The sequence below is a fragment of the Dysidea avara genome, chromosome 1 (genome assembly GCF_963678975.1).
Source record: "Dysidea avara chromosome 1, odDysAvar1.4, whole genome shotgun sequence".
NCBI classification, from domain to species: domain Eukaryota; kingdom Metazoa; phylum Porifera; class Demospongiae; order Dictyoceratida; family Dysideidae; genus Dysidea; species Dysidea avara.
In genome coordinates this window covers 3,633,210-3,744,317 of record NC_089272.1, presented here as the reverse complement: position 1 = coordinate 3,744,317, position 111,108 = coordinate 3,633,210, and the positions used below count along the sequence as shown (strand labels likewise).

The following is a 111,108-nucleotide window of genomic DNA, read 5'->3' as shown; positions in this document are numbered from 1 at the left end:
TTCTCAAAGCAAGACAACAAGAAATCCAAATTGAATAGATCACCTGCTGTTGCAACAGACAGCTGTATCACAGTTAGTTCAGATGAAGGTTCTCAAAGTGACAAAGAAGAAGCATTTAATGTCACCTCAGGGTCAAGGGTATTGTATTCTGATTTTGATATTCTTAAAAATCCCAATGGTTGGCTTAATAGACGATTAGTTAATGCTGGACAGGATTTGCTTAAAAAGAAATTCCCTCAATTTGGTGGTTTTCAAGATGTTGGGAAAATGCAAACAAACACTTTTGAGCAAGAAGATGGAGAGTTCATACAGGTATTACATTGTTATGAATCTCACTGGGTGTTGGTGACAAATAAGGATTGCAAAGAAAAGCAAGTCATGGTTTATGATAGCAATCGTAGTGGAGATGTTTCCTTGGACACGAAAAGAGCGATAGCTTCCATGATTAGGACACCACACTCATATTTCTTCTTGACATTTCAAGATGTTCAACAGCAGGATGGTGGCTCTTGTTGCGGTCTTTTTTCTTTGGCATTTGCCTATTCACTGTGCAGTGGAATTGGTCCTGCCAAAATAGTATACAAGCAAACTGAGTTTTGCAATCATTTTTTACAATGTCTAAAGAATAGAGCAATCGATAAATTTCCACAGGAAGATATAATGAAGGTTCCAGGCAAGGCAATACTGTGGAGAGTAAATGTTTTTTGTTTGTGTCGTTTACCTGATGGTGGAGATCCCATGATCAGGTGTTCTAAGTGTTCCAAGCCATTTCATCGTTCTTGCGTTACTTTTGATGATACTACATCCTATGTGTGGTTTTGCTCTATTTGTACATGTGCTAGTGGTATTCGTTAGTGACTCAGCAAACATAACAAACATCTTTGGAACATGTTTTTGTAACGAAGGTTTTAGGATTTTTCTACAATAGTAATTTGAACTAGCTATGGGATTCAGGCACCTTATTATGAATAGAATATACATGTATCCTGGATGAGTTTCACTGCAATCAAAATCATACTGTAGCCAGAATGTGCATGGTCAGCTAATTACATAACTACATGAAGGGTAGTAACTGTAGCATCTTTGCATGGTCCATGCAGCAGCTGAGATTCACCCCTAGCAGCGCAGTTGCAGTAGCTTATATAGCCAGAATCTACCCTAATATTCAACCTAAATTTCATGTCAGTCCATTTATCATTCAATAAATCACATCTGAATGTGAAAAGCTCTTGGAGGGGAGTGCCATTATGGCCGGAATTAAAAAATATCCCTTGACTGTTCTATTAGAGTATCTCAATCTTCCAAGAAAATGAATGAAGGGGGCCCATGTTTCGTCTGCAGATCCTTCTTTGGAGACGAATACAAGTTTAGGGAGCTACAAATTGCTTTGCAGTACTGCTTCAGCTATTTACAGTGCTGCCGGCCAAATCATATCACGCGTGATGTAGGGGCCGGGTTCTTGATGGTAGATTTCCTTAAACCCCATTCTTACGCTCATGAATAAACGATAATCTACAATAAGTCCATCTCGGAGTTAATAGCACACATGATCCTCGAGGGCCACGTAATTCAGTGTAATTAATACCCCAACAGATCACGTGATGAGTGCCGGAAGAATAACTGTTGCTCCGGGACCGGACGAATAGCAACTACGTTTATAATAGTCCCAGATCGTAGTGTATTTAATTTATTGCCACTCCAAGCAGATTCATTGTTTCGCCTGCTGCAAATACTCTTCCGCATGGTTTTATTCATTATGCTGTTATCTCAACATTTTATTCATTATACTAACGTGATTGCATAGCATCTACCAATAAACTTAGAATCACAACCAAGTTCACTGTATTTCAATGATGCTCTTAGCTTACTACTGAACATTTCAACTATATTCTTTCCTCCAAAAGCTGTTGTGTGGAGCATGAATTTTGAAAATTATCAAAATTATAGCAATAAAGAATTTTGAAGAGGCAGGGTAAATTGCCTGCGACAGTAGTAGCACTGGATAAACAGCTTACTACACATGTTTTTCCCATGCTTTATTAAGTTTAGAAACTAGCCAGTCAAAAGGTAGACCTTCATTAAGTTGTTACAACACGACCCATTCCAGGCATTTAGTAACACAGGACAACTGAAAGTGCTAGTTCACTGGGTAGACATGACTGCATTATGGTATAGTCAAACGCTTTGCTTTGCATTGCGCATCTGTGTGTATTGTGTTGCGTTAGTGATGTATTGATATCATTTATTACTAGTCAATCTGATACCGATACATTCTAGGTATTTGCTAGATACTAAATTGATACATGTTTACTTACAAGAGTTGTTCACAAGAAACAGCTTCTGGTGAATGGGCTGATATACATATGTGAGTTGAGTATATATGTGTGTGTAGTCTGTGTGGGTGCATGTGCAATGTACTTTTCTATACCGCCAATATGAGCTTTACCTGATAGCAACTGTTACACACAAGTAATTGCTTAGAATCTTGCTGTACGGTGTGAATGGAGACTGCTTAAATTTATTAGAGTCGTGCTATACAATAATTTCACTGCTAGATTTTGCTTCAGTTTTGCAGGTGCCTTGTGGCCTTTGCTACAGCACATGTATTTTTAAAAATTAGTAATGCACTCTTCAACACTTTGATACTCCCATGCAAAGTACTATATTTGCTCATACAGTACAGTTATACAGATACCTGTAATTTCACTAATAGCTACAGTGTAGTACAGTAATGTAAGAAATGTTATCAAAACAGCCACACTCAAACAGCATAATTAATCAAAAAGTATGACATAGAATATAATGTAGTAAAACTAATCCTACCAGTTGCTTCTTGTCTATGTATTAAGTTGTCTCAGTGCATTCTGCTCTGTTTCATACAGCTGTATGTATATTGGTAGGACACAATAACAGCAAATTGTCATTTCATACTTTCAATTACATACCTCATCTTGAAAATTGTTTATATTAAAGTTTATTCAAAAATACTATTCAATTACATTGCTTTGTGAGGAGCTATCTGATGGGACGGGTGTGTTGGAATAATTTGTTTGCCTTTTGTAGGTGAATGGTTTAGGTGGTGCCCACAGTCAGCCAAAGGCAAGCTGTGGGTGCATGCCTGATTTAGTGAAATTGTTTTGCAAAAGGTACTCACGACAGGAGCTCATTGAATCCTATGGACAAGGGAGCATGTACATATATACTGTAACTCTGTACACTACCAATACTAGGGCAAACTTCAAACATGGCGTCCAGGTTACTATGTATATAGTTGGTTACATCATTCTTACGCACAACAGGGATACACTAAATTGGCTGCTACTCCATCATCTTATGTAAAGCTGCTTCGATGGGAAGATCATTGAGTCAAAGGTAGAGCCTGGAATAGTCAAGTGGAGTAAGATTTTACGTGATTAGTGACTGTAGAAAGACTGTCCTGCTAAGCCTGTGCTCTAGATACCTCTGTCATGCCATTGAACTTCGTTTCCATAGCTTTGCTTCATCGCAACGGAAACGTGATGTACTCGAGCATGTGCCTCTACACAATATCCTAATTAGGAAATTTTAAAAGATGCTTATTATAGTACATGGCAGCCATGTTTGAATTTTACTGTTTACAGAGTTACATGCTCCCTTGTCCATAGGATTTGATATGCTCCTGCTCACGATCATATACCATGTATTGTATCTTATGTGCAAACACACATTACCAACTTGTCAGATACTGTAGAGCTATCAGAGTCTGATGTATTCCTTCTACACAAGGGCTTTAACTTTGTGCCAACAGCAAGGCTCTTACTTTCTGTCGAACAATAAGAAATCTTCAAAAAGGACCATCTAATAGAACTGACACTGAGAGAAAATAATAAAGCAATGATAAGCACTAAGTGAGCTTGCAGCTATACTGCAACATTGGAGGGAATACTAAAAATGAAATATCAGAAATTCATATCAGACAATTCAATGTATTTTAATGTCATTCAGCTACAGTATGAAAATGTACTGTTTGTTCAATTAGAATTTAAAAAATAAAACTGATTCTACAAAAACCTGTTAATTTTAGCAACTTTTATATGCTCAGCTGTATAGTACGTATATCATATAGGGGGTGGGTGGGTGCGGAGGAGAGGGGTGGTGGACCGCCCACGCGCAAGAAGTGGTTGACAGTGAAAAAACAGTCTATAAGTATCACACAACTGTTTAAATATATACGTTCTTTGATATAGTATATGCATTAGTTTGCCAGTGATAGTTATAAACGGCGAAAAGAATGTAATGAATTGCCCGCCCACGCCCAATTTGCGCCTTCGTTAAAATGGCCTTGCTCAAAGACGATTAAATGTCTATGACATAGTTTTCTGTATAAATACTTTGGTTTGTTTATCATGCTGTAATATTGTGCTGCTGTGTTATGCTATAATAATATTAATGCTTATATTATTTAATGATGTTTGTTTCTATTACTTTAGTGCACGGTGGGAGGTGGAAGCGTCCATGATGATGATTGGGCAATGTGCAAATAAGGTGAGTGTATGCTTTGTAAAAAGAAGCCCACGTAGCTGTGCAGGGCTCATCTTCTGTACAGATCAGCTTCTGTATAGTCTTTCATTATTTTATTTTTCCCGAGGGGTAGCCAACGCCCACGCAAAACACAGAAATGGTGTACCAGAGGGGTTGCCAATGCCCAAGCAAAGCACCAAACTGGCGTATACGAGACTCCCAATCTTTATGTATTTTTAAAAGCATTTAGTGATATTGCTAACTAGTAACTACCTGTACAGTTGTTGATCTACATCTTGTTCTAGTTATTCATGATCGATCATTGTCTACTTTGTTAAACTCACTTTCTCCTTTATTTTTACATGATTTTGGATTTAGGATTTGGTTTCTAATATATTTGTGTATTTCTGATTTGATTTCTCACATAGCATACAAGATTCCCGAGGCATTGGCTACCCCTCACTTTTTACCAATAGCCAGTTCATCTCTAGTTGACAAAGATTGATATTACAAACTAAATTAAATTCTTGATCACAGATACACATTTCCCTTGTTGCTATATGTGGCACACCACAAAATTAACCAATGTAAACAACCATTACCATACCTTGTAGTGTTTTATTTTATGTGAATATGTAGTGAAGTGTGTGTGTGTGTGTGTGTGTGTGTGTGTGTGTGTGTGTGTGTGTGTGTGTGTGTAGTGTGTAGTGTGTGTGTGTAGTGTGTGCGTGATAAAGATTTTTTAAAATTCACCAATTTAAATGTGACTGTTTTTCCACAGGTTTATACGTTGGAGAACTGCAAACAAGAAACTTGAAATTTTTATAATGACCATTTTTCAAAATATTTATTTGATTACATGTACTAAATACAAAGATGTATCACGTGATCAAAAAAAGTTATTAGCATGATGTACAAGGACTATTGACCATTGAAAAGTTGATGAATTAAACATTCAAGAACGTAATACTTCTCCATTGCAACTCGCCCACGCAATATAGCGCGCGCGTCATTAATAATCAGTACTCAGCCAGGGTATGCGACTATTGGATTGAGATAGTGATTTTTATAAAATTATTTGTACCGTGTAAAACGTTCGTCACGAACGGTATAGCTAGCTGAAGTATTCAAGAAAGGATAGATCTAGCCTGGTATAACCTGGAATCGTTAAAAAGTTCGCGCCTGGATTGTTGAGGTGAGCCAATATTTTCATGGCCAATGGTTCTATGTGTAATGTTAAACCCCCTACTTTGTACCATGAAGAAGGCCGTATTAAGCTGTTACATTTTACGTGAAAGTAGATGTCATGCTGGCCATTCCTGCTAGAACCTGGAAAGGGTTTAAAAGTTATCTGGCGCTCCATAACAGAGCCTTGAAAACCTGCTTCCAGTGTAGACGCGTGTATCTTGCCAATAAAAATTTTTTTTATTAAAAGTCGCTTAATTGTTGGATATGTAAAGCTACAGATTTCATAGTATCTAATCTCACAAGACACGAGCATGCCTTGCCCAGAGACTTTGCCAGGACAAAACCCTGGTAATTCAAAAATGTGACAATGGGGCAGATATTGTGGTCCAAAATAAATGTGACTACATATGTGACCGGATTTCATATAACAAGGCTTCCACACACACAAATCAAACTTACGATTTTACCAGAAATGGATTGCTGGTCTAATACACTATCATTTTTCACACTGTACTTCCTTCAGCACTGGCAAGTCTGGTTTCTGTAGCAGCTTTCTTCCGACCCTGTCAAAGCCACGAGTGTGAGATTGGCACCATTAAATGGCCATGGCTTTGTGATAATGGTGTTTAGTGAGCTGGGACTTCACAGAGAACTCGCCAATAGTGTTCTCAGTCAATTTGGAGTAATTTGAGGGCCATGGAGGGCCATGGAGAGCCCAAACTTGGCCTCTGGATTCCAATCGTCTTCTTACTTCATTTTATACCCGTATATTAAGACCACCGTCCACCCCCACACTCTCACCCTATTACTACCACCTGTGATATTATTACCCGCTCGAAAAAAGCTGCTCAAAACAGGGTAAATTTCGGGTATCAGAAATGTATACACCCACTCAGTGATAGCTAGTGAACAGATGAACAATTGGTGCAAATTTTGTTTGCACAGCTGTAGGCACTGGGAAGTTATTACACAATGATTCCTTAAAATCGCCCTATCTCCTAACAAAGCTTTGTGTGTCGAAGCCTTGTTTTGTCAAATTCAATCACATATGAACTTAATCATCTGCAAGACCCTGTCACTCAGACAGAATTGGATAGTGTTCCACTAGTATTCTGTAATAACATAAATAAATATCTCCTGGATCTCTAATGACCAACTTCTAGGCAAAATGTCAGTAGACTTGCTCTCCGCCAAAGAACTCCCAACTGTGCATGCGTGTGTGTGTGTGTGTGTGTGTGTGTGTGTGTGTGTGTGTGTGTGTGTGTGTGTGTGTGTGTGTGTGTGTGTGTGTGTGTGTGTGTGTGTGTGTGTGTGTGTGTGTGCGTGTGCAGGGATGGGCAAGAACTGTTAGATTACCAGCCATTGTATCTGTAAAGGTCATAGAGGCTTTTGTTGTATTGTAGATTGATTCTCCAGCTAGTGTCAGTAAGTACTATAAAGTTACTATTCGATATTGAGCAGGCAGGTGGCACGAAACTTTTTATTTGACCAAACAGCAATGAACTAAGAATGCTTACTGACACCCAAACACTAGTGCCAACTTCAGTCATTGCTCAGGCTGCCAGACTGAAGTAGAAATTAAATGTCCGCTAGTATAGCTGCAGGTATAGATCTCCTTGTGTTATTGCCTACTTGAAATTTTTAATTACACTTGTATGTATATATATGTCACATACTGAAGGTCTCCAAACTCTGTTGTAACCAGGCACACATACTGAAAGGCATGTGCCTGGTCACTGTAATTGTGTCAAAAAATCGTGTTTCTGTCTCTGTTTATATTTAATGCCCATCGAAACTTATTAGCGTTAACAAGCTTACCTTTTGTGACTAGTTGCTACAATTGTTCAGGTGGCACAGTGAGCCATGCCAGCACATGAGCTCATGAGCAACATATGTTTTAATGTTTACAACCTTGTTTGATGTTATAATGTACATTTGTATATGTTTCATCCTTTGGGGAAACAAATATGGAATAACGGATCAGTGGAATAATGGAATTAAATTCTATAGCTTATAGTAGTATTTGTACCCTCTACAGCGCTAATACACTCCTCACCTTGTAGTAACTCCACTGAGAATGCAGTTACAAAACAGTTGAGAGCAACAATAGACCAATCCTCACAGTAGTCTTTAAATAAGATGCATGCAAAGTAATCACTGTGTAACAATCTAACTACTCTGAACTACCTTCAAATACACTACACTTCACTACACATTCGCTATAACACTATAAGTTCTTTTACTATCCTTGTTTATATCAGCTGTCACACATGAGTAACTGCATGAATTTATTAGTGCACTCTATCTTCTAGAAACCTATAGTCTCGTCCCCAGCTGCCCATGCACTTGATCATGCAAAGGTCATTAGTCCAACTTCTTGGTCCAGTTAATCAAGACTCGCGGTAGTGAGGCATGTGGCCAAGAAACTACAAAGCACTCGCCCAATTAAAAGACGCGTGGCCACTACTGTGAGTTATTTACGTGTGGGGACGGTTTTGCAATATTAGCCCTGGATTATGCAACATCTCTCAATAGATTTTTATTGCGTTACGTAATAAAAAAATCTTTTTTCGTAGTAGTAGTAGTAGTTTTCTTGCGACCGTTATTAATGTGTATTTAGACATATTTCTCAACCTTGTGTTACATCTAGCGTAACCTTATACCAGTCAACTTACCCTTGTTTGTACAGTCCATCCAACACTGACATTATCTAATCCTGGTTTGTTCATACGCGTATTTTCTTCGATCAAACCTCTAATCCCTACAATAACTTTTAAAGACACGAAGTGTACACAAGCCCTAATGTCTGATAAACAAGTTGTAAAACCGTGTAGAACCGTAAGTTCCCTACGGAAGTAGTTTTAAGAAGAAATCTTTTAAAGTCCATTTAGTGCCACGTGTGTTCCTTACTTTTTACTGCTGGGCCATTTCTCATTTCAGCTGTAACATTTTTGAGCTTGTTTCTTTACTTTTTGTAGCGTGTATATCAACCCCTACTTCCTTTTTAATTTTTTAATTTTTAAATAGCTAGTATTATTAGGCTGGGGATGCAGCACAAGTTGTTGTCAGACCTTTCAGTGCTGAGCCTAGAATAATGACAAGTAACTGAATTGTCTATGCACACATTTCGAGGTGGGGTGTGTTGTCCTTACATGCAATTTAACATTAATATTACAGTGGTCATTATAAAGAGGTGGTCTTTGTTTGGAGGTGCTGTTAATAAAATGATGACCACTAGGTGAAATTTTCTAACATATCATTTCAGTCCACCATTCCATTCCACTGATGCCCCAAGCTGCCTGCATTGTTGCTTGAGTCCGAGTATCTGGCCTCAATAACCTGCGACAGCGGTAGCACTAGATAAACAGTTTACTGCAAATATATGTACACCTTCATTTGTTATAACATGACCCATTCCAGGTGTTTACACTGGATAGGTGTGACCGCGTTACCATAGTCAAAGGCTTTGCTTTTGCATTGTGCGTATGTGTGTATTGTGTTGCGCTAGTGATGTATTGATATCACTTATTACCAGCACTGTGAAAAAAGAGGAATATAAGATGGTATATCTAATGGCTTAAATTATACAATTAATCTCAGTATAGTCTTGCATTATACTAACTATCTTATACTTTAGTATAAACCCCATCTTATATTATGGGAAACAGATTATACTTTAGTTTAATACACATTCTTTTGCTATGGCTTTGTTTACTTTACTAAATGTGATAACTGACTTTTTAGTTTCACCATCTCATTATTCATGGACTTTTGTTTATGCAGACAGCACGTGACTTAAGATTTTTTTACTGTATCGAACAAAGTCATGATGATTTTACAATAAGTACACAGTCTGTTATTAAATCACTATAGCTAGCTTTGTTGTGATAGCTAATTTTATATGCACACATTTTCATACAGCAAAGCATATAATACCAGAAAAATTAATTATTCAATCAACTCTTTCTAAGAGTCATACAAATCCAGATTTTTTTGCACAGTTAGCACACCTGTAAAAGTTGGTAGTAACGCTTGTGGGGTCAGTGGTGTGCGCATGCGTAGCAGATGCAATTAAGTCGCCATCTTTGTCGCTATTGTTGTATCAGAGCCTAAGAGGTTGTAAATGTGAGACGGTGTATCTCGCGGAGAGAGTGTGCGCGATCGGCGCCATTGTCCAATGACCGCACGATGATAGTTATGGACCACAACTGTACATCCCTGCTGGCTGTAGTGGTGAAGTGGCGGCGTGGTGGCCCAATTCCTACGATGGCAGTGATCAAAAACAGCTCTAGATGAGTAAGTATTAGACTAAAATGATAGCTTGTACGATAGGTTTAGCTGTATTAAATTTTTTATTGTGTATTGTATGACAATGGCCTGTAAATGATTCAACTGTGTACGTATTACATATTTTATAACCTGTTATCTCAGCTTATGGCGGATGACGAGTGGACACAGTTCATCAGCCATCAACGGTAAGAGTATGCATGGTCTGCTCTTATGATTTTGTATATTATCTCTTCAGACGTACAGTTTCTTGTCGGACCTCTTATTTCTCCAGGTTGTCAGTGTATGACATCTGCAGTGTTAATTTCCTTCAATGGCAGCTGCTTCCTTTAAAGAATCTGGTAGCAACCATTGTGGACAGTTTTGTTCTTTTTTCACAGAGTTGTTCAACCTCATCTTCTAATTACTTACAGCTGTAAGTGCATTAAGCTTGATTGTGTTTTTATTCATTTTCTTTTCAATAGGGTAGGAATTACAGACTTAGTCTCGTTCTAAGAGATTCTTCTTACTGCTAAAATCTGTAAGTAAGTACACTGAGAGTGTCCAGTATACAATTTATATTTACCTTTGTTTAGGTTTGTGGAAACCGGTCTCATTTCTTCATGTTTTCCATTGCTTTTCATCAACAGCTGACGGCTGCTACCTCATGTACGACTGGCACTGTAAATGAGTTGAGTGCTTTCAAGAACCTGTTCCATCTTGTTTGTCCTTATTTCGCTGACCATGATCGTATTGCTAACAGAAGTAAGTTCACTAAGAGTATGTAAATTATATTATATTTAGTCTTGTTTCAATTGTACGTAGTGATTACAAGATTCTTGGACTTGGTTATCAGTGCATCAGATGCTTCTTGTGAGCTTATGTAACAGACATAAAAATGGCCACTTGGTAGGAGTATTTTTGTGAGTTTTGGGTATGGATGAATGTCAGACGAAGAGTTTTGAATGGTTATATCTCAGCCAAGAGTGAATATGTCAAACTCTAACTAGCAGGTATGCTTATTCATTAGCCAAAGAATACGGATTTAACATACGTACATCAGTGCTTGAATGTACTTATTTTAACACTTGATAACCATACCTGCTAATTACAGCTTGATATCATTGTTCTTGGCTGAGATATGACCGTTCAAAAATCTTCGTCTGATATTAGCCCAACAAAGTCACATATTAAGTGGCCATTTTATGTCTGGTTAGACTCACTGATAATAACTGTAAGTACACCAAGTAATCCAGAATATGAATTATGTTTACCTCCATTTAGGATTGAGACCTGGTCTTATCAGACTTGTCTTAGTTCTACATGGATTGTCGGTCTCAGACTCGGTCTCAGTTTTAGAAGGTTGTTACAAACTGTAAGTACAATGATTGTTCAGTATACGCATTATATTTACCATCTTTAATAGAGTTGTGGGACCTAGCCGCCGTTCTACATGGTAATACTAGGTTTCCAAACAAGGTCTCGGTTTTATGAGATTCTTATTGTTACAAACTGTAAGTCCAACGATTGTCCAGAATACACATTTTATTTACCATCTTTGTATTAGAGCTGTGGGACTGTTCTACCAGACAACTAACAGATTGTCACAGAGTTCTACATGGTGATGATAATACAGGTAATTTGTAATGGAACTTGTGAATTGTATTTACTGTCTTACCTGCTACAGTTGGATAAAGACTGATAAATGATGAAATTGATTTGATACTGTCATGGCTGGCCAAGGAGACATTGATTTACTAGCTGTACATATTGTGGTTTTAACATATTTTCATAATTAAATTCATTACAAATATAATTATAGAAATTATTTAATTAAGGTAGCCACAGATTATAGGAAAGTAAAAAAGGACAGTAGTATATAGTAGCCAATATATGGTTGAAATAGGCGTAGTATAGTCTGATAATGCACTACACTATACTAGTGATTTAATCTCTAATATATGACTGTCTTAAATGTATTCAATAAGCTTGTTATAGTAAAGTCCTAATCTAATAATATATGCTGTACTATTTCATTCCAATACTAACATAATAAGACTGTTATAGACCTTATTATTCTGAGCTTTTTTCACAGTGCAGTCATTATACCAATACATTTTAGGTGATTGCTAGATACTAAATTGATGTGTGTTTTACTTACGAGAGTTGTTCACAAGAAACAGAATGGGCTGATAAATGTGAGATAAGTTTGTGTAGGGTATATGTGTGCATAGTCTGTGCTGGTGTGCATGTATGTGTGCGTGCATGCAATGCACTTATCTACACCATCAACAACACCTATCTCATGTGACTGGAGACTGCTTAAATTTACTAGAGCTGTGCTATATGCAGCACCACATGCATGTAATGAAATATACTACCTTGTTCTTATAAACAAAGGTGATGCTACAGTAAAATTAATGACCTTGACAGATACAATGGGTGGTAATTTTAACAGTTTTTCCTGACGATAAACAAATGTTTCTTCAATTGCAGCTACATGTACATACAGTACTTCATAAGAACCTATTGAAACTTATACAAGTATGTGGTGTTAAAATGAGTAAAAAATTATCTTCATTTGGCTTTAAAATGCTTTTGATTTTTCTGAAAACACTTCATAGTGTCCTATGGCATGTTTTATCCCTTTCTAACCCTGCAAAAGTTGCAGAACTAAATAGTTTGTTTTTTACCTGTACAGAATGCTCAGTTGCAGTAATGCCCATTCTCTAATATTTAGTTGCTATGGACCATCTAAAGGGGAAATAATTCATTGGTTATAGTGACATCATGGAAGAACATTATACCATAAACGATGAAAGTTTGACATGGCTTAAGTTTGGCAAAGTTCGTTAAACTTTTATTCGTCAATTAACTATTTTATATTGCTTGCTATTGGCTGTGTGGTGAATTCATCATACTTTCATCTGCCAACCTGCTTCACAAGCTGATATTCGCCAAACTTAAGTTGCGCCGAACTTCGTCATTTACTATTAAGTCATGGCATCTATTATTATCAGAGGCTTTGCTTTGTTTATGTAGCAGGTGTGTATATATCTATGTGAGGCAGCATATATAAGTTAATTGGCTTGAGCATCAGTAATGGCTCAACCTGCTTTATGCTCAGTTGCTATTGTTGACCAACGAGAAGCTTTTAAAAGCTTCACTCACACATCTATGTCTGTAATTTATTTTATTGTTGAAAATGTGTCTCCTTATTATTCATCTGTTTGTCTTGTTTGGTCATTTACGTGAGAACTTTAGTGTATTTAAGCACAGTGCCATGGGGGAAACTGGGTAATTCTAATTAATGCACACCAAAATGAATGGGCTAAATGCTAAGTGTATACACATATTTTCTTCCTTAAGATACAGTAGTTCTATAGCTACTACATTTGAAGTACAGTGGTCCCTCTATTATCCAAACTCATTGGGCCCTAAGTACTGAAGTTTGGATAATGGAAAAACTGAAGCCCATTTATTTTTGTACAAAGTAGTGATTGAAAAGTTATAATACAGGTATCTAAAATATATCGCAGTATGATCATATCAAGCTGAAGGCATATCATATCAAGGCATATTAAGCTTCGCGCCAACAGCGAGGCTCTTACATTATATTTTCTGTCATACAATAAGAAATCTTCAAAAAGCACCATCTAATAGAACTGACACTGAGAGTAAATAATAATGCAGTGATAAGCACTACTGTAAGTAAGCTTGCAACTATACTGCAACATTGGAGGGAATACTTTAAATCTAATCTCACAAGATGCGAGCATGCCTTGCTCAGAGACTTTGCCAGGACTAAACCCTGGTAACTCAAAAATGTGACAATGGGGCAGATATCTTGGTCCAAAATAGATGTGACTACTGTATGTCACAGATGAACTTAATCATCTGCAAAACCCTATCACTCAGAGAGAATTGGATAGTGTTCCATTAGTATTCTGTAATAAGATAAACATTTCCTGGATCTCTAATGATCAGCTTCTAGGCAAAAGGTCAGTAGACTTGCTCTCCACCAAAGAATTCCCAACTGTGCTTGCGCGTGTGTGTGTGTGTGGGATGGGCAATCAACCGCTAATGTGATTACATAATTTATACAATTCTGTTGAAACCACATGCTAATTAGCTAACTTGTTAATTTGTATCCATATAATGAATTCTTATAAACAAAGGTGATGATACAGTAAATCAGTAAATGACCTTGACAGATACAATGGCTGGTAATCTAACAGTTCTTCCTGACAATAAGCAAATATTTCATCAATTGCAGCTACGTACAGTACTTCGTAAGAACCTAATGAACCCTGTACATATGTGACATTAAAATGAGTAAAGAGTTATCTTTATTTAGCTTAAAAATGTCTTTGATTTTTCTGAAAACAGGGAACTCATCTTCATAGTGTCTTATGGAATGTTTCATCCCTTTCTAACCCTGCAAAAGTTGCACAATTAAACAATTAAAGAGTGTTGTTTTTTACCTGTACGGAATGTTATCTCAGTTGCAGTAATACCCATTCTGACCATCTAAAGGTGGAGAATAGGGAACTAATTTATTGGATAGTGACATCATGGCAGACCATTATGGCATAAACGATGAAAGTTTGGCGAATTTGGTGAGTTGAAAAAATTAGCCATAACTTTTACCCATCAATTAGCTACGTATATTGCTCACTATTGGCTGTGTGGTAAATTTACCAAAGTTTCATCTGCCAACCTGCTTTGCAAGTTGATTCGCCAACTTAAAAGTCATGCCAAACTTTCGTTGTTTACAGTACAAGTCAGATATTATCAGAGGCTTTGCTTTGTTTATGTACAGTAGCAGGTGCATGTACATCTGTGTGAGGCAGAATATAAAAGTCAGTTGGCTGGAGCATCGGTCTGGTATTAAATGGTTCCAGCTTTGATGCCTGCTTATGCTCAGTTGCTATTGTTGACCAAGAACGAAGCTTAAGCTTCACTCACATGTCTATGCCCTTAATTTATTTTCATTGGAAATGTATCTTCTTACTATTCACTGAGAAATTCCATTTGTCTTGTCTGATCATTTGTGTGAAAACTTCAGTGGGTGTCATGGGGAAACTGGACAACTCTAATTAATGCACCTCAAAAGTGAACAGGTTAAAATAAATTTAAAGTATGCACATTTTTTGCTTAAGGATTTCTAGTGCATTTGAAATACAGTGGTCCCTCTATTTACAGGTATCCGAACTCATCAGACCCTACTGTAAGTATAGATAATGGAAAAATTGGATAAATTTGATAAATGAAGCCTATTCATTTATATACACAGTTGCTAGTGCTGGGCGGTATTGAAAAATTATAAACATTATCCGTTATCTAAATAATATTACGGTATTTCCATATCAAGCTGAAGCTTATGTTAAGTGAGATTCACTGTGATATATACTTATCATGAAATAATTCATGAAGCAAGGCACATTTGGATCCATGTCATGAGCTTCAAGGGTGGACGCATGCTTGTTCTTCTGGTGAGCAGCCCATGAATTCACAAGCTGTTCAACCTTAGTATTATTACTACGACATTTGTCAGTTTCATTAATTTGTCGAAATGTGCTTCATTTCCTTTCAGGTGGACTGGAAGCCAAGATATTGTTTACTGAAGAGTGAAGGACAATTAATTGGTTCCCATAAGAAGTATATAACTGGTGGTGGGCCGGCTGCTTATGGGAAAACCGTTAAACAACATAAAACTTGATGGTAAGTCTCTCAGTGTGCAGTGTGAGTGAGTGTGCAGTCAGTGAGTGAGTGAGAAACATTACTGGACAAAGTGTAAGGATTCTTACTGTCTGTATGTATGTGTGATAAGCATCTACATAATTACATGTATATTTAATTAAGTCCTGATTAACAGGACCATAGCAAGGGGTCCACTGCTCCGGTTTTGGCTGGATTACCTTTCAGCCACTCTGAATTTTGCAGGGGATTGAGTTACTCTAATAGAGCAGTCAATGCAATAACTATAATAGAGCAGTCAATACAATAACTCTAATAGAGTAGTCAGTTATAGGTTTCAGTTACCAATCTTACAGTCAGAATTGCTTCCAAATTCCACATCAGAGGATTAAATTGTGACCTATGAGGAAAACCAAACTACTGTATAGTACAGTGTAGTGCAAATATATTATGGTTTTGTATAGTGATGTGTGCTTGTTACAGTGGATGGTTTTGTTCACATCCTAATACAGTGATTCCTCTATTATCCAAACTCATTGGCCCTTGCTCATGAGTGTATGTTAATATACAGGGGTGTACATGTACTATTGTTCTCTACAGGACTTGGATGATACCCTACGCTGTAATGTAAGATGACAATTCTGTGTAAGTTGTGGGAGCTACGTTGTTGAGGTTTCTTGGACAAGGTGGCTAAAAGAGGAACACTATTGTACAGAGGGTCAGGCTGTTGTGTGTTTGAGTATTCTACTTGCATACTACCCCTGTTGCCAAGATTACTGTGTGAAGAATTCTCGATCCTGATCCTGATCAGATAAGAAGTCTCGATTCTGATCAGGTAAGACAGTTGATAGAAATGGTATTGTGTATTTTTTCATCATATTTTTAGGTTCGGCTGTCCTTTGTAATGTGGAGAATGACTGGAATGGAAAGGTGTGTGTGCGCGCGTGTGTGCACTAAAATCATGCCTTACAGTGTGATGTTATACTGCTTAAATTAATTATAAGTCATGTTGTACAAAGGGATGGAAGACTGCTCATATATTTATATTCAGTGTTTAGTGCTAAATGACTATGTTCAAGAGAGAAAAATGCTTGGGTGGAGTGCATACATCTTATTTTAACGAGCACTCAAAATTTTGGCCATCAAATGATGTGTGTGCAAGTCACTTGTGTGTGTGTGACTGTTGGCATGTGAAAGTATCCTAACAATTAGAGCTTGTAGCTTTGTATTAGTTGGTGTTTAATAAATATTATGTGGAAAATGTACTGTAGTATGTGTTATTGAGTTGAGTGTGTAGCGCATACTAATTACCCACATCTCACTTTTGGTTGAAGTGGAGCATAGGGTCCCACGTCTTCACCTGCAAGACATAGTATGGGTTATTTGCCACAAAAGGAATTGCCAGCACCTGAGGAGTGCACAGGTGTCTCTCTGGGTAGGCACAACTGTGCTATAACCAAAGACTTTTGTGTGTGATTTTGTGCGTACAGTCTCTATCTGTGTACACTGGTACATTTTTATGTACATGTTGCATGCCAATAGTAAGTGTACTAGAATGTTATGTATTCATTTTTTTGCAGTGCCAGAATTATCGGTTTGTCAACAATGAACTACATGGAACCTGTGCCTCTCAACCATGTCAACAAGAATGTTGTAACTGTTAAAATAATTGATTTCTGTGTGTTTATCATTATCCATTAATCATCACGTGCATGTTTACCAGTACGGATACATGCATAGGTGCATTTCTAACGGTAGATACTGTAATGCTGTCTTAAGAAAGCTAGCTAGCAGCATTATACACGCATGGGCATGGTGGGTGATGCGACTTTAGGACCTTGAAAACGTCTTGCGCAAACAAATAAGTGGCTACAGCAAAAATACGATTTTCTTTCTGCAGTTCAACGGTATATAAGCATACTAAACTCACTGTTGTATTAGTTGTACGAAGAGTTAATGCCATAAAAGTCCATGGCACTGAACGGTGACGTGTACACGGCAGTAACTCGAATGGGACTCACTATAAACATCACGTGCTAACAAACTGCGCAAATATCACGGATAAATACAGAAGTATACAGATGCTCGTGTGAGGTTCATACTTCCTCCAGATCATACTTAGGGGTTTGGTACGAAAATGCCTTTCATACCTGCGTATGAAAGGCATTTAGTGTGATAATCATACTTTATGGTGTGAATTTCACACTTCCGAATTTACTGTGTAGTTAGCATTTTTCAGCCCTTCTAGATATTTGACTATCATTTCACTTAGGCTAGGTTAATGATTTTCTAAAGCTCTTATGCTTCAAGATTCATAGTGTCACTCTTGGTATACGTAGCTTGCATTGTGTTGGCCTTAATTTCAGTGGCCCAGTGCCTATAGCTAGCTAGTAGAAATCTTACACTCGAACTTTGTTTATAGTTACATATTTTTTAATTGTTATGCATTTCTAAGATGTGACTAATAGTGTTCCTCTAGTTAGCTACTTCTGATAAGTAGATTGCAAAACAATATTTTCGAAAACGCATCGTCATTTTTAAATTTTGTCTAAATTTCTGACTATAAGGTACAATTATAGTCTTAAGTATAATGTATACACACTACTCTCAGTAGTAAGAAGGAATTTACTACTCTGTTCTGCTTGCTTTATAATACTAATTGAGGTGCAAGTCCCAATAAGATTTGTATTTTATAGGAGGTTGATAACACCATTACCGAACAACTCTGTGTAAATATGGACATGTGCATTTGTACGCGAAACACCCTAATATAGCGCACACCATTACAGTCTGATTTGTTTGTACTCTACCGTTATCTTTAACTTTGTATATCCAACCTAAGTAACATTCCATAGCATAGCTAAAACTTTGTGGCTAACCACGTTAATTAACCACAGGTTATTAAGTAATAGTTAGACTTCAGACCACAGGGGTCTAAGTAATTTAGTAACCCGATGGCCCTGTGTCGTGGCGCCTGAGCGAAGCGAAGGCGCTACTACAGGGCCTGAGGGTTACTAAATTACTTAGACCCCTGTGGTCTGAAGTCTAAGTTATTTAGACCCTTTATGTAGTTGTTGTACCTTAACATTGTTGACAGCTGCTTGTAACAGAGAAATGTAGCGTTCATTAGTAGAAACAAGCCATTACTCCACCCTTTACCGTTTAAAATAAATTTTCAGGTGGCGATGCGTTGCCAACGCTACCAGTCCGGGTGCGCGTAATAAACATGAAAGGGTCTAAGTAAACATGAAAAGGGTCTAAGTAACTTAGACACCTCCAAAATCCACCAAATTCACCACCAAAAGGGTCTAACACTATTGAAGCACTATAAGTAGCAACCCACTGTGTTGTACAGTGCGTGCGTGCGTGTGTGTGTGTGTGTGTGTGTGTGAGTGTTTGCAACCATACTATTTTGTTCATAGCAACAGTTAATCTAAAAATCCTTTATTTTATACTTTTATTTTTACTTCTCAATATACGGAATGTTGACCATGGGGTGGGTGGGTGGGGTGAACGCCAACGTCAACGTTGTTAATTCAAGCAGCATTGAAGCTTTATGAAATAGCTTAAGTAATGGTGCGTGTAGCTATATTTATTGTCCCGTTTATTGGCTACTTTACAGTGCAATTACAGAAACAAGGCCATGCGATTTGGGATTAATTGCACTCCTACTATTGAGACTAATGACAGTAATGTATGGCCAACTAAATCACCATGTGATTAAAAGAGAAATCTCTCTGGCATCACACAAAGCGAAAATCATGTCATGCAGTAGCTAGACAGTTCGTCACGGTGTACTGCCTGAGCGAAGCTGTAGTGCTAGCTCCAGTCACAAGCCCCGCCGGCCCCCCGCCCATTCAGAAATAGTCCTAAAGCGAAAAGGCGTAGCTACTGCTTTTCTTTCAGGCAGGTACTTTCCCTTATGTATGGCTGCCCCACCCACGCATGGCATTTATCATTTATTACGCTGCGAAGATTTTTAGAATGCCCAAGATCAGCGCACTTACAAATTTCACGACTTTTATTATGCATGTGACACTCACTCTATACATAGTACATACGAACCTTGCTGCCAAACTGCTACCTTGCTGCCAAACTGCCACGTCACTCGGTACGTTACGACAATACAATCACCGTGATAATTACAGTAATTTTGTGTATAATCCGTAATTATGAAATCCGGAACTGACTCTCCGGTACACAATGGGAGAGGAGCAGGACGTCGATGCTTGGTTCATACCGGCTTCAGAAGAGTCCAAGAAGATTATTAATACAATTAAACAAGTTGTGGATGGTAGGAAGCTGGACAAGAATCCTGACAAAGACGTGCTGAACCTTTCGATCGGTATGAACCAGACAGAATGCTTATAATCTTGCTTACACCGCATAATTGTCCTCTAGGTGACCCAACCGTCCATGGTTTTACCGTGCATGGGACCGTGAAGGAAGCTGTCAGAGGTGCCCTTAATTCGGACAGCTTCAATGGCTTGGGCCCAGCACATGGTGAGTTGCTCTCGAGTTCATACCAAGTCGAGTTGAGATGTACTTGTACTGTACACATATATGCATAGATAATAAATACCCTATACTGGAGTAGAAACATCTACTACTCACAGGTGAAATTTTGGTGTGTCAAGACTTTGTCTGCGAATGCAGATGTGTGCCTATGTACGGCGGTACGTGATGCCCCATAGTATCCATGATACCCCATAGTATCCATGCTTCATGCTTCTTATATACTGTACACAGTACTGGGAGCAGACTTCATAAACACATGTTTTGCTTACTGGTGAGTAGTAAGCATACAGCTATGGAATATAAGGTTTGGCCTGTTCACAGTGGGTGTATTGGTATATCTGCTCCAAGTGCATGCACATGTACAGTTTCCACAACCTTTTGTGTTTGTCAAATTTCTGGCTAATACACATACTTACCCACTGCAATAATTGATCATGATGATTTAAACTTATTTACTAATAACTTACTAACATTACTATAGACACTTAAATCATTGTGGCTAATAATTATAAATCTTTGTAAATTTTTTTTTTTTTTTACCTGGGAACATCAGCAGAGCTGCCTGCCCAGTAATAATAAATAAATAAATCCCCATGAACCACATACCAGAACATGTAACTTTAGTAATAAACATCAGCCTTAAACTAGGTTGTTCACCCTGCCTTTTTCACAAAAACATGTGTAACTACTTTTATACGGAAAGAGCCTATACCAGTGGAAGGCCAATCACCACCCAAGAAACTATCTATTAACTTAGTGGGTAAAGCAATCAAGATATATCCAGGCAGTAAACAGAATCTTTGAATGAAAAGTGTTTTAAAACTTCATGTACTTTTGTATGGGTTCTAGACAGGTGTTTCCAATCCATGTGTCTATTATTTATGCACAAAACGTACTGTCTAATTCTGTGATCATCTGCAAGCCACGCCCTTGTTTATTTTCTATGTAAGAGGCACTCCTGCCATAAGACCAAAGATTATTGTGTCTCCTGCTTATATGATGTTCCGGACTCATTAGTGATAATTTACAAGTTGGATTTTAAGAATAACAGCAGTTTGTGTAGTGGTACTTCACCATCGGCTTGTACAGGGAAGTTTAACATTAGTATAAGCCTATGTAACAGCCATCTAGGGTAAAGACCTGACTCCCATCATTTCAGACACCTGTTATTATACCACAAGAGGCAAAGGGTTAAGGTTGGTAGTTGAGTAATTAATGACATACACACAATGGAGGGTCAGAGGCCAACATACAACCTGTACATACAAGACCCACGGGTGTGTTTGTATTACAACACAGCCATTTGATCACAAATACCATTATCTGATCCGAAACAGCCAAGCTGTAAAACAAGAGTGCATGCGGCCCTCAAAAAGGCTATAGTGAAAAAAGATGTGAAATCCAAGGTGGCCGCCAAGAAATGGCTGTGATGGTAGGTTAATGGTAAGAATTTTAATAACGACAATTCAGGTGAATTTTGGTGCCACTTGGTCTTGGCACAAAACTTACCTGAATTGTCGTTATTAAATTTTTACCATTAACCTACCATCACAGCCATTTCTTGGCCGCCACCTTGGATTTCACATCTTTTTTCACCATAGCCTTTTTGAGGGCTGCACTCTTTTTTACAGCTTGGCTGTTTTGGATTAGATCTCACTTCTTTTTGTATTTGTATACCCCAAAGCCGGCCTATGGCCGGCTTTGAGGCCTTTTTAAATACATAATACATATATTTATTACAGAACTCTTCATGGTGGTTTCTTTGTAACTGAACACTCTACAAGGTGACTTCTTCTAGCTTATCTCTCTACAGGGTGATTTGTTTGTAGCTGAATTCTGTACAGGTGATTTGTTTGCAACTGAGCTCTTTACAGAATGGTTTCTTTGTAGCTGAACTCTCTACAAGGTAACTTCTTCTAGCTGATCTCTCTACAGGGAGATTTGTTTGTAGCTGAACTCTCTACAGGTGATTTGTTTGTAGCTGAATTCTGTACAGGTGATTTGTTTGCAACTGAGCTCTTTACAGAATGGTTTCTTTGTAGCTGAACTCTCTACAAGGTAACTTCTTCTAGCTGATCTTTCTACAGGTTACTTGTTTCTAGTTGATCTCTTGAATTCTCTTCAGGGTGACTGCTCTATTAGAGTATCTCGATCTCACACTTGCTACACCAAGTTGGATTTCGTGTTATAACTCTGTGGCTTTAAGTCTGATTCTTCTACACCATTGAAGAGCCTTTCTAAGATGAGTACTCCATCTGTACAGCGATTTTCAAAGCATTACCCCAAGCGGTTTATCTGGTAGGTGTGGCAAGTAGTAGTTTTTTATTAGCTAATCTTGATTGCATAATTGTTACACACGTTGGTTTTTTTGTTGTATCTTCCTGGTTTTTAGCTCGATTTCTTTCAAACCACAAAAGGTTTGAGGCTCAATAGTTAATCTATTCACCCACCGATTTTCAGCTTCTTCCCATACGCAGTTTACCCTGTAGGTGTGACGACATGTTGGTGTTATTTTTTGTGAATAATCGCTCATAACACTTTGCCTGTTTATCGTATTCCAGCCAAAGTTGGTACTGAGATGTACTTTTATACCCCCCCTTCTGTGTGCCAAATTTCAAGGAAATCGGATATGGCATTCGCGTTTTATAGCAGTGTTGTAAGTGTGCAAAAAGAGGAAGAAAAATAAGAAGACCTGTCAATATACTCATGGATGTTGTGCGCCGGCTTCTTCAGCCACACGACACACTACTGTGTGTCTTGATATAAATCCTATTGCATCAGACCTGTGGGAAGGTATCAATTTGTTGGTAGAGGATCAAATAGCTTATCAGGAAGTTACAGTGTACATAGATCTGTGCCTAATTTTTGTGCCATGCTTGCTTCAGTTGAAGTGATTAAACAGACACACTACATATGTTTTCCTATTGAACAGTACTACATGGTCACAAGTACACAAAAAAAAATTGGAATTTTCAACTGGAGTAGGGATCATAGCACATCAATAAAAAGTACTGAAATAAGCTGGAGTAGTGCACGATATTAAATCACAGTAAAACAATAAGAAGTGTTGTATCCCTACTGTGCTCAAGATATCATAATGGAAATGCTCAGTAGCGATTACAGTGATTTAATATCGTGCACCACTCCAGTAATTTATCAATGTACTATTGTCCCTACTCTAGTTGAAAATTCCAAAGTTTTTGTGTACTTTCTTAAGTTTTTTGTACAATAAAATTTATTATGACTGGTGAGCCCACGCATACCGCACCAAAAGAAAGAAATGGTGCTGCTTCCCAGCTGCCAATCATCGTCTGAAAAGTGAAGTATCCATTATGCTTCGTTGTCAGCTATGTACGTATGTTCAACACGTTACACTGCAGCTAGTGTGAATCAAGAACTGTTCGAAAAGCTCCTCTGCAATCAAAGTAGCCACTATAAAAAATACGGACGATTTCCGTTTCGAAGGAAAGCCATGCATCACGCGCTACCGCTAAATCAACTCCTTTTGTTGTCATGAATGGGACACAAAGGAAGACACTACAAGTCCATGAAGAATGTATTGTACATATACTGCGGTAAGCCAAAAGGCACCTGTCTGGCTGTAGCGATGTCGAACAGTGAAAAAATCAAGCCCATAGCCTTAGCCATTATCACAAGTTATACTTGTCTGACAGCATCAGTCAGTCAGAAAATTCTGTGTAATAATAATAATTCTGTATTAATAATTTTGTAGCAACTTGATGAAAGCATTTTTGGGTGATGTTTTTTCAACGACCACACCTACACTTTTGTGGTCCTACTATACAGTGCTATCGTACTGTATGATAAAGATTTTCAAAATTTAATAGCATTCCATTTTTTCATGCACAGGCTGGTCTAACATGATACCTGTTCTTGTACCCACAGGTTTATTTTGTGCCAGACAAGCAGTAGCTAAATACCACACATCTTCAGAGGCTCCTCTCACAGAGGATGTGAGTACATTGCAGTAATTGGTGAATACCTTTCTCACTGACGTCTCTCATCTTAGGACATCATCATGGCTAGTGGCTGTACAGGAGCTCTGGATTTGTGTTTCACTGTACTGGGCAACCCTGGCCAGAACTTGTTAATACCAGTTCCAACCCTGCCCTTCTACACAAGTACAACTATACCACGAGGACTAGTCCCACGGTATTATAATCTACTGGTATGTAAATGATATCATAGTAGCTAATGTTTGTGATGTCATTTTTGTCTCCAGCCTGATAGACAATGGGAGGCTGATCTTGATCAAATGGAGCAGTTGATAGATAAGGATACTGTGGCTATTGTTGTAGTAAATCCTTCCAACCCTTGTGGTTCAGTTTACTCCAAACAGCATCTTCTTGACATCCTAGCTGTGGCAGAAAAACATTCCCTACCTATAATTGCAGATGAGATATACACTAACATGACTTTTAAAGACCAACCATCATATCCCATAGCATCACTCTCTAAGAATGTACCGATACTATCCTGTGGAGGTCTAGGGAAACTGTGTTCTGTGCCTGGATGGAGGGTAGGCTGGATTCTTTTACATGATAGAAACCAGAGACTGAAAAAAGAGGTACAATATCATCTCTTTTTATTCACATACCACTTGCATTATTATATTGGAATGTATTAATGCAACTGTACATTGTAGCTATTAACAAGCCACATTAAGGAACATGGCAAAACAATCTTTTATCTAAGCTCTTACAAATGATTCCTCTTATAATTATATTGAAGCAACTGATGCTTTAATGAATGATGAGAATTACATTGACTCTTAATAAAGTAGTCAAGTTTTCTGTTTTGACTTGGTCTTTGTAGACACAAATGATGGAATGATCTGTACCAACTAGTGTTATCAAAACTTTATAAGCGTGGAGTAGTTTCTTTTTTAAGGTCAAGAATGTTGTTTCCACCCAGTGGCCCACATCATGTTTTCTTGTACTGCCACGTGAATATTTCTTGTAAAGCTTTACTATATAGCTTAGAAAGAATGGTCAAAGATTGTCTCGCTGGAGGTGGCCAATTCATGTAATCAAAATACTCCAATAGAGTAGTCACATTTTTATTTTAATAAAACACGCAGTGTTGGACCTATACTTTTAATTTAAATATATTACTTGTTACTGCCACTGCAATGAAATGCATAATATTACTTCAGTTTGAAAGTAACTGGTAATATTTTATATTATAAACTTTGCGTGGGCGAGATCAAAGGAAAAAGTGTGCTTTAAATTTCATAAAGTACACTTTTAGGGCAAAGAGTGCTTTATTGTATGATTAAAGCTCTTTGTGGTGCAATAAAGCACAGTTGCCCACGTGCTCTAGTGCAGGCTAATAGCCTGCAGTGCTCACGCCAGTATGACTAATCACCCAAGCCGGTGAAGGCTGATAGCCTGTGCCACGCTGAGTGCCAGGCCAACACGAGTGCTACCACTGGATTGCTTTTATAGACATAACTAAATGATTCGATGATGGGTGGGAGAAGGTAACATTGCTGTTATGTTTGTCAATGTACACGGACAAGTCCTGGAGATATCACAGAAATACTTCACCATGTGTCACAATAGAATCCATTGTGGGATGTGACCAAAACCTGCCAAAATACATGATGAGCGTCTACCATGCCAAACTATGGTGAACTACACGTGAGTTACTTTGTTGAACCAGTTTGGGTGCATTCAGACTGCTAATAGTTCATGAATTATGAGTCCTAGTGTACACCCCTGGCCTTGTATGGTGAAGCTACACGACTTGAAAGTTCCATAAATCATTTAAAGCATTGTCTTGCTCGTGCTATATGAAAAATAAAGCACTCAGCACTTGACCTCGATTCTAATAAAGCACTTGGCTTCGCCTAGTGCTTTATTTTTCATGTACATTCCAACCCTGTAGCACTCACGACAATGCTTAACATATATACTTATATACATATTACACACTTTTAATATTAAATAATTATATAATATGACAACAATTAGCTCTTCCACCTGCAATTACTCTCTCAGTTCAGTGTAGATTATTATTTTTAATTTTATCATGATTTTATTTTTGCAAAATAAGTATTTGTGCTTTTGTTAGTACTGTGTACGTATGTAAGTGTCATTTTCAGTCAATAGTTTGATAAGCTGTTTTTTGGCATACAATGCCTGACATGTAAATAATATGACATATGTCTACATTATTCATTCAAATTCTACGTATAGCTATGTGCACTCTTGTTGCTATCCATAGGTTATTCCTTCTTTGTTACTAGTAGCTCAAAAGATACTTGGTCCATCCACTCTACTGCAGGCTGCATTGCCTCAGATATTTGACAAGCTCCCTCAGTCGTACATCGATCAGACAATGGTTGTAGCTAAAGTAAGCAAATAACAATCCTGGTGCTAGTATTATGCTCTTGTATAGGCTGATGCAGAAATTGCTTACAAAGAATTATCAGTTGTGGCAGGATTGAAGCCTTACAATCCAACTGGTGCCATGTACATGATGGTCGGCGTGGAGTTGAGTAAATTTCCTCACATAAGCTCCACTGTAGAGTTCATGGAGAAACTGATGTCTGAAGAGAGTGTATTTATCCTACCTGGTGAAGTGAGTGTATGGGACGTACAAAAAGTGATGGCTATCATTGTTATGTTTTTACAGTGTTTCAAGTATCCAGGCTTCATCAGATTAGTGCTGTTGATATCAAGTGATAAGATGAGAGAAGCTTGTGGTCGTATCAGAGAATTCTGTAACAGACACTGCCAAGCATAGAATATCACATAATTTTGTAATTACTTTCAATTGCGAAATGGTACAATATCACATCTAACATAAGATACTGGTACATGCCTTTGTACTGCAATCCTTTAATATTAAATTTCTATCCCACTAAAGCCTTACATCAAGGTAAAAAACCAGGAGTATATTATGGTAGTTATCATACAAGTCAAAGACAAGTTGATTTACACATTCAGTTTATACCACCTCCACTCTTAGCTCACTGATGAATAATGTTTTTTGTGTGCTTTGGATCATAATTTCTTCCTTGTTAAAATCTGTAAAATTATGTGACCGGATCTATGACTGTGATCTGTTATGTGACATAAGTCTTGTAGCCTGATCATTGTCTTCAATGTAGAATAATTTCAATTCAACAATTTTTACAGACACCAATTGAATACACCATGCAAGCTTTCATGGAAAGGAAAAAGTGTACCGTGCATGCACAATAAATGTCAGTTTCTGGTTTATGAATATAGTAGTAGCTTTAGACAACTTAAAAGTTGTCTAATTAGGACATCAATTTGTAATTAAAGGAAGTGTTACCAGTATTATACATACGTATGTGTTGGTCTATTCTTATTATTATACACTTTACAGTGACCAGCACTGAAGATCTGACAACAGTTATTTTCGTTCACCTTTATTAATACGCATTAAAAAGAAGCAACACTTGCTTTGCTATATACTGATTTTCATAACATAAAACTTGCTTGTACAAACTATGAAACGATAGCACTACAAAAGTACAAAAGAATAAAATGAACACAGCTAACTTTGTAGTAATTCACTTGGCTAAGAAGTCTCTAGTGACACGATTAAACTCGTCAGTAGTACCATCGTCACTGTGAACTGAATGAAAACCTTCCTCGATCACGTGCTGTTCACAATTAGAAATAGTTTTCACAATATAATCCAGATGGTACAGTGGTACTACTGGATCTTTCTTTCCATGTACAACTAATGTAGGACACTTTATATGAACAAGGTGATCTTTACAAATATCACCACCATTTTCATATATCTTGAGGTGCAGGTTACTCCAGTCTCTCCAGTAACTAGCTGCCAGTTCATCACCATACACTTTTCCCAGATGGGCTTGTGTGTTCGCATCTAATGCAGTAATTTCTTTGTAAGTGCTGTATATTTTTGCATCTTCTTCACCCAAGAATGCATTGCCTCCCCAGACTACCAGCTTGCGAACAGAGTCTGGATATAGTGACGCAAGTATCATAGCCACCATAGCTCCATCACTGAACCCAAACACGGTGAACTGTTTAAATCCCAGAGCATCCATCAACCCTTTAGCGTCTTTGGCATCAACTGTATGGAAGTCATTTGTGAACTGTCTCTGAGGTGGCCTTGACTTGCCATAGCCCCTGGGATCTAGAGCTACAATGGTGAATTCCTGGCTAGATCCAAAGTACATCAGCTGCTTTAAGAAGACCTCCGTATTCCCCAGCACGCACGGAATACATACGATGGCGTGCGGACCACTTCCATTCTTTTCGTAATACAACTCCATGCCATTTACCAATACTTTGCCAGATGCCATTATGTAAGGGATTCTTTTCAGTGAGATTTAAGCTTACGAAGGACTAAGCTAAATTCGTAGCAACCAATGAAGACCAGTTAGGCTACTGCGATTCAGATCACGAGACCCTATTAACCCACAATCAAACGTTTTGGAGGCGTTGTTGTGTTAAGGTGTCGTTACTATAGCGACAGCCTTGTTCCCTCTCGATGGCGACCAACTACTCGCCAGATGCTGAGGAGGATGGGAAGGTGAGTAAACGGTGATTCTGGTACTTTTACTATGGCTAAGTGTTTTGAGTGTGTCGTGATGAACTTTAAATAGAATAAAGTCCTCCAGAATATCCAGTGAATTGTTCATGCTTCCTACGTTTCGTACATACTGTAATGTGTTGTGGGTATCATCTAGTTGGTTTGTGTGGCCACTACACTTAAGGAACCAAACATCATATGTGGTATATATGTATGCATGTTGGCAAATATAGAACCTAGTTTCCACTACTCAAACACTTGTTGTTATACCACATTATTCCACAGGGTCAGATAGTGCTGAACAAACCTTATGATGAGAGTGTCGAGGTCAGTGATGGAGAAGAGGTGACCAGTGCACAGGCTAGTCCCAGGGAACAGTCCACCCAACAGGTAAATACCCCAGAAGCATTTTGTCATCTTGCTTTGCTGCACCTATTGGGAGTTACTGACATACACACATACACACACTAGTTGTTAAAAGTTTGTTTCTGAATGTACAATGTAATTGTACAGAAGGTTGGTTGGTTATGAAGTTGTGCCTAAAAATCTGTTAACTTTTAAATTTGACTGGGCCTGTGAAAATAAGGCGTGTGGACACAAACTACACTATATTACATAACAGATCATATTTCAGTACCAAGTTGGAATATCTGCATTCTGTCTCCTTCATTATAAAGCCAATTAAATGTTTAATAAGTGTTGAAAATTGTATGGCAATGCCAAAAATGCCTTTTAAAGTTGTGAGTTAGGCAAATTTTATGTGCCCACATGCCCTATTTTCGCAGGCCCAGTTGTCGACAAATTTGCATGAAGTTGCCTGGCTTCACCACTAAAGTACAACTAGCACATCTAAAGTAAGTAGCCATGTACATATGTCATGTGTGTTGAAGAACAGTGCATAGTGAGCAATATGCTGGTTGCCACAAGCAATGCATGTGGCTAATAATATTGTTTTTACTTAGAACCAATGCACACAAGGTTGTTGACTTGTGTTGGAAAGTATACTGAATGACTTTCTGCACTGAAATACCTCCTGAAATGATAAAATAATTATGACAATGGCATATTAAGCCCCACTGAATAGGATGGTAGTTTATAATTTGGAAATCATATGAGGCTGTGTATACTATAAAAGTCTTTGTTTGATGGAGGCTCAATTGAGAAAATAGTATGAATAAACACCCAAGACATTATCCGGTACAACGTACTCCACAAAAGTGCTGTGTGTTCTAGTTAGGGATCACATGAGACTAGAAAGACTTAAGGAGAACCTCCTTGTTAGAACAGAGGAATGATAGCCATGTTGCCTTTATTTTACAACCTCTAATTAACATGAAAAATTTCATAGCCCTTAAGTTGCTTCCAATTTTCTCTAATCCAGGCACTTACATAGCCAAGGTCCCAAAGTCTCCCTTAGTACAAAAACTGACCTGGAGAATCGGGACACCTTGATAATCAGGACATTATTGGTTGATCCCAAGGTGTCCATATTATACAGTGTTCCGGTGTAGCACAACTGAAGTACTAAGATCTCTCATAAACATACGTAGGTACAGCGCAGACAAAATTACTAGTTTCACACACTTGTTTCACTACACTAGGAGATCCAGGCTAAGATGAGAAGCTACAAGGAGCAGCAGCAGCAACAACAACAACTGCACGAGGAAGAAGACGAGATGTTGGGTAGAGGCGGTCAGGGAGGAGGTGGTGGGATGTACCAGAATGAGCCAGCTGATGAGGAGAGTGAACAAAGTGAGAGTGAATCCAGTGAAGATGGTCATGCTACTTTAACTGGGTGAGCTACTATGCTACTACTGCTGTGTGTGCATGTGTATCCACGTGCTATAATGAACCATGTGGAGAATACGTGTGTACAGTAATTCTCTGTCATCAATAGGCCATTTTCCAGGGCTCCAGGATTTGTTGAGCAGGTAGCAGATTAGTTTGTACACAAATGGCAATAAGGATTTTCAAGTTGGCTGGTTTAGACAGGTGACCTTATTTCACAATGACCATATTTGGCTGGCCATAGTTGAGATTGTGTTTTTGTTTTCAACCTGGCATGTGTATGTGTTCATTAAATAACTGTACTAATTAAATTCTATACGGCAGAGTTTTTTTTTTGAGAGAGGTCACATTTTTTTGCTGATTGGTAGCTATCTATTTTTTCTCATTGAAATTCTGGCATAAAAGATCCTGAAGAAGCAAAAATTCCTACCTCAAAATTTCAAATGGTGGCAATTTTTTACCCTCAAAAATAACCCGCTATACGGTATTATGTCTGTACAGTGTATACACATATATATTGTTATCCACACTGAGATATTGTTACTGATATTATTGTAGGGCATATGATCCAGCTGAGTTTGATCACTTGCCAGTGTCCACTGAGCTGAAAGAGTTGTTCCAACACATCCGACGATATTCGCCACAGAATATTGAACTGGATCTGAAGTTGAGACCATTTATCCCGGACTATATTCCGGCTATTGGGGATATTGATGCCTTTATTAAGGTACGTATGTCTAAACTTTGTGTGTGTGTGTGTGTGTGCGTGTGTGTGTGTGTGTGTGTGTGTGTGTGTGTGTGTGTGTGTGTTTGTGTAGTGTATATGTATGCAGTGTTGCATATATATATATAAACAACTTTACAATAATTGTTTGAAAACTGAAAGGCAATTCTAGAGATAATATTGCATCATTGACCCTCGCTGTTCACCATCCACTACAGGTGTCCAGACCAGATGGCAAGGCAGACTCATTGTTGGGTAAGACAGTACTGGATGAACCAAAGACCAAACAATCAGACCCTAATGTACTGGACTTGCAACTAAGAGCTATAGCTAAACAGCCCATCATCAAACCTGTGGTAAGCTATATGCTTCACTGTTTTATGTATGACTATAAGGTTAATATCTTATGTAAACATTTTAAGACTGCTAACACTCTGTCTTCTATTCGGGTGTTCAAACTGCTGACACAATTAACACAAACTTCACAGTTGCTCTTAGCACTATGTAGCTATGTACTTATGAACGTACAGTATGTGCTTCCAACAAGTAATAACAAAAGGTTGCTGTTGAGTGCATTATATCTTATACTCACGTATGTGACACACATACAAATAGTGACACTGTTGGGTATGGAGTTATTGATGTTGTAGTGTAACACCTTCTCTGTGTACCTTCCTTACCAAGCTCTTACATATCCCACTGAATACTTAGTGTTGACATGAATACTTTGTAGGGTCATTTCTAGTCTATCAGTGTTTCTGGTCTTACTAGTGTTGTATGGCAGAGATCAAGATGGTGTACTGTGTTGTCAAGCTTTTCTTGTTGTGTATGATGGTGGCAGAGAATTTAGTTGCCACACTACCTTATGAAGAATGCTTGGTGAACATGACCTCAGAGGAGACAACTCCAGGCAATGTGGCCTTAGGACACATAGCTTCCTTGGGTAATATGCCTTTCACCACAGACAGTGTAGCCTCAGAGAACCTGCCTTGGAGTAATGTATCATCAGGCCAGATGTCAGTACTAAGCCTACAGTACTGTACTATTGGGAACTGTACTATTGTATTGAAGAATACTGGCCAGTTACTGTACATCATTGATGTCATTAGTGATGATGTAATGATGGTAGGGAGTAATGATAGTGTACCATTCTATTTAATGATCATCATGATTGCTGAAGGGGAAATGCCTTGTAAGGTTAAGATTCAAGATGAAGGTTCATGGTTTCTCTTTGTTTTTAACTGCGTTGTGTCTTGCTTGATCTTAGTGTTTACTCTTATCATCTTGATCTTTCACGTACTACTTGTTGACTTGAGACGTAGAATGATGGGTAAACTGATTATCATTAATAACATATCCTTGGTACTTACCACTCTTGATATTAATATGATGTATGTACTACGTTATTTCAACACTGCTAGTTGGTGGCTTTGTAGGCTTCTATCTTACCTGTCTGTGTCATTAACTGCTTATGAGGTGTCTGCCAGTCTCCTGTTATTACATGTGGGGTATTTGACATATCGCAGCTTCAGGCTGCTACCCGATTTATCTTCCCAATTGTCTAAGAAGCTGTTTTATGGCTACATTGCTTTCTTGCTTGTCTCTGTCACTCCCATACTTGTGTACATGATTGTCTGTGACCTGTTTGGTGTAGGTGCTAGTCCAATGTTTGATCATGATGGTCAGTGCAGGCAGTTGTTCTCAGTACACCATAGTGTTCTTGTGATGATGCTTTTCCAACTTGTGGTCCATAAGCTATTCCAGATCACTGCACTGTTTCTAGTTATCCTCTACTGGGTTAACATGTACTGTGCTAGTGAGAACAATGTTGTTAACTTCAAAGCCAGCCGGAAATATTACCTTCTTTTAAAGGCAGTGGTCACCATTGGCGCAACAATTGGAATGGTTGGGTACCTGCTTGTAGCTTCATCACTTGTTAGTGGAGAGTACAGCTTGTTGGTCATAGCTGCTGGTAGTATTTCAATGGTGTTGCTACAAGGCGTGATGATGGTGTATGTGGTGTGCTCCAAATGGGTGTGGAGACAACTGGTGTTGAGCGTGTTTTCTCGTAAACAGATCGAGTGTCTGTTTGGAGTGTAGCCAACTGGTGGCTTGAAATTATTAAAAGTGGACATGTGCACTTATGTACATACTTTCATACTTAATAATACACACACATGCTGTATGGCTGTATAGTTTTTTGGTACTAGTGTAGTTTTGTTATTTTGCACATGTACAATAATTATGTATCATATAATTTATTGTAAGTTTGGTTGAATAGAGTGTATTTTCAGAGTAATTCAGTTAAAACTTAATTTTATAGCAGTGATTTTGAAATATTTTGGTTTACTTAAAATATGTTACTCAATTACAGTACATGTGTGTGCTCCTGTGTATAGATAGCTGCATGTGTACATAATTAAATATGTAACAAATCATTTATGGTAAAGTCCCTGTATTGATAAATACCTCTTTGTAATGGATATAGGCAATTCCCTAACTAATATTAGAGATGACATACACAACCTCTGTACTACTCATTTTCCTCTCCACAGGCAGTACACAGTATTGTTGATCCTGAGAAGAATAGTAAAGCAGTGGACAACTGGATTAATAGCATCAAGTGAGGAATACTATTGTGTGGTGGGCTGGGTGGAGGGGATGTACTTTTGTGTAATAAGAAAAGAGCAAGAATAGTGCTTAACTCAACGTACATTAAAATTATTAATGAAGTAGGGATCCAAACGATAAAAAGTAGTGATCCAAACGATAAAAAGTAGTGAAACAAGAGATGAATGATGGTATTACAGCATAGCTCAGTGGCTACATTGGCATATTATACTACTATAGCATACAGCTATGCAGATATTTGGGTGATTGCTATATTAGAGTATCTCAAGTCAGCATCTCACCTACCAAGGGGCATGTCACTATTTCATATTTTCACTGTGCTAGCATTGTAAATATAACTAGACCAACAATATGGGGTCATGATCGAGTAGACTGTTAAGAGGTGTGGTCTCCACACTCTATCGCTATTAATCAATCAAGATCATTAATGGGTGTGGTCTTGAACCTATTGTAAAGTTACAAGTAAATGCCAGGTATCCAGTACCTTTTACGTAAGAGCTTTAAACAATTAAATATGCTGCTTGGAAAGTGTTGATACAGAAAATTAATGCTTCAGTATGGTTTTATTTATGAAGAGGATGACCAGAAGATAAAAAGACAAGATGCAGAGGGCACACACACACACATTCGAACTCCAAAAGGCACATGCCAACTGGTGAGTTTGCTTTCGTGGCGTAAAATGGTGGCTGTTTGCTGCTTCATTTGGTCTCTAGCCTTGTGAGTGTGGTCTGTGCTTTCTTGTTTTTAATGTTGTATATGATATTAGATGGACTGATATTATTTCGTAGATGATTTTTGTCATGTAAAGTGTCTCTAGTATGATTTTTAAAAGTAGCATTTTAGGCGGTGCTTATCACTTTAGGGGCGATCCCTACTTAAGGTTACGGAATAGTTTAAAATGCGTGGGCGGAACAAATTACAAAACCTGCTTTAAACCAAGCAGGGATAAATAATTTCAACAACTCTGTTGTGTTAGCAATACAACTAATTGTGCTTGTTTGTTTTTACTGTAGAACAACGACTGTTCTTGGGTGTGTGGTCCACAATAGAGCGATGTTTTATAAAAACGAGCTGCCAAAAACCAGACTAACAGATTACTGAATCCTTATAATTTCAACACAGGTGACTAAACAACTAAAATATCTAGGTCCTGTGGAAGCGATTTTTTAAGTTACTGGTTGTATAGACATTTTATTGAACTTTTAGTAGTTTTTTCGAGTGAAACAAGCTCTTTGAAGGCTTGTATCTGAGTCACTGGGAAGAAACACGCCAAAAACGCTTCCACAGGACCTAATAAATTTAATATACAGCATCACTATGCCCCAGAAATTCCAATAGAGCCTACAGCTTTTGCTGTATTTGGCGGCAGAAAAACATGGCAGTGACAGCTGGAGCTGAGCGATGTATGGGCTGGCTTACTTGTGCTACTACAACAAACTGTAGTGTTCCACCTGCCTCAAACTACACTGTAGCTACATAAAAAACATTAAATATGAAGGGCTTCACCCTCATTTAAAACTTTTCACGCTGCTAGACTGGTTTTATGGGCTTCTCAAAAAGTATCGATAGGCATTCAAAATTTTGAATGATTACCCGTGACTATACCGTAACCTTAAACAGTACTACCATACTATTTGGTACAATCTACATAATTATGTTTTGGATAAATTTTAATTACTAATATGCTGCAAGTGAATATGTGCATGTACAGTATACGTAATTCATTGTGTGTACATTTATCTGTGACTTGTTACTATCGCAATACAGTGATCTCCATCGACAAAAGCCAGCTGCTAAAGTGCACTATACCAAGTGAGTGTGACACTATTTTGATGGATGGATTGTTATGGTTTACTATGTATGTACAATAACACTTCATTGTTGTGTAGGAATCTACCAAACATTGAGACACTGATGCAGGAATGGCCCCCACAATTTGAAGAATTGTTAAATAGTGTATGTATTTGTGTGTGTGTGTGTGCGTGTGTGTGTGTGTGTGTGCGTGTGTGTGTGAAGTGGCTAGAACATTGGCTTGGTAATTGAAAGGTTCCAGGTTTGATTCCCGGTTATGCCCAGTTACTATTGTTGTTTCCTTGAGCAAAAAAGTTTGCTCAATTTACTCCAGTCTACCCAGCTATTTAAATAGAGACCTAGTGACCTGGTGGCCAACTGGGAAGCAACCCACTCAGCTGCAACATTGTTAACTGGGGAAGCAAATGTCAACAGTTCATGTCTCACCAACAGGTGAAGGTCCAGGTGGGATTTCAGGTGCCCCCACACCTGTGGGATATAGTACAGCCTCATATAGTATGTATTGAGCTTAACCCAGAGAAAACAGCTAAAAGTGAATTTTTCTCAAGAGAAATAGTGTTTCATCGACCAGGTGATTACTGATGACAGTAGAGGTGTGAAGAGCTAACACATGCAGTTTGGCTCTTACAAATTCAAGAAAAGCCATGTATTTTAATGGCTTCTCCACACTAAATGTATGGGAAACTTTGATTGGTTCTAAATAAAATGTCAGATTTCAAAAAAAAAAAAGAAAAAAAAGAGGGAGTTAAGTAGTACTACCAAATTTCAAGATCTTGTATACATGCGTACATACATGCGTGTGTACATTCCATCCCTGAGTTATTGAGCATCTAGCTCAACGTGTACATACTCGGACTCATGACACCTGAGTAGCGTACAGGTGTCCCGGTGCTGGTTCATTGGGTAGATGTGATGGTAGCTGAAAACTTTACTTTGTTACTTGTACACGGTATGTGTGTGTACTGTGTGAGTGATAAGTGTGTACGTAGATAATAGACACCCCATACTGGATTGGAAACTTCTAATCGCCACCTAATCTATCCGCACTTCGTGCCCCTTATACTGTACACAGTACCGGGAGTGGATTTTATAAACACATGTTTTATTTACTGGCAAGTAGTAGGTGCACCACTATGGAATATAAGGTTTGGCCTATTCATAGTGGGTGTACTGATGTGTATTAGCTAGAAGTTTGACAAGCGCGAAAGGTTGATACGAGAAGTGGGATTTGTGAACTTGGCTGAACTGGAGCGAATATACCATGAAATCCATACCAGTACACGTAGCACTAGTAACTAATAAGCATCAGCCTTAAACTAGACTTGTTCAACCTGCCATTTTCACAAACATGTGCAAATTCTTTTTATACGGAAAGTGCCTATACCAATAGTAAGCTAATCGCCACCCAAGAAACAATCTACTAAACTTACTAGTTAAAACAAGCGAGCTGTATCCAGACAGTAAAACAGAATCTTTGAGTGAGAAAGATTTCAAAACTTCAGGGGTGAAACGCGGATAGTCATGTACTTTTGTATGGCATTATACGTGTGTTTCCAATCCAGGTAGGGATGTCTATTATCTATGGTGTGTATGTCACAGACGCGGTCACACACATGTAAGTGCACGCACACGCGCATGTGTGTGTCACTGTGTGTGCATGCATTCATGTGATGTGTGCATTTGTGTGTGTGTACATACATGCGTGCGTGTGTGCCTGCATGTGCGCGTGTGTGTAGGTATCCATGCACTTACATCATGTACGTGTGTATATACATGTGTATGAGCAAATGATTAGTGTATGTGCTTACTTCATACTTACAGTGTACACACAATGTATTAGTGTGTGTGTGTGTGTGTGTGTGTGTGTGTGTGTGTGTGTGTGTGTGTGTATGTCTTTTATTGATTGTTACTTTATATTGTATGCTCTGTAGGTGGAATTGCCATCAGCTGAACTGGACTGTAGTCTGTCACAATTTGTGGACATTATCTGCAGTGAGTTGACTAGTATAATTTATGTACCCATGCATGTAACTATGTAGTATGCCTGCATCCCTTTGATTCCAATTAATCTATAAAAATTGTGTCACTACAAGAGTGTATGCATTTGTGTGAAGTCTTTAGAAGTTTCTATACTGTAATCACATGTGGTGTTGCTCTCACAGACATGTTAGATATTCCAGTGTACAAGAACAAGATTCATTCTCTTCATGTGCTGTTCACTTTGTATATGGAATTTAAGAATTCTCAGGTATGTTAGTTCTGCATACATGCTGGAATTTAAACTGGGGTCAACCAGGCCCAATCTAAGTTTTATAATATCCAGGATTGTGAACTGGATCATGTACTTTGATTGTGCTGGTGGTCACAATGGATGCATAAATATATATCCTGTGTCATCTCAAGTCTCAATCCAGATTGTTAAGTTGGGGAGAGAGGGGAGGGGGTTGTTTTGGAATGTAGGGAGAGGCGTTTGGCTTTAGCGGTTCTATAAGATCATGGGAGAGAATCACTGTAAGTGTGTGAAGCATACGTACTACATCGATTATCTTCACACCTAATTTTTCAAATATTTCCAGGGGGGGGGGATACTCCTATATCCCTCATGTTTTGTGTTTTGGAGAGTTTGGTAAAATTTTACTGTGATGCCACTGAGTATTGGTCTTTTGTTGGGGAAGATTATCAAGTAAACCTTTTCATTGTATCTAGAAGAATAAACCTAGGGAACACAATAGTTAACTCAGGGGAGGCAGTGCCACTAATTAGTAATATTATAGTTATGTATCTCCACATGTACAGTGATGTGCCCAGGTTTAGAGTAGTGGTGGCTACAAGAGATATGGTTGGGTCCAGAAAAGTAGTGTGGGGCCTTAACTTTGTAGTGTATGTCAGAGGTGAATCTGTAGTGGTTGGTGAGAGGTAGTGGTGGCTATTTTATTTAAGTGGTGGTTGGTACTAACCACTGCCGACCACTGTGGGCATGTCCCTGCATGTACTAATATATTTGAGATACCATTTATTTGTACATACATGCAACTCGATATGAAAGTGTATGTGTATTTACATTGTAATTACTCCTTTGCAGCATTTCAAATCACTGGCTACCCAATCAGATGAAATTGTGAGGAAGCCACGTAGTGACAGTGTTGTAACTGAAGCTAATTAACCAATCAAATCACTTAACACTTATTTGTTGTAATGTGTTTGTTATTATGCACAAATGGTCACAGGGTATGTACATTATTGTCTGTTTATAAAAATTTTAGAAGGTTAAGTTAATGATTAGGTTGGTCTTTTGTCAAAGACATCTGACACCAACTACCTGTCAGTGTGGTGGTTAAAGTTACTGTACATCATTGCTACTCTCTAGCCAAACAAACTGGTGATCTATATCTATTCTAATCTGTTCATCACACTGCTTACTTACTATTGTTTGTGCATATCAACACAATCAATTCTCAAAATGAAGAAGTACTTGTTATTATCACGAGCTTCACGTGTGTTTTCATTCACTGTCCACAGCACATAGAAGGCCAAGGTGAAAAGAAAACTTTAGCTACAGCTGTACATTCCTTTCAAAACAAACTGTTCAAGTGGTACAGTACTCAACTCGAGGTTGTGGGTCCAAATCCAGATGGTGGCATTTTTGTGCATCCCCAACTTTTAGCTCCTAGTATCTTAGAATCCTAACATGTATCAATGTGGAATTTTAGTGAATTAAACGCCTGTCATCTAGCAACTCAAATATTGCAGCAAATCAAGGGGGGGGGGGGGTTAGTTTATAAAAAATTGTGTAGAACAGATGAATGCACAGAAAACAAAAAGGCGCATCAAAAAGTTGTGACATAGGTGGGGATCGAATCAAACCTGCAGTTGTCTGTCTTTACAGGAATGTAGTTCAGTTTTTCAGTGAGTCTTCCTTACACCAGTGCATTCAACATAAAGAACAAACAAAAGCAAGTATTTTATGCTCACAGTTTTTCAACACTGGCTCATGCATCATAGGGCACTTTTGTTAGTAGGACAGGCAAATTGCCAATGTGTTTGTCCCATGTGTTGTAATAGAGTAAGTACAAGGTTTGTTTGCTTGTTCTTGATTTGATGTTTAGGCTTCTTTGCAACACACTTTCAGTATCCAGGATATCTACACGATGTTTTAAGCATATAGGTGTAAATAATGAGGCTTTGTTCATATTTATGTCATTACAGTAGACCCTCATCAATTACCCAACCCCTTTGTGTTTATCCAAGATTGAAATGACTGTTCTATTAGAGTATTTTGAGTACAATTGTAGTTATTCAACAGAGCACTGTATATAAATGTATGGGCTTTGGTTATCTGAACAATTTCATTTCCTGAGACACATTGGGGTTCAGATAACTGATCATGAGGGTCTATTGTACTGCTGAAGTACAAAATGAAGATGTACAACCAGCATGATGGCATGATGTAGATAGTTTGCACCAGTGAGCAGCGTGTGCAGTTGCTTGAGCTTACACTTCAACTGTTTCACTAATCCACGTAACGTCCTTTCACTCAAGTATAAGGTCAAGTACTATAAATAATTTAAAGTTATATGACAATTTTAAACACCTGTATTTTGTATGGTATGCAGTAGGCTGGTAGAATATGAGTGCCCTCACATGCAGGTTTATTGTGTGCTAGACAAGCAGTAGCTAAATGCCACACATCTTCAGAGGCTCATGGTTTAGAAACATTCGCCCACTACTTTATTAGTTTTACGTCAACAACTAAGTAATATTGCATCATAAACTTAAATGGCTTCATGATGCAAACAATACCTACGGAGTGTCACTTTAAGACTTCACAAGACTAAAATGGCAAAATTAACAGTGAGAGATGATTTTGTTTCTTCAAATATATGGCAACTATCCGCTCTTCCAAACCACTCAGCCTGTTTGTGACCCTCCCCTTGCCAACTCCTGTATCACCCCTGAGCATTGCGCATGTACTGATCCATTGCAGATGTTAATTTAATTCATTACATACCACCTTCTTTAAAATTTAATGTAAATTAACAAGAGATCAAAGTTTCTATATAATCTGTACTGCATAATTTTTATGTTACAGTACAAACTATGAAAAGATGGCACTACAAAAATGCAACATACTATAGCCGCAATATTTGCAATGTCTAATTCACTTGGCTAAGAAGTCTCCAGTGATGCAGTTAAACTCATCAGTAGTGCCATCATCACTGTGAACTGAATGAAAGCCTTCCTCGATTATGTGCTGTTCACAATTAGAAATATTCTTCACAATATAATCCAGATGGTATAGTGGTACTATTGGATCTTTCTTTCCATGAATGACAAGTGTAGGACACTTTATATGAACAAGGTGATCTTTACAAATGTCACCACCATTTTTGTATATCTTGAGGTGCAGCTGGATCCAATCTCTCCAGTAACTAGCTGCCAGTTCATCACCATACACTTTTCCCAGTTTGGCTTGTGTGTTTGCATTTAAAGCAGTAATTTCTTTGTAAGTGGTGTATATTTTCGTATCTTCTTCACCCAAGAATGCATTGCCTCCCCAGACTACCAGCTTGCGAACAGAGTCTGGATATAGTGATGCAAGTATCATGGCCACCATAGCTCCATCACTGAACCCAAACACGGTGAATTGTTTAAATCCCAGAGCATCCATCAACCCTTTAGCGTCTTTGGCATCAACCGTATGAAAGTCATTTGTGAACTGCCTCTGTGGTGGCCTTGACTTGCCAAAACCTCTGGGGTCAAGAGCTACAATGGTGAATTCCTGGCGAGTTCCGAAATGTTTAAATTGCTTGACAAAGTCTTCTGTACTTCCCATGGCACCTGGTATACACACAATCGAGTGGGGGCCACTTCCCTTAATTTCGTAATACATCTCCACGCCATTCACCGACACTTTACCGGATGCCATTGTGCACAGGGATCTAAGCTTTCGATACACACGGAGGAACTAAGTTTTACTCGCTGATCACGAAACCCTATTAACCCACAATCAGAAGTTTTGGGGAGGTGAGCCTCTGAATAGCGACCAACCCCTCGCGACCAACTATTCGCCAGACGCTGAGGAGGATAAGAAGGTGAGTACATTGTTATAGTATCGTAGCGTACTTCTATTGCTGTACATTTAAGTGTGCAGTGATGGACTTTAACTGGAATAGTGTTCGCGAGAAAAGTGCTTTGAGTGTTCGCCAGAATCTTTAGTTGAACTGTACAAATCTTATGGCTCGCTTATGGATGTTACGATGTTCTGTGAACATGGTTTAGTGGGTTGTGCGGCTGATAGCATGAGTAGTAGTCTGGCATATCATACAATGCACGTATAGGGCCTTGCCATGCAAGTTTCCGCTACTCAAGCATTTGTTACATCACATTGTTCCACAGGGTCAGATAGTGCTGAACAAACCTTATGATGAGAGTGTGGAGGTTAGTGATGGAGAAGAGGTGACCATTGCACACAGGGGCGTAGCTACACCAGGGCCTGCATGGGCACAGGCCCGGGCAATCATTGCTGGTGCCTGGGTAGCAAGCCTGATGATAGCGGTGACTGCCTCGGTGCGCCCGTAATTAATTCACACAAAAATACGCACTTGCTATCTTTTTGGAGTGCCTTGTATACTTTCCATAATAATATCTAATCCAAAACAGCGCTGCACAAAAATTCACCTGAATTGTCATTATTAAAATTTTTACCATTAACCTACCATCACAGCCATTTCTTGGCCGCCACCTTGGATTTCACATCTTTTTTCACCATAGCCTTTCTGAGGGCCGCACACTTTTTTTTACAGCTTGGCTGTTTTGGATTAGATTTCATTTCTTTTTGTATTTGTATACCCCAAAGCCGGCCTATGGCCAGCTTTGGGACTTTTTTAACCTATGTTTTTTTCTTTACTACAGGAAGAAGAAAAGATGAAGTAGATGTACTTTAAATATTTTATCAGTAAATGTACAAATTATATATACTGTATAATACATATGTGACCGGATTTGCGAAAAGGGGTCTTCCACACACATCCAATTTGCCAACTTTGACAATTGATAACTTCAGATTGGAAAGAGCTATTGCCTTGAATTTTGGACAGTGGTGAGCACCACTATAGCTGAATACGTGGTGAAATTTTCAGGTTAATATGTTACTTGAACACTGAGTTATGGTCTCCAACGGTTACGGAATTGGATGTGTGTGGAAGACCCCTTTTCGCAAATCCGGTCACATAATATTATATTGATTACAGAAATCTCCATGGTGGTTTCTTTGTAACTGAACACTCTACAAGGTGACTTCTTCTAATTGCTCTCTCTACAGGGTGAATTGTTTGTAGCTGAACGATCTACAAGGTAACTTCTTCTAGCTGATCTCTCTACAGGGTGATGTGTTTGTAGCTGAATTCTGTATAGGTGATTTGTTTGCAGCTGAGCTCTTTACAGAATGGTTTCTTTGTAGCTGAACTCTCTAAAAGGTAACTTCTTCTAACTGATCTTTCTACAGGGCAATTTGTTTCTGGCAGAATTTTCTACAGGGTGATTTCTTTGCAGCTGAACTCTCTACATGGTGGTTTCTTTGTAGCTGAACTCTCTACAAGGTAATTTCTTCTAGCTGATCTCTCTACAGGGAGATTTGTTTGTAGCTGAACTATCTACAAGGTAACTTCTTATAGCTGATCTCTCTACAGGGTGATTTGTTCGTAGTTGAATTCTGTACAGGTGATTTGTTTGCAGCTGAGCTCTTTACAAAATGGTTTCTTTGTAGCTGAACTTTCTCCAAGGTAACTTCTTCTAACTGATCTTTCTACAGGGTGATTTGTTTGTAGCTGAACTATCTACAAGGTAATTTCTTCTAGCTAATCTCTCTACGGGGTGATTGTTTGTAGCTGAATACTGTACAAGTGATTTGTTTGCAGCTGAGCTCTTTACAGAATGGTTTCTTTGTAGCTGAACTCTCTACAGGGTGATTTGTTTGTAGCTGAAATCCCTACAAGGTAACTTCTTCTAGCTGATCTTTCTACAGGGCGATTTGTTTGTAGCTGAGTTCTCTACAGGGTGTTTGTTTGCAGCTGAATTCTCTACATGGTGGTTTCTTTATAGCTGAACTCTCTACAAGGTGACTTCTTCTAGCTGATCTCTCTACAGGGTGATTTGTTTGTAGCTGAACTCTCTACAGGTGATTTGTTTGTAGCTGAACTCTCTACAAGGCGATACTTCTAGGTGATCTCTCTACAGGATTCCTTGTTTCTAACTGAACTCTCAACAGGGTTATCTGTTCATAGCTGAACTTTCTACTGGGTGATTTGTTTGCAGCTGAACTCTCTAAATGGTGGTTTCTTTGTAGCTGAACTCTCTACAACGTGACTTCTTCTAGCTGAACTCTCTACAAGGTGACTTGTTTCTAGTTGATCTCTCTACAGGGTGACTTGTTTCTAGCTGAACTCTCTACAGGTGATTTGTTTGTAGCTGAACTCTCTACATGGTGGTTTCGTTGTAGCTGAACTCTCTACAAGGTAACTTCTTCTAGCTAATCTTTTTACACTGCATATTTGTTTGTAGCTGAGTTCTCAACAGGGTGATTTGTTTGCAGCTGAACTCTCTACATGGGAGTTTCATTGTAGCTGAACTCTCTACAATGTGACTTCTTCTAGCTGAACTCTCTACAGGGTGACTTGTTTCTAGCTGAACTCTCTGTAGGTGATTTGTTTGCAGCTGAACTCTCTACATCGTGGTTTCTTTGTAGCTGAACTCTCTACAAGGTAACTTCTTCTAGCCGATCTTTCTACAAGGTGATTGAGTTTTTTGCAGCTGAACTCTTTACATGGTGGTTGCTTTGTAGCTGAACTCTCTAAAAGGTGACTTCTTCTAGCTGAACTCTCTACAGGATGATTTGTTTGCAGCTGAACTCTCTACGTGGTAGTTTCTTTATAGCTGAACTCTCTACAATGTGACTTCTTCCAGCTGAACTCTCTACAGGGTGACTTGTTTTTAGCTGATCTCTCTACAGGGTGACTTGTTTCTAGCTGAACTCTCTACAGGTGATTTGTTTGCAGCTGAACTCTCTACATGGTGGTTTCTTTGTAGCTGAACTCTCTACAAGGTAACTTCTTCTAGCTGATCTTTCTACAGGGTGATTTGTTTGTAGCTGAATTCTCTACAGGGTGATTTATTTGCAGCTTAACTCTCTACAAGGTGACTTCTTCTAGCTGAACTCTCAACAGAGTGATTGATTTTCTTTGCCGCTGAAGTCTCTACATGGTGGTTTCTTTGTAACTGAACTCTCTACAGGGTGATTTGTTTGTAGCTGAACTCTCTACAGGGTGATTTGTTTGTAGCTGAACTCTCTACAGGGTGATCTGTTCATAGCTGAACTCCCTATAAGGTAACTTCTTCTAGCTAATCTTTCTACAGGGCGATTTGTTTGTAGCTGAGTTCTCTACAGGGTGATTTGTTTGCAGCTGAACTCTACATGGTAGTTTCTTTGTAGCTCTACAATGTGACTTCTTCTAGCTGAACTCTCTACAAGGTGACTTGTTTCTAGCTGATCTCTCTACAGGGTGACTTGTTTCTAGCTGAACTCTCTACAGATGATTTGTTTGCAGCTGAACTCTCTACATGGTTTATTTATTTGTAACTGAACTCCCTGCAAGGTGACTTCTTCTAGCTGATCTCTCTACAGGGAGATTTGTTTGCAGCTGAACTCTCTACATGATGGTTTCTTTGTAGCTGAACTCTCTACAAGGTAATTTCTTCTAGCTGATCTCTCTACAGGCCGATTTGTTTGTAGCTGAACTCTCTACATGATGGTTTCTTTGTAGCTGAACTCTCTACAAGGTGATTTCTTCTATAGCTGATCTTTCTACAGGGTGATTTGTTTGTAGTTGAACTCTCTACATGATAGTTTCTTTGTAGCTGAACTCTCTACAAGGTGATTTCTTCTAGCTGATCTTTCTACAGGGTGATTTGTTTGTACCTGAACTATCTACATGATGGTTTCTTTGTAGCTGAACTCTCTACAAGGTAACTTCTTCTAGCTGATCTCTCTACAGGACAATTTGTTTGTACCTGAACTCTCACATAATTGTTACTTTGAAGCTGAACTCTCTACAAGGTGATTTCTTCTAGCTGATCTTTCTACAGGGTGATTTGTTTGTAGCAGAACTCTCTACAAGGAAACTTCTTCTAGCTGATCTCTCTACAGGGAGATTTGTTTGTAGCTGAACTCTCTATACATGATTTGTTTGCGGCTGAATTCTCTACATGATGGTTTCTTTGTAGCTGAACTCTCTACAAGGTAACTTCTTCTAGCTGATCTCTTTACAGGGTGAATTGTTTGTAGCTGAACGATCTACAAGGTAACTTCTTCTAACTGATCTCTCTACAGGGTGATTTGTCTGTAGCTGAACTCTCTACAAGGAAACCTCTTTTAACTGAGCTCTGTACAGGGTGAATTGTTTGTAGCTGAACTATCTACAAGGTAACTTCTTCTAGCTGATCTCTCTACAGGATGATTTGTTTGTAGCTAAACTATCTACAAGGTAACTTCTTCTAGCTGATCTCTCTACAGGGTGATTTGTTTGTAGCTGAATTCTGTATAGGTGATTTTTTTTGCAGCTGAGCTCTTTACAGAATGGTTTCTTTGTAGCTGAACTCTCTACAAGGTAACTTCTTCTAGCTGATGTATCTACAGGGTCACTAGTTTGTAGCTGAATTCTCTACATGGTGGTTTCTTTGTAACTGAACTATCTATAAGGTGACATCTTCTAGCTGATCTTTCAACAGGGTGATTTGTTTGTAACTGAACTCTCTACAAGAAAACTTCTTCTAACTGATGTCTGAACAAGGTGAATTGTTTGTAGCTGAACTCTCTACAGGGTGATTTGTTTGTAGCTGATCTCTATACAGGTTACTTATTTCTAACTGATCTCTTGAATTCTGTTCAGGGTGACTGCTCTATTAGGATGACTGCTCTATTAGAGTATCTCAATCTCGCACTTGCTACACCAAGTTGGATTTCGTGTTATAACTCCGTGGCTTTAAGTCTGATTTTTCTACACCATTGAAGAGCCTTTCTAAGATGATAACTCCATCTGTACAGTGATTTTCAAAGCATTACCCCAAGTGGTTTATCTGGTAGGCGTGGCAAGCATAATAATAATAATAATTAAAAAAATTAGCTAATCTCGATTGCGTAATTGTTACACACTGTTGATTTTTTCGCTGTATCTTCCTGGTTTTTAGCTCGATTTCTTTCAAACCACAAAAGGTTTGAGGTTCAATAGTTAACCTATTCACCCACCGATTTTCAGCTTCTTCCCATACGCGGTTTACCCTGTAGGCGTGACAACATATTGGTGTTATTTTTCGTGCATAATCGCTCATAGCTCTTTGCCTGTTTATGGTATTCCAGCCAAAGTTGGTACAGAAATGCGCCTTTATACCCCCCTTCTGTGTGCCAAATTTCAAGGCAATCGGATAACGCGTTCGCGTTTTATAGCAGTTTGTGTAAGTGTGCGAAAAGAGGAAGAAAAATAAGAAGAAAAAAAACGAAGAAACTAAGCCAATTTTTGAAGTTGCATATCTCAGGAATGCCTGAAGCGATTTCGCTCAAATTTGGAATGTGGAGTACTGAAGTTGGAGGGAATGTACACAGCAAAATTTGTCTTGTTTCATCAAGGCAGCACAGAGCTACGGAGGTGCAAAAATTGCGTTTTCTTTCTTCCTGTCAATATACTCACGGGGTTGCGCGCCGGCTTCTTGGGCCGCACGACACACTACCGTGTGTCTTGATCATCAAAAATCGCGTATACTTGAGTTTGCCAAGATTCCTCTGTCAATTTAGTAATTTTCTATGTAATTCCCAACGTCATGTGATAACATTTTAAGATTTTAGCGTGGATCGAGAGTCAAACATGTGCTATTTGGTGAAACCACTCAGTGGACAACACAGCTACTCAAATATAAAGTGATTAGACATCTAATGGTATCAACTGATGAAAGACGGACAAAAGCCAATTTCCAGTTGGTTGTGGTGCCCGTCTTAGCTACTGGAGGCAGGACTCACTAGAGGATCCGCAGCATTGTTAAAGCTTGTTATGCAAAAGCGCTCGGTGTGTGCAAGTCAAGTCCTCGGTGCAAGTAGAGAAGACAGAAGAGTGAAAAAGGAGTCAATGCTGGGGCTGGAGTTGTCACTGATAAAGTATTATGAATATAAAGTGCTGTATCAGGTAGACGGAGGAGTGAAAAAGAAGTCCGATCTTGGGGATGAGGCTAAGTTAGTTCATCATTGTTTAGTTTTAGCTTCTATATTATTCATGCAGTAGTATCTTAGTCTAATAAGCTGCACAAACAGCAGTGTATCATAGTAGCTAGCTAGGTACATGTATATCAGTAGTGCACTTTTAAACAGTTTTTCGAAAGCAATTGTGTAATAAAGAGTTCACAGAGATGGGCTCGTATTTCTTGCTATATAGTTTGCATGGGGACCACTTGTGCCCGGGCAATCCTGAAAGCTAGCTACGCCCCTGATTGCACAGGCTAGTCGTAGTCTTGTCCTCCAGACCCATTCTCCGGGGTGGGCGCTTATCGATTGGAGATTATAAATGCCCCCCCTCTGAAAGGGTCTGGTGCAGATGAGGTTGGACGTACTTTAAGCGCCACTAAAACAAATTACACAAAATCCCTTTTGTAGAGGAGGTTAATACATTGTGATCTCAGAATAACTCACTGAGCCATTTCATGTTTCGTTAATAGAATACATACGTGAAGGCTAGTGAAGTAGTGTACACTAAACCACAACTTATTAATTTCACCCGGAATTCAAGCACTGATTACAAAACAAAGTACATTGCCTTGATTTGGTATTTCACATGATTGTCAATAGTCACAATATGAAACTGAAAAACGGTGGGGATCGCTGGGTATCGTTAAATATTCAGATCATCCTTTGTGTAGGCTTCAAAGAATGCAATTAAAGTACAGCTCACGTGAACACGTCCAACCTCCTCTGGGTCTGGTGAAATGCCCATACCTTTTTTTGTACGAGAAATCGCCAGATACTGGCGATTGTTGATTGTTTAATATATGTAAAGAAGGTGTCTATTCCAGGGTGATGCGTCAGCTCTACAATTGGGTTTCTTTGGTGGGAGTTTAGTATCATGGCAAGTTCAGCGTGCTATGTGTCACCACAGCCTGAGATGAATATCCTGGATGCTGTAGCTAGCGTCTCCACTGGCTTGAATTTGCAACTAAAGGATAAACAAAAAGAAGCGATTCAGAGGTTTTGTGAAGGCCATGATATGTTTGTTTCTTTACCGACTGCATGGGTACAGAAAATCAATGATATATGGTATATTTCCACTGGTGTTAGATAGACTGAGAGGTAGGTTGAACTGCATTGTCTGAAGGTGTATTATATTACTTTTGTTATAGGCAAAACTGGAAGCATTGTTGTTTGCATAAGCCCTTTGGTTGCAATCATGAAAGAGCAGGCAGCAAATTTAGTGCCATTGGAGTATCTGCAGAGTTTGTGGGTAAGGGCCAGGTTGACTGTACGGTACAGTCAAGAGTTCTCAGAGGAGATGTTCAACTGTTGTTTATAAGCTGCCAGTGCCTCTTGTGCAATGTTGTTTACCACAATATGCTATTAACGGACCAATATAAGAAATCTCTTGTTGGGATTGCTGTGGATGAAGCACATTGTGTTAAGACCTGGTAAATATTGATTATGAAATAATATTTTATATATATACAGTGTCATATTTAGGAGTGATAAATTCCGTACAGTTTTTGCTGAAATAGGAGAAGTGCGCTGCCTGATCCCAAGTAATATTAATCTTATGGCACTCACGGCCACTGCTACTACCAAGACATTTCATGTGGTTTCAGAGCGACTGTCTCCTCAGAAACCAATAGTTATAGCAGTACCCCCAAACAGAGGAAACATCAAGTTGATGGTGCAGCCATCAAAATCTTTGAAGGAGTTTTCCAAGGCTGTTGCATTGCAACCTAAACAGAAACAGAAAGATTTTCCTAAAACTGTCATTTTTGCTCATACCTACAAAGACTGTACAAGGCTGTATTTGTGTATAGCACGTTACTTAGGAAAGTGAATTACATCACCTGTAGGAGGATGTCCCAACTTACTGAAACATCGTCTCATTTCCATGTACACACGAGCTTCAACAAATAAAATGAAGACCATGGTAATGTCCTTCTTTTCAAAAGAAAGGAGCAAACTGCATCTTGTCATTGCTACAACCTCATTTAGTATGGGCATTGACATCCCAGATATCCGCCATATTCTTCATTGGGGTCCTCCATCTGACTTAAAACAGTACCTCCAGGAAATTGGACGTGCAGGCCGAGACAGAAATAATTCTGTAGCAGTATTGATGTTTGAGAAGGCTAGTAGGTATACAAAACAAGCTATGAGGATTTATGCTGAAAACAAGATTGAATGTTGATGATAAGTCCTTTTCAATAACTTCATCGAGTATGAACATGATGATTTCCCAAGGAGTACATGTTGTGACATCTGTGAACTTGTGTGCGAATACTGAGCATGCAAAACACTACACTATAATTAATTTCAATTATTAAAATAATTACATGCTAAATCAATAGTCCACTTGGAAAGTTGATGGCAACCTATATAACAGGATCGAATGCATATAATTATACGTAAGTATGTTATTACTTGCTTACAGTCACATCAATAGGATCTTCACTGCAATTAGTCTCTTGTTGAGTCTGACCTCCCATAACATTGGTATTTGGAGTGGAATTATCCCCTGGTAGAATCTGACCTTCGATGACATGTGTGTTATGGCTTTCAATCACGTTGCCAATTGCTCCTGATCTTTGAATTTGAATTATCTTCTCTTACACTTTCAGATTATGTCCTTTTCTTCCGGTGTGGCTGAGGTGATTGCATCAGTAATGCCTTCAACTCTTCCTCCACTCCAGCAATTGTATTAGTAAGCCTATCAAATGTTCTCACTACTTATAAGCAAGAGTAACATATAGCTCCACCAGTAGGTAGCATCTGGGATAACCCTAACTCTTGAGAAACCAGTTCCAAAGTGTTTCGTTCTTTGTGACAACTGCATCCTGTGTACTTCAACTGCTTTCCCTTGCCCTTTTCAAATGAACCCAGAAATAAGCAACATTGTTTATTGTTCTGCATTACTATTAACTTCTTTTCATGTACTTCTCAAGAACAGTAGCTCCTTCGCTCCAGCCACAGTGACACGTGGCACGCTGAACTTCCCATGATGCTAAACTCCCGCCAAAGGAAACCCGATTGTAGAGCTGACGCATCACCCTGGAATAGACACCTTCTTTATATTTATTAAACACCAATCAACAATCGCCAGTATCTGGCGATTTCTCGTACAAAAAGGTACAGGCATTTCACCAGACCCTTTCATAGGGGGGGGTGCTTATAATCTCCAATCGATAAGCACCCACCACGGAGAATGGGTCTGAAGGACGAGACTAGGCTAGTCCCAGGGATCAGTCCACATAACAGGTGAAATACCTTAATCCAGAAACACTCTTGTATTTTGCATTTTTACACACTAGACAATTGTCATTAAATTATTCCTATTGGAGGTTACTTACAAAAAATTATGACTATTTAACAAATTCACAAGTCCTGAAAATTTTTCTGGCAGTGGGGTGCTGCAAAAAGAATTTGATGTTTTAGTTTGGTTGGTCATGATAAAAGAATTAGTTCCCATTGAAAATGTGCATATGTAGAGTTTGCGGTCTTTATGAGTTGGGGTCAAGTTTCATCACTCAAGTACATATGAAGGTTGTGTACATCTCTACAACAAATGTAAAATCCTTGAAATGAAGCAATCCTACTAGAGTGTATTTGCTCTATGTAAATACAATGCTATTAGTCATATCCATTATTAGTGACAGCCAGTGATATGCATTGTTCTTCAATACATGTATGTCATACATGCTACATGTTAGCTGTACTGTACCAATGCCAACTAAAACAAATCACATGCCATTTACATCTACGATAAAGGAGGCCCAGAACAACTGCATATCTAGACGCAGAGAAGGTTGATAGTGTGCATGTTAGGCTATAGGTTTATATTGAAAAGCATATTGGACCCTTTGAGCATTGAAATACCTCTCGATTGATGAAATACAACTAGTATGTGACAATGGTGCATCAAGCCACACCAAGAGTTCATCATACAGTACGGTAGTACTGTATATTAGGGATCATGCAGTTTTGGGCTTTCTTGCCCAAAACTGTACGCCTAAAATTTCCTTCATAACAACTTGGCAGTATTGGTTAGACATAGCCAAGCCCAAAAATGCCTTCAGAGTGACCCCAAACCCTTCCAACAAGTTTCTATGGAATTTTAATTTTTTTATATTTTCTACTAACTAACTGACTGATGCCTTCAGCCAAGCATAACTTGACAATGGATAAGGCTACGGGCTTGATTTTTTCACTGTTCGACGTCACTTCGTCGCGAGACGTGCCTTTTCCTCAACCGCAGTACATACAATGTACGTATCATGGACCTACCTTTGTCCTTCTTTATGTTCCAGTTTTTTTCCTGACAACACAAGGTGTCGATTTGCGATAGCGTGATATGACTTCCCTCTGGCTGTGTCATGCTTTTTGCCTGCATTTTCCGTAGCGACTGGATTCATTGTAGAGAAGTTTCTTGTACTGTTCTTCGTTTGTAATGCTGTGTAATGAGTGGAGCACAGCTATAAATGAAGCGTAATGGCCACCTTACTTCTCAGTGCGTAATTGATTATTGGGATGAGCATTCAGACACAGAATTATTATATTTTATGGAATGCCTGGTGCCATTCTTTCTTTTAATGTGGTACGTGTGGATTCAGTAGTCATAATTGTGTTATTAAAATAGTAAACAAACAAAAAATTTGGAATTTTAAGCTGGATTAGGGATCAAAAAACAAAAAAGCAGGGAAACAAGGGAACAGCTAAAAAGTAGGGAAATAAGGGAGGTTGCCTATACCTGCAGATATACTAGTAGACATGTGATCCCTAATTCAGTCTTGGTTATAGACTGAAGAGTAGAGATTAGGTGTCCACTAGTATATCTGCAGCTATAGGCAACCTCCTTGTTCCACAACTTTTTAGCTGTTTCCTTGTTTCTCTGCTTTTTTCTTCTTTGATCCCTAATCCAGCTTAAAATTCCAACTTCTACTTGTAATATATATCAAGAAGAGCATCCCACTCTCATATGCGATTGTAGAAGGGCATATAATTACTTGTGATGTAACACCTCCAAGTCCTCTCTTTGTATAATTGTGTCATTAATTGAACATAACATTGATTGAACCCATGCTTAACAACATCACTAGCAACCGAACTAACTCAAGCTCTCAGTGTTTCTCACCAAATTACAATCATGCTTTCATTGGTTTAGACACCTGCAGAGGCATTTCTTTCTCGGCCATTCACAAATATGGCTCTCCTGAGTGTTGCGAGTGTAGTACAGTACTAACAATTCTTGCACTTTATGGCTGCTCTTACATCACAAGCCACCACATTACATCATAAACTTTACATTCTACAGGGGTATACTCTCCTCAGTATATACTGTATAATTATGAACTCTTGGCCACACTGAATATGATAGTTTCAAAACTTGGGCTATCTCAAAATCACGCAGGATCTTGTGCCAGCCTGTGATTAATGTCTTGTACATAGGTGAGCAAATACAGGAGTCTCGCTTGAGAAATGTGGCTGAATCTGCAAGAATCCCACGTGTTCAAGACTAATTTTATTGTAGAATGCATTATACAATGAGTGAAATACTTACAAACTATAAAAAATTGTTTCATGATAAAGGAAGGTGCTAACAGCAAAAACCTTGGTAGCATCAGGTTCTCCTAAGCAAGAGGAATAGGAAATCTTTTGTTTTTATCAGTGCTCCCAAGAAATGTATAAGCATTAGTCTGCCTCACATGGACAAGCAGCTCACTCTCACTTAATTATTTTGTTCAAGTTTTCACCTTTGGGTAGGAAGGATACCCAGCAATGGATTTGCCTGTTAGTAGAGAACGTGATGGTGTACCATAGAAGACTGCATTTGTAAGTTATGATCATTAATTTAAGCGTCTGTAGTTTTATTTTCTGTATTGTCAGTGTACAAATCGATCTTTCTTTTGTTGCCTCTCTGTAGTGCTGTAGCTTTGAAAGCCCTAGGCTAGCTTCTAGGGATAAAACTTTGGCTGACCGTTTATTCCTTTGGCTTTCTACATAGATAAAGGAAATGTAATGAAATGGAATTCAAAATGCACAAACATGGGATTCTTACAGATCCAGTCACAAAAAGTGTGAGTTAATAGTGTCCTAAGTAATGTACACCACAAAGACGGTATTGGAGTGTGCCTCACACAGGGTTAGCAAAAACATAAAGGAAGCCTCCTTGTGAGAGCAGATGAATGATAGTAGCAATTGACCACCTACAAAGGAACATCACAGCCTTTGTTCAATTCTAAATCCCACCATAAAATCTCAAACATGTACATAATTAACACAATTTTTTGTAGTGTTATTACCCTTCCAACCTGTTTTGATCAAGGTATACATATTATGCAGGTTATGGTGTAACACACCTGAGATCTCACTTAAAAACATGACACATTGAGCTCAGACAGACTTGCTATGTAGTTTCACCCGTTCATCTCAGGTTAGAATGAGAACTTACAAGGAGCAGCGGCAGCAACAACAACAGCACGAGGAAGAAGACAGAGGGGGTCAGGGAGGAGGTGGTAGGATGTACCAGTATGAGCCAGCTGATGAGTAGAGTGAACAAAGTGAGAGTGAATCCAATGAAGATGATCATGCTACCTTAACTGGGTGAGTTGCTGTGTATACATGTGTAACTGTGTACTGTGTGGAGATTGCGTGTGTACAGTCAGGAGTTTATAAGCGCTGAAGCGGCACTTATGAGCTCCTGGTACAGTGGATCTGTCCGTTTGGTCATAGCCAAACAACCCAATATCAAACCTGTGGTAAGCTTCATTGGTGTATACTGCTTAACATTTGTGACTGTAAGATTATGTGATTATCTTTTAATATACATATGTATGTAATAGTGTTGTTTTAGTTCTAAGGAACTAGAACTAAATCTAGTTTTAGTACAGCAATTTAATTCTAGTTCTAGTACACTAGAACTAAACTAAAAATGTGGTCTATTTTAGTTCTAAAACTAAAACTAAACTAAAATTTTTTCAATTTTTGATTCAAAAACTAGAACTAAACCAAAACCATTAAAACTTTAGCTCAAGAACTAGAACTAACTGAAAGGTTTCTCAAGCAATCCTACATAAAAAGGTATTGTGCACTATATAAACCACTTAACACTTTTCTTTGAAGATGGTGATGCCTGCAAATGCTACTATAAAACATTTTTATTCAGCATTAATTCTGCTGATTTAGGTTATGTAAGCATTCTATATAGAGCTTCTGTTCATTTGTGCACAATGGCAAGTAGAAGTTGTGCTGAACCAGGTGGAAGGCCTAAGATTGTCCAACCTGTTATGCAGCAATTCGAATCAAGAACTGTTCGAAAAGCACCTCTGCAATCCACACATACCGAAAGAAATAGTGCCGCACTCCCCGGTTATATCAGTTATCGTCTGAAAAGTGAAGTATCCATTACACTTCATTGTCAGCTATGTTCAACCCGTTCCACAGCAGTACGAACCAAGAACTGTTCAAAAAACACCTTTGCAATCAAAACAGCCACTATGAAAAATACGGACAATTTCCGTTACGAAAGGAAGCCATCATGTGCTACCGCCAAATTGATATTTTTCGCTGTCAGCAAAGATGAATGGGACACAAAGGATGACACTGGTAAGTCCATGAAGAATGCATTGTACATACTGCGGTATGTCAAAAGGCACCTCTCAGCCCGAAGCGACATCAAACAGTGAAAAAATCAAGCCTGTAGCCTTAGCTGTTATCGAGTTATGCTTGTCTGAAGGCATCAGTCAGTTACTTAGTCAGTCAGTAGAAAATTCTGTTTAATAATTTTTTTTAAATTCCATAGCAACTTGTTGAAAGTGTTTCAGATCGATCTGAAAGCTTGTTTGGGCTTAGTTTTACCTAACCAATACTGCTTCATCGTCGTCAGGGAAAATTGAGGCTGTTTTTTGAGTGATTTTATTTTGTGGGCCACGCCTACTCCTTTGTGGTCTCTACTATACACTCCTATCATAGTGTATGGAAGTAGAGATCCGAACGTTAAAAAGTAGTGAAACAATAGATGAATGATGGTATTACAGCAGCATAGCTTGGTGGGAAAATCCCTACATTGACATAATTATTATACTAGTCCGCTTAGTTTTTTTTTACTATAGCATACAGCTATATAGATGTTAGTGTGACTTCTGTATTAGAGTATCTCAAGTCAGCATCTCACCTACCAGGGGGTATGTCACTATTTCATATTTTCACTGTGCTAGCATTGTAAATACAAATAGACCAACAATAAGGGGTCATGATCAAGTAGACTGTTAAGAGGTGCGGTCTCCACACTCTATCGCTATTAATCAATCAAGATCATTAATGGGTGTGGTCTTGAACCTATTGTGAAGTTACAAGAATCTACCAGGTATCCAGTACCTTTTACGTAAGTCCTTTAAACAATTAAATATGCTGCTTGGAAAGTGTTGATACGGAAAATTATATGGTTTTATTTGTGAAGAAGAGGATGACCAGAAGATAAAAAAGGCAAGACACAGAGGGCACACACTCATTCGAACTCCAAAAGGCACATGCCAACTGGTGAGTTTGCTTTTATGGCATAAAATGGTGGCTGTTTGCTGCTTCATTTGGCCTCTAGCCTTGCAAGTGTGGTCTAGCAGGTAGGCTGGCAGATGAAAATTCGAGTTTCAGTGATTTTTTTTACATTCTGCGTATATTTGACCGCTATGTGTTTTCTTGTTTTTAACGTTGTATATGATATTGGATGGACTGATATTGGAGGGACTGATATTATTCCATAAAGATGATTTTCGCCATGTAAGGTGTCTCTAGGATGATTTTTAAAAGCAGCATTTTAGGCGGTGCTTGTCACTTTAGGCACAATCCCTACTGAAACAGTACTACTGTATGGTTTGATACAATCTACACACAATAACTGTCATGTAATTATGTTTTGGATAAATTTTAATTACTAATATGCAAGTGAATATGTACTTGTATACGTAATTCATTATGTGTACATTTATCTGTGACTTGTCACTATCACAATACAGTGATCTCCATCGACAAAAGCCAGCTGCTAAAGTGCACTATACCAAGTGAGTGTGACATTATTTTGATGGATGGATTGTTATGGTTTACTATGTATGTACAATAACACTTCATTGTTGTGTAGGAATCTACCAAACATTGAGACACTGATGCAGGAATGGTCCCCACAGTTTGAAGAACTCGGGTATGCAGGCTGTGCCTTTACCCGTATTTAATCATAATCATAATCATAATTGTTAAATAGTATACATATTAATGTGGGTGTGGTGTGTAGTGTGTGTGTGTGTGTGTGTGTGTGTGTGTGGTGTGCAGCACATGTGTGTGGGTGTAAGTGGCTAGAACATTGGCTTGGTAATTGAAAGGTTCCAGGTTCGATTCCCGGTTATGCCCAGTTACTATTGTTGTTTCCTTGAGCAAAAAAGTTTGCTCAAGTTACTCCAGTCTATCCAGCTATTTAAATAGAGACCTAGTGACCTGGTGGCCAACTGGGAAGCAACCCACTCAGCTGCAACATTGATGAATACCAGTGTTAACTGGGGAAGCAAATGCCAACGGTTTATGTCTCACCAACAGATGAAGGTCCAGGTGTGATTTCAGGTGCCCCCACACCTGTGGGACACAGTACAGCCTCATATAGAATGTATTGAGCTTAGCCCAGAGAAAACAGCTAAAAGTGAATTTTTCTCAAGAGAAATAGTGTTTCATCCAACCAGGTGATTACTGATGACAGTAGAGGTGTGAAGAGCAAACACGAGCTATTAAGTATCCAGCTCAATGCATGTATACTCAGACTCATGACACCTGAGTAGCGTACAGGTGCCCCAGTGCTGGTTCATTGGGAAGACGTGATGGTAGCTGAAAACTTTACTTTGTTACTTGTACACAGTATGTGTGTGTACTGTGTACTGTGTAGTGTGAGTGATGAGTATGTATGTCACACACATGGTCACGGCACGCATGTGTGTGTCTTTGAACACTCAATTCCCATGTGTGTGTGATAAAACGTTTAGTGTACTGTATGTGCTTACTTCATACTTACAGTGTACACACAATGTATAAATATAGTGTGTGTGTGTGTTTTATTGATTGTTATATGCTCTGTAGGTGGAACTACCGTCAGCTGAACTGGACTGTAGTCTGTCACAATTTGTGGACATTATCTGCAGTGAGTTAACTAGTATAATCATGTAGCTACATAGTATGCCCACATCCCTTCGATTCCCATTAATCTATAAAAATTGTGACAGTGTATGCACTCATGTGAAGTCTTTAGGAGTTTCTATACTGTAATCACATGTGGTGTTGCTCTCACAGACATGTTAGATATTCCAGTGTACAAGAACAAGATTCATTCTCTTCATGTGCTGTTTACTTTATATATGGAATTTAAGAATTCTCAGGTATGTTAGTTCTGCATACATGCTGGAATTTAAACTGGGTGGGTCAAGGTCAACCAGGCCCAATCCAAGTTTTATAATATCCAGGACTGTGAACTGGATCACATACTTTGATTGTGTTGGTGGTAACAATGGAAGCATAAATATCCTCAACATGTTTAGAAAATGGATCACTGTTGACAATTATATCTGAAGAAGAAGATGAAAGATAGTAGAGAAGGAGAGCATTTTCAAATTTAGAATGCCATATTAGAGCATTGACTATTCAATTAGAGTATTTCAATGGTTTACTGCTTGGGTAACACACACTTCAAAAGTATATAGTAGATAACCATTTTTATGTCATCTCAAGTCTCAATACAGAATGTTAAGTTGGGGGGAGAGGAGAAGGGGGTTGTTTTGAAATATAGGGAGAGGCGTTTGGTTTTAGTGGTTCTATAGGATTATGGGAGAGAATCACTGTAAGCGTGTGAAGCATACAAAATCGATTATCTTCACACCTAATTTTTCAAATATTTCCAAGGGGGGGTGCATGCTCCTACATCCCTCATGCTTTGTATTTTGGAGTGTTTGGTAAAATTTTACTGTGATGCCACTGAGTATTGGTCTTTTGTTGGGAAAGATTATCAATTAAACCTTTTCATTGTATCAAGGCTTTAGGTATAAACCTATAGGACGTAATAGCTAACCCAGGGGAGGCAGTGCCACTAATATCAAGACACATAGTAGTGTGGAGATATGCGACTTCAAAAATTGGCTTAGTTTCTTCGTTTTTTCTTCTTATTTTTCTTCCTCTTTTCGCACACTTACAAAAACTGCTATAAAACAGTACGCCATATCCGATTGCCTTGAAATTTGGCACACAGAAAGGGGGTATAAAGGCGCATCTCTGTACCAACTTTGGCTGGAATACGATAAACAGGTAAAGAGTTATGAGCGATTATTCACAAAAAATAACATGAATATGTTGTCACGCCTACAGGGTAAACCTCGGGGTAAACCGCGTATGGGAAGAAGCTGAAAATTGGTGGGTAAATAGGTTAACTATTGAACCTCAAACCTTTTGTGGTTTGAAAGAAATCGAGCTAACAACCAGGAAGATACAACGAAAAAAATAACAGTGTGTAACAATTACGCAATCGAGATTAGCTAATAAAAAAACCGTCTGTGGTCGCATGTTAGTCCGAGGATTCACATACTTGTCTCTCTTTTTTTGTTTTTTTTTGTTGTTAATGTTGTACACTTTCATCATAATCATGATGGTCTTCTCTCACTGCTTGCCACGCCTACCAGATAAACCGCTTGGGGTAATGTTTTGAAAATCGTTGTATAGATGGAGTAATCAACTTAGAAAGGCTCTTCATTGGTGTAGAAGAATCAGACTTAAAGCCACGGAGTTACAACACGAAATCCAACTTGGTGTAGCAAGTGCGAGATCAAGATACTCTAATAGAGCAGTTATCCTAATAGAGCAGTCACCCTGAAGAGAATTCAAGAGATCAGCTAGAAACAAGTAACCTGTATAGAGATCAGGTAGAAACAAGTCACCCTGTAGAAAGATCATCTACAAACAATTCACCCTGTAGAGAGATCAGCTAGAAGAAGTTACCTTGTAGAGAGTTCATGCAACTATGGAAAGAGATAGTTCAGCTAGAAGAAATCACCTTGTAGAGTTCAGCTACAAAGAAACTACCATGTAGAGAGTTCAGCTGCAAACAAATCACCTTGTAGAGAGATCAGCTAGAAGAAGTTACCTTGTAGAAAGTTCAGCTTTAAAGAAACCATCATGTAGAGAGTTCAGCTGCAAACAAATCACCTGTAAAGAGTTCAGCTACAAATAAATCTCCCTGTAGAGAAATCAGCTAGAAGAAGTTTCCTTGTAGACAGTTCAACCACAAACAAATCACCCTGTAGAAAGATCAGCTAGAAGAAGTCACCTTGTAGAGAGTTCAGTTACAAAGAAACCACCATGTAGAGAGTTCAGCTACAAACTAGTGACCTTGTAGAGACATCAGCTAGAAGAAGTTACCTTGTAGAGAGTTTAGCTACAAAGCAACCATTCTGTAAAGAGCTCAGCTACAAACAAATCACCTGTACAGAATTCAGCTGCAAACAAATCACCCTGTAGAATGATCAGCTAGAAGAAGTTGCCTTGTAGAGAGTTCAGTTACAAAGAAACCACCATGTAGAGAATTCAGCTACAAACTAGTGACCCTGTAGAGACGTCAGCTAGAAGAAGTTACCTAGAGAGTTCAGCTACAAAGAAACCATTCTGTAAAGAGCTCAGCTGCAAACAAATCACCTATACAGAATTCAACTACAAACAATCACCCTGTAGAGAGATCAGCTAGAAGAAGTTATCTTGTAGATAGTTCAGCTACAAACAAATCACCCTGTAGAAAGATCAGCTAGAAGAAGTCACCTTGTAGAGAGTTCAGCTATAAAGAAACCACCATGCTGAGAGTTCAGCTGCAAACAAATCACCCTGTAAAAAAATCAGCTACAAACAAATCACCCTGTAGAAAGATCAGCAAGAGATGTCACCTTGTAGAGAGTTCAGCTACAAAGAAACCATTCTGTAAAGAGCTCAGCTGCAAACAAATCACCTGTACAGAATTCAGCTACAAACAAATCACCCTGTAGAGAGATCAGCTAGAAGAAGTTACCTTGTACATCGTTCGGCTACAAACAATTCACCCTGTAGAGAGATCAGCTAGACCTTGTAGAGTGTTCAGTTACAAAGAAACCACCATGGAAAGTTCTGTAATAAATATCCACACAAAAACAGCCAAGCTGTGAAAAAATGGTGCGGCCTTAAAAAGCCTGGGTGAAAAAAGTTGTGAAATCAAAGGTGGCGGCCAAGAAATGGCTGCAATGATGTTAATGCTAATAAATTTTAACAATGCACACAGCCATTATTAAAATTTTTAGCATTAACATCATTGCAGCCATTTCTTGGCCGCCACCTTTGATTTCACAACTTTTTTCACCCAGGCTTTTTAAGGCCGCACCATTTTTTCACAGCTTGGCTGTTTTTGTGTGGATTTCACTCCTTTTTGTACTTTACAAGGCCCCAAAACCAGCCTATGGCTGACTTTGAGGTTTGTCTTTACTCACATTTCTTCTTTTCTATGTAGATACAATGATGATTATTGAAGACAGATTTATAAATATATTTCATTGCATGATTTAATTCAATATTTGATAATATTATTGTAATACTCTAATAGAGTGCAGATTGTTTTTGAGGACTTCTAATAGAACATACATAGAATGTTCTAGAACAGTCTAGAACTTCTATTGGTAGATCTATGAAATTACAAACGTTTGACTATAAGCAGATTTCAACTAGAAATTTCATTTATAAAGCAGAAATTAAGTAAGGTGATCAGTCAAGGTAGCAGTGGTTCAGTGGTTAAGGATGGAGGTGTTAGGTATGGAGGTCCCTGGTTCGAACTCTGGTAAGTTGTTTTTTATTGACATTTTTTGCACACCTTTTTTACCCCGTGGTGACTGCTCTATTAGAGTATCTCGATCCCACGATTTTACACTTGCTTAGTTTTTGCTTTATAACTTTGTTGTTGTAACTCTATTGCTATTCAAACTATCAAAAGGCACTGCTACGATGATCAGCCTATCTACACACCAATTTTCAAGTTATTTCTATGCTTGGTTTACCCTGTAGCCGTGACAGAAGTTTGATCTGTTTTTACATGAATAAACGTCCATAACTCCTTGAATACTACTCAGACTTACAACAAACTTGGTACGTGAATCCACCGTTACACGTTCTTAATTTGTGCCAAAGATCGAGGCAATCGAGTTACACGTTTGCATTTTATAGCAATTTTTGCAAAGTGTGCGAAAAGAAATCAAAGCCCCCGTAGCCCCCCGTACGGCATAAGAAGAAAAAAACGAAGAAATTAAAACGAAATTTTGGATGCCCATATCTCGCAAATGGCTGTTGCGAATTTAATCTAATTTGCTGTGTGGCGTACCCTACCTGGAGGACAGCTATAATGCAAAAATAGTGTGCTTTGGAGAAGAGGCCATGGAGCTATGCATGCGTGAAAAAGCTGTTTTCTTTCTTCCTGTAAATATACTCACGGTGTGGTCGCCGGCTTTCTTGGCCGCACGACACACTACCGTGTGTCTTGATATGTATTATATAATTATGTAATTTATACTTTTACTGATAAAATCAGAAATATTTAAAGCTTCATGATCATCTTTTCTTCTTCCTGTGGTAAAGAAAAAAAGATAGGTTTAAAAAGTCCCAAAGCAGGCCTATATATACAAATACAAAATGAAATGAAATCTAATCCAAAACAGCCAAGCTGTAAAAAAAGAATGCAGCCCTCAAAAAGTTTATGGTGAAAAAAGATTTGAAATCCAAGGTGGCGGCCAAGAAATGGCTGTGATGGTAGCTTAATGGTAAAAATTTTAATAACGACAATTCAGGTGAATTTTGGTGCCGCTTGGTCTTGGCACCAAAATTCACCTGAATTGTTGCTATTAAAATTTTTACCATTAACCTACCATCACAGCCATTTCTTGGCCATCATCTTGGATTTCACATCTTTTTTCACCCTAGCCTTTTTGAGGGCCGCACTCTTTTTTTACAGCTTGGCTGTTTTGGATTAGATTATAATTGTGTATCTCCACATGTACAGTGATGTGCTCAGGTTTACAGTAGTGGTGGCTACAAGAGATATGGTTGGGTCCAGAAAAGTAGTGTGGGACCTTAACTTTGTAGTGTATGTCAGAGGTGAATCTGTAGTGGTTGGTGAGAGGTAGTGTTGGCTATTTTATTTAAGTGGTGATCGGTATCGACCATGCACTCTGGGCATATCCCTGTATGTACTAATGTAATTGAGAGATACCTTTTATTTGTACATACATGCAACTCGATGATCATGAAAGTTTATGTGTATTTACATTGTAATTACTCCTTTACAGCATTTCAAATCACTAGCTACCCAATCAGATGAAATTGTGAGGAAGCCACGTAGTGACAGTGTTGTAACTGAAGCAAATTAACCAATCAAAACACTTAACACTTATTTGTTGTAATGTGTTTGTTATTATGCACAAATGGTCACAGGGTATGCACATTATTGTCTGTTTATAAATGAACTGAAATTTTTAAAACGTTACGTTAATGATTAGGTTGGTCTTTTGTCAAAGACATGTGACACCAACTACCTGTGGTGGTTGCAGTTTCTGTACATCATTGCTACTCTCTAGCCAAACAAACTGGTGATCTATATCTATTCTAATCTGTCCATCAGACTGCTTACTTACCATTGTTTGTGCACGGTACAGTGCCCAACTTGAGGTTGTGGGTCCAATTCCAGATGGTGGCATTTTTGTGCACCCCTTTTAAAACCCAACTTTTAGTTCATAGTATCTTAGAATCCTAACATGTATCGATGTGGGATTTTAGTGAAATTAAATACCTGTCATCAAGAGTTCATAATATATATAAATATATATGTTATGAACTCTTGCTGTCATCAAGTAACTCAAATATTGCAGCAAATCAAGTTAGTTGATAAAAACTTGTGTAGAACAGATGAATGCACAGAAAACAAAAAGGTGCATCAAAAAGTTGTGACATAGGTGGGGATCGAATCAAACCTGCAGTTGTCTGTCTTGACAGGAATGTGGTTCAGTTTTTCAGTGAGTCTTCCTTACACCAGTGCATTCAACATAAAAAACAAACAAAAGCAAGAATTTTATGCTCACAGTTTTTCAAACACTGGCTCATGCATCATAGAGCACTTTTGTTAGTAGGGCAGGCAAATTGCCAATGTGTTTGTCCATCTGTGTGTTTGTCCTATGTGTTGTAATAGAGTAGGTAAAAGGTTTATTTGCATGTCCTTGATGTGATGTTTAGGCTTCTTTGCAACACACTTTCAGTATCCAGGACATCTACACGATGTTTTAAGCATATAGATTGCATAATGAGGCTTTGTTTATATTTATGTCATTACAGTAGACCCTCATCAGATACCTGACCCCTTTATGTTTATCCAAAATTTAAATGACTGTTCTATTAGAGTATTTTGAGTACAAGTGTAGTTATTTCAACAGAGCACTGTATATAAATGTATGGGCTTTGGTTATCTGAACAATTTCATTTCCTGAGACACATTGGGGTTTGGATAACTGAGGGTCTATTGTACTGCTGAAGTACAAAATGAAGACGCACAACCAGCTGGTATGATGCAGATAGTTTTCACTAGTGAGCAGTGTATGCAGTTGCTTGAGCTCACACTTCAACTGTTTCACTAATCCATCTGACATCCTTTTATTCTATTTAAAGTATAAGGTCAAATACTATAAATTAATATACGACGATTTTTAGACACCTGTGTTTTTGTATGCCATGCAGTAGTGGTTTAGTTTGAATAGTCGCTGCATTGATTTTTTGTAAGAAATTTAACCAAATAAATACAGTATGCATACAGTAGTTGTAGCTCACCACTGGGCTATGTCACAGAGCACATCACATGTACAGCTACATGATAGCCATCTGGAGATACCGACCCAACTTGGATTTTTATCATTGTAGACAGTTTTTTTCAGTGGTGCATGTTGTTATACCACAAGCCCTCATAGAGTCAAAAGGTGAAGGATGGTGTAATATGTAATAGTGCCCATGCAATGGAAGGTCAGAGGCCAACATACAGTCAAACAAGACCCACATGTGTGTTTGATTCAATTCAGATTATTCAGCCACTTGATATCAGACACTATCACCTCAAAGTCAGCCATAGTCTGGTTTTGAGGCTTTATTAAGTACAAAAAGAAGTGAAATCCACACAAAAACAGCCAAGCTGTGAAAAAAATGGTGCGGCCTTAAAAAGCTTGGGTGAAAAAGTTGTGAAATCAAAGGTGGTGGCCAAGAAATGGCTGCAATGATGTTAATGTTACAGTAAAAAATATTAATAATGGCTGTGTGCATTGTTAAGATGTATTAGCATTACATCATTGCAGCCATTTCTTGGCTGCCACCTTTAAGTTTACTTTTTCATCCAGTAGGGACCCGCCGATTATGCTCATTATTTTACCTATTATGCTATGCTGCACTGCTCAAAAATTTACCTAATATGCTTAAATTAATGCTCAATATTTACCTATTATGCTCAAATAATGCTCAATATTTTTACCTCGGTTCCCATATTTTTTTAATAACTTTGCACTTTATGGGAAAGCAGTAAGTGGTTGAAGCACAGACTGTAAATCCTTGTTTGTCAAAATGCATGTCACAAAAAAGATCGATATACTCTAATAGAACAGTCAGCTACATGATAATTTATTAGAGTTACTGACTGTTCTATTAGAGTATATCGATCTTTTTGTGGGATATGTATTTTGATAAGCAAAAATTTATAGTATTGCACAAGTGTTCTGCCTATTATGCTAGCATTATGTTCAATGCTTTCAGGCACCTATTATGCTCATTATTATGGGTGCTATTATGCTCATTATTATGCCAGCATAATCGGCGGGTCCCTATCATCCAGGCTTTTTAAGGCCACACCATTTTTTCACAGCATGGTTGTTTTTGTGTGGATTGAATTTGCAGATCTGTTTTTGTGTCATGCTTTCCATAGTTGAAGGTAGTAAATCAAATTCCTACAGACACACTACATAATATTATTGTTTTTCCTCTTGAGGACAATATTGTGGTCAAGCATTCAATATACTGTAATAATGTATCAAAAAAATTTCCTATCTTCATGCACAGGCCGGTAGAACATGAATCTTGTTTGTGTCCTCACATACAGGTTTATTGTGTGCTATAGACAATTCAAGCAGTAGCTAAATGCCACACATCTTCAGAGGCTCCTCAGCCTCCTCTCAGAGTGTATACTGCATTCATAAATGCTGCGTTAATTGGTAAATATCTTGCCACTGACGTCTCTTATCTTATCATGGCTAGGATTTCACTGTACTGGCCAGAACTTGTTAATACCAGTTCCACCCCTACCCTTCTACACCAGTACGACTATACCACAAAGCCCTAGGATTAGTCCCGCTGTATTATACACTGAATCAGCTGGTAAATGATATCATGTCATATAGCTCATGCTTGTGATGTTATTGTGTCTCCAGCCTGATAGACAATGGGAAGGTAATCTTGATCAAAATTAATATAGAAGTTGATAGACAAGGATACTGTGGCTATTGTTGTATATAGCTGTGGCAGAAAAACATTCCCTACCTATAATTGCAGATGAAAATAGAAAAAGGATAATAGAATTATCAGTTTTAGTGGAATTGAAGCACCTTACAACCAAACTGGTGCCATTTACATGATGGTTGGTGTGGAGTAGAGTAAATGTCAACTCCACTGTGGAGTTTATGGAGAAACTGAGAGTGCGTACAAATAATATGGTGGCTATCATTGTGTATGTATGCTATGCTTTTACAGTGTTTCAAGTTTCCAGGCTTCACCAGATTGGTGCTGTTGATATCAAGTGATATAAGATGAGAGAAGCATATTAAAGAGTAATGTAACAGACACTGCCAAGCATAGAATTACTTTAATTTGTGGAATAGTTTATACAACAGAAAATCTGACATTTAAAACTTACACTTGTGATTATTATGTTTTCATAACAGATACTTGGGGCAAACAGATTTTAGGATATTCCCCCTTGTATCTGTCTTGTCAAGTTCCTTCATCCAGTTGTCGATGTCTGGTCAACTTCTTTATCCATGACAGCTTCTAGCTGTTTTTGAGCTGTGCCCTCCTACTGTGTATATGCTCATAGAAACAGCAGATAGCACATAATGCACATTTGCCTGGAACCTTGCAATTGCTAGCAGGCATGCAAATAATGTGTACTATACCAGAACATGGCTACCACTGACTGGTATACTACTACTGCTCACTCAGTTAATCATCTATCATTATACTAGCTGGTTATAAGTATGTGCTCAGCACACTTTCCTTCCTTGTACATGTGCTACTATGTTGTGCACTTTTAGACAGCACTTTAACTGGTAAAGTAATGGGTGCATGTTGATCCATTGCAGATGTTAATTCGTCCCATGCACCTTTTAAATTGTGTATTAACAATAGCTCCTTTCATGCCTATAATCTGTATGCTGCATCGATTTTTCATAAAACTTGGTTAAAATACAATAAACACACTACAAGCAGTGTTTTATTATGGTTAATGTTGTCACTAACCTTTACTGGGAACAACTGTCTTTGGTGGTAGTCTAACCCTTCCCCCAGTCTGTATGTAGCTTCGGTTGTCTTCTGAGATCATTTGGCTCTACCACGATCTAAAGTTGATTGTGGTGAGTTGGTAGGTGTGCAAGGCCCTGACTGCTTTGGGGAAGACCTAATTTATTTCAATTGTTTTGACTTTTACAGGCCAAGAGTAATAATACAAATCAAGCCACAAATACTTGGGCAGGCAAGAAGGTTGGAGCGGGATCAGCAAATGACTGTCCAAATTCTTGCTGCTGAAACCACAGAAAGATGACCATGTATACATGGGAATCTTTCACCACCAAGGATTCTGGCGCAGATGCTTCAATGCATTATCGCTTATTAATATTACAAGCATATTATGTGTGTGCACAAGTAAATAGAATACAGTCAAGTTACAGTACTCTGTGTGATGTATGATACTGTACTTAAGCGTGCAATAAATGTGTAGTGCTGCATATCAAGTCAGTTCATGTGTTTCTTATTACTGTTAGCTAGGTGCTGTCACTCTGCTGTGGAATACTAGATGAAGCTGAAGCTATCAATGCAGAAAATTTGGCTAGCTCACATGGAGGTGTCTTGACGTATCTGGTAAGCATCACTCTGCCATCTGCCTAACATCTTGATGTATGCTTCAGGTATATTTGCTTTGGCTGCAGTGGTTGCTGCTCCAATGCGGAAACTGTGGGAATTGTACCAATTGCAATTAACTTGCATTTTGGACAGGATTGAGTTTAATGCTGTACAGAAAATTTGTCTGGTAAGGCCTTGGCCATTCTCTGTGAGGAATAGAGGTCCTGGTTGTGTTCCTCTTTGTGCCAGGTATGGGAGGATACACCTAGAATGGGACATACATTTGTGCTGGTTGTGCCCAAGTAAATTTGTACGTCTTGCTGAAAAGGGTCAGTCTTTGATTGTTTGATATGGATTCTCAGAACATTGGGATTATCTCTGTTATCTATGGAGATATCTTGGGTTGACAGGTGTAGAGATGGGTCATAGCCATTGTGGCTTGGGATGGTAAACTCGCTAACACGCAAGAATCCAAAAAAGGCCAAACAACAAGCAGCCCAAAGCATGATATTTCTGTACAAGTGGGGTTTGTTAGAGAGTATGTTTTTTTATGCTTTGCATTAATTGGAGAGTGATTGGCAGTCGGACCCTCGGTGAAGAAGTAGATGCTTGAGACTTTTTTATGCCACGTAAGACTAGCTGAAGTCGAGGTGTGAGCTGCTCACTGAACTGTTCATGTAGGCTTGCAACAAGCTAATCAGTAGTGTCATCATCACTGTGAACTGAATGAAAGCCTTCCTTGATCACATGCTGTGCACAGTTTGAGACAATATTCACATTTTTTTATCATCAAGTGGTTTTCAAAAAGGCAGATGGTCATTTTTCATTAGGATTGACATGTGGTGTACTGACTTCAAAAGTCAGATCATTGTTGAGCTAAATTTCAGCTGATTTGCCCACTAAGGTCTTTATGCAAAAATGACATTGGTCAGTACTACAGTTTATAATACCATCTGCTAGCTACTTGATCGCATTTGATATTATTACACACATCTGCAGGAGAGTGTCTTTATTATACAAATGTGATGGCCATCCTGATATATGTTACAGTGTTTCAAGTATCCAGGCTTCATCAGATTGGTGTTATTGAAAGATGAAAAAGCTTGTGATCATATCAGAGAATTCTGTAACAGACACTACCAAGCATAGAAAATAATTTTGTAATAATAATAATACTTTAAATTGTGAAATGGAATACATCGTAACATCTGGCATTGGAAACTTATACAGTACCTGGCTTCATACTGTGCAGAAGTAAAACATTTTCATCATATACTAATTGGGACAAACAGAATTAAATTAGTATTTATTACTGAGAAGGTACACACACACACTGCATAGACTGGTGTCTTGAGGGCTTTAACTTCAGTTTTTTTGCTGGTCAGGGCACAAGTTTGTCAATTCAGTAGTGGCTTTCAAAACTTTCTCTATATAGTTACATAAACCAAGTAGTGAGCTGGCTGTATTGCATTATATGTACCACTTTCACACCTCAGATCAAAGGAAAGCCAGTGCACATATATCACATATTGTACTGGTTCAAAATGTTAATGATACAAGTGGAACAAAAAATTAGGAATTTTCAATATGAGTAGGGATCAAAGTAATAAAAAGTACTGAAACAAGAGAGATTATCTACCACCTGAAGTCATGCTAGTACACACGTAATCCCTACTTCAGTGCCAAAGATATAATGGCACTGGAGTAGGGATTACGTGTGTACTAGCATGACCTCAGGTGGTAGATAATCTCTCTTGTTTCAGTACTTTTTATTACTTTGATCCCTACTCATATTGAAAATTCCTAATTTTTTGTTCCACTTGTTTGTGTACTTTTTACAAACATTTCATGAATCTTATCTTTTATGTGCATGCAGTTTCTATTACACAGGACACTAAAGTTACTATTTCTTCAATGTCCATGGTTTGCTAGCTATGTTATAGACAACATTACCTGTGTTTAGATTCTTTGCACAGTTTCTCAATATTAGAAAAGTAGTACTTGCTGGTTGAGGATCTAGTAGCAGCACGGGATTTGGCAACATCCTTGCGGTAATGTTCTTTAGTGCTCTCTGCAGAATCCACACGAGACTTTTCCAAGTCTTGATGGTAGTATTCCCTTTGCCTTTCCGCTGACTCAATGCGAGACTTTGCCAAATCTTTGTTAGCTAAATGATGTTTTGGTGGCTTCAGCTGATTTTTCCCGCGACGCTGTTACATTTTTGTAGTACTCATTAGCATGACGCTGTGATCGGCATTCACTGCTGTACTTGTTCTTTCTCTCTGAGAGTAGAGACTCTCTATGAGCTTCATAGTACGCCCTGTTATTCTCCTTCTTTCTACTCTTCCGCGCCGCTTCCTTCGAAGGCATTGCCGCACCCAATATTGCCTCAGAGAAAACACACAAAGCAATAATAACCACAATACCCTTAGCTAACGCTATTTTGCTACGAATTATTTCTAATATCGCTCAAATACTTGAGGTAGATACGTTGTTTACAGCAAAGAAATGCGTTTACAAACGCAAGCAATATTAATTTTGCCGGTTAACTTTGCCAGAAACAAAAGATATAAGTCGCTAAATATATTCACTTACACGTACAAAGCTTCCCGATTGTGAACAGCTCGCTCTTCTTGCTCAAAATCAACTTCGAACTTTCAACCACGTGTATTCGAATATTTTACCGCGAAGATTATGATTAATCTATTTAGCGAGCACTCTTATTGAAACGGACGGCGCCGTACATTGAAGCCTTTGTGGAGTTATTAACACTACCTGTAGTGAATCCAGGAAGATGGCGACATTAAAGAACGATGAAAGGTAAGACCCTAGCGCAAGGATTGTATTTCTATCGGTGTAGGAAAGGTTTAATCTATAGGCAAAGCGAGCCGTTTTCATGCAAGAAGTAGGACTGTAGCTGTTGCCATCTTCCCGCTAGGCCTGGCTGAAGGCATCAGTTAGGGAGTCAGTCACTAGAAAATTAGAATTTTTTTTAAAATTCGTGGAAACTCATAGGATGCATTTCGTGCCGTTTTGAAGGCGAAATCGTGCTTCACTTTTGTAATACAATACTGCTGAATCGCCGAGATGGTTTTGCATGTCTGCTTTTGGTGCGTAAATTTTTGGCGGGAAATTGTGAACCTTGACAATCCCTACCATTAAGTACTACCGTACTTAATGATATAAGCACTGGTACAGTGCGTATGTCTCATTAACTAGAGACATTGCACACCTAATAGGAGTGCACAGTATATCCAGAAATCAGTAGATTTCTTTGATGTTATACTGTTATCTCTCTTCTCTTATATAGGGAATCAAACAAGTTGTGATTGTGGGATTGAATTTTGCCAAACAAACTGTGATTGTGGGATTGAATTGTTTTTTTTTTTTACTTTTGTAAATGTAACAATTAAAGTAACATAATTAACATATTAGGAAAAGTAAAGTCAAACTACTGTTTGATGTATCAAAATCGAATCCCACAATCACAGTTTGTTTGGCAAAATTGAATCCCACAATCACAGCTTGTTTGGCAAAATTGAATCCCACAATCGCAGATTACTTGGTTCCCTATATAAGAGAAGGGTATAGCAACTAAAATTTTTGTCAATTAGGCAAGTCTGCATGCTAAAGTAGAACATATTAGTTCTACCATGGGCACTCGTGCTTTGCCTGTATATGTACCACTCTGCGTGGGCAGTTCAAAGGCACCGCCAGTGCCATAATTTGTACATTGCACTGCTGCAGACCGCAGCGAGTGCATTATAACTTATAACGCACTGGTTGCGGTTTTGTAGACCACAACGAGTGCATTATAAGTTATAATGCACCGACCGCAGTGCAATATACAGATATTGCACTGGCTGCGGTTTTGTGCAGCATAACACAAGTGCCGGTGGTGAAGACCACTACGACACCTCACCTACACTGTGAAAAAGGTGGGATATAAGATGGTATTTCCAGTGGCTTATTGAATACAAATAAGCCTAATATAAATCCTGTATTATACTCATCTTATACTTTAGTATAATGCATACTATACTATTGCATGTATGGTTTCAGTTTAATTACCACAATACTTGAAATAGCTTATATCTGATATAATGCCTACACTATACCATCACATATATGGTTTCAGTATGTTTAACACATTAACTAAAGCCTTATGTGGGATTGCTAGTATAATACAGGTTATATCAAGCTTTTTGTATTCAATAAGCCACTGGAAATACCATATTATATCCCTCTTTTTTCACAGTGCTAATAGGTGGAAAGACACTTCACAGATCACTCAAATTCTTTTATAGCCTAACATGTAAAGGTCGATTGTGGGCCATAACGTCACCAATACATATAATGTTTACAAGCAGCCAATGGCAATCGAAAAAGCCAACGCAGGTGGCCACAACTCTAGTCTACATATATATATAAACGTACTTATACACCTTACTAGTCTGGTGCCATTTTAGCTCAGATTAAACTGTAGTCCACTTCGACAATGACTCAATAAAACAAATATATTCTAAATAATACTAACCTTTACGTTCGATTGTGGTAACCAGTTTTGTCATGCCACCAGATTCGAGTTTAGCCAGTGTGAATAGTAAGAATTAGACTAGTATCGTTTATTAGTTAGGTTTTGTTTACTTAACCATCTATTTAGCTGCTTTTTTTCACTCGAGAGAATCACTATGGCGATTAGTCTGGTGCTTAGTCTATATGGCACGCTGGCATGCTGAGCACTACATGATGAGAGTCGAACAGCGAATGCAGGTTAGTGATATAACCCATAGCGTACTAGCTTTCAATATCTCAGGTGGCTGTAGTACTGCAGGGGGAATGTCATCGCAACAATCGGCTTGGTTACCCACAATCGATGTTAGAAACCTGGCCTTTATAAGTGTTACAGCTGTCTTGTGAGACTCTCCCCACCTATTAGGTGAGTGGTACATAACAGTTATACAACGTGCACTCGTACTCTGCCTGTATAAACGCACTTGCCTTCGGGCCTGACGGCCCTCAGGCTCGTGCATTTATATCAGGCAGAGCACTCGTGGTCATTGTATAACTATATAATATGCACTCACACTCGGGCCTGCGGCCCTCATGCTTGTGTGTATATATAAGGCAAAGCACTCTTGCCCATGGTATAACTATTACATGTAGCTATTACAGATGTGTTGTACTGCTATACTGTGTTTATTTACACATTGGCTCAGCCATTTCCTATCTTATCTTTAAAATAGAGTGTTTTGGTAGAGAAGGCACCAAAGTAATCATTTCTGACAGATAATACAATTTTCAATTAATTAGAAGAAAAAAACTTGTAAATATATCGCAAATAGCTAGCATACATTAATACATTGTTCATTTTCCTGTATGCATCATATATAGCTATTAGCTATATACAGACAGATAAACTCTATGCAACATTTTTGGGACATGTCACACTCATGTGCACATTCAAGTGGGTATATATGATGACAAGTGTGTTGAAGAAAATGTTATGCCAATAGTTAACAACATTGAATTGAAGTGCTAAAACTTTACAGGAAGTAAAAATCAGCAGTCCAGTAATCCAGTCCATGGCCAGTATTTGTATAACCTCTCTTTGATCACTGTTACATTGATTATAAGCTATATATTATAATGTATATTTTTCAGGAGTGGTGGTTAACCTGTCAAGTTCTTTCATCCAGTTGTAGATGTCTCAGTTCTTTATCCAGGAAATAAGCTAGATATAGAGCAATAATGATTATATTGTTTTTAGCTGGGTATACATAGACAAGTAGGAGTAATAAAGTTTCTTGCTCAACTATGAAAGTGCACTGTACACATCATGACCATATGTAACAGACACTGCCAAACATAGAATTACTTTAATTTGTGAAATGGTATAATATGTATACAACAGAAAACCTGACACTTGACACGTACACTCTTTGTACTGTACTGAACAAAGGTGATACATTTCATAACAGATACTTGGGGCAAACAGATTGATATAAAATATACATTGAATATAAGCTTGATGTTCCAGGGTAGGACATTTTCTATCTGTTTTGTCAAGTTCTTCATCCAGTTGTAGATGTCTGGTCAACTTCTCTATCCAAGACAGCTTATAGCTGCATGTTTTTGAGCTGTGCTCTCTGACTGGGTATATGCTCATACAGTGTAGAAACAGCAGCAGTTTTTACAGGTGTATCTTAGCACATAAAAATGTACATTGGTAATTGCCAGCTGGCATGTACTACTATGTTGTGCGCTTCTAGACAACACTTCAACTGGTAAAATAATGGGTGCATGTTGATCCATTACAGATGTTTTATACAATTCATTTCATGGACCTTCAAATTGTGTATTAATAATAGCTCATTTCATGCCTATATAGATCATGAGGTGCCCAGATAACAGCTGCATATTCTATAATTGAATTAACCATTGCTTTGTACAACCTATCTATAACCTGTTGTTCTGGTACAAACTATTCAATGAGCAGATCGTGTGAGATTTAACTAGTGTGATCACGTGTGTGATCATGACGTCTCCTCCTAAATTAGCATTGAGTTGTTATGGAGACAAAGGCGTTGCCCATAGGTGGGTCTAGACCTCCCATTTAAGCCTCCCATTGATTAGACGGCTGTAGTAGCAGTGATGTTGGGTGGAAAGATAGCACTGTTGATAGTATATTGCACACTCCATCTCCGTGCAGCCACTGGTGTCTTTCGCGGAGGAATCATCATGATTAGGCCACAGCCTGATGGCGATCCAAATGAGGTAAGACCTGACTAGTAACATAACAGATATATAGTAACCAACGGGACAAAACTGTTTTGTTAAATCACTTTCATTTCATTTCTCACTTTATGAATTCACTTAGCGCGAACCTCAATTCGAGGATGCGTGTAGCCGGCTAGTAGAGGTGTACCGACATGGGTTTTTGGCATGTGCCAATATCCGACATTGATGCCATCAAAAGAAGGCGATGCGCGCAGACTGAATATGAGCAAAGGATCAGAGAAGTTGAGATGGACTCTTATAGTGTTTTCCACATTTGGTGGAATGAGTGGGTGTAGCTACTAATGTTGTTTACAAACGTCTGGCATGTTTACTGTCTTTGAAAAGGGGTGTTGCTTACAGCAGTGTTATGGTCTGGCTATGCTGTCGCCTTAGTTTTTCGCTGCTGCGTTCAGCAATTGCTTGTCTCAGGGGAGCACGCTCCCACAGTGGCTGCCCGGCCAGCCATAGGGCTCTTGACCTTCGGCTCTGATAGAAGGTCAGGTGCCTTTCCCTTAATCTAATAAATTTTTAGTCTTTCTTTTGGCTAGCACTTCAACATCTAGTGCTAGGGGTGCTGGATACCCCGGGAAAATTAAAAAAAAAAAAAAAAAGAAGGCGATAACCAGTGGCGTATCTACACCCGGGCATTTTCCGAGGCATCAGCTCACCTTGCCCAGGCATCAGAAAATCTTCTGACGTGGCAGCCACGCACAAGGACACGCATGAATACACTGTTCACGATTACAGTTCTATCCACTAGGGAACCACTGACTGTAGCGAATTCTTGCACGGAAAATAAGCGCTGCACGTTTAAGAGTCTGGCTTCTAATAATGGCCCCGTAGATTACGAGTTACTATATTTAAATCTGAAAAACGGAGATATGCCCGCCCAAAATGAATAGTGTAGTCTCATCGAAGCGAGCATCGGAGTGATGATAGTTTGGAGTTTGCCTGTATAGACCGCGTGAAGTGGAAATACTCAAGACGACTAGCTGTTTGGCTACTTGATTCAGTAGGTAGAGGTCTATTGCTGAATAATAATCTGTGCCCGGATTTATTGTGATACAACTACGACGAGGGAATAACGTGAGAGAACTGCTGACGATACTTTGTAGGACCACTCAGCGGGGTGTGGTAGAGTTGGTGGGTGGTTGCAGGGAATGGATGCCCCTACTGAGTACGTAGATGAACCGGTGTCATGCGTTTTGTGATCCGCACATGTACGAGTCAGTACAAGGAATCTATTTGTTCAGTAGTATTATTCATGAGCTGGAAGTATACTTTTGTGTGCTGTAACAAAATATTTGGTCCGGGTGCATAAACGGTCCGGCCGGAACAAATATGTTCGACATAAACGGTCCGGCCGGACCAACTATGACGACAAAAATGGTCCTACCCAAGCATAAATGGTCCGGGTTACAAATTTCAAAATAGCTAAGCCAGAGTGATCCCTCCTCGTGAATAGCTAGCCGGATACCGTATATAATACCGTATATAATAGCTAATTATGTTAGCTAGCTAAATAGTGGTTTTAGCCGAATCTCTTTGAAGTGATGTCTTCACAAAAATCTCTCAAAAATCTCTCAGTATGCCGCTATAAAGTCTTTAAACCGGCGCCAGTACTCAGTTAACTACGTATGTGCAGCTCGCTAGTTGATTAGTATATTTTGCAAGACCCGCTCGCTTAGCTATTGAAATTGGCGTGTGTGAATTACGTAGCCAGCTGGCAATACAGCTACTGAGTTTGTGATCCTGTTTCAGAACTTATAGCTAGTGCTTAATCATAAAGTGATCATGGCTTCTGCGGATGAAGAGGATAACCACTGCGGGGATGTCACAGATGAAAGTGAGACTGACTTGTTAGAAGATGTATATCTCTACCTTACAAAGAAGCAGTATCATGAAGGTACCCTGTATTACTCAAAACCAGAAGCGCGTTATCAGAAGGAAAGCAACAAACTTTCACACAGCTGATGGAGAATGATGTTTAGTAAAAAGAAAAAGGGCAAAAATGAGGTGCATGAACTCAGATACATTAGAGACAGAAAGTAACAGCTGAGAATTGTACATGCTTGTCATGAGGATAAGACTTCTGGCCATCTTGGATATCGAAAGACACTGGCAAGAATCACTGAGAGATTTTTGTGGAAAGGAGTTACTCTCCAAAGATGCCAAAGAAATTGTACAACGATGTGATATCTGTCAGCATGTGAATAGAAAGTTGGAAACTATTGCTCCTGCATTGAATCCTGTTCCAGTTAAGTCTCCCTGGTATAATCTGGGAGTAGATTTTGTTGGCCCAATAGCATACAAATCTCCAACAGGAAATCGCTACATATTGACAGTTATTGACTACTTCACCAAGTGGGCTGAGGCCATAGCTACACCAGACAAAAGTGCATTTCAAGTGGCTGATAATCTATTTAAGATATTCATGAGAATGGGGATTCCCAGAGTCATCACAACAGACCAGGGAACAGAATTTAATAACCAGTTTGATAAGCAGATGATGTCACTGCTCCAGATTGATCATAGACTAACAACTGCTTACCACCCTCAGGCAAATGGCTTGGTTGAACGATTTAACCAGACACTACAGAACATGATTGCAAAATATGTTGATAAAAATAAGGAGCAATGGGAAAACTTTTTGGATACATGTGTCTATAGCTACAACACCTCCAAGCAAGAATCTACCCAATACTCTCCATTTGAACTTATGTTTGCACGAAAGCCTGTGCTACCTATTGACATAAATATTGCACAGAAAGATCCTGATGTCTTGGTAATAGATTGTTGCAAAGCAGAAGATCCTCCTCAGATGAAAGATAATGAAAGAAAGAAATGGAAAGGGAGAAAGTTGGATTACAGATGGCTTGGTCCTTATGAAATTGTAAAATCACTTGGAAAGGGTCTCTACAGCTTAAAAGGAATTCAAAATCCTAAAAAAGGTTATTGAAAGAGTGCATGGTACACGTTTCAAGCCCTATTTGTCTCCAATACAACCGGAGTCTCCTATTGATCCAATTACTGCAGATATTTCAAATGGAAGCCCATTATTGAATTCAGAAAAGGCTGTTTTTACATCATTGCTGACTGAGGAGAATTATTGTGAAGTAAGTCCATTACAAGAAAAACACACAGAAACTACCAGTATTGAAATGACTGCATCACCAAGTAATGGAGTAAGTCAGCAGCACTCTGATGTTGTAGAACATAAGCCTAAGGATGTGACTATGATTGAAACTAGCACACCTTTTGCTACAGTGGGCTTTGTTCCTGAACTAATTCCAAGTGACACTCAGCTTTCACCAACTAGTGAGACTAAGGAAAGGGTACAAATTAGATGTACGCCTCGATTATCTGAGAAAAAAATTGTAGATACCATATTTGATTCACCAAAATGTAAAAGACAGTTGCAGTTTTCTACTCCCAATAAGAATTACCCGGCTCCTGTTAAGCAAAAGAGGAAGCGAAGATTGTTGAAAGGGGATGTTTATAAAGCCAATGAAAATTTCTCCAAGAAAGCTAAGTGTGACACTGTAATGGGCAAGAATGATCATGAGAAGGTTAAGGATACAGGCTCTACCAATAATGCAAAACAACAGCTAACTAAGATTTGGAATGGCAAACCATGTCATGTAGTGAAAGCAAGGATAGGTAGGTATGCTGTTCACCATGGTAGTTTCCACACCCTTGAACCAAGCCAATATGTAAATGACAAAGTCATGCATACTTACCTTAAGCTATTATCAAACATTCAAGGTGATACCTATGCCATGGTTTCTCAGACATTGTCTTGTATACTCAGTCATACTGCTGCAGAGAAACATTCACACTTTTTATCCAAGGAATCACTGAGTATGTATCAGTACATTGGAGGATGCTATAACAAAAATGGTAACCACTGGGTTTTTATCACTGTGCATTTAGAACATAAATATTTTTATTACCTTGATCCTTATGGACCTTCATGATCAGCTCGTGGTGCATTTACTGCTGTAAAGAATTACTTCAAAAAAAGGAGTGAATTATTAGGGAAGGACTATGTAGACATTTGTAAATTTGAATTGAAACAACTGAAGAAAAGGATTCAGTATGATACCTATAATTGTGGTGTATACTGTATAAAGATGGCTGAGCAGCTGTTTTTGTCAGGAAACATTGATGAAAATATTCTGTGCAGTTTGAATACTACACAAGCACGTGTTGACATAGGCGTTACATTGCTATCCCACTCAGTTGATATGTCCGAAAGATGCATAATGTGTGGGGCAAGTGAAAACAGCTTAATTCACCCACAGTATGTTCATTGGATCAGATGTGATAATTGTCGGCAATGGACTCACACCATTTGTATGAACATGAAACCAGAGGATGCTGGCAGAGTTGAAAGATTCCAGTGTCATGAATGCTTTCAGAACCTTTATAAAATTAATGATTTTGAATGATTTATGCTTTGCTTTTGTTGTATGTTATATTGTTAAATGTTAACAGAGCTCAATTACCAGCCATTTATTAAACTTAATAATACAGGTACAGCTAATATCTTATATAATTACGCATGTCAGAGTATTTTTTGAGTCAACTTTATTTTAATAGCTACCTTTGTTTTAATTGGCTACCTTTGTTTTAATTGGCTATCTGTAGCATCAACCATGATGCTTCAGATAGCTATAATTTACACTGCTAAATTCACGCCAGCAATTAGCGATTGCATGCATGGAAAACTGGAGGCGGACCGTTTATGTTCAGCCCGGACCATTCATGCACTGGCATGCGTGGTCCGGGGGGACCAGTTATGTAAGCACAAGTGGTCCGGCCGGACCATTTGTGACAGCATAAATGGTCCGCCCGGACCTTATATGCCCGGACCATTTGTGCGTTGACAGTGCACGTGATACTGCAGTCCCACAATCGATACATGCATCGTAGCTAGAGGCTGGTATGGAGTGATTGTAGACTGATGAGCTACAGATAAAAGTTAATAACTGTAGCTAGCCATGCCATGCACTTGAAAACAACAATTTGATGAATGCATGCATATATGAACCTACACAGGTTGTTCACTGGAGTATGTGTACAGGTAAATGAGTTCGCTCGGGCATCTGGCATCTTTGGGCTAGATACGCCCCTGGCAATAACTGATAGTCGATCGATATTTTTATTGAAGTTTTTAAGCAACCTAATCTACAACAACATGTGCATGTATTTACTGCCTGTGGTGGTATATGGGTTGGGTTTCTATTGTGCAATCCAGACAATTGGGCCACACATTTTTGTGTATACTCCCGTGAAGCGTTACACGGATATTTCTGCATTTTAATGGCTTGTAAGATAGCTGGTTTCTTGCATGGTTTTCCTGTGACTCTTGTTTTTATTACAAAGGTTCTATATAACCGCTTCATTTGTAAAGACTGATAAACTTTCTAGCACCAAACACTAGAATCGCATGTATTTATACGGCTTCTCGTAGCATAGCGCTAGTTGTAGAGTGAACAATAAGCCACTGGCACTAAACAGCCACATGCATGGATAATTATATAATCCGTTTACGTACAAACTATTGCTACTGTATAAATATCGGTCCTCCTACTGTTCTGTACTAATACCAATGTTGGTAAAAAATACCACTGATATGGGTCGCTGATATTTTAGCCGATCCGATAATTGGTAAACTTTTAGTGTGTAGGTCTACAGACTTCTTTGCTTCCATTTGAACACTTGCGTATTCAGTGAACCACATGACACGCACATTAGCTACCGCAATATACAAGAGTTCAAAGGGAAAAAAAAGTCTATATATCAGGGTCCACAAAGTGAAGCACAAAAGCAACCCTCTCGTAGCTAATATATAAATTTTTCAAAAAAATTGTGGATTGTAGTTGATAAATACTCTTGAGTGCAGTTAAATAATCATTTTTCTGATTTTTGATCTAAAATTTCAATTGATTTTATGGAAAAATTTCTGACTGTTTGCAATGCCTTGTTTTACAGTGCCTTATTGAAATACCAAATGCATTGCCTTATCTTACAGTAACACTTTACGGTGGCTCCACTGCAGCGTTGAAACCGGGTCGGGTCATCCGGGTCACATTTTCTCCGGGTCTTCCGGGTCTGACCTGGTTTACAATTTATCCGGGTCTGACCCGGATTGGATCACGTGAGAAACAAAATTGTTCGTTTGACGACATGGAAACTTATAAACGCTATCGCGTAGCTCTTTCGTGAGCCACGCTCACTTATCGCATTACCAACATACGCGAGGGTAGCTATTGTCAGTAGGTGAAGACCTTTTTTTTTTTTTCTTTTTTTTTTTTTTTTTTTGGTCTTCAACCTACAGCTAGGTTGAAGTTGCAATATTTACTCAACACGAATCGAACGCTCAAAATGTAAACTCGTTCGCTCGCTCGAGATTAGCCGAAACACGTCTCTGCTTTAATTAATCCGGGTCAAATCCGGGTCAGTGGGTCATCCGGGTCAGCAGTAGTGACCCGGTTTCAACGTTGCTCCACTGCACCCTATCTTTCTCAGTATTGAGGTCAGTGACCATGTGTATCGAAGGAAGTTGCTCCATATCTTACAGGTCATCAGATGCTTCCCCGGAAATGGGCCTCATGCATAGCTAAGTGGCCTTAGTTTTTATATCTATCATGGATTACATTCACATAAGCTGTATTTTACATTCATCTATTACAAGTTCACTGCTGTACATATGACGGAAGAGTGGCTCTGCCGACTACTGCGAGGACAATTAAAATACAAAAATTGAGATATACGCCTGAAAGTAATCTTCTTGTGTATAGTAAGCTAACAGTTCGATAAACCGGCTTTGTACGTAAATCACCTGAAAATAGATGATCAGGTAAGCTCTGATTCAACTATCAAAAAGTGTGTGTGACTATATGACCTGCATGTATGTGTGGACGTAGCTAGCTATATAGCTAATCCATGGAAGATCTGGCTATGCACTTTAGGTCTCTGGACTCCATCCTTGCTACAGAAATGATCATCTTACTGTGCCCACAGTGATTTATCATCATACTAAGTCAGCACTATAATTATGCCAAGTTCCAAAAAACCTTCATTGGTGTCTCACCCATCAAAAGCCAACATTTTACTAGAAGAAATATTATGCTGAGTGCCACAAAACTTTTGTTACACGAGTTTTGGTTTAGTACAGTCAGGGTGCACAATAAATTGCATTATCAGCTGATTGTGTAAAATTTACCATTTGTAATCAAGCTTTCACTGGAAGTTTGTACTTGTTCTAAGTAATCATTTCCATGCTTCAACACACTTAAAGGTGCTAACTTGCATGATACTGTAGTCTTTGTTGGATTATACAGGAATTTTATGCTAAATCGGTGATGCTGGTCTCAGCCAGATGGTCAGCAATCTTCAATCCGCGCCATATTCTGTACACCTTGGAGGTGAAATGTCAAGTGTTTAAGAAAGTGTAACAGCCAATGTACCTAACAAAGGTGTTGAAAAATGCAATCAAAACCTAAAAAAAACACCAATCCAGTGGTCCAGTCCAGTGTTTGTACCTTCCCCCTCTAAAATATGTATAAAACCAAAAGAATGTCAGTCCAGTATTCAGGTGATTAGACACTACCTAATGCAGTAGTATTCTATAGTGAAATTACTGTAGTCGCATGTGGTTAGACCACTCCCCACACAAACACAAAAGAAAATGGTGTCACCATGCCAGACTTGTCAACATTTTCCAGTTGTGTATTAGCTACCAATGGATGAAATAGCAAGTCAGTTAACTATCATCACTTACTTTTTGCAGGCTTACATGTGTTAACACCATTGCAGCTATTTCTTGGCCACCACCTTTGGTTTCGTAACTCTTTTCACCCAGGCATTTGAAGGCTGCAGCCTGTATTCACAGTTTGGCTGTTTTGCCTCTTTATGTGTGAATGCTGCATAAACTATACGATTTAAACCCTCTGTTATGAATGGTAGTCATACATCACACACTGGAGATTATGCCAAGAAAGAGCTCGAGAAGTTTAATTGTATAAAATGGATAAATCACTTTCATTGTAGCTAACATCTGGCAATGTCTAACATCAAGAGTTCTTATATATATTATGAACTCTTGCTAACATGCAGTTGCTATGTCAATTGAATTCTGCTCATGCAATCATAATGAACTGGCAATGCAAAGTGGACCAGTCTACCTGAATAATATTCTACATTCAAGTTCTTTTTTTAGTACATATACGTTGTATACCATAGATCGGGTAACATTCGATAGTAAGAATATTTTGCACTTGCCTCAACCAATGAAAACAAATTACATGAAATATTTTTGCTCTTGAATATTTCTACTTGCAAAGTAATTTTAGGAGGTCAAACTGTCAAAACACTTGAGAACTGATAGCCTACTGTCAGTGTTCCAATATCTGCCAGAATAAAGTTTGCAAGCCACTGTAGCTGCAAATTTAATATATAGCATAATGTTTAGTGATGGAGGCTGACCTATAGCTCTGTCACAGCCAGGCATGAATTACACGTTCATCGTACAACAGCCACTGGCACCCATTATCAACTTTTATCATACCTTGCATGCTCATTTCTGGCACACGAAACGTGCAGTGACTATTATGGTGCTAGCTTCCAAACGCGACAGTGTTCTAACTGAATAATTATGCAGCATCAAGCTTCATGTTTAATTACTTGCTACACAGAAATATTCACTAGTAAACTATTATTGTGGCTTGGGCTGTCCATGAAAATATAACACATCGAATTTATTTTACAATTAAATTATCTTGAATGAAAATTTCCAATTTACAGTACATGTATGCAACGTATGTGGATGCAAGGTGCCCCAGGATTCACATATGTACTTAATTTATTGTAATTACATTTTGTTCATCATAATTATGATAGTATTACTAAGAAAGACCGGTGGTCTGCTTGCAGGGAGACTAACAAATCTGTTATGGTGGCTTAGTGTACATGAATTTACAATTGACATGTTGCAAGAAATAGGTCAAGATTATATTGTTCATGACATTTTATAAACGTAATGATGATGCATAATTAAAAGCTCTTCACAGTCAGCACAATGCTGCATCCATAATATAACAGACAATTTACAACAAATTCATAAAACACACCACAAAAGTATTAGCCGTAGACGCTGTGCACAGTAAGGCATGGTCCAGCAAAAAGTTGCTATGGCTTCAAATTTCGCGGTGATTTACGGGGGGTTTCAGGGGAAAATGAGGGTGAAAGTATCTAGCATTCTATTGCAAACTAGGTGGGATAACTTGCCATGCAGCAAGTATGTTTTGTACTTTTACTTAGTAACTTGCTTTTTAGCAGCACTCCTTTGTTTTTCAGTATACAATTATTTCACATTACATTAAAAAAAATTCTTAGCATGAAATGAATAGGTTTTTTGTCCTCAAAAAATGGCGGATGTGCTATTTCAATGATGTAATAAAGTGCCACGTCTTAGTGCACATGGAGCCTATATAGCTACAGTACTACACAGACAAAAGATACAGTTTTATAAATAATCAGTCTTTTAAATGTCAGTTGGCAGCAAGTTCCTAGCTTTGTGCCAGAAAGAGTATTGGCCAAACGGCCAACATTATGCAGATCTCTGTAAACTTGTGAACAAAATTTCAGACTATACATCCAAGCACTAAAGATAATAAGAAATGCAGTCAAAATTACATCATAATAAATAATAAATCCACACACACACACAGAGCCATTATCAAATCAAGACACACGGTAGTGTGTCGTGCGGCCAAGAAATCCGGCGACCACACCGTGAGTATATTTACAGGAAGAAAGAAAGCAACTTTTTCACGCATGCATAGCTCCATGGCCTCTTCTCCAAAGCACACTATTTTTGTATTATAGCTGTCCCCCAGGTAGGGTACGCAGGGGCGTAGGGAGGGGGGGTTCCGGGGGGTTCAGGAACCCCCCTGTAAAATTTAGACTTCTGCAAGCAGGATCCTAACACACCATTTAGTGTGGCAGGACAAAATGAGTGAGCAATATAGTGTAATGGCACAGCACAACAATTGATAAAAGTTACATTCATCTCTCAGGGAAGGATTTACAGAGGTAACATGAGCCCTCTTCAAAACTTGTTAAAAAGATCGATATACTCTAATAGAGCAGTCAGGTATATACTCTAATAGAGCAGTCAGGTATACTCTAATAGAACATGCATGTAAATATCCATGTCCATATGAAGTTTTTCAGACTTTCCAACATTAAATGCAAAACTTAGCATGACCTTGTACTGCTATAGCTTTGGTATGCAGTGTTTAAAGATATAGAGCTCCAGTAATTTATCACTTGTGTTATGCAAAATGAATTCATGCTATGCATATTTGTATAGTTATATTGTTTGATCGTCATTTGTATCAGTGGATTCATGGCTCCTATACCACAGTGAGATATAACCATCACTTACAGATTACTAGCTATATGTGTCTCTATGTGTTATGCTGTCTGCTTCCACTAGGTGACTTTATCTAGTACTACAGTACCTTCATCCCAGGGCCACTTAATGCATCATAATTAATGTACTTTTGCATAAAATATAGCGATTTGCTGAGTTTTGATTTATTAAAATATTGAAAGTCTCTCAGCGGCTGGGGGCTGCGCCCCCAGACCCCTGCTTCTAGTAACTCCATGCTGGTGCTGGAACCCCCCTTCAAAAAATCCTTGCTACGCCCCTGGTACGCCACACAGCAAATTAGATTAAATTCGCAACAGCCATTTGCGAGATATGGGCGTCCAAAATTTCGTTTTAATTTCTTCGTTTTTTTCTTATGCCATACGGGGGGCTACGGGGGCTTCGATTTCTTTTCGCACACTTTGCAAAAATTGCTATAAAATGCAAACGTGTAACTCGATTGCCTCGATCTTTGGCACAAATTAAGAACTTGTAACGGTGGATTCACGTACCAAGTTTGTTGTAAGTCTGAGTAGTATTCAAGGAGTTATGGACGTTTATTCACGTAAAAACAGATCAAACTTCTGTCACGGCTACAGGGTAAACCAAGCATAGAAATAACTTGAAAATTGGTGTGTAGATAGGCTGATCATCGTAGCAGTGCCTTTTGATAGTTTGAATAGCAATAGAGTTACAGCGACAAAGTTATAAAGCAAAAACTAAGCAAGTGTAAAATCGCGGGATCGAGATACTCTAATAGAGCAGTCACCACGGGGTAAAAAAGGTGTGCAAAAAAATGTCCAAAAAACAACTTACCAGAGTTCGAACCAGGGACCTCCATACCTAACACCTCCATCCTTAACCACTGAACCACTGCTACCTTGACTGATCACCTTACTTAATTTCTGCTTTATAAATGAAATTTCTAGTTGAAATCTGCTTATAGTCAAACGTTTGTAATTTCATAGATCTACCAATAGAAGTTCTAGACTGTTCTAGAACATTCTATGTATGTTCTATTAGAAGTCCTCAAAAAAATGTGCACTCTATTAGAGTATTACAATAATATTATCAAATATTGAATTAAATCATGCAGTGAAATACATTTATAAGCCTGTCTTCAATAATCATCATTGTATCTACATAGAAAAGAAGAAATGTGAGTAAAGACAAACCTCAAAGTCAGCCATAGGCTGGTTTTGGGGCCTTGTAAAGTACAAAAAGGAGTGAAATCCACACAAAACAGCCAAGCTGTGAAAAAATGGTGCGGCCTTAAAAAGCCTGGGTGAAAAATGTTGTGAAATCAAAGGTGGCGGCCAAGAAATGGCTGCAATGATGTTAATGCTAAAAATTTTAATAATGGTTGTGTGCATTGTTAAAATTTATTAGCATTAACATCATTGCAGCCATTTCTTGGCCGCCACCTTTGATTTCACAACTTTTTTCACCCAGGCATTTTAAGGCCGCACCATTTTTTCACAGCTTGGCTGTTTTGTGTGGATTTTATTAACATTAACAACATTGCAGCCATTAACTTTGTTGGCCGCTGCACTTTTTTAACAGCTTGGCTGTTGCTGTTTTTGTGCAAATGTCACTTCTTTTTATAATTACAAATTCCAAAGCCAGCCTATGGTTGGCCTTGATAATCCCTTTTAACTTTCCCCCCTTTTTTAGAAAGATCATCGAAGACTGCGTGGCTATATGAAGAACTGAAATAAGATGAATTTTGAAGGTGTGTATATCCCAATGATAGCTGGGCAGATTTGACTAAAACTAGGAATGGGAGATGCCATACCCTGAGGAAGCTTCCACTGCAGAAATGGTTAATTATACCGTTCAAGCACTATGGAGCTACAGATACATGAAGACTTTTTATTTTATATTTTTTATTATTATTCCTAGGGTTACCAGCACTCTTGCCACCACCCATACATCACAAAACTATATGACACTATTTCTGAAGAGAGACAAGGAGAGCAAGTCTTCTGTAAAATACAGCAGCAGCAGCATGACTCATAACCACCCCTTAATGTTCAAAATTCAAGTGGGGTGAAGAACCCATATCAATTTTCCTAATATGTTGTTCATACTTCTGTTGTTTCTCACGTTCAAAACATCATTTAAACTATGGTGAGGATATTTGGGCAGCTACCACGATATTATAAAGGTGCAACTATACAATTTATGGTGCAATAACATTGACTTTATTGACATCAAAAAAAATGCTTTCTGATGTCAGTGATGTTTATGTACCTACCCAGAATCCTGAAGCATAAATATCTACATGAGTCATTATTAGCTGTTGCATACCGAAGGCCGGATTTCACCTGTAAAGAAGCTGCAACGGATACATGAAAATGGCGGTTTCTGATTCCGTGAAACAAGTATGTTGCCCACCCACACTGGCTATACTTAATTTTTGTAGAATGTTCTAGACAATCTAGATTTTCCATAGATCAATGAAATTATGAACTTTTACTATTTGAGTAGATTTTAGGTACAATTTTCATTTATAAAGTAGAAATAAAGTGAGGTAAGCAGCCATAATAGCAGTGGCTCATTGGTTAAGGATTTGTGTGTTCAGTATGGAGGTCCCTGGTTCTAAGTTTTTTTTGACATTTTTCATGCACCTTTTTCTACTCCGCAATGATTGTTCTATGTTTTCCTTTTGAAAAACAATAAATAATTGAAATGACACAAACAAAACCACAATTGTTCTAATCTACAAGAATATGGCTCTCCACTAAACACAACTCAGTGGAGACAGCAGGGTACTCTGTTGACTGCAACCTTCTGCTCCCACAAATGGCCAGTACAGCTAGAATGTAATAGTGAAAATGAGGTATTGTGCTTCTGTGATAAAAGATCTGCCAGACGGTTATAGAAAATAGTAGCTTCCTTACCCAAACCACCAAAAGTTAAAAATACAAGTGGGGCAAAAGATTCGCAATCAATGTTATGTATACAATCACCCTATTCACGCTTCTTCACGCTCATGATGACGAAAAAGGGAAGCAACTCTGGTCTGATGATAATAGTAAGGCAGCTAAGACCTTTTTTGTGCACTTTTGGATAAAAGCATGAAACTTGGCATATAGTTTGTATTCATCATAAAGGTCAATTTTCAGTAGGGAGCCACCTCAGATTTGACCTTTTGTGACCTCTACAGGTCAATTAAGCCCACGAAAATACATTATCTTGCATTAACACCAGTTCCACAAATAATAAACCTTAAGTGTTGGGTATCAAATGAAAGCTGAGACTTCAGGGAGTGTAATGAAACCAAAATTACACCTGTAGCACGTACCAAATCATAGATATGTTTTTTACTGCCTATTTTTTAGCTTTAAACATGACCTGTGTGAAGGTATTTCAATAGCGCAACTTTCTCTTGACTTGATTTTTCATGCCTGCTTCATGCGTGTCATTCTAAACATTCCAACACCATAGTCTTCAAAAATTTTAAGAGTGGATTCTGTAAAGTTGTGCTCTACTAAGTCAGGTAAGGCATGTATTGTATGTAAGTTAACAATATTGCAACTACATTCTTAATACAGGATATGGCCTCTAAAAAGTATTAATAACGCTCTATAATGGCAAAGCTCCATGTGTTAGTGGATATTGAGACTCCCACACCAAAAAAGAATTGATACAGGGGGCATTAATTGGGAGTTTTGTATACTGTGCCAAGAGAATGGGACAGGACTGCAGTGTCCATATGCAGTTAAAAATAAGAAGATGATTACTGGTAGTGGCCATAGGTCTTTAGTGGAACAGCTAATTAGCTTTAATGAGCTTGGTCACATGCTAATCAATGTTGATATCAAACAGCTGGATGATGGTGGTGGTATTGAAGCCACATTGGCAAGGAACCGCACTGGATGGCATAAGTCCTGTCGTCTGAAATTTAACCAGACAAAGTTAGAACGACTAAAGAAACAACAAAATAATGAGAAAGGTAGTACGCCTCCATCTGTACACACACGTTCAAGTCACAGATCTATTGACCTTAAAGATGACAAGTGTTTTCTTTGCGATAATCCAGGTGGATCTGAAGGTCTACACAATGCTTCAACATACAACATTGATGCAAAAGTACGCAAATGTGCCATAGCTTTGAAAGACACTACCCTTCTAGCCAAGCTTGAACCTGGGGACATGATTGCTCTAGAAGCCAAGTAATGTCTTGTGGATCTATACAACAGAGCTAGGGCACTGGACAGAGCAGGTCAAGAAAAAGATTGTGAGGCTCATTTACATGGAATTGCTTTAGCAGAATTAGTTGCATTTATGGAAGACCTTCGGAAAGAAGATATTGCACCAGTTTTCAAATTGACAGATCTTACACAGATGTACAAGAATCGACTTGAACAGCTTGGTGTTGTTGTTGATGGTCGCATACATTCTTCAAGGCTCAAAGACAGGTTGCTGTCAGCACTTCCAGATCTTCAGGCACATCTACAAAGCAATAGTGTCATTCTCAGTTTTAATGAAGATTTTATTGTAGCTCTTACAAAAGCTTGTGATTTTGATGATGATGCAATGCACTTAGTACGTGCAGCGCAAATAGTGCGCAAAGAAGTGTTTGAAAAGAAAAATTTGTTCGATGGACCTTTCAAGCACTCAACTGAACAAGAAGCTGTAGCACCATCACTAATGGCCCTTGTTAGAATGATTCTAGATGGCCCTAGCATCAAACATCAGTCTGACACTGGCATGTCCACCTCGAGGGCTGCTCTTTCCATATCTCAAATCCTTATGTTCAACAGTGTGAAATATTGTCGAGGCGCAGATTCTGTTAATCACAGTCGTGAACGACATAATCGTGATCATGAAACGCCACTAGCTTTGTATGTGGCATTTAAGCTCTGTGTTGCTACTAGAAAAAGATCTCTTATTGATGCATTTTTCAATCTGGGTATCTGTATTTCATATGACCGCCTTCTGCAGTTGACATCTGATTTAGGCAATGGAGTGTGTGAGCGATTTGAGTTAGATGGTGTTGTGTGTCCTCCAAAGATGCGTAGTGGACTTTTCACAGTAGCAGCAGTTGACAACCTTGATTACAACCCTAGTGCTACAACAGCAAAAGACTCATTTCATGGCACAGGCATTTCACTCATGCAACATCCTTCCCACACATTCGGAGGTCATGATCGAGGTGTGCTAATCATTGATCAAACCGTTTCTCATGGAAAAAGAATTACTCCGCTTCCTCAGAAATATACTAGTGTACTTCCAGCTGCTTTTAAAACCAAAGAATTTAACGTTCCTCCTGTCAATGGCTCTGTACAACCTACCAATTTCAATGCTACTGATGAGGGAACAAAGGCAGAATGGAAATGGCTTGAAGTAGTGAAGGAAAATCTCAAGAAGAGCCCATTACAGAAATCTGATTGGATAACCTGGTCTGCCTATCATTCCAACATGCAAACTGCAGTGATTCCACCAGCTGCAATCAATGTACTGTTACCCTTGTTCTTAGACAGTGCTCATTCTGTAGCAATGATTAAACAGTTTTAACTTTTTTAACTTTAATATACATATGTTAATATGAAATACATGCTACAGGTGTAATTTTGGTCTCATTACACTCCCTGAAGTGTCAGCTATCATTTGATACCCAACACTTAAGGTTTATTATTTGTGGAACTGGTGTTATTGTAAGATAATGTATTTTCGCATACTTAATTGACCTGTAGAGGTCGCAAAAGGTCAAATCTGAGGTGGCTCCCTACTGAAAATTGACCTTTATGATGAAAACTAACTATGTGCCAAGTTGCATGCTTTTATCCAAAAGTGCACAAAAAGGCCTTTTTTAAAGGCTTAGCTCTCTTACTATAACTTGGTGCGTTAGGATGGAAATTACTATCGAACAATACACCTTGTTGCCTGCCCCAGAAGCCTCTTGCATGGGTGTCAGCTCTTGCATTATTATTAAGTTATAGCTAGCTGAAGATGGAGTAATTAGTTCCTCATTGAGTGGCAGTAATGGAGGCTCAACATTAACGTTATGACACACTTCTGTAATTATTCTATTATTTAATCCCACAGTTCATTATAGCAGATGAAAGTCAAACCACCATGTCGACAAATCATGGCATGGTCAACACTGAATGAACTTCCACACACATAGTGACTTTGAATGCTTGCCAATTGCCAGCCATACCTCAAACACAGTGCATCTCTAAATTCTTGTTTGTTCAAATGAAAAATCCCTGCTCTTGAAGTGGAAGAGAAGTTAACCAAAGTGAACATTTATCACTGATTAATTCAGTGGTTCATTGGAGCTGAGGATCTACGCGAGACTTGATATCGGTTAAGCTAGAAGTCAGTATTTGTGACTAGATTTGCGAAAAGGGGTCTTCCACACACATACAGTTCTATGAACTTTAAAGATCATAATTTAGTGTTTAATAAACATATATACCTGAAATTTATCTCATTCACTAAGCAATTTTGTTGCTTACCACTAACCAAATATTACATTAATAGCAACTTCCAATCTGAAGTTATGAGTTGTCAAAGTTGGCATATTAGATATGTGTTGAAGACCCCTTTTCGCAAATCCGGTCACATTTGTTGTCTGGACTGATTGATGGTTGAACGAGCCCAGTGAAGGCAAGGGATGTGAAAGTCCTCAGTCTGCTGTTGTATCATAGTAACTAAACTAGCACTCAGCAACCTAGATGATGAAAATTGGGAATCACTACAATAGGTTGGGTTGGGAATGATTCAATCTGCTAAAGTGCCAAGGAAGTGAAAGCAATTCTCTCTCTACCTCAGAACTAGGCATTCAACCTGTTAAAGCAGGAAGAAAGTGTTGGTGAAGAGCTTATTTAAGTGGTTGAAAAGAAGGACCCACTGATTCAATGCTACGTATACGCATCACAAAACTTCAGCATTTCCTGATACTGTGGGTAAAAGCACTATACATACTATGGGGATGTGTCTCAGCATTGTTTGATAACGTTAAAATCCCTTCAGGCCACATCTTTAGTTTTTTACAGACACAGCTTGCTGTAAATGATCTGGTTCCAATTGCAGCACCCAGGTGATGTTGACCCCTACAAGATATCTGTATATTAGTGCCATTAAACAGTGTTTGAGCAGAACTGAGTTGATCCGACTTCACTATGAGGCATGTTTTAGCAGCATTTGGAAAGTGATTGTTCTATTACAGTATTTTGACCCCATGATTTACAGTTGTTTGGTTTATGCCTTGTAACTCTGTAGCTGTCTATGTGATTTCTTTTAAACTGCAAAAGGTTTGAGCTATGATAACCTACTGTAACCCATTGTAACCTATTGTAATCTACTGTAACCCATTGTAATCTAACGTAACCCATTGTAATCCACTGTAACCCATTGTTACCTATCGTAACTCACTGTAACCTATTGTAACCCATTGTAACCTATTGTAACCTACTGTAACCTATTGTAACCCATTGTAACCTATTGTAACCTATTGTAACCTACTGTAACCCATTGTAACCTACTGTAACCCATTGTAACCTACTGTAACCTATTGTAACCTATTGTAACCCATTGTAACCTACTGTAACCCATTGTAACCTATTGTAACCCATTGTAACCCATTGTAACCTACTGTAACCCATTGTAACCTACTGTAACCCATTGTAACCTACTGTAACCCATTGTAACCTACTGTAACCCATTGTAACCTACTGTAACCCATTGTAACCTACTGTAACCCATTGTAACCTACTGTAACCCATTGTAACCTACTGTAACCCATTGTAACCTACTGTAACCCATTGTAACCTATTGTAACCCATTCTAACTTACTGTAACCCATTGTAACCTACTGTAACCCATTGTAACCTACTGTAACCCATTGTAACCTATTGTAACCCATTGTAACCTATTGTAACCCATTCTAACTTACTGTAACCCATTGTAACCTACTGTAACCCATTGTAACCTACTGTAACCCATTGTAACCTACTGTAACCCATTGTAACCTACTGTAACCCATTGTAACCTACTGTAACCCATTGTAACCTACTGTAACCCATTGTAACCTACTGTAACCCATTGTAACCTACTGTAACCTACTGTAACCCATTGTAACCTATTGTAACCCATTGTAACCTACTGTAACCCATTGTAACCTATTGTAACCCATTGTAACCTATTGTAACCCATTGTAACCTATTGTAACCCATTCTAACTTACTGTAACCTACTGTAACCTATTGTAACCTACTGTAACCTACTGTAACCCATTGTGACCTATTGTAACCTATTGTAACCCATTGTAACCTATTGTAACCTACTGTAACCCATTGTAACCTACTGTAACCCATTGTAACCTACTGTAACCCATTGTAACCTACTGTAACCCATTGTAACCTACTGTAACCCATTGTAACCTACTGTAACCCATTGTGACCTATTGTAACCTATTGTAACCCATTGTAACCTATTGTAACCTACTGTAACCCATTGTAACCTACTGTAACCCATTGTAACCTACTGTAACCCATTGTAACCTACTGTAACCTATTGTAACCTACTGTAACCCATTGTAACCTACTGTAACCCATTGTAACCTACTGTAACCCATTGTAACCTACTGTAACCCATTGTAACCTACTGTAACCCATTGTAACCCATTGTAACCTATTGTAACCTACTGTAACCTACTGTAACCCATTGTAACCTACTGTAACCCATTGTAACCTACTGTAACCCATTGTAACCTACTGTAACCCATTGTAACCTACTGTAACCTATTGTAACCTACTGTAACCTACTGTAACCCATTGTGACCTATTGTAACCTATTGTAACCCATTGTAACCTATTGTAACCTACTGTAACCCATTGTAACCTACTGTAACCCATTGTAACCTACTGTAACCCATTGTAACCTACTGTAACCCATTGTAACCTACTGTAACCCATTGTAACCTACTGTAACCCATTGTAACCTACTGTAACCCATTGTAACCTACTGTAACCCATTGTAACCTACTGTAACCTATTGTAACCTACTGTAACCTACTGTAACCCATTGTGACCTATTGTAACCTATTGTAACCCATTGTAACCTATTGTAACCTACTGTAACCCATTGTAACCTACTGTAACCCATTGTAACCTACTGTAACCCATTGTAACCTACTGTAACCCATTGTAACCTACTGTAACCTATTGTAACCCATTGTAACCTACTGTAACCCATTGTAACCTACTGTAACCCATTGTAACCTACTGTAACCTATTGTAACCTATTGTAACCCATTGTAACCTACTGTAACCCATTGTAACCTATTGTAACCTATTGTAACCTACTGTAACCTATTGTAACCCATTGTAACCTACTGTAACCCATTGTAACCTACTGTAACCTATTGTAACCTACTGTAACCTATTGTAACCCATTGTAACCCACTGTAACCTATTGTAACCCATTGTAACCTATTGTAACCCATTGTAACCTATTGTAACCCATTGTAACCCACTGTAACCTATTGTAACCCATTGTAACCTATTGTAACCCATTGTAACCTACCGTAACCCATTGTAACCTATTGTAACCCATTGTAACCTACTGTAACCCATTGTAACCTACTGTAACCCATTGTAACCTACCGTAACCCATTGTAACCTACTGTAACCCATTGTAACCTATTGTAACCCATTGTAACCTATTGTAACCCATTGTAACCTATTGTAACCCATTCTAACTTACTGTAACCCATTGTAACCTATTGTAACCCATTCTAACTTACTGTAACCCATTGTAACCTATTGTAACCCATTGTAACCTATTGTAACCCATTGTAACCTACTGTAACCCATTGTAACCTATTGTAACCCATTGTAACCTATTGTAACCCATTGTAACCTATTGTAACCCATTCTAACTTACTGTAACCCATTGTAACCTACTGTAACCCATTGTAACCTACTGTAACCCATTGTAACCTATTGTAACCCATTGTAACCTATTGTAACCCATTCTAACTTACTGTAACCCATTGTAACCTACTGTAACCCATTGTAACCTACTGTAACCCATTGTAACCTACTGTAACCCATTGTAACCTACTGTAACCCATTGTAACCTACTGTAACCCATTGTAACCTATTGTAACCTATTGTAACCTACTGTAACCCATTGTAACCTACTGTAACCCATTGTAACCTACTGTAACCCATTGTAACCTACTGTAACCCATTGTAACCTACTGTAACCCATTGTAACCTACTGTAACCCATTCTAACCTACTGTAACCCATTGTAACCTACTGTAACCCATTGTAACCTACTGTAACCCATTGTAACCTACTGTAACCCATTGTAACCTACGGTAACCCATTGTAACCTACTGTAACCCATTGTAACCTACTGTAACCCATTGTAACCTACTGTAACCTATTGTAACCTACTGTAACCTATTGTAACCTACTGTAACCTACTGTAACCCATTGTAACCTACTGTAACCTATTGTAACCCATTGTAACCTACTGTAACCCATTGTAACCTATTGTAACCCATTATAACCTACTGTAACCCATTGTAACCTATTGTAACCCATTATAACCTACTGTAACCCATTGTAACCTATTGTAACCCATTGTAACCTACTGTAACCCATTGTAACCTATTGTAACCCATTGTAACCTACTGTAACCCATTGTAACCTATTGTAACCCATTGTAACCTACTGTAACCCATTGTAACCTATTGTAACCCATTATAACCTACTGTAACCCATTGTAACCTATTGTAACCCATTGTAACCTACCGTAACCCATTGTAACCTACTGTAACCTATTGTAACCCATTGTAACCTACTGTAACCCATTGTAACCTATTGTAACCCATTTTAACCTACTGTAACCCATTGTAACCTATTGTAACCCATTGTAACCTACCGTAACCCATTGTAACCTACTGTAACCCATTGTAACCTACTGTAACCCATTGTAACCTACTGTAACCTATTGTAACCTACTGTAACCCATTGTAACCTATTGTAATCTACTGTAACCCATTGTAACCTACCGTAACCCATTGTAATCTACTGTAATCCACTGTAACCCATTGTTACCTATCGTAACTCACTGTAACCTATTGTAACCCATTGTAACCTATTGTGACCTACTGCAACCTATTGTAACCTACTGTAACCTATTATAACCCATTGTAACTTACTGTAATCCATTGTTACCTACTGTAACCCATCGTAACCCACTGTAACCTATTGTAACCCATTGTAACCTATTATAACCTACTGTACCATTTCCCACCACAATTTGTAACTTCTGAAACCAGTTAAAGGATAAATTTTCCCAACATACCTTTTTAATCAATTGTAGTAAGATGTTAGGAGCTAAAGTCATAAAAGATTACTGAGATATTAGTAGTTAAAGTTATGACTTTGTAACTAAGATATTAGTAGCTAAAGTTGTAACTTTGAAACTTGTGTAACTGGTTACAATGATTTCTTTCAGGATCTTTAAGGAGAATATTACCTCATATTAAGCCACATATGCCTGAAATTAGGTTAGGTAATCCTAAGGCTGCAGCACATGTTGCTGTCAGACCTTCGGTGCTGGTCACTGTAAAGTGCTAATAATAATAATAATAATAATAATAATAACAATATCAGGGTGATATGGAGTTATCAGAATCAAAGTTGGAATGGTAGCTTCACAGGCTCAGTGGTTTCGCAAGTCAGCAAACACCTGAATAGATGGACAGTCAGCAAAAGCCTTAGTAAGCATAGTGGATAGAACAGTAAGCACTTGGTTATGACAATAAGTATAGCGTTGCTGATTTAATGCAACAGGGCAACTAAGGCACGTGCAGAATGTTCTTTGTAGAATGGACAGTTAAGCCATTTGTTTGGGTGGATTCTTAATTTGTACGATTCAACTTATCAAATGAGACCAAGTTTAGCAAATTTGGGTAAGGGAAACCCACCATACTTTTGAGGTTTGCGTACTGAGGTAATGAATTTCTCCTATAGAAAATTGTATGGAGTGCGCATTAACAACTGCCACTATGAAAGTGTTACAGCAAATGTTCAGATGCCATTGTATAAAAAAATCAAGGGCTTTGTTGTTAAGTATGGTTTGTCGGGAAAATTATGGATTCTAACAGGTGTACTTTTGCCTTATTTGTATATAACGCAAATACATGTATTTTCTATTAGGCAAGAAACAATGACTATTCAAAAAATTTTTAACTGATCAGTAGTGTTGTTTTAGTTCTAAGGAACTAGAACTAAATCTAGTTTTAGTACAGCAATTTAATTCTAGTTCTAGTACACTAGAACTAAACTAAAATTGTGGTCTATTTTAGTTCTAAAACTATAAACTAAAATTCTTTCAAGTTTTGGTTCAAAAACTAGAACTAAACCAAAACCTTTAAAACTTTTAGTTCAAGAACTAGAACTAAATAAACATTTTCTCAAGCAATTCTACATAAAAGGGTATTGTATACTATAGCCACTTAACACTTTCTTTGAAGATGGTGATGTCTGCAAATGCCTGTAAATGCTACCATAAAACATTGTTATTCAGCATAAATTCTGTCTATTTAAGTTCAGTTCTATTAGAGTTTTTGTTCATTTGTGCACAATGGCAAGTGGAAATAGTGCTGAACATCAAAACACCAAATCTAAAGTTTCTGGAAGTCTAGGGGGTGCTACCAATGTTAGTATTTGTGAAGATATCTAACACTAAAACTAACACTAACTAAAATGAAACTAATAACTAATACTAACTAAAATTACAGAAATATGGGGTACCAGAACTAATACTAACTAAAACTATGGTGGAATTGGGGTACTAGAACTAAAGCTATGGTGGAATTGGGGTACTAGAACCTAAAACTAACTAAAACTATGGCAGAAGTGGGGTACTAGAACCTAAAACTAACTAAAACTATGGCAGAATTGGGGTACTAGAACTAAAGCTATGGTGGAATTGGGGTACTAGAACCTAAAACTAACTAAAACTATGGTGGAATTTGGGTACTAGAACTAAACTAAAATGAATTTGCTGTACTAAAACAACACTACTGATCAGTGGGACCAAGCTAAAGCTACAAAAAAGACATGAAGTAGTTGTCAGGCTGTTGTAATGCATATTTCATAGGAATTAAGGTTAAAATTTAATGCTTTGTAAAATTTCCCAAATGTTACAATTTCCATTAGCCTTTTTGCCTTGCTGGTCGGTTAATTGACACTTCAGTGAATATTTTCTGGGCATCATCGTGTTTCCTTACTCATAGGGACTTCAAAAATCCTTGTTTCATCATCAGACACAGGTGGGTTTCTGAGTTACAGACGTTTGTTTATGAAAGAATTTACAACGATCTTTCTCCAATAAATTCGCCTTCCTTCTGGATCACAGAAGAATACCTTTGGAAACAACTATACCTTGGTGGATTTGCAAATTCATGGTGAATACAATGAGCAAATATTCAACTCCGTACGCCATTTTTATCAGTAAGTTATGATGATTTATGTAAGCGCTTGTAGATTATTTTCTTGATGTCTTCTGTACATATTGAGTTATTTGCTCATCTGGCTGTCTACTGCTGTATTTCCCACACTGCTTATCTTATGAAGCTGAAATGTAGCCAGTCCATTCCTCTATCTCTGTAGATAACAAAGATCCAATAAAACGAATTTTGGTAGCGATTCCGGGAGAATTTTAAAATTAATGGATATAGTTTTTGTTTAGCATAACCTTGTGTAGTACTCCCTGAGGATCTCATAAACACGTAGTTTTTAAAAATCCATTACAGGATGGTGGAGTTATAAGCAATTTTGTCCTTTAAAATAGGCAAAATTTTCTCCGTATCTTTCCATTGAAAAAAGTCCCAAAAATGGCACAACTGAACAGATGCTTATAACTGAGCTTTGCCATAACATTTTGAACTTCTGTTTTCTGTTATAAATACCTTAATACATGGACCACAGTGTAACCTTACTTGTAAGACCCTCTGAACAAAGGTCACCTCCATAGAAAGTCACTAAATAGTTGCATGCATTTAGCATCTTGTAGATGGCAAAACAACATACACATGGTGAAATGCAACCACTCTATTCCAGTCATCTTCACTCAAAAATACAATGTGCATGCAAAGCAGGGAGTTGTACTGTTGATTTATAGCTACTTATATGATTATTTTGTCTCTTAATGTACAGCTCCTTGACGGCTACCAAAATGATGCATCAAAGAAATGAGCCATTTGTGGTACAAATTTGCTGACTTTTAGCATAGTTATACTGAAAACTACATGGACAAAAATACTCACCTTGGTGTAACTAACATGTGCTGGGTCGTTTCTTGTAAAAAGAACATAACATTGTGGTGGCTATATTGCAAAATAATCTTATAATTGGCATAAAATCCCACACAAACATATTTGTAGCAGGAAACTAACTGCACCATCGTATTCCTTGCCCCCAGAAACCCTAGAAATGATCCAACTGTTTGATCAATCGCTGGTATGGCAGCGAAATGATTGTGCCAACTCTCTAATGGAAGATACACAGAGAAAATTTTATGCAAAATTTACGGAATTCTGGAATCGCTAATTTTGGTAAATGTGCATATATCGACGGATTTCTACAATTAGGTCACAAATATACACATATTACAGGTTGATATTAATCAGTACATTAACAGTACAAATGCAGCAAGGTGTTTCTCTTCTATCTCACATGGCTATTCCTATAAAATAGAAAATGTAAAGCAAACCCCAAAGATAGCCACAGACCAGCTTTGGGGTTTTATCGCAGTGATATCTATATCAAAACAGCCAAGTTGTGCAAAAAGGATGAGGCTTCCAAAACAACCAGGGTGAAATGCTTGTGAAACAAAAATTTAAGCCAAGAAATGGCTGCAAATTAATACATTAATTTTTACCGTTTTGTTTTCCTAGCAGAACATCACATCATAGTGATTGTCAAGGTTTGCTCCACAACAAAAAGTAATAATAGGGTAATGACATACTAGCTTGTAAAAACCAGACTGGCAAATGCAAATAATGCTTGTACATTTATTGTAAGTCAGACAAACTCATCTATTTCTTTTGTTTTGTAGTGTAAAGCATCAATTGTTGGAATGTAAATTTTCAAGCAGTGTAACTTTGGGTAGGAACGTCGCATCAATTACAACTGCATATTGCTGAATTGCCTCTACAAAATACCTTAATTTCAAGTGTATGCGTTAACGTGACACGTATCAGGCAGTCAATTCTAAATTATCGGCAAACATTGTCTTCTATGGTATCAGTCTGAAAACACAGTACACAGCACTGGTTATCACTATCAAGATCAGAAAAATCCAGTGTCACCACTTATAATGTTGTGTTCTATATACCTGAAAGTGTGGAACAATGTAATAACTTGACATGAGCTTTAGCAAGACGATGCATTGTCATCACCCTTAGTAACACTGGATCATTGCATGCATTGTACAGCATGTGTATTCTGAAAGTGCACTGGACAACAACTATATACTTGTCTACTTGATGATTGACTTTGTTTGTCATAAACATATGTTAAATCATAAACCTGCTTTGTGCACCTGTCTTTGCAGTGTTAGCTAATATCTTGGTCTCTTCAACACATGATAAAGAGGAAGGACTAGTAGTACTGTAAACAATCCTGCAAGTAATTATATCTTTCAGCATCTCTCTAGGAACCAGATTTTACTGTTTGTCTATTCTCAAAATGTTTTGCCCCATCTCAATAGTATCAGTGACAGGTCCATCCACTGCTTTTGCTTTTTGGTAATGCTAAATGATGATTAAACTTGAGCAGAACTATGAGTGATTGTGGTCTTTCTTCTATTTCTTGTCTAGTCATGTTTTCATCCCATGACATATCTGAACAACATTTACCGGTGCTCCCTATACTGCTACAGCGCCTACATCAGCAAATAAAACAAGAACTTTGAAAGTTCATAAGGCAGTTTTACCTCAATATCTCCTCTTTGCCCTTTCTGTAAATTATCAAAATACTCAACATAATGTCTAGTAATGTCGTGCCAATAATTGAAAATACTTTACTGATATTTGAGTGCTGCCTATAATTGAGGGTTTATGCTATACTGCTTTTGTCAAATTGCTGCTGTCACTGCCACCACCATTTTCAATTGGTCTGCTTTTTTCTACCTATCAATGCAAAGTGCATTCTACATACCAGATGTTGTGATGTATTCCTTATCAATTATTGTTAAAAACACATTTCACTATAAGTACATTGTAATTCAACCCAAGGCTAAATGTCTTGTGGCAACTTAAGCTTAGTCCTCAATAAATGTTTTTCGTCTCTTTGTACAGGTGGAGATTATGTATCATATCTCATGGAGCAGAGATTCATCTCAAGGAGGCAACTGTAATAATGACACAGTTGCTAGTGGTAATCTCATTGGTTCGGGCACACTTGCATGTCATTATGGTTGCTCAGGTACTATTACTCAAATGTCATACATTTGTACTGACTTCAGTATTGATGATAATTGGTCATTTGGAGAACATCGTCTTACATATAATATCACCGAACCTATTGAAGACACAATTACTATAAGTTTTACCAATTTTATAGGTACTAGATTTAGAGTAGCCTGTTGGATATATCCCCTTGGATGTAACTGGAATATCTCTACAACATTTTCTCTCAATATAAGAAATGATACTAGCCAAATTAATTCACCACCTCGAGCTATAATGCCTCCTGTCCTACGTTTACAGACAGGATGTAGGCGTGCCATTCCTCTAGCAGTCAGTGATCCAGATGGTGACATCATCAGGTGTAGGTGGGCTGTAGGTAGGGAATGTGGAGGTGTCTGTAATTCATTTGTAAGAAGACCACAGCTTGATAGGGACTCATGCACTGTACACTATGAGGTTAACAGAGGGACTGGAACTCATGCTGTTGCAATAATGATAGAGGACTTTATTCCTGGATCACTGCAACCTCTTAGTAGTGTTGCTCTTCAGTTTATTGTGCTTGTATTTGAATCCACTGACTTATGTTCTGAGCATCTAGAATTCATTGACCCAACACCACGACATGGATCTTGTGTAGCAGTTCCACCAGGAACTACATTCACTGCACAATTGACTGCCACCAGTGGTAGTTTAAATGCTTCAATAAATGAAATACAAACTGTATCACCAAATGGAAGCAGAAGTGGACAAGTAAACCACATCATAGGCACAAATATCTATTATGTTAATTTAACTTGGAACCCTACAGCTAGCCAACGAAATGAAACGTATTCATTTTGCTATACAGCAGTGAATTCTGAAAACTTGACTAGTGGGCGAACTTGCATAAACCTTCTGGTTGGCTACTATCCACCATCACCACTCCCCAATACTGCTACAACAAACCAACTAAATTATCGATACAATACTGAATGGTACATGGAATTTGACAAAGATGTTCAACGTGCAGTAATTTCTTCTTATATCATATTTTATGAGTTTGCCACAGAAGAAGAGGTGTACAGGATTAATGCATCATTTTCTTCTGACATACATTTTGGTCAATCCAGAGGTATCAGGATCAGACCTACATATTTTTTTAAGGAGAAAAGCAAGTATTACATAAATTTTGAGAGAGGTGCTGTAAGAGGTACTGTAGGATGTGGAGCTGGAATTGAACCAATAACAAATAAAACATTTTGGACATTTGAAACGTTGGACATCACCCCACCAGACATCACATTTCTGAACCCCACATCATTGAGTAATGGTAACATTTCTTTGTTATGGGAGAGTAATGAGAATGTAACATGGGAATGTAGTCTTGTAGTAAATTCCACAACATCTTCAGTTAATTGTTCAGGAGCTAACTGGAGAGGATATAATCTCAATGAGGGTAGGTATGAATTAATTATCACTGCAACTGATGATGCTGGTAATGTGGCAACATTAGCACGTGCAATTGAGGTTGACCTAACACCACCTACTGTTACTAGAGTGTATAGACATCCATCATTTTTTAACCGTTCAATATCATTCTTCGAATTCACTTGTGATGCATTTTGTACTGCAGAATGTTGGTTATCATCTAATGCATCAGGGAGTATGCCTGTTGTCTGTGGGCCCATAAGAACATTTATAGTCACTTTACAACATTCTGACAACTACACACTGTCTATAATAGCTATGGATTCCATTGGCAACAGAGCTGAACCTGTGTTCTATAAATTTGAAATAGATTTAGTAAGCCCTGTTATTTTTGGCATTCTCAATATAAGTGTGCCATGTGGTAGCAATACAAGTCCAAATTTTACTGGTGAAGCACAGGTCATTGATGACAGGACCATAAATCCTGAACTGATCCATTATGATTTTATTACACCATGTTACCTGAGGCGGGCATGGGGAGCAATTGATGAAGCACACAATAGAGCCTATCTAGTGCAATATATCAATTTTGTATACAATTCAACATTATCCTATTTGCCACAGTTGTCTTTTTTATGTGACAGTGCATTAAACGTGACTCACGTACCATCCAACACTGCCACAGCACCAAACCCATGTGGACTACCACTACAGATTTCCTATACTGACTCTATTAGTGAATATACTTGTCCTGGACAATTTGTGAGAAACTGGACAGTAAGTGCATGTGGCACAGCCTCTTCATATGTACAAGAGATTGTGTTGTGTGATGTTTGTCAAACTTACGAAAGAAATGATAGTGCTCCAATACGTAGCTGCTTGCTTGGGGAATATCAGTGCAATCAACCTTCATTTTGTGTTGACTGTGGTACAGTTATCATAGTTAAGCAAGTGAATGATTCTGTTTTGCAAGAAACTGAACAATATACAGTCATGTTAGCAATATCTCAGGGCACGCCTCCTTTAAATTGGAGTTTAGTTACAGGGCCTCCCCGGTTAAGACTAGACCAGTTTACTGGACAGGTTAGCTGGGATAGAGCAGAAGCTGGTAACTATACTATCACTGTGCAAGTAGAGAATCAATTTGGACAATCTGAGATAACTTGGAATGTACATGTAATCCCAGGATACACTGCGGTCTTAACTCCTGTTACTCCTGATATTTATCCTTCTGCTCAGCATATTTTACTCAGTGGGACTGTAGAGTATGGTGTGAACAATTTAGTACAAGATTTCCACCAAGGATTAGTACCTGTAGCTATTGACATTTTTAGCAGTGGATACACTAGAACAATATACACACGCACTACTACAAATGGTAATTTTGCTGTTTCATTTTATAGAACAGAATATGGCTATTATCAAGCTGGAGCAAGGCATCCAAGTCAGTTGGTAGCTAATCATCAAATTCAATGGGGAATCCAAGGGATGAAAGCAACTCCAAATGCCATATTATTATCTGGAGAGGCAATCAGTACCTTTGAAGGAACATTTCACAATGCAACTATTATTTGCAATGATGGACCGGGAATTTTAAGTGGTTTAACTGTTGCTTCATCATCAAGCAGCGTTACAAGGGTGCAGTTAACACTGTCATCTAATGTTGCACTGCAAACTGGTGATAAAGTGTTTTTAGACATCAGACTTTTGACATTTAGATCAGCACCAGTTACCGGATCCTTAACAATTACTGTTCAAAGCAGAGAAGGAACATCACTGCAAATTAGGACAAGCTTTAGGATTACACGGTCCCACCCTAACTTTGTGATTGAACCACCCTCAATTGATACCACAGTTATTAGAGGTAGTTCACAGCTGCTTCAGTTTAATGTAACAAACACTGGTATTGTATCTGCTAATGCGGTTCGAGCACTGCTATCAAACAATGAGTCAATTTCAATTGTTAATTTTGGAATTGAATCACAAACTGTAGATAGTTTTGATTTGAACAGTGGAGAAACTGCTATTTTGTCTTTGTTAATCCAAATTCCACCTAACCATCAATTTGCTGCTATTTATGCTCCAGTCACTATATTCAGCACACAGCGATCACAACAGATTCCCATCAGACTAATAGTAATCTCAAATGTGCTAATGAATTTGACAGTGATTGTGGAGGATGAATGTACACATATTGCATCTGGTGAACCATTAGTCAATTATGCAGCAATTAGACTTATCGGTGGTATACATGATACTCATATTATACTTACAACTTATAATGGTACAGTGACATTTATAAACATATATGAAGACTATTATCATATGTATGTGTATTCTCTTCGTCACCGATTTTCCTATCAGGGCATAATAACGTCAGTAGATAATCCAGTGATAACAGTGTTTTTGTATATTCTTGAACCATGCTTGGTGTTTGTTGACCCAACATTGCCGCAGGGATCATGTGTGGCGATTTCACAAGAAGGAACTTTTACTACACAGTTGACGGCTACAAGCGGTAGTATAAATTTATCAATAGCTGAAATACAAACTTTTTCACCAAATGGTACTATAACAGGAGAGCTACAACACATTACAAACACAAGCACTTATTTTGTTAATGTTACTTGGACACCTATAGCTATCCAACAAAATGATACACATTCATTTTGCTACACGGCAGTTAATTCTGAAGGGTTGGCTAGTGAGCAAACTTGTATACAACTCTTGGCTGGCTATTATCCACCAACTCCTATTCCATACACTGCTACACCAAACCATCAGCTAATTGATCCATCAAACACCACCTGGTATATTGAATTTGATAGAGATATCCAACGTCCAGTGATTCCTTCTTACATCATCTTCTATGAGTTTACTTCAGAGTTAGAGGTGTACAGGATTGATGCATCATCTCCTGAGGTGAATTTCGACCAGTCAAATAGTGTAGTATTTTCCCCGATGTATAATTTTACAGAAAAAAGTGAATTTTACATCAATTTTCAAAGAGGTGTTGTAAAGGGCACGGTAGAATGTGGGCCAGAAAATGAACCCGTCACAAATAAAACTTTTTGGACATTTGAAGTATTGGACATCACCCCACCAGACATCACATTTATTCAGAACCCCTCATTAAGTAACAGCAACATCTCTGTTTCATGGGAGAGTAATGAGAATGTAACATGGGAATGTAGTCTTGTAGTAAATTCCACAGTTAATTGCTCAGGAGCTAACTGGAGAGGATATAATCTTAGTGAGGGTAGGTATGAATTAATGATCACTGCAACTGATGATGCTGGCAATGTGGCAACATTAGTACACACATTTGAGGTTGATCTGACACCACCTACTGTTACTATAACAGATGGACCTGAGCAATTATCCAACCAACTAACATCAACTATAAGATTTACTTGTGATGAGTCTTGCAATGTATTGTGTCAGTTATCATCTGATGGATCACAGGAAAACCCAATTTCCTGTAACAATAAAAACTTTTCTATACCCACATTGCAGCATAACATCAGCTACACACTATCCATAGTGGCTACAGACCCAGCCGGCAACACAGCTGAGCCTGTCACTTATACTTGGAGTACAGATTTTGCAATTCCAAGTTTATTTGGAGTTACAAACACAAGTGCTCCTTGTGGTAATACATCTCCAAGTTATGTTGGTCATGCGCAAGTCACTGATGACATTGGAATATCTTCTTCACCAACATATGTTGATACACAGTTAGGATGTTCATTAAGGAGGACATGGAGTGCAGCAGACAATGCAGGCAATGAAGCTGAACTGGTACAATACATAAACATAATATACAATTCAACATTATCCTATCTGCCACAATTATCTTTCCCATGTGAAAGTGCATCAAACTTAATTCAGGTACCATCCAACACTGCCACTGCACCAAATCCTTGCAGGATATCACTGCAGCTTTCCTATACTGACTCTGTTAGTGAATATACTTGTCCTGGAGAGTTTGTGAGGAACTGGACTATACGTGTGTGCAGCATGGCCACATCATTTGTACAAGATGTTGTGTTATATGATGTTTGTCCACCTTATGCTTGTGGAAGGAATGAAACTACCCCAAGGGGTATTTGTTCACGTAGAAGATGTTACTGTAATAGACCATGGTATGGTGATAACTGCAGTGTACTGATTTATGAACCAATAGCTGAGCAAGTAAATGACTCTGTATTACAAGAAGCTGAACAATATTCAGTCATGTTAACAACATTGCAAGGTACTGCTCCTTTAACATGGAAATTTGCCTCTAGTGCCTCTAGAGTTCCTCAATTACTTGTAAATAGCACTAGTGGACTTGTCAGTTGGAGCAGTGCTCCAGCTGGCAATTATACCCCAGTTGTACAGGTTGTAAATCAAGTTGGACAAGCAAAGGTTTCGTGGAATCTGACAGTAATCCCAGGATATACAACTTTCCTGCATCCTATGCCATATCAACTATTCTCTAGAGCACAACCAGTTGTGCTGACTGGATCAGTTGAGTATGTAGAAAACAATTTAGTAAGAGAACTTTATGGAGGATCTGTACTTGTTCATGTTGACATTATCAGGAATGGTATTACTATAACACTTGAAAATTGCACTAATGAAAATGGTAATTTCACAGTAACGTTTTATCCTTATCATTCAGACTATGGCTATTATCAAGCTGGATCAAGACATCCAAATCAGTCAGTTGCTGTCCTACAAATAGAATGGGATGTTCAAGGACTGAAGGCAACTCCAAGTCCAATACGTATAGCTGGAGAGGCAGTCAGTAATTTTCAGGGTATGTTTTATAATGCAACCATTTTATGTAATGATGGTCGTGGAATTATTTCAGGATTAACAGCTACTTCAACCTTAACTAACTCAGAACAATTAAGTGTACAAGTTCTACTAAATCCCAATATTACACTACAAACAGGTGATAAAGTGGCATTAGATATTTACCTTTTGGCATTGCCCCCTGTGTATTCAGATATGGTAGTTACTGTGCAATCTAGTGAAGGAGTGCTATTGAATGTACCTGTAAATATTCAAATATTACGTAGCCTTCCAAAGTTTATAATTCTACCATCCTCAATAAATACCAGAATTCTTCGAGGCGATTCAGAGAATTTTAAATTCAACATAACTAACAATGGAAGTATTACAGCTACTGCAGTACAAGCATTACTACCAAATGACAATATTACTTCAGTTATTAGTTTTGGAAGTGAAACACAAAATATGACTAGCTTTGATTTACAAGTAGGACAAAGTGCCATTTTGTATGTATCAATCCAAATCCCATCTAACCAACAACTTGGTATAACCTATGCCCAAATTTCTATTAATAGCACACAAATATCGACACCTTTTTCAATATCAATAACAGTGATATCAAATGTGTTGATGAATTTGACAATTAATGTGGAAGATGACTGCACACATGTTTTACCCGGTGAACCACTAGTCAGTGATGTAGCTATTACATTGTATAGCCATCAACGTCTTACCACGCTAAGAGCTGAGGCTGGTAGTGGTACAGTAATATTTTTCGACATTTATGAAGATCGTTATTATATAACTGTATCGGCTCCTAATCATCGACGGGTCCGTCAGTACATATATCCATTACTGGATGATTCAGTGATAGCAGTGTTTATGATGGTCTATGGATCATGTCCTTTGCCACCAGAGTTCATTGACCCAACACCACCACAAGGATCATGTGTAGCAGTTCCACCAGAAACAACTTTCACTACACAACTGACAGCTACTAGTGGTAGTTCAAGTGCCTCAATAACTGAAATACAAACTGTCTCACCAAATGGGACTACAAGAGGAGAACTACAACACAATACAGACAGAAGTATTTATTTTGTGAACATTCTTTGGACACCTGCAGCAAACCAGCAGCATGAAGCACATCCCTTTTGTTACACAGCAGTAAATTCTGAAGGTTTAACTAGTGAGCAAACATGTATACAACTTCTGGTTGGCTACTCTCCACCAGTACCACTTCCAGACACTGCTACACCAAATCATCAGCTAGTTGATCCATCAAACACCACCTGGTATATTGAGTTCAATAGGGATATCCAACATCCAGTGATTCCTTCTTACATCATCTTCTATGAGTTTACCTCAGAGCTAGAGGTATACAGGATTGATGCATCATCATCATCAGAAGTGCATTATGATCAGTTAAACAAGGTAGGATTTTCTCCAATTTATAACTTTACAGAAAGAGAAAAATTTTACATTAATCTTCAAAGAGGAGTTGTGAGAAGTACTGAAGGATGTGGAGCAGGAAATGAACCTATAACAAATAAAACATTTTGGACATTTGAAACTTTGGATGTTTATCGACCAAACATCACTTTTCTACAGAACTCCATATTAAGTAATGGTAACATAACTTTGTCATGGGAGAGTAATGAGAATGTAACATGGGAATGTAGTCTTGTAGTAAATTCCATAACATCTTCAGTTAATTGTTCAGGAGCTAACTGGAGAGGATATAATCTCAGTGAGGGTAGGTATGAATTAATGATCACTGCAACTGATGATGCTGGCAATGTGGCAACATTATTACACATATTTGAGGTTGATCTGACACCACCTACTGTTACTATAATGGATGCTGAACAATTGTCCAGTGTTATAACACGAACTGTAAGATTTGCTTGTAATGAGGTGTGCACTGCAGAATGTCAGTTGTCAAATGATACTTCACAAGGAAATCCAACTCCTTGTAACAATGAAAGGTATTATACATCTACCTTGCACCATAACATCAGCTACACACTGTCCATAGTGGCCACAGACCAAATTGGTAACACAGCAGAACCTGTCACATACACATGGAGAGCAGACTTTGTAATTCCAAGTTTATTTGGAGTTACAAACACTAGTGCTCCTTGTGGTAATACATCTCCAAATTATGTTGGTCATGCACAAGCCACTGATGACATTGGAATATCTTTTTCACCAACATATGTTGATGCACGAACTGGGTGTACATTGAGACGGACATGGAGGGCAGAAGACAATGCAGGTAATAGAGCTGAACTAGTACAGTACATAAACATAATATACACTTCAACATTATCCTATCTGCCACAACTATCATTCTTATGTGAAAGTGCAACAAACTTGATTGAAGTACCATCAAACACTGCCACAGCACCAAATCCATGTAGACTACCACTGCAGCTTTCCTACACTGACTCTGTTAGTGAATATACTTGTCCTGGAGAGTTTGCAAGGAACTGGACAATAAGTGTTTGCGGTATGACCACATCTTTTGTACAAGATATTGTGTTGTATGATGTTTGTCCACCTTATGCCTGTGGAAGAAATGAAAGTACCCCAAGAGGGATTTGCTCACTTGGAGTATGCCAGTGTAATAGACCATGGTATGGTGATGATTGTAGTCTGCTCATTTATGAACCAATAGCTGAGCAAGTGAATGACTCAGTTCTGCTAGAAGCTGAACAATACTCAGTCATGTTAACAGTATCACAAGGAACTCCTCCTTTAACATGGAGTTTGCTTTCTGGACCTCGTTACCTGAGGGTTGATCTGTTTAGTGGACTCATTAGTTGGAGCAGAGCACAAGCTGGCAATCACACTGTCGTTGTGCAAGTAGAAAATGAAGTTGGACGAACAGAAATTACATGGGTACTGCAAGTAATCCCAGGATACACTGCAATTTTATATCCCATCTCTCCCAATTTATATCCTTTTTCACAGCCAATTGTACTTACTGGAACAGTTGAGTATGCATCAAACAGTTTAGTGCAAGATTTTCTTGCAGGGTTTGTGCCAGTAGATATTGACATTATCA

The 111,108-nt window shown here is 38.3% G+C and overlaps 2 protein-coding genes, 3 long non-coding RNA genes and 2 pseudogenes across 13 annotated transcripts; 4 read left to right on the top strand and 3 right to left on the bottom strand.

Annotated features, from left to right (window-relative positions):
• Positions 1–5,534: 5,534 nt before the first annotated feature.
• On the top strand, positions 5,535–17,361 carry LOC136253437 (uncharacterized). Of its 7 annotated transcripts, none has more exons than XR_010700136.1 (10): positions 5,535–5,695; positions 10,120–10,163; positions 10,214–10,390; positions 10,440–10,495; positions 10,551–10,719; positions 10,780–11,188; positions 11,239–11,329; positions 11,381–11,468; positions 11,522–11,590; positions 11,642–11,770. It is a non-coding gene; the product is annotated as an uncharacterized lncRNA (long non-coding RNA). The 7 variants fall into 7 exon arrangements; XR_010700133.1 differs by having other exon boundaries at positions 5,535–9,984; positions 10,605–10,719; XR_010700137.1 differs by having other exon boundaries at positions 5,535–9,984; positions 10,780–10,827.
• LOC136253456 (uncharacterized) lies at positions 14,105–19,812 on the bottom strand. The gene is made up of 3 exons (XR_010700142.1): positions 19,720–19,812; positions 14,439–14,484; positions 14,105–14,392 (listed from the first exon to the last, which is right to left on the bottom strand). It is a non-coding gene; the product is annotated as an uncharacterized lncRNA (long non-coding RNA).
• On the top strand, positions 19,811–27,042 carry LOC136253428 (tyrosine aminotransferase-like). Its single transcript, XM_066046102.1, has 8 exons — positions 19,811–19,999; positions 20,056–20,157; positions 24,079–24,146; positions 24,203–24,361; positions 24,416–24,760; positions 26,422–26,550; positions 26,596–26,778; positions 26,833–27,042. The coding sequence occupies exons 1-8, from the start codon at positions 19,858–19,860 to the stop codon at positions 26,941–26,943; spliced, it is 1,239 nt and encodes a 412-aa protein (XP_065902174.1). The 5' UTR covers positions 19,811–19,857; the 3' UTR covers positions 26,944–27,042.
• Positions 27,043–27,739: 697 nt separating this feature from the next.
• On the bottom strand, positions 27,740–28,507 carry LOC136256450 (valacyclovir hydrolase pseudogene; annotated as a pseudogene).
• An 81-nt stretch (positions 28,508–28,588) lies between these two features.
• LOC136253417 (intraflagellar transport protein 46 homolog) lies at positions 28,589–38,968 on the top strand. Its single transcript, XM_066046092.1, has 11 exons — positions 28,589–28,737; positions 29,023–29,127; positions 30,339–30,532; positions 31,084–31,252; positions 31,468–31,605; positions 33,805–33,872; positions 35,648–35,692; positions 35,770–35,836; positions 37,624–37,684; positions 37,855–37,940; positions 38,775–38,968. Exons 1-11 carry the CDS (start codon positions 28,696–28,698, stop codon positions 38,853–38,855), a joined length of 1,056 nt encoding a protein of 351 aa, XP_065902164.1. The 5' UTR covers positions 28,589–28,695; the 3' UTR covers positions 38,856–38,968.
• Positions 38,969–40,850: 1,882 nt separating this feature from the next.
• LOC136255667 (valacyclovir hydrolase pseudogene) lies at positions 40,851–41,582 on the bottom strand (annotated as a pseudogene).
• A 21-nt stretch (positions 41,583–41,603) lies between these two features.
• On the top strand, positions 41,604–63,513 carry LOC136253410 (uncharacterized). Of its 3 annotated transcripts, none has more exons than XR_010700122.1 (7): positions 41,604–41,784; positions 54,397–54,566; positions 56,975–57,019; positions 57,097–57,156; positions 58,077–58,137; positions 58,287–58,372; positions 63,329–63,513. It is a non-coding gene; the product is annotated as an uncharacterized lncRNA (long non-coding RNA). The 3 variants fall into 3 exon arrangements; XR_010700123.1 differs by lacking the exon at positions 41,604–41,784 and adding an exon at positions 47,664–47,966; XR_010700124.1 differs by lacking the exon at positions 57,097–57,156 and having other exon boundaries at positions 41,608–41,784.
• The last annotated feature ends 47,595 nt before the right edge of the window (positions 63,514–111,108 follow it).

Bases quoted from the DNA above. Each gene is read 5' to 3' on its own strand.
- LOC136253417 (XM_066046092.1), top strand. From the start codon at position 28,696: ATGGCGACCAACTACTCGCCAGATGCTGAGGAGGATGGGAAG. The intron at 30,533-31,083 runs GTGAGCTACTAT...ATATTATTGTAG, and splicing joins GGTCATGCTACTTTAACTGG to GGCATATGATCCAGCTGAGT. The intron at 31,253-31,467 runs GTACGTATGTCT...CATCCACTACAG, and splicing joins ATATTGATGCCTTTATTAAG to GTGTCCAGACCAGATGGCAA.
- LOC136253428 (XM_066046102.1), top strand. From the start codon at position 19,858: ATGGGAGAGGAGCAGGACGTCGATGCTTGGTTCATACCGGCTTCAGAA. The intron at 24,147-24,202 runs GTGAGTACATTG...CTCTCATCTTAG, and splicing joins AGGCTCCTCTCACAGAGGAT to GACATCATCATGGCTAGTGG. The intron at 24,761-26,421 runs GTACAATATCAT...TGCTATCCATAG, and splicing joins ACCAGAGACTGAAAAAAGAG to GTTATTCCTTCTTTGTTACT.